The 144,179-nt window shown below is 41.1% G+C and overlaps 1 protein-coding gene across 2 annotated transcripts; it reads right to left on the minus strand.

The window, feature by feature from the left end:
• Positions 1–12,308: 12,308 nt before the first annotated feature.
• On the minus strand, positions 12,309–104,738 carry LOC118976670 (leucine-rich repeat transmembrane protein FLRT2). 2 transcript variants are annotated; one of them, XM_037031279.1, is made up of 2 exons: positions 104,293–104,738; positions 12,309–16,582 (listed from the first exon to the last, which is right to left on the minus strand). In XM_037031279.1, the coding sequence occupies exon 2, from the start codon at positions 16,200–16,202 to the stop codon at positions 14,220–14,222; it is 1,983 nt and encodes a 660-aa protein (XP_036887174.1). In that variant the 5' UTR covers positions 16,203–16,582; positions 104,293–104,738; the 3' UTR covers positions 12,309–14,219. The 2 variants fall into 2 exon arrangements, with proteins under 2 accessions (XP_036887174.1, XP_036887173.1); XM_037031278.1 differs by lacking the exon at positions 104,293–104,738 and adding an exon at positions 100,894–100,992.
• Between the last annotated feature and the right edge of the window lie 39,441 nt (positions 104,739–144,179).

Consider the following 144,179-nt stretch of genomic DNA (forward strand, 5'->3'; position numbering starts at 1 on the left):
CCAAGTCAGCACACACTCATGCAGGGCTCTGTACTAAGTGCCTTCAGGGAATTCATACTCTATCAGTTCAAGTTACTGAAGTTACTGCAAGTTACTGCAAGTTACTTAGGAGAGAAGAAGACGAAGAAGATGGATAGATGAATAACTGAAGGAGAAGGTTATACATTCAATAAGTAGAGGTTACACAAAATGATATCCAGGCAGGAAAGAGAAGGAATGTTTGATTGGGAATACCTGACAGACTGGAAATAAAAGGATGGTTTGAGTTGTGAAGAAAATCAAGACTTCCCCAAACCCCCAAAATAAACCTGATAGCAGAGATGATCATTGATCTGGGGTTATGGGAGATTTTCTCTGCAATATGTCTTCCAATTGTTTATTAGCTTTATTTTATACAAGAATGAAGGGTATCCACACAGAACTCACACACCTTAAAGGATACAGCATCCACTTACAACATTCTAGCAACTTGGTTCCTAATAAATAAATTTATTCAGCTACCAGGCAAAGTGGTCATTGATGTGAATGACTGGTTCCAAAGATAAAATTATGCCTAAGCTTCCTATGCCCATCTTCATCATAATTGAATGTTTTACCACATCATAGTTGTTTTTGTTTATACTTAATGTAGAGCCCCCTTAAGTTATTCTTGGTCTGGAAACTAATTTGGCTTGGACCAACCCTGACAAAGACAAGGAGAGCAGAGAATGTAATCAATCCTGATTTCTCCAATTTGTTACCTGAGCTTCAGGGTGTCTTCATGAAATTGGAAGTGCCACCTCACCTTCCAATGAAGAAGCTGAGTAAGGAAAGGAGCCAGGAGCACACCAGGAATGATTCTGCAATGGCAACTCCATCAGAGCTCAGAGATAGGTTGTTTTAGCAAGAGGTTTACATTAAGAAACCAGAATAAATGTATCATCATTGGAAAACATTTTTGTTAGGAGTGAGCAAAGAAAATAAGATAGTTATATGGATATTTTCATGTAACATACATATAAATTTTTATGCATTCATGTGAACATATTATATATGCAAATATATTTACACTCACAAAATACATTTTATTACATTTTGCTATAAATAAGAATTTAATGACAAATTGTAGATATGCTTAAAATATGTTTGTTGTATAAAGAACCTTTCCTTCATTCCAACCAGAAGTGCTGTCAATCACAGAAAAGGAGCTCTTAAACTTGACCTCAAGGATCAACTGCTTATAAAACCTGGTATTAAAAACATTCCATGGTAGACTCAGGGGTAAATCTCTTTCCTTAGAACTGTATGTCAGATACAGGGCTATCCTTTGCTAGTACTGTTCCTAATAGGTCCACACCTCTGTGGCTTTACCAATAATAATGGTAATCATTAAAAAGTCAGTATTGGCATAGAATTTATAATTGACAAAGTTCTAACCCATATATCTCTATAGGTAAAGTTTTGTCATCAGTCCCACTTTAAAAGTGACTACAAGCTGAGACTCAAGCAGTTCCACAGATTTGTTCAAGCTCACCTAGGTAGTGGGTAGCAGAGCTGGGATTTCTGGGATTTAAGCCATAGCTAGGACTGGGCTCTTTTCCATGCGTGAGGTCTTCAGAGTTTTTCTCCCCAGGCCATTAATTTACTGTGCTTGCCATTCACCAGCTCCTAGGGCAGCCTGCTGTCTTCTATTATCCAGAGGCCTACAGTCTCTCTGGGGAACTTGGGATGTTGGGCAGAATTTAAGTCCTGCTAGCCAGGCTGGGCTCCAAGACCTCTTTATTAGGAGCATGTTGCATCATTTGGCATTCAAAGGGGCTTGCAAGCAATGCTGACACAATGACTCAGCAATGGTCTAGGAGTCCATGGCCATTCAACCCAGCCCTGATGGGTTTGGACTGCCTCTATACTCCCTGTCTTGGACCCCATTCTATCAATTGGTCTCTTCCATGTTTTGCTTCCCTTCAATGTCACTCTACACTCCCTTCAGCACTTTAGACTCTATCTCTGCATCTTCACTGCCTTTCTAAACATTAGCCTCTGCCTGGTATCCACTGAACCTACTTCTTTGTGGAGTTGACCCTGTTCTTTATTCCCACCCTTCATATTCCTGTCTCTTATAGAATATGACTGTCATTTGTTTATTTGATTTCATTTTTAGTATTTAAATGAAGGTAATATCTATCTCTCTGAATTGATAAAGCACTAAATTAGTCGTTCATTGAACATCTACTAAGCCCCTGAAATGTGCATCCTGTGCATTAAACACTTGACCTCAAATTAGGTCTTCCTTCTTGCATTCCTGTAAATTATCTTTCTTTCTTATTATCTGGCTCCTTATAATCAGCCTTGCACACCCTGAAATTCTTTTATAATTCATCTCTAAAATGTCCACAGTATCATTTCAAAATCCAAAATCTAAAAGACTCTTTTGATCTTTTGTGTTGATTTCCCTGCTAGGACTGATATTCCACTTTTCCTTTCCCTGAACTCTCCCCTCTGTCAGGTTTTCTGATATCCTTTTACTTTTCTCACCACATCTGTTTCTTATCCAACCCCTCAATGAGGACAGTCCTCGTAGTTTTAGCCTTATCTACCTTCTTCTGGATGCATGATGAAATGCTAGTGCTTAACTCTTAAGAAAGCCAGATCCCAAATCTTCAACCAGTTCCAACATCTGATCTGAAATTCAGTCCTATGTTTCCATAACCATGGACATGAGCAGCTGTTCATCCATTTGGAACTTCAACCCAAATCTTTCAGGTCCTTCTTGTGACTTCTTCATTTTGACCAATGGCACTGACATCCTCTCTGTTACCCACAGTGAAGAGGTCACCACCCCTCCTATGTCCTCCTAACTTACCATCAAAATGAGTCACTAGTGACAACGATTCTTTCTTGACAACTCCCTCTTCGCATATATATTGATTCTGCCCTAAGTGAGCTGAACTTGCACTTGCCTTACACCTCGTCGTCTCCAGTATCACTTTCACATCTTGCAGTTAAAAATCCTGAAAGTATCATTGCATTGCCCTATTCAGAATAATGTCATTTCAACTCTTCTATTGCTAGATGGAGCCTATCTATTTATTGTGGTCTCAGATTTAAATCCCAGATTTACCACTTTCTAACTGTGTGACCTTGAGGGAGTTACTTAACCTTCCTGTGACTTGGATTCTTCATTTCTAAAATAGAGGTGCATTTGTTAACTCACTGAAGAAAGAAAGGTTTAATGAATGATTAAACTAAATATCTAAGGTGCAACTTAAAAAGAAGATAATTTTATTGTTCATAGCTCATTATACCTACTTGTTAATTCTTCAACTTTAATCAAGTCTTTAGCTTTAATTTTGTTAGTCCAATGTGGTACAGAGAAAAATATGTAAGCTTGAGAGTTAGAGAAACCAGTATTCATTCCTGAATATTCTAATGAGTACCTGTAAGCCATTGCAAAGTCATTTAATATCAGAGTTGAGGTTTTCTCCTGATGAGCAGGGATAAAAATACTTACCTTACAGGGTTACCTTAAACATTAGCAGTAGCAGTAGGTTGTGTCTGTGGTAGCCACCAACTTGATTTTAGTTAAAATTTTTCTTGAGAATGGTTTAGGGAAATAGCTACCATCTCTGACACTGGAAAATATTTTTAGCTCATTGGATCAAGAGTGTTTCATGGCTCCAAATGATTGCATTTGTCTGAATTTAAACCAAACCAAAGACTCATTTTTCTTATTTCATCTTAGTGCATGGCTACATAAAATACTTTGCATGTGATTACATCTATTGCTCAACACTACTTCTTAAAGATAAGCTCTGTGAGTGATGAAAAGAGGTAAAGTCACAGATTCCAGAGACCTGGGTCTTTGTCTGAGCTTCGTCACAAAATAGATGTGTGGCCTTGGGGAATGTCATTTCATTCCTCTGGACATGAACATTTTCATAATGCCTGTGGTTTCTTGCAGCTAAAAAATTACATGAGCTCCAGAAATGGACTGCCACCTACTGTGTCCAACTGAGAAATGTCTAAAATTTGAAGAATTCAGTGCATCTGAATGTCACCCTCAGGAGCTAAGCTCTATGACGAATGGAATGGACAGTGTTGATGAAGATGACAGAGGTGACTTGGCTTCCGGAAACTGCTTCCAGTGTCTAGTTTCTAGTAAGTATCACTTGTGCACTGCAACCCATAATCACATGAAAATCTAAGGAAGTTTAGAACTCCAGTAGAATGCTGTTCCTCAGCTAAGAAACCTGTTTAGTTCTAGGCTGAATAAATGCAGTCAGATGGACTTGTGTTTCTAAACATTTTCTTTGGTATAAATGCACTGTGGGCAAATATTAAGCAAGTCACATAATTTTTTCAATCCAAAAAGTCCTTACCCCATGGTTATAAAGTTTAAATGGGGACACTTAGGCAAAGCCTTTATGTAGTAAAAATGGTCCAAATGGAGTAAGTGCTCAGTAAATGGTAACTGTTATATTTATCATTAGAACAATCTCTTGTCTATATGAAGTAACCGGACTAACGATTTTGAGTGAAACAACTGACGTGAAATTGTGACGAGTGTAGACAAGCCATTAAAAGAGTCTAAAATGGAGGGAATCAAGAGTTTATTTCTCAACTTGGCCCTGGCTGGTGTAGCTCAGTGGATTGAGTGCGGGCCTGCGAACCACATGATCGCGGTTCGATTTCCAGTCAGGGCACATGCCTGGGTTGCAGGCCAGTTCCCAGCAGGGGACTCACGAGAGGCAACCATACATTTATATTTCTCTCCTTCTCTCCTTCCCTTCCCCTCTAAAGATAAATAAGTAAAAAAAAAAATAAAAAACAAAAAAGAATTTATTTCTCAACTGCAGACAAATATATTTATACTGTGAGTCAATATTGCTGGTATAAAAAATGCCAACAGAGAATGTCATCTCTGCAGACCCACTCAGCTTCAACATCCTGTCAGTAGGTGTAGAATTCTGAGCCATACATCTTGCAGTATAATTCGTTGATGCCTTTAGGTTTCTGCAGATGCAGAAATGACTGAACTGGAGACAACGCATGGTGTCTCTGTTAATAGACAAGGCTTCTCACAAGGTTTTTTATATCCTTTATGTATCTTAAAGTCAAATGCATTTTGCCATTTCGGGTATTCAGCTTTAAACCATGAAAATAGTGTGGTTTAAAAAAATAACCACGTAGACTTTTGTCCTTTAGCTGTGAATGAGAGCCAGAAAATCGAGTAGAAAATATTTTTAAAAAACCAATTTACAATGACATCTCCATGGTTAGGAATACTGTTTGCCTTTTAATGGGAATTCTTACATTTCGTTCTAATCTGTAGACTCAGGGAGTTTGGGTCATCATGCAAAGTTGACAGTGTCACCCTGTGCATGTGACTTGGGTTTGGATGAAAAAGAAATGGTGCTACATAGCATTTATTCAGAGCCAGCTACTGTACCAACTGTTCTATAAGCCTTCGATTCTGACAGCCACCATGTGCGTTAGACACAATTGTCTCCGTTTACAACAATAGAAACCAATGACCATGAAGGGTACGTTATTAACAAGGCCAATTGGCAGGTCAGTGGCTGAGGCACATTTCCAAAATAAGTCAGTCTGATTCAAGTCTGAATTCTTAATCACCACCACTGTCCAAAGCCTCCTTCTTTACGGGAATATCGTTTCTAGAAAAGAATTTTTCACTTTCATGTTGATAACCCAGATACTAAAAGGTGTGACTTTTAATAATATATGCTGTGCTTTAGGTGTGGGATACAGCACAGTGAATAATGACCGTCTTTTTTGGCATTGGTGATAGAAGCCAAAAAAGATCATCTATCTCTATTTTACATGTGGAAAGTTCGTTTGGACTAGCAAATAGTCAAAATGTTTGATTTTGACTTAGTGGCTACTATACTTTTCATGATGGTGACATTTTGTTAGAATTACTCTTTAAGATATTTCTTCATATGCTTTTTTTGGTAAGATGGCTCAGGTTTTGAGACGGTAAAATGTGAAAGGGATGTTCTTCAAATCATTTTAATAGTTCTCTCAGCCTTCATGGGAATAGACACGTAATGATTCTATGAGCTTTCAAGTCAGACTAATATGTGACCAGCAAATAATCCCCCCCACAAAATTTGTGTAAAAAAAAAGTAACGGGTAACTGAGAGACTTTTAAGAAAATCTATCTGTTCTGCTCCTTGTAAAATGCATATTGTGGTGCTTGAGCAAAGCTTCTTTCACATACTTCGGAATTCCACAGCTCTTTCTGAGGCGTATTGTTAAGTCATCCAAATGTAGAGATGGACAAATCAGCTGTTGCTTGAGCTGCTGCTGAGTGGAGCCCCTTATTCCTCAAGGAGCCTTCCAGGCCCCATGTGTTCCATTCACACATTCTCCAGGAACGTGTACTGGGCACCTGTCGGGTTAAACACCTTCCTCAGCACTGAATGAGATGCAATAAATAGAACAGGTGCTCTGTCTCCAGGGGCCTAGACAAAAGGCAGGCCCAGGAAAAATTAGAATACAAAGGTGCTATAAATAAAAATGCTTTGAAGTTCTATTAACTGCACCGGAGGGGTCACATGATTCACAGGTGTGATTCAAGAAACTTTGGGGGGAAGTACACTTGAATTATATCTTGAAAGCCAAATGTATCACCAGGCAAAGACAAAAGTAAATGTCACAGAATAAAAGACCTTGAGCAAAACTACCGCAGTATCAGGAGCTTGAGATCCCTGGGAGGTAGCCTGAACGCTAGTTTATTCATTTTAAATTTACGTATCTAAAATAAAACCCATGACTGAGGAAGAAATACTGGTAGGAATGTCTGGGAGAAATGTGTGCTGTGCCATACATGTTGCAAACAGAATCTGAACACTATATTGAAAATGATGGCAATGGGATAATTTTTGAAAATAAGACAGAGCCACAGACAGGCATTCTTTATTGAGCAGCCTTCCTCCTACAGTGCGTAGGGCAGGTTAAAGTGGTAGCAAACTGGAGGAAGGATCTAAGTCACGTAAGAACTAGGAAAAGAGAGAAGCAGACACCTATGAGAGAGCATGTCAGGCGGGGACTACCAAGGGTGGCTGATTAAACGTAGGAGGGAGAACACAAAGAAGGCAACATGGTGGCAACGGCCGAGGCCACGTGTTTGTGGAACACCAGCAGGTCCCCCAAAAGATTTTTGATGATAGAAAGTTAACTCTCCTGGAAAACAGGCTTATGCAGCAAATATTGGCCGAATGAACACAAAACGAGCAAAGGCCCATGCCACCCAAACCAGGGATTTTAGCAGACCAAGCTGGCATATTTTTACATTTGAGTAGGAAAACTACTCAGTACGGAGCTTTAGTATGTCATTGAAATAAGAACTCCTTTAAACATGTATCAAAAATTTTACCTAGTTAGACTTCTTATGAAGAAAATGGACAAATGGAAATATCAATTTGTGTGCGTGCTAAAAATGGCATCTGATTTGAAGCATAACATTAACAATGATTTATTCTTAACTTTGTATATAATAATGAATATAAAGCTTGTGTATTATGCCTTAATGCACCTATTCTCCATTTGTGCTACAAAAAATAATACAAATCCAGAACCTGGTTTGCTAATGCCCAGCTAGATTCTGACATGTGAGCATCTTCAGCAGCATCTACAAAGTACTGAGAGCAAAGTCTCAAGTATAAAACCAATTCATTCCTAAAAATAACCCGACTCAAGTCCTTTTAATAGTTTTCTCAGCCCACCCTGTGAGTGTAGACACCTCCGCATTCTATCTGAACCTTTCAATTCAGATAAATGTGTAGCCATCAAATAATCACAAAACAGAATTTCTGGCAAAATATGGGAATGGACAGCCAAGGGATTTCAAAGGCATAGATATTTTCAGGCTTATAAAGATACCCTTGATTTTCAGGAACAATAGTTAATANTACCAACCCAGGACCTGGTTTGCTAATGCCCAGCTAGATTCCGACATGTGAGCATCTTCAGCAGCATCTACAAAGTACTGAGAGCACAGTCTCAAGTATAAAACCAATTCATTCCTAAAAATAACCCGACTCAAGTCCTTTTAATAGTTTTCTCAGCCCACCCTGTGAGTGTAGACACCTCCACATTCTATCTGAACCTTTCAATTCAGATAAATGTGTAGCCATCAAATAATCACAAAACAGAATTTCTGGCAAAATATGGGAATGGACTACCAAGGGATTTCAAAGGCATAGATATTTTCAGGCTTATAAAGATACCCTTGATTTTCAGGAACAATAGTTAATATATGCACCCAGTCTGAAGTTATATCTCCATCATCAAAGATCCTAGACCTTGACTATGAATCTGTCCTAAAGGCCAGGCAGTCTTAAGGCTAGTTAACTTATTAAGAGGCAAGTAAACAGCTAAGTATCCATGGAGTCATGCTGTGGTGGAGTCCCGACTCCTCCACTCCCAGGAGGCTGAGTTGTAAAATTGAACGACTAGGAGAACACCCCTCACAGGGTTAAAGACCATATGCAGCCATGGACATCAAAGCAGTTGGGAAGCACATAGTAAATGTAGATGCTCGATAATCGTCAGGCGCCATTATTCTTCTTTTAGTTTGACTTCCATTCTGCACTCAGTAGAGATTTCAGAGGTTGCATGTGTAATTATGAAACACAATTCTTACATTTTAAATTGCTTGGTATAAATGTGAAAAATTAATTCCAATTGCGTTCTGATTTCATCAGTGCACTATCACTACGTTTCATCTTTTAAGCACCAAGACCATCTAATATATGACAGATGCATCATGAAGTTTACCAGTAGTATGTGTGTCTCTTTCGTCGCTTTAGGTGCTCTGTTGAGTGTGACGAGTGAATGTGGAATAATTGCATGGGCTCTGAGACACCACATGGTGTTAAGAACATGAGTGTGGAGTTGTAGTTTTGTCTGGTTCCCGGTAAAACCCCTAACAGTCGGTCCTCAGTAAAAGTGGGTGAGTTGTCAGCACACCAAATGAACATACGTGTTTCTCTAGGAACAGTGCAGAGTTGAAGGTCTGCTTGACCTGCCTAAGACAGTGTGTTACTTGTCTGTCCCAGCACCGTGCCTGGAGTGGAGCAGAAGTTCAATACCTTGTTCCAAAGAATTGCAGCCTCAACTAAGGGTTTGTCTACATAGAGTAAGGTGTGTATCTCTTCATAAAAGTAACCTAAGACACATATTATTTCACATACAATCCCAGTTGTTACCACTGTTTTTTCAGTTCATTTCCAAAACAGATTTACAAATAATGAATACTAGTTACCTGAAATATTATATTTTCTGATTTGGTCTCTGTCTAATGTATCATAACTGATAAGGCCAAGAGGGAATCACAAAACAGTGTTCTGGAAGATTTGAGATTAATCCAGACTCACACTTCAGCATCTGAATAGGTATGTTTTCTAAGTGCCCATTAGAAGTACAAGTGGATGACATGTAATATTTTGTGAAGTAAAGGAGGACCAGGATAATTCATAAGGAAACGGGGCACCTAAACCGATAGAGTGCAGAGAGAACCACTCTGATTAGGTAACCACCCTGGTGTTTACTAGAGACTAAACAACATGGATTTCACAAATGTAAAATAATATGCTCAAGTATGTGTATATATTTATAAGCTATTTGTGGGAACACACAACTTAGGAAATAGAAGAGAATATGCAGATTCCATGTAAATCTCTCACATGAAAAGACTCAAACCATCTCTCACCCTGTCTTCAGGTAGGAGAAAGCAAGAAATCCTATTGCCTCCTTCATTTCTGCCCACCTCCTGTATCATCCTGTACCATCCTTCATTTCTCCTTATCATTAAAAAGTATCAGCTTTCAACCAATAAACTTACTCAGATAAACACAATGTCATTTTCTTTTAAAATAAGCCTTTACTGAATACATCAACAAGGTACTGTAGAGTGTAGAGTGATTTTGCAGTTAACAAAGTGTGCGACATGACAGGTCTCGGAGGATGAGTGATGCAGAATCTTCCAGCCCCTCACAGTCCCGTCATCGAGAACACACTAAACACAAACCAGCAGCAAAACGTATGATTCGAACAAGAACGAATCGTCAGGATTAGCTTTCAGTGAAGATGTGCAGGTCCTCTGAGGGATGCACAGGAGAGGCACCTTCACCTTGACTCTTAAAGGTTATAATGACACCCCAGTGCATGTGTTTGCCGGTGTGCACCCATGTGTGTCACACACGTATAAAATGCCTGTTGCAATGACCTTTGTGCTCTTCTGGTGGGTGTGCTGCTAGAAACTGAGACAGTTGACAAAACAATCAGATCTGTGTGTTATACCGACTGCAGCATACATGTACAGACTTCCTCCCCACAATCAGCGACAGATATCCCCGAGCCAGTGTGGTCTTCCAACCTGCTAAAGAAGTTAGAAAAGGGATTAAATGACAGCTTTCTATGTTAGTATTTTGACTTAAAAGAGCATCCAGCAAGATTTGGCAAGACTAAGAACTAGGAAGGGTCTTTTGAGGGTTTGTGTGTGTATCTTTCCCCCAGTTGGGACTCTTTCCTGCTTTGCCCTCCCACACAGCAAGAAAGGGAAGTCATGAGCAAAACCCCTTTTCTCACCTTCAAAAGGGAAACTTAATGTCTCCTAATTATAGGCTGGAGAAAATGTTATGGAGAAAGAAGCCAGTGGAAATTAACCACTTCACTGTCAGAAGCTGCCAAGGGCTCTGAGCTGAGGTTGGCTGGTGCAGGCAGCGTCTGCACCTGGGCACGGCCACGACGGCGTCTGTGTTTGCAGTGGATGCTCTGCTCACACGACCAGGGCATTCTCCTCAGGGACAAAGGAAGTGCTGACTCCTGGGGAATGTCCACGACCATCGTGATCTGCGCCAGCAGGAAATGGAGCTGCCACATTTGATCCTTCAGTAACTTGCCAGACTGGGCACATGACACCGGTTTCTTAACCTCAGGAATATATGGCTAATATATTTTTTACCACCATACAAATAGTTAGAGATTGCAATATTTCTCATGGGGTTGAGTGTTTTCTGCTTGTTACACAAGAAAAATAGGCTGGGGAGCACAGTCCTGTCTCATGATTGTCCCATGTGAGGGACCATTCATGCATCTGACAGTTTCCAGGAAAGCCCAGGGCCTCTCCAATATCAAACACATATCCCTAAGCAAGCAGGGACTGAAGGCACCCCTGGGCATGAATAACGGGCAGCACTCTCTCTGTGATCGTGACTTTGTCTTTTTCTTTGGAATTTACCCGTGCGGTGGTGTAGGTTTTACTACCTGAAATCACCTCACTTGGACAGATGGCATCAAACTCTTCATAAGCCAGCGAGGATGGCTTTGTTCATCCTTATCACTCGACTGAACACCTCAAAATACATAACAATGTCCGCAAAAGCGGGCTAAATACAGGGCAGATGGATCAACAAATGATGTTCTCATAACTAAACATGTCAGCCCAAGCATAATCCACCACTGATGGTTGTTTAGCAGGTTTCCTAACACATGTAAATTTCATGATGTGCGTTGTGTCCTGGTGTAGGGGAGAGCCTCAGGGATGTCACTACAAACAGGGGCTGAATGTCATTTAGCTGCTTTGTCATCTTGGGCACAAGATGACAGTGAAGCCTGTCATCAGATTCTACCTCTTCAGGAACACCTTCTAGCAAAGGTTCCTTTTTAGATTGCCCCAACCAGTTCACGACACTAGATCCCCACTGTACCACTTAGGCCCCACATCATTCTGAGAGTCCCTTAAGACAGCAAAGACACCTCCAGCCTTGGTCTTCTTGGTCCAAAGCACATAATTTCAACAGCCAAATGTCCCACTGAGGGTTATACACACAACACCAGTAAATAAGAATGACTATTTTGTGGATAAAGGAAGTAAACCTCAAAGTAGCATCATTTTAACACATAATTTTTTTCTACACAGCCAAGTGGAAGTGGGGAGTGGAAGGGAATTACCGAGTTAAATACACAAGACCCCATGTTGGTGTCCTGACTTTAGATGGCTTACTGCTTCACTGGTCACCTGCACAGATTGTCTTTCCCTTCACTGTGTGGCCCCAGCTCTAGAAAAGCAACAGCCAGAACTCACTAGCTAATCGACTAAAACGGAGACCAAAAGCACTGTAGCATTTAGTCAAATTCATTCATAGTCAATTTCCGTGCAACCGATTGCAGAGTCTCAATGATTGTGTCTAGAACATTGTATCTTCAGTTATATTTTCGGCTTATTCTGAGTGATGAGAGAGAACAAAACATAAGTTGGGGCTCTATCGTTAAAGAAAATAAAGCTCTTACTACAAAGAAAAAACTTGCATAGCATTTTATACCTAAAATTTTACAAGTAAGACACATCACAGTTCTATATTTTTTAAATGTGTGTGTGTGTGTGAGAGAGAGAAAGAGAGAGAGAGCAAGTGCACAAAAAAACATGAACTTCTTGGGTCCCTAAAACAATGGCCAGTTGTAAAGGAAATACGCAACAAAGAGTGAAATGCCTAAATTTGATTTTGAAAAGAATTTTCCATGGGTGCGTTTTTTAGATAACATGTGTGATCTATAGCCCTTCTAAATCTAAGGGAAGGAAAGGAATGAATTATATATACCTTCTGGGGTGTGGCACGAACCTCCCCTCTCTTCTCTACACCCTCTACTCTGTGCCCAGCTCTGCCAAATTTAGAGGAACAAAGTCATCTGACTCGTTTGTTTTTCATCGGTTATCCTGTTAACAGAAGACTGATTACCCCTCCACAATTCCCACCCCCAAAAAAACATATCTAAAATTGAAAAGGAATAAATAAAATTTTGGGACAAGATCAATGTCCAAGGGACAAATGCAATAATGCTTTTAAAAACTACATTATTTTGGCCAGATTTAATGTGTCCTTACAGAATTTTAGCAGTTAAACTTAGTATCTGTTTTTAATTGTGTAAGCATATACGTATATTTTGTGCAACAAAGACTGGCATCTTAAAATTCTTTCAAATATTGAGCAAGGAGGGGGGGCGAAAAACGAACAGCATAAATAGCTAATTACGAAAATATATGTGAGGTGACTGGAAGACAAGAATTTGTGAGGGGGTCAAGGTATTAATTCAAACTATTTCAACATGATACTAACAAAGGCAATTGACACAGTATAGGAGAAATGCTGATCACTTGCGTTGTCTACATGGTAATCGATAATGAGTTGTTTTAGTATATTCAAACATCGATCCCTTGTTGGTATAAGTATCATGTTGACATAGCTGCAATGAATCTACCCAAACAAATAATTCTCATTATCAAAAATAATTCCATTCAATATAATCTTCCCATTATTTTTATTAGCATCTTCTAAAAAAGTATTCTAGAATATATCTATCTCTGTTGAATGCGATTCAACCTGACATAGAATTCTGAACAGTAACACTTTTAAAGGGAATTTTCTTGCTGGGACACTCCACCTGTCCCTGAAGATGACTAATGTCCGACTCTGGTCTCTAACTCTGTTATCACAAAGGGCCAGGGAAGCATGAGGAGTGATTTTTAAGTTCCTGGTAAGAATGCCAACACCCAGGTTTAAGGGTCTTTCCCAAATTCAGCTCATGTTTCTGACTCTGTCAGCCTTTCAACTTCTCTCACAGGAACTGACTTCCTCGTGATGCTTTCTCCATTTCCTGTTTTGGGTCAAATGAGGGTAACAACCTCCATACTTATATATATATATTTTTTTTCATTTTTTCCAGACCAGGAAGTATAGAAATAGCATGAAGATATCTGGGTCCTTCTTTATCTGGCCCTTTTCATTTAGCCTACCCCAGTGAATCCATTTTCCCCTGCCCTCTCATCTGACCCCCAGCTCTAGGAAAAGAATTCATTTTGACAGCTTCAACAGCAAAGTGGTTAATGTGCATCGTAAGGAAGAATCACTCGTTCTTTTGCCTTGGCGTTGGGTTCTCTTTGTACAACCCTGTACAGTACTTCAGCAACTATATATTTTTTTTAAGATTTAAAAAGCAAAGAGTTACAAAATTGTTTGTAATTAACTTGAAATAGAAAAGATAGCACTTTTTTTTAAATCCCATTATATAGTACACCATATAAATTACAGACTATTCAAATGCACAAATGCATCTGGGTAACATTTATCAAATGTAATTCGCGTGTCTTTCTGTGCACACACGTGTGTGTTCTCGGGAGTGTCGCTGTCGGCCTGGGCAACACGGGGCCTCGGCTGTCACGTGTGGCAGTGCTCCAGGTCTGGCACGCTGCTGTTGCAGTATCGCATGTTGTTGGGGATGTGGCAGTCTGTGTAATTAATGCCCCCATTTGGGGTGTAAATGGGCTGCAGTCTGAAATCTCCTTTAAGGAGCTGATCATTATTTAAGGAGACGATCTGAAAGCTGGTTTCCGTCATCTCCAGGATGGAGTTGTCCTTCTTGGTGCCCGCCTCGCAGTAGTCGTCTTTCCGCCGGCCGCGGTTGTATTTCCACTTCTGGGAGGTGTAGCGCCCCTTTTTGTGCATGTGCCAGCAAAAGACGCTGAGCAAGACCACAAGTACAAATATCACGGCGCCCCCGATCAGGCCCGCCAGCAGAAAGGGGGACCCCATGCTGTGGGAGGTCGTCTGCTCATGGCTGGAAGCGGTGTTGCTGCCATTGTTCAAATAGGAGGCGTGGGTGGTGGCCTCGGAACAAACGGTGTCTTCTACCGCGCGGTAGTTAAAAGCATCCAGTGGCACCAAACAAATCCGATAGGTGGATCTGGGCTCTAGATTTACCAGGCTCAAGTGCTGCTTTTCCCCGCTGACTATGCGTTCCTGAACAATGCCCCCAACTAAACTGTGGCCCATTTTCACCCAGGTGAGTTTGTAGGCCATCACAGTAAAGAGAGACAGCCAGCTGACTTGAATGGACGTATCATTCACAAAATGGACAGAGAGCTGGAGCCGTTCAGAAATGGGCGGGGTCACTCTTTCTCTGCCATCCCAGTCAGGAACAGTGGGAAGTTTGGAGGTGGTAGGACTCGGAGGCGTGTAGCTTTTGCTAGGAGTTAAGACAGAGAGTGTGGGCGGCTGAGTTGTTGGAGAAGCTGTACTTGGGGCTGAGGTGAAGACAGGCAGGCGGGGGGTCGTGGTGGGGCATGACAAAAGATTCATGTTCAACTCCCTGACAGCCATCCCTCGGACTTGCTCAGGGCCTTGGCACATGAAACCTCGGACATTGAGAGATGAAGGGATGTATTTGAGCCATTCTGTGACCCATTTAATACCGCAGTCACAAAACCAAGGGTTGTTCCGAGCAGTGAGCTGTTTCAGGTTAGAGAGATTGTCAAAGACCCCTTGAGTCAGCCCACGCAGCTGGTTGTTGGATATATCCAGCCGTTCCAGCTTCCGGAGATTGGAGAAGGCCGTCAGAGGAATGTGGTTTATCTGGTTGTCCTGCAGATACAGCCGGAGCAGATGCGTACCTGGGAGGTCAGGTGGGGGGTGGGAGAGCGAATTTCTTACGATTGAAAATTCCTTGAGCTTGGTGAGATGGCTGAAGGTGCCCTCGGCAATGCCTTTGTTGGTCAGGAGATTCCCGTCCACAATCAGACGCTCCAAGCTTGTGAGGTTCTGAAATGCCATGTCTGATATGACAGCGATTCGGTTTTCATCCACTCTCAGCTCTTGCAAGCCCACAGGAAGCCCAACAGGCACACTGCTCAGATGGTTCTTGGACAGAAACAACAACTTGAGGCTAATCGCCTCCCGGAAGGCCCCATCCTCCACCCCCACTGTGGATATAGAGTTGTCATCCAGGTGTAGCTCTTCGAGCTTCAAGAGCTGGGCAAGAGCTGCCCTTGAAATGGTCTGAATGTTGTTTTCCTGCAAATGGAGAACTCGAACATTCTTGGGGAGGTTCATGGGGAATTCATCCAGCTGGTTGCCGTAAAGGTAGACCGTGTGCACTGACTGCACGTTGTGCAGCTCCGCAGGAAATCCAGCATTATTAATTTGGTTGTTGTGGAGGTAGAGCACGGTTACGCCCTCCGGGATCCCAAGAGGCACTGAGGTCAAGCTTCGCTCGTTACAGTAGACAAAGTTCCTGTCGCAGCGGCAGACACTGGGGCACCCCAGGAGTTTGGACACTTGTGAGGAGAGCCCCAGAGAAATGAGAAGCCAAGATTTCAGGAAAAAAGCCCCATAGCTGGGCCACTGTGTGGTCTGTAGGCCCATTGCTAAAGTACAGAAATAAAATACAATGTGGGGGGGAAACGAAAAAGGAAAAAAAAAAAAGCAAAGCCAAAATGACTGGATGGAGTTCTATCAAAGTCCAGAAATCCAACGAGAGGAAAAGACCCAAAGGCCCACAGTAAAAGAATCTTCCTGCAGTCCCTGGTCGTATCAGCCTGTGTTGACCTCCCTGCTATTGTCCTCCGTGTGCAAAAAAGAAAAAGAAATTCAACAGAGAGACTTTTCTACACAAGCCAGCAATGAAGCCACGTTATCAGCGGTCCACAGGGGCCCTGTTGGGCAGGCAGAACGCCCGCCTTCCGTTGTACGTCGAAACAGCGTCGGTCAGTCTGTGAACTTCTTGGTTAGGCTCGATCTGCAACCTGTGTAGGAAAGCAGAGAGAAAAGAGTCAGTTGAGGGCAGTACTGGAAGAAAGTGTTGACCTGACTGTGCTCCTCCCAAGAGTGATGTGATTGGGACTAAATGACTAGAGGTAGGTGATTGGCATTAAGTGATATTTAAGTAACAATAATTTCATTGAAATGATAATCAAGAAATGAAATGATTCAATTATCTTCAAAACAAAACCATACTGTTACCTCTCATTGTCAATGATTACACTGTGAATTTTACAATCCCAATCAGTACCATCTCATAAGTATCAATATTTGCATATCCATAGGCACACTGATGAATCCTCTGATTCAAATAATGAGATTACCTAGAAATCCAACTGGTTGACATCCTGTTTCAAGATGAGACAAGTAAATGAGGAATTAATAGAGTTTCAGGGGAAAATGTGAAACCTTTTCAAGTTATAAACAAGCAAATGCAAAATGGTCACTGACATAGTCCTTTCAAAAAGATCCAGCCTTTGACCTGACACCCTGAGGAAACACTACAAACCTAAGGCACAGAAGTACATGTGAACGCAGAGAGAAGACTTTCCTTCCCCATTTTCGGCTTCTTCTCATCTTATTGTTCCTCTAAAACAGCTGACATCCTGGTGACCAAGGACAATGACCACAGTCCAGTCCAGGACTCACTTTCCCTCATCCCCTCCTTCGGGACCTCCAGATGTAGGTGAGACATGCACCTGTGAGCCCTCTGAGAGTCGCAAAACCCATGACTGGGAACACATTATTTTTCAACAACACGATCTTCTTCCCAGCTGTGAGTTTTTCCTGCTTTTAAAGTAGGACTTTCAGGAAACTTTGAAATGACCGAAGGCACAGTTACAGAAGTAAAGGCAGCCTACAGATCAGTGCTCCTGCCTTCACGCTCCAGAACTTGTCCCAACTGTTTTTAGACGAGAGAGGTAAAGAAGTTAATTGAAAGGTGCCAGATTTGATTTTCCTACAAAATAAACTAACATGACAGGACATGGAAAGCTGAGTCTCTCAATTTTCACCAACAACCAGAGATTGAAACCACTTACATCAAAAAGCACAGAAAACTATTTTAAAAAAACAACTATTGGCTCCATTAGCTTTCTTTAGAAACATAATTTAAAAAGAAAAAATGTAAGTACCATTTAAATGGCAAGGATATTGTTTATTTTTCTACAATGTAAAACTTTGTGAACCATATGAAAAAATGCCTTTGATGACCCGAAGTAGCAAAACTCACTATTTATTATTCAGAATTTTTTTTAAATTGGAGCATGGGCGGCAGTCTCTTTCCAGGAAAACAGATGTATATGATCCTTCGAAAAAAATCAAAAGTTACTTAATTTGTTAAACTTACAAATATCTGTTTTGCCTCATCATTAACCATTGCCTTCTAGCAAACCCCCTCTATGCTTAAACAATAGTGTACAGGACAGCTGTACACTTAAGGGAGTGCAGGGACAATGAGTCTGATGCATAAGCCTGCTGCCATTTTTAGCTCAGGTTTCAAATTTTCAAAGCATCTCAATGTTCCGCGATAGCTTGTTCCTCCAGTGTGATCCTTGGTCCAGAAGCGTGAGCTTGACCTCAGTTTTCAGTTGCTGAAAACCCAGTACCTACATGTTAGTGAGCGCCTGAGATGGGCACATTAAAATTTGACAAACACCACCCAAACAGTGCCATCTTATTTAGTCATTCAAATATTTGAAAGTATCCCATGTACAATAAACGTAAGAGCATGCCAAATGACTCTTTCGAGAAGAGCAAAGGCATAAGGCATACTCACCACTTCTGTCTCCAACCCATAGTCTCAAATTGCATCTTACATGCACATGACATTTTATAAGGGGAGCAGTGCAATGACTAGAAATGTCACCTCAGTGGACTCTTGAAAAGTGTCTATCTGAATGACAAGAACGAATGTCTGTAGGAGTCACGGGTAATCAGAGGAGTCCAATTTTGTAAAGCATGACTTATTTAAGAATATGAAACTGCTGCTATTAGTGTTTACTTTTCAAAAGGGGTAGGATATGGAGACAAAAAGAAAGTCTAGTGTATTTCCAAGTACCCCTCCAGAATCTTCAAAGTGTGATGTGAACACACAGTGCATAAACTGTCCCAAGGGTGAGAAAGAGCCGCACCAGGGTCTGTGAGTAAGTTCCTCTGTGCAAAGAACTGATGCTCAACTCTGTTTACATGCCTGAAAACAGTAAACCCATACTTGAAAATGACAGCATTTACTTGGAAAGCTCCTTGGCTAATAGACTCAAAGCAAAAATCACTGGGAGTTAAAGTGCTCAGGGCTGGACCTGGGGACTTTCACTATACACCCAAATTATAAATTTTCCACTTGCTGAGCTGTGTCCTCTGGAGAAAGAGGAGGAGTAAGTCCCTCTGCCCCAGACCTCATGCCCTTGCAGATGTCTTTTATTGTACGTGTTTCTTCTCTGATTACATAAGAAGAGGGAGCGGTCCTGAAGACGGCTCCTCATAGGATTACAAGGGGCAAACTGTTACTGTTTATCCACCTCCCTAGGAGAAAAGTTCCATCTAGATCACAAGGTCTTGATCAGTTATCACAACAGCTGGTTGGGGTGAAAACAAACTCTTTGGGTTTACTCTGAGCATCTTGGGAATCCTGCAGACTCTCAGTGCCCAGCACACTTGCTCTCTTCCTTGGATCCACAACAGCCTGCGTATCATGTCAGCCAATATATTGTATCTCTGTTCACAGGAGCACAAGTATAACATCACAAACATGCAGAAAAAGTAGTTTTGAATTTCAGTGGGCTAAAATTTCCTTGATATATTCAGCTCCAATTCCTACAGGATACCTAAGGCAGAAATAGCACTCAGTGATAGTCGAAAGGCTGGGCCCTAGGAGCCCATCCCACCTCTGAGCCTCAGTAGCTCTGGGACTTTGGATAAGCCAGCCTTAAGTCTCAGTCTCCTCCTATGAGAAACGAGGATAACATACTTCCGAAATCACAGAACTCTTGGGAGGATTAAATTGGATAATATGGTGAAAGGCTTATATGGTGCCTTACACGTGTCAAAAATACAGTATTATAAATGGTTATTCTCTGTGTACTTGTACTTTCCAAAGATATAAACTCCAACATGTAGAGGAAAATGAAATCACATTTGACCTGCTAACATCTGTGTGCCTTCCCTTACCCCAGGATTTCTCAGCTTCAGAACTATTGACATTTCGAGTCCAATAAGGCTTCTGTTGGGGGTTTGCCCTGAGCACCCAAACATGTCCCCAGGCAGTACCACATGCGTGTCTGCTAAGATAGCAAAACCTCCCCAAGGTGAGAACCATTTTTCTAAGTACCTGAGGAGGGTGACGTTTTACTCTGATGTTACAGAGAAATTCACGGTAAGTTTCTAATAAAGGCTAAACATGCTCCTTGCTTTGGACACTGAAAATGCAGTATGTTTTTCATTCATTTATCCAATCAATATGTATATGACACAGAATGAGGATACAGCCTTTTGCAGAGCTGATGTGGTTTTTGGCTTCCTGAGGCTTACCGTGTAGCAAGGGGAGAAAACAGAAGAACACAAGGAATACAGTGCTGTGTAGGCGGCACTAACTCTGGGGCCTCAGGGAATCACACACTGTGTATAAAGGTCTAACGCAGCCCATGGAGTATCGGAATAAAACACTGAAGGAGGACTGTCTAAGTGATGATCTGAAAGATAATTAGGGGCAAGCCAGGGAAGGTTCAAAGAGTTCTGTCTGTGGACCCAGCTGGTGATCGTGTGCATCAGGAGGCAAATACCAGACCAGCTGAGAAAAGGAGCAAAACTTTGACTTTCCCCGAACTTTGTCTGCTCCTCAGTGAGGAAGTCCTGTTTTCAGATGATCAGAAACAAGCTCGTGTTTCAAAATCATTTGCCATTTCATTTGTAAGTCACTCCTGTTAGAAATAAACAGGCTTAGCCATACAAGATAAATTTAAAATATGGAAGCAACGGTTGTGGCTTTTCTTTCCTATTTGTTTGCTGCATTAACTGCATCTCCCCTCCAGGAAAACAGGAGATGATGAAGAACAGCTTCATGGAAGGTGCTAGGTAAAGGCAGAAATGTTTATTGAAAAGCTGAAAACAGTTTCAAAAGCGTGGGTGTAAATCAACAGGCAACCAATGCACTTTGGAGACAGCAAGACCTGCCCCTGCAGGTCTGTGAACAATGACGCTAACAGCAGAAGTTGTTCCAGACGGCTCTTTAACTCTTTTCATCGGAACTGAAACTCAAAGTACACAAATCATAGAATACCTTGCTGCAAAGTGTTTCTTTCCTAGTGCTGCCTAAGAAGGTCTTTGGTTCTTTTAAATTAATTCCAGGATCCTCCCTTCCAGGAGCACTTAATAAACTCAGACTATAAAAAATCATAGTTCAGAAAATAGGAACTGTCAATAAGCATTGCCGATTGCACAATCTAATGATACTAGGACGAACCTAATAAAATCTTAATGGTTTCAGCATGGCTGGATTGGGACAAGATAGCACAGCGCAGGAAGCAATGCTGATACCAAGAGACGGCTGTAGACAGGTTGTCTGGATGCTGTGAATGGACTGAGGGCGTGGCACCCAGCCAGACAGTACTGTCCTGACCCACCTGGAGCCACTGTAAGGATACTGAGTTTTGTAACACTCCCATGGGCTAGCCGCTTTGCCCAGGTAACTGAGCTCCTGCCTTGCGAGGATGCACCCCTGATACCAAATGCTCTCCTCCTGACTGCTGACCCCCACCTCCATCCTTCAAGGTCTAGTCCTTGGCTCTGCCTGAGAGGTCAGGTGGGGTTCCCAAGGTCCCTTTACTCTGTAGGTGGGCCTCGAGTACGGGCAATCTGCCATATGTGGGAACTAGGGCACGGGGGCAGGCACAGAGAGACCGCCACCGGAATCTCCCACACTCCTGGGCAGGATGGGGACAGGAGCCAGGCTAGGATGATAACTGGATAGGAAGAAAAGCCCTCCTACACCCTTCCGATAACGAATTGGGGGTGGGACCAAGGGGAAGGCAGGCACATGCACACAGAGATCAGGATGGCCGCAGGAGCTAGTACTGGACCAAACAGACCTGTCAGTCTAGCCTGGGGAAAACAATGGATAGGCTGGGAGGTGAACCCACCCAAATAATGGGGACGTTTAGAAAGCTCATTAGTCATTCTGAGAAAGCATCTGGTCTGTTCCAAACCCAAAGCTAATATAAACAAAGAGGTCACACTAGTGCTAGGGGCTGCAGCTGAGGACCTGCACTTGGACGGTGTACGGGTCTGTCCTTTCTCGGGGCCCACGACTGTGGGAGGGAGTTGCTCTCTATCTTGCTGACATGGTAGAGCATTCACCAGTCTGGCCCATGAGACCTTGTGGCCCCAGAAACCACATGGCCAATGAGAGTGCTGGCTACATACTCCATCTCCAGGTGGGAACCTGAAACTTGACAGGAGCTGGGAATAAGCTAGGCTAACTCGATAAAAAGCTTACGCGCTGCTTGGGTTTCAAAGGACGGTACTTTAAAATGGAGCAGGAATTTTGGGCACCGCTTTTTATTTCGGTCTTACTGGGGATGGCTAGCTTTTGGCTGGGTTTCATGAAGAAGATGGGGAGAGAGTCCTCCTTGTCCCAGATCATTTTGCATTAGAATAAAAATTTCTCTCATATGTCCCTAACCTCTGACCCTAGAGTTTGCCTTCTGGTGGCAATGGACAGTAGAACCCCAATTTGGTTTGGTAACATTATGAATGTGAAAAATGCCGTGAAGAGGGATTCGCGAAGTAAAGATTCCTAAGTTACATCGGATTTAGAGCTTCAGGAGCTGGGCAATTTATGCTTAAAATGAGAAACACACAGGTACAGCATCTACAGGCCTCCCTACTCTGCAAATGTCTTAGTTACAATCTGGAAGCACTAAAGCAATTTTAGTTTTTGTGCACATTTCCACATTCCTGAAGATAGGTCATAAATACTGTGCACACGACAGTCAGGAGAGTTCAGTACTTAGTTGGTCAAGATGTGGGGATTAGCAGAGAGGAATTTCGTGGAAATATAACAATAGCCACCATGTAACTTGAAATTGTTTTTTCCATTTTATTCATTAAACCACAACCAACCCCTTCAAGTTTCTCGTTAGGCAAATACTTCTCTTCGCTGAGACAAAGAGAGAGAAAAGGGAAGAAAGAAGGAGGGAAAAGGGGAAGGAAAAAAAGGAAACACTTTATTTAAACAGTTGACAATTCTCTGGCTCTAATCCATCTGGAATTGAAAGCATTAAAATTGGAGGGGGAAAAAGCAATCTCTAGGCAAACATAAAACTTCCTAACACATTTGAAGAGTTGTTCTTCCAAGACTTCCAACACAGTTGGTTCAAATAACGGGGATAAGTGTAGAACAAGCAACCAATGTTAAAACTCAAATGCATAAACTTGAAAGACACATTAATTATTTCCACAAGCTGCTCGAAATCTCTCAATCCCCTAGGGAGCTCCCATTGACCATCCATTGGGTCCATTAAAATCTGCATAATCTAAACTACAGACAGAGCCTTCAGGGTGCTCAATAAACCCAGTGGTGAACAAACACTGATGGAGAAGAATCTGAGACAACACCAGTAGAAATAAAGGAAAGAAAAAAGTATATGATACACAAAGACTGGACCCCCTACAGCTCATATCTATATACTTTCAAACCATTTTAAAGGGTTCCTTAAAGTTCATTTGTTCATACATTCACATGTCTTTGCTGAAACAGATATGGAGAGACTAATGTTCCAGGCAATGAAAAGAACTAATTTCTTAGACTCTTATCTCTGGGAGAGATTTTTTCCCATATTTGATCCAGTGATTTCCCAACCCAGAGAGTCTGCCAAAACACTAGGGAAAATGATGAAAAATGATTTCTGGGTATGTCCATTTTGTCAAATGTCCCCAGGTGGGCATGATAATCAGCCACTGTAAGCTTCTATCACCCAGACACTCCCTGTCCGAATTGCTTTCAGGGCATCCAGACAACTGGTCCTTCTTTCTGCTGGTTCAAACCAACATGTGAGAGGTGAGTACAGAGCGAAGGTTTGGAATCAGAACTTAGCTTTGATCACAGCTCAGCCACTCACGAATAGCATGACAATAGGCTCATGACCGAACCTCTCTGAATCCCACTGTTTTCATCTCAAGAGAAGAAGTTGTGCCCTGGCTGGAGTAGCTCAGCGGATTGAGCGCGGGCCTGCGAACCAGAGGATCGAGGTTCGATTCCCAGTCAGGGCACATGCCTGGGTTGCAGGCCGGTTCCCTGCAGGCCAACTCCCAGCAGGGGACACACAAAAGGCAACCATACATTGATGTTTCTCTCCCTCTCTCCTTCCCCTCTAAAGATAAATAAATAAATAAAATCTTAAAAAAAAAGAGAGAAGAAATTGTGGGAAAACTAGATATAATGCATGTGAAGTAACAAAACTGCCAAGGAGTAGTTAAATAAACTCAATAAACTGTATTTTAAGAGAGGTAGAGATGGTATAATGAACAGAAACAGGCTCTGCAGACAGTTGACCTGAACAGCCTTTCCATTTATCAGCTATGCTCACCTGGGCACTTTGCTTCATTCAGCTTCCCATGCTCCACTGTACACTCACATGTAAAGTGGCGAAAAATGACGGTATTAATCTCTTGTGGTTGTTGTAGAGCTATAAATCATTTAGAATATTACCAACACATGGAAGACATAGCCTGGCTACTTGCTAGGCATTCCTGCTATTAGCTTAAAAACAATAACAACAATGGAATGCACTCAGCCAGCAAAAGCATGAAAGCTTGCCATTTTTGAAACATGGATGGATCTTGAGGGTATTACGCTATCTAAGTCAAGTCAAACAAAGGCAAATGCCACATGGTTCTACTCATACCCCCAAATCTAAAACAAAACAAAGACAAATTCATAGATACAGATAACTGATAGTTACTGGAAGGAAATACTATTGGTTTCGGGGAGGACAAATTGGGTGGATGGACTCAACGTTATGGTGAAAATGGTAAGTAGATTTGGTGGTGATCACTTTGTAGTGCATACAGATGTCAAATTACATGTGGGAATGCTGAAATTTATAAAATGTTATATGCCAATTTTACCTCAATAAAAAATACAAAGTAACTAAAGCCTCCTGCTCCGGGGAGCTTTTGTCTCTAATTTTAGAGCGCCAGTTTGTCTGAATCCCTCAAATTTTACTATCTTTCAATTTTCATTCACTACTGTGATCACAGTTCATTCCATGGAGATACACACATATACCTTCTCATCCACTAACCCTGTAAATAAGAGGAGATATTTATGGGTTTCTGAGATCTTCTCCATTCCTGTGTATTTGGGCCATTTCTACCATGTCCTCCAGACTCTTAGCAATATTAATGGCTTCCCTGGTAATACATTTCTTAGTGTGTATTACCAAGGATGGAAAACAAGACTCACACTGTTCCCTTACCAGCGCCAGCAAAGCCCCACAAATACTTGGGGAATGTTCACTTCCTGCCAGTCGCGGAAGGAAGCGCCTACTAGAAGGATGACTATCACACGGCCCTTGGTGTTACAAAGAGGTTCATGCCAGATCAAGTCATTTTCTGCATAAAGCTCTGTTTAATTCCCAAACCATTTTAATGTTTCTTCATTTAATCTCATAACCCACAAGAAATATGTATATCAACCTTGAATGAAGTCCACAGAACTAGAGTAATTTGCCTGAAGCTATATAGTTGGTTTGGGTAAAGGATGGTATTATAGATATACTGTTTGAAAATACTACCTCCAGGTGTGATGTTATGAACGGTGTTAATTATAATGATATAAAAACCAACACCTACTTCTCTGTCAAAATGAAAGCCCCTTCCCAGTGCTTAAATTGATAAAACCTACAATAGCACAGCACCAAACTGGGTAACATATCCAAGCTGGATCTACGTATAGATGAAGGGTAACTGGCCAGGGATCTCCCCACACCACTGCATGGCTCAGCTGCCCAGCTGATAAGCAGCTTCAAGGTATCAAAGATTAGGGGTGCCTAAGAGTCTTGATGGGCTGCCTATAAGATGGTAGCAAAACAGACAAACTCCCCTTGCCTATTTTGGTGTCAATGAGTCCCAAGTCTTCTGCCACCACTTTCTACAGCTTGAAAGGTCTCTCCGTGCGGCCACTGAGGGAAAAACTGTGGAAGGTGAAACCATGCACCAACTGCCCAACACACGGCCACCTTTCACTTACTCGCCTCCTTGGATGAAATGTCATAGGTATCCCGAGTTCTTAGGAAGTGGCAGTATTCTGCTAAACAATAAATTTAGGGGAAATCTTGCTAGATCTGCGTTTTCTCTCAAAAGATGGTGTCTAGCCATTCACAAAAGAGCAGTGAACTCCAGAAAGTCTGAAAGAGTTCTTCTCCCTTCTTCTACCCTAGAATTTAAACACGAGCAGTCATTCTGAATGTGAGTATCCCTTTTTTTTAAAGATTTTATTTATCTTTAGAGGGAAAGGGAAGGAGAGAAGGAGAGAAATATCAATGTACGGTGGCCTCCCGTGAGTCCCCTGCTGGGAACTGGCCTGCAACCCAGACATGTGCCCTGACTGGGAATCGAACCACGATCGTGTGGTTCGCAGGCCCGCGGTCAATCCACTGAGCTACACCAGCCAGGGCTGAGTATCCCTTTTTATGCTGACCCCAAGCTGTCATGCACCCAAGGGCAGTTGCCAGCATTTGCCTAGAGAGGGAAACTCCTTCAGAGGAAGTCACACTGCCTCTCCCTTTCTTTTTAGGAAGGCAAGCTAGGCTGATAGAGAACAAAGATTTGGACTTAATGCTTATACATTTTTGATAATTCAAAAAAGAAATAAGTAACTATATTCACATAATTCACCCCTAGGCTCCTGAAGGATTTCCAAATTGACTTCAGAGGCAGTAAAATATTAAAATATCTATTGAACATTAGCCATGGCTAATATTATGAAATACTCACAGAGCTATGAAAGATAAAACATTTTAATCCCTAATTTACAAATGAGAAAACAATCTGGGAGAAATCTGTGACTTAAATTCAAATAGTAGCAAATCCTAGAGGTATAATTCCAATTCAGTTTTCATGGTTGAAAAAAATCAGTGGTGTCTCTTCCTTTTAGTTTAGGGTTCACAATCTATCATTTCACAAATTCTGCCCATACCCAAGGTTCCCTGGCCTTTTCCACTCATCAAGCGAGCATCCCCCACCCAATCACAAGCCCCATCTCCCCTGCTTGCCTGAATTTGAAATTTACACCAGAGAAGGTCAACTAACAGCCCAGACTAGGTCTACCTGAAATAAGAAATCAACGGCCTAATGGGAGACCTCCCTATCTAGCAGGCCTATTATACTTCCCTGGAAAATACCTTCTTCCATGCTCCTCAAGATGGCACCAAGATTCACCCTTAGACCTTCAAACCTTCTCCCCTCACTCTCTGCAGACAGCCTAATTTTCATCTGGAAGGTCACTGGAAGACATCAGAAAGCATCTCCCATGTCTTTCTGTTGCCAAACATATGAGTCTACCTGCACCTGAACACACTTTCTTTTTTTAATGGTTGACAATGTCATTGCTTCCTTGGAGCCCATGCCCTACACGCCTCTCCAGAACATAATTCTCCATCACCTCCTTCTCTGTGTGTGAAAACTCTTGCTCTCAAACTGGATCCACTTTTTAAAATTCTCCAGTAGTTTCCACTTGTAAAACTTCAGTGACCCTGAATTCCTTCCTCCAGCTGTTGTCACATTTCTCTCCTTGCCTTTATCCAGATTCCTAATAGAAAATAGTCCGTCATCAATATCTCTGTCATCTCACATCCCACCATCTTTCATCATCACAGTCCACACTGGTACCTGCCCTACTTTCCCATAAGCAACCCTCACTGATGGTAATAGTCAGTCCCAGGTTGCTAAAGCCAAATGGCTTTGCCTGTCATCCTCCTGCTTGAGGTCACAGCAGCATTGAGACTTGTTGTGAATGCCTTTGTCAAAATATCACTATTCCTTGGTTGCTATGACATCAAAGGCTGCTGGCTTTCTTCCCATTCCTTCTGCTGTTTTCTACTCTATAGGCTTTCTCTCTTTAATTCTACATATTCAGTGTGAGTCCAGTAAACTTGGGTCACATACTGGTCTTATTTCCCCTCTTTAGAAAATGTTCTCCAAACCTTAAGCTTAAATTGTCATCTAATGCAAATGGAGCATACATTTAAATCTCCTTCTTGGACTGTCTTCTCGGCTCCTTACTTCTACACCCAACACCCACTTGATTTATTCACTATGGTGCTTCAAGATCACTTCCAATTTACCACTGATGGTTTGAGATACCTTTACACACATCGTCTCCTAGTAAAGCAATGCATTTTATATTGTTACTAACCCCAAAGAAGAGATGGGTGCTCCAAGTTAAGTAGCTACTCTAAGGCCAATTAGTGAATAAGTTACAGCTATGGGATTTGAAGTTGGGCATGAGCTGAACAGCCTTGTTCCTAACCCATGTCCTGGCCCCTATAATTTCCACACATCTGGAAATGGCTCTGCATTGGCTCACTATGTTTCTCCAGAGCCTAGGGCAGAATGTGGCAGGCAGTCAAGAAGTGTTTGTAGAATAAATGATCAAATATTTATTCTACAAATGATCTTCAGATGATTATTTTGTCTGAAGAGGCCATCTATAAAACTCTTTGACATCTTCAACTTGAGGTTCCCCTAAAGAATCATCAAGATATTATTTCAGAACAGACTTTAAGGGGTTTAAGCTACTCTAACCTATCCAGAGAGATTGAGGGATGAATGGAGAAATGCATGAATAGTCCCTGAACATGAAGCCCAATGACCTTAGAGAAAGGTGCAGAACATTCAACTGGAAAGTACTTGCAATTACGACAGCACTATTCTTGTTTTACAAAATCACATGAAATTCTGTGCCCTCACTGACTGATAGCACTGCTGAACTGTGGCAGTCAGACCCATTGTTGTAAAATGCTTTTGCTGTAAGGCATGTCTGATCCCACTAGATACCTAACACCACAGTGCTATGACAGTTATGACCGGAATGCAGGTAAGTCTTTATGATTTATCACAAAATATTTTTGCTCATATAACACCAATAATTGATATATTTGCAAAGATTCAGTGTGACAGTTGAACTGTGCTTTAATTCTGTACCACTTAACCACTGAAGAGAGTTAGAATCAATACAAAATAGTCCAGCATGTTTGAGAGCTTTAAAAATGCTTAGGCACTAATTTGAAAGAATATATACAACCCTATGTTCATTGCAGTGCTGTTTACCATAGCTAAGACCTGGAAGCAGCCTGGTGTCCAGCAATATATGAATAGATAAAAATGCTGTGGTAACTTTACACCATGGGATACTATTTGGCCATACAAGATAGAGGAGATCTTTCCCTTTGCAACTGCATGGATGGACCTGGAAAGCATTATGTATAGTGATAATAATCCAGTCAGAGAAAACAAGAACCATAGGATTACACTTACATGGGAAATGTAATAAACAAAATCAGCTAACAAACAAAATGGAAACAGACTCATAGACACAGAGAACCGAATGACAGCGATCAATGGAGAGGACTGCTGGATGTCTGGGTGGAAAATTGAAGGGATTAAGCAAAAAAGTGCTCACAGACACAGACGACAGTATAGTGATAACCAGAGGGAAAGGAGGGTAGTGGGAGGTAGAACGAGTATAAAACAGAGGTAAATGGTGAGGGGAGGAGACCTGACCTGGGATGGTGAGCACACAACACGGTATACTAGATGCATTATAAAATTGTACGTGTAAAATCGATATGATTTTATCAGCCAATGTCCCCCAATTATTCCAATAAAAGTAAAGATATTTGCAAGCAGAAGATGTTATGCAAAATAGAAGCTGTATCCCAAGATACAAACATGGCCAAGATTCCCACCAAAATATCGCACCATATATGTAATATGCATAATGAAACAGAAGGTTGGGTTTCTCCTTCAGAAAAATAATACAGATTTCAGTCTATGATATTGACGAGCACATGGAATAAAACTAGACTGTGTGTATTTCCTGGTGAGTTATCTAATTTTGAGTCTAAAATATGAGAAATTAATTGCTGTAGCCTATTTCAGTGTCACAGGAACAGTTCTGAACGTAATCGCCGTAAAGTTTCCTCACTAAGTAAATAGGTTTTATAGGCAGTTTCTTGTCTTCAGAACAGCTGTCTTGCTGAAGTGTCAGGCTACGTTCTGTGGACTATTCCTAAATTTAGGGTAGAAGAGGGGACAAAAGAAAAAAAACAGAATAAAAACGCTTGTTTCTTATCTTTGATCCTCTCCTCGTCTCAAGGACATTTCTCTCCAAAATATAATCACATGTAGGTTAACATAAAATCAAATGATTTCAAGTGATTTCAAAATACAAAATAAAACACCAGATGAGAAGCATCAGTATTATACCCAGTGTAGCTACACAGATTATATAAGAAATAATGAAAAGCAAAACAGTAAAAAGCAAAATAGATTTTAAAAGCTACCTTTAGAAATATTGTATTGGCAGCCTTTCTCATTTGAGTGAATTTTGAAATATGTCCCCCAAACAGAGAGGAATTTAAACATACCAGCAGGCTCTTTTAGAACTCTGTCCACGGTCAGAGCACTGCGTTCATTTATGGCACTGCACTTTCCAAACTTTACCTTCAAACATCTTCCAGCTGCAAGATTGTTTTATTTCCTTAAGACTATTCTGTGTCCAAAACAGACCGGCCTCCTACAAAAATGCACACACAAAATCCATAGAACTTCCTTTAGGAAAAAAAAAAAAAAAGGCAAGCCACAGGATGACTCAGTCCATGCCACCCAGGGCCCCATGCGCATAGCTGCCACCAGAGGGAGGCAATGCAGTTTAAGACGGTCCCTTCCCACACATCTGCACACACACTCGTATGCACACACTCACAAATGCTCACATACACACAGGAGTCACAGGAGAAGACAATTTTGATTGGTTTTTCACCTTTGTTCCAGTCACCTGATGGATGTCCAGAAAAGTTCTAATCTTCATTTTTTAAATAAAATAAAAAAACTAAACTACTAGAGACTAATAAAAATTTTGAGACTGAAAAGCAGAGCATCATATGAGATCAAACTGGACCACTTATTAGTTCCTTAGCTAAAATCATAATGAACTGACATTCAGCCCCCAGTCCTCAGGAGTAACACATTGGGTCTAACAAGATTCACCTCCGAAAATATTGTGTGGAAATGGCAGACCTGGGCAGACCTGGTCTTCAATCACTCAAGAAGGAGTTCAAGAAAAAAGACATGTGAGTGAGCAACGACTTAATGCAATGTCCTTTCCCAATGAGCCTCCTGCTACCAAAACCGTATCTCACCAGTTCCCTGGCACTTAAAATTTTATCATCATCATCCAATTCTTTTGGATTAGAATGCTGTGCTTTATAAACAGGAATATGTCCTGGCAGACATTCTAAGTCATGTGAACCATAGCAGACCACTTCCAAAAGCTGGAACTTCACACCCATTCACTCATCGGACAACTGTTGAATGGCCACTCTGTGCCTGATACAGCGCAGGGCCCTTGTGATACGAAGTGAACCACACAGATGAAGTCCCTATCATCAGGAAAGTGATGGTAAGAGAGCAAGACAGAGAAAAATATTAAATGAAAACCACATTTGTGAGATTAGAGATAATGCATTTGTGAACCATGTCAGGAAGGACACAATAAAGTACGATGAATAACACTGGGAGGCTATAGGTGGGGGTTTAGATGTGGTGGTTGGGGAAGGAATTCCCAGGGAATCAGGAATTGTTACTGGGGGATCCAGGACAAGGGGGTCAGCTCGGGGGAGGAGAAAGGCTAACCCAATTATGAAGCCCTGGTAAGAGCAGGGGCAGAGGTGTATAGGAAGAAAAGCCTGACCACTTCCAAGCAAGACCAACATGTCTGCGGACTCCTGTGAGACGTGGGGAGATGGCGGACCCAAGATTCCCATGGACCTGCTCAAGCAAAGACTTGTGGCTTTGACAAACCTCTTGGATGTCATTCTAAGGGCAATGAAAGCCTGCACTTAAATAGACTAGGGCAGGGAGGGTGTGTGAGAGAAGATAAAAATCAGAAGGAACCACCTTTATCTGTACAGCAACAGTTGAAAGAAACCAGGGCACAGGAAAGCAATGATGAACTCCAGCAGGTAATTTTATCAAAAGGGAGCTTCAGTTTTCCATCAGAATTTTTTTTCAAAAGTTCTGTTCTTGAGGTCCTCCCCAAAACAACCCCTTCCCATACACATGCATAGTTTTTCCAACTGTCACAATTCTCTTTGGAAATAAATGATGTCTGAATGATAAATAAATAAAAGAAATACAGCTTTGACTAAACAAGAACTCTGATGACAAAGGGAGACACCCCTGCTGGGTAAAGACAGCCATGTAATAAATTAGAGGGTCTCTCCCCTTCCACCTTGAGAACTGAAGCCTGCCACCCTGCTTAGCATCATGTCCCTTCCACTGGGAAAGGTGCAGACCGCACGCTGTTCTCTAACAAGGAAATTGGTCCTCACCTATAAATTATTCTATGTGGTGAACAAAAGCATCGGCTTTTTTGTCCCTGAAGCTATGAGCACAGAATGAGAAACAACGGTAGATAATTTGAAAAAGCAGCATTTAGTGACCCGAGTGACAAAAACTTTGCCAGAGAGGTCCAGGGTTTGACAGGGCTGCATCACTCACCAGCCTCTGTGCTGTCTCACGGGAGCACCAGAGGAGAGCTGCTGCCTAGGTTCGCTGCAGGGGAGGGTGGGCCCCACTCAAAGGGCTCAGGGGCCAGTGCATTATCTGCTTCTACTTGAACCCTGCTCACATGTTTCCAGACCCGAGTCTCCTCACAAGTGGTGACGTGGTCTGTTTGGAGACACATAGGAGCAGAGACCATGGGTATTTAGGGTCAGGATTAATGAAGTAAATTCTCCCTTAGCTTGCTCTGGATATGACAAAGCCCTAACCCAGGTATTTTCTCAGAATGTTCTGTCCCTCCTGAACATTCTTCAGGGAATTCAGAGCATGGGAATACTTTCAAAGCTGGTAGGAGTTCCGGAGGGATCTGCAACTGACCACAGGACCATCCACAGACCTGTGACCCACACACACCCTCCCATCAAAACAAGGGGTGTGCAGGGCAAAGCTGGCATAAATGTCTGAAGCCTGAAGAATCCCTCCCTCTAGGTTATGTTTTAAGTAGAAAAGTTCCAGAATTTCCTCTGCAAACCTTCTCCCAGGGCCTAGGTGTCTCCTCTACTCCTAGGTGGGCCTAGGTGTGCAGGGCATCTTCAGTGGGTCTCTCTTCCCAAGCTTATGACACCTTTAGGCCCATGTATCTCGGGGAAGGAGAGTACTTGACTGGTGTGTGTGTGCAAGGCCCCTTAGGATTCAGGATGGAACCCCCACTGTGGGCAAAGAGGCCAGGGACAGGTTCTCTCCGTGCTTTCACTTTCCATGCAGAGCTTGGTTGTCTGAGGATTATAAAATCAAAACTGCCTGGCCTTCCAGGTCACTCTGAAAGGCTGATCACTCACACAGGAGAACTGCACATGTTTAAAATAAGTTGTTGATAAGATTTACAACTTTTGAAAGATGAGAGCTATGGTGGCCCACTCTCTCACCCTTGCCCAAGGCCCTCCAAATGTCTGGGCAGGCTGCTCAAGGCCGTGGCTCTTCAGTGATGAGTTACTGAGTAAACAGAAACATCACCATGGTATTTTACCTCCTAAGCATGTCTTCAGACTGAAAGAAAAATGAACATTTTAAGAAAACTATCTATATTCTCAAATATCGGTAGAATTTCTAATTTAGCAGATTTAGCAAAATTTCATTCATTCCCTGTTGAATGCCCACTACATGACAGGTAGCAGAAATTGTGTCCCCCAAAGCTCATTTGTTGAAGTCCTGACCCTCTAGAACCTCAGGAAGTGCCCTTTGTGGTCAATAAGTAAACAATGGACTGTAATTGCATTTCACACCTAAAAATCATGGATGTGCCTCAATTCTTTATTGAGTCTTCTAACTCAATAATTCCCCCATCTAATTCCCCCCTCTGTCTCAGGAGGGCCACATTCATGGGAAAAAAACAGAAGGCTCCTAAGTCAAGGCTTGCTCAACCTTGTGTTATAGAGTCCACCCTAGTCTGACATAGTGCCCTGATGTCTTGGGTGGGGGAGCTATCATCTGAAATCCAATAGATGATGCATTATTTTTTTAAAGATTTTATTTATTTATCTTTAGAGGGGAAGGGAAGAAGAGAGGGAGAGAAACATCAATGTATGGTTGCCTCTGGTGTGTCCCCTGCTGGAAACCGGCCTGCAACCCAGGCATGTGCCCTGACTGGGAATAGAACCTTGATCGCGTGGTTCGCAGGCCGGTACTCAATCCACTGAGCTACACCAGCCAGAGCTGATCATGCATTCTTAAAGAGGGTTTTAAATTGGGACTTGGGGAATTGGTACTTGTGGAAAGAGAAAGAAAACCTTAGATATCATGAGGGCTTATGGCCCTCCAAGTTGTCACAGCACATAAACAGATACACAATCTATCTGCAGTATTAAAATATCATGAGCAAACAGGATATTTAGGAGAAAAGAAAATAAGCAGCCTCTTTATGGGAGCCAATAATGAAATAATGTTTTAGAGTCACTGTCACAGCCTACCAAGCATGGGAATAAGAATAATAATAACTATCCTGTGCTGAGTGCCATGTGAAACTATGAAACACAAAGCCACATACTTGAGATTTGCCGACTGATTTAATTCTCATGGCGACTGTATGCGATAGACAGTATTATCATCTTACCATTTCAGTGATACAGAAACTGAGGCATAAAGTGTTTAAGTGATTTGCCCCAAATTACACAACCCAGATATACAGTAGCTGGGACATGGGTAGCAGAAAGTTTCTTACCAGCATTTCACTCGATCAATATTTTGATTGGTGTACAGTAAAGTGCGGTGCTGTTACACTGTAATGAAATGCACTGACTGCGCCCACGACGTGCTGGTTGTTGCATCTGCCCAGTACTCTTCTGGCATTTTCACACATGCTCTTGACTGACAGCTCTATGTTTACCGAGAGCTCCAACCCATATTATGCAACTTGTACTTTTGTGTTGTACATATGTAAAAAGAGAGCGTATTTGGCAAAGCAATAAATAAGAATACAAAAAGGGAGTTACTTGTATGGAAACCTAGGTGAGGAGTTTAGGAAAACATTCATGGCAAACCAGTTGCTGGCACATTGTCGGGGGGTGCGGGGGGTGTTGAAAGAATAGAATCTTCAAAATCTGTTTAGATTCTATAATCAGACAACTTCAAGGGCTTAAATGTTTTCCTTCCAATATAACAATGCACACAGGAAATCAGAATCGATGCACTTGGTGGAGAAAACAATATTAATTCCACCGGTGGTTCCATAGGCAGACAAATACCTGGGCACTACACATCAAAAGCTTGGCAAACTCATGTCTATTTAAATGTTTGTGTGTGTATCTGCATAAGTTATTATTAATTATTTAATGAGCTGTTAATTAAACTAAAGTAATTTCCCAATTACTTAACTAAATAACTTCCCAATGGATATGAGACCAATCATATACTATATACATTCACAAATGTATAACATGGTTCTACCAGCCTTAAAACAAAAACCCTGCAGTTTCTTGGGGACAAAACTCAGCAAAAGTGATAAGCACGATCCAATTAAGAGAGCTACAATTACCGAAATAAATAATGCCCCTTATTCCCAACTAGATACCTAAGTTATTGGAGGCCAAATGTAGCTGACAGAAAACACTGGGCTCCCTAAGTTGTCTTTCTTGACAAAAGAGACAGAAACTGATAGAGATGATAGAAAGAGAGGAGGAGAGATATAGAGACACAGAGAGATGGAGAGAGGGGTGTAGGTATAAACACAACTAGATAGAAAGGCCTCGGTTGATATCAATGAGATGAACTAGCACAGCTGAAGTCTTCTAGACCCAGGCCCTTTGGACTGCCTGAATTTTGTACCAGCGGCACTGCAGTTAGGCCCCAAAGAGCTCTGGGTTCTAAGCAGTGTCTTCATTGTAACCTGTGATGACTCTGAACCCTTCCTCTCAAAGGGTCAAGTTTTTGCTAACCAGCACTGACAGTCAGACCAGGCTGGGAAGGCCAAGGCCAGGTCACCCCATGTCCCTGGCTAATCCCTGCATTCCACCACTCAGTGCACACACACAGCAGGAAAAACTAATTTCTTCCCGTTTTCTAAATGCGCTTTGAAGATATTTCTCAAGCACTGCTCTGAACTGCAGCTATTGAGAGCAATTTAGTTTATCTGCATCCTTTGTTTCCTCTACCATGAGTTCAGTTTCAAAAACAGTAAGAAAAAAATTCTCGGTTTTTAAAACAATCCTTTATTAATCTTGCTTCTACAGTGTTTTTTCCTCCTTTTCAGTGAAGTTTTCTCTCTCTCCATTCCTTCACCCACAGCAATTTCTGCAAACAAATGCTGCCCACAGCTATCATTAATCCTTAAAGTGTGACCCACTGTGAATAACAATGTTCAAAGACTTGAGCTTGTTTGTGAGAGATCAAAGAAGTTAAAGATATGGAGTCCTTGAAAATTTTACAATTTAGTTGGGTAAATAAAAATATGCACATTAGAGAAGATTACCAGGGAACAGATAAACATGTGGAAAATAAGTGAAATAAAGCATAACTAAAGGAGGACTGGAGAAGAGTGTAGAGACATTCTGCTCCTGAGCAGCCCACTAACAGGCATGCCACTGAACTTTCCTAGGCTTCATGCCTCGCATCTCTTTGAACAGGGATGGATTCAACTATGTATAAGCTCCTTTCAAATTTTAAAATAAGTGAAGTTTATAAGCCCCCTGCAGTCAACAACATAAGCCTTCACAAAACTGTTATTTTTAAATAATAAGGCAGGGCAAGATTAATTTAAAAAGGATAGCATCAGAAGTTCTTGCTTTCATAGAAGCATATTCAGAGAAACAATGCATGCTTTCAACAAAAGCAGCAAATTTTTAAAAGATCTTATTTACTTATTTTTAGAGAGAAGAGAAGAGAGAAAGAAAGAGAGTAGCAGCCCGGTTGCCTCTCCTATGCATCTTTTCTGGGGACTGAGCCCACAACCCAGGTGTGTGCCCTAACTGGGAACCACAATGGCAACCTACCGCTATGTGGGGTGACACCCAACCAACTGAGCAACACCAGTCAGGGAGAAGCTGCACATTTTACCGCATCAAAAACGGTTTCATCAAGATGCAATGAAAAGTCACTCTCTTGGTTACCCAGAAGTCTCTGTAACTCTAATCTCTAAACTTTTCTCTGTTCTTAACCCAGGTCAAAATTTCTTGCCAAGTTCTGAGAAAAACAACAACAAAAAAAAAGAAGAAGAAAAATTAAAGAAGGAACCCTTCATCTTCTATCAGAAGTTTCTTATCAGTCCTTTTCTTGTCCTGAGCAGAGGGCTTCACTCATCAGTGAACAATAAGACAGGTCATTCTTCATATGCTGGTTTTGAGCTTATCAGTTATTCAGTCAATGCCATTATTCTAGAAAGCCTTATTACACCAGTCCTTTTCTTTCCCTTTCAGTGGTCGATACCCACAACCTACACTTTTCTTTTCCATACAGACATGAGCAAAGGAGCCCTATCTTTTGTTTCCTGGAGTTTATGTCATTGAACAGCTACCTCAGTTACCAAGTCAGCACACACTCATGCAGGGCTCTGTACTAAGTGCCTTCAGGGAATTCATACTCTATCAGTTCAAGCCCTTGACTGCAAGTCACTTAGGAGAGAAGAAGACGAAGAAGATGGATAGATGAATAATTGAAGGAGAAGGTCATACATTCAATAAGTAGAGGTTACACAAAATGATATCCAGGCAGGAAAGAGAAGGAATGTTTGATTGGGAATACCTGACAGACTGGTAATAAAAGGATGGTTTGGGTTGTGAAGAAGAAAATCAAGTTAAGACTTCCCAAACCGGCAAAATAAACCTGATAGCAGAGATGATCATTGATCTGGGGTTATGGGAGATTTTCTCTGCAATATGTCTTCCAATGGTTTATTAGTTTTATTTTATACAAGAATGAAGAGTATCCACACAGAACTCACATACCTCAACGTATACAGCATCCACTTACAACATTCTAGCAACTTGGTTCCTAATAAATAAATCTATGCAGCTACCAGGCAAAGTGGTCATTGATGTGAATGACTGGTTCCAAAGACAAAATTATGCCTAAGTTTCCCATGCCCATCTTCATAATAATTGAATGCTTTACCACATCATAGTTGTTTTTGTTTATACTTAATGTAGAGCCCCCTTAAGCTACTCTGGCTCTGGAAACTCCAACTTGGCTTTGACCAACCCTGACAAAGACAAGGAGAGCAGAGAATGTAATCAATCCTGATTTCTCCAACTTGTTCCCCGAGCTTCAGGGTGTCTTCATGAAATTGGAAGCGCCACCTCACCTTCCAATGAAGAAGCTGAGTAAAGAAAGGAGCCAGGAGCACACCAGGAATGATTCTGCAATGGCAACTCCATCAGAGCTCAGAGATAGGTTGTTTTAGCAAGAGGTTTACATTAAGAAACCAGAATAAGTGTATCATCATTGGAAAACAGTTTTGTTAGGAGTGAGCAAAGAAAATAAGGTAGTTATATAGATATTTNGTCTTCATGAAATTGGAAGCGCCACCTGGCCTTCCAATGAAGAAGCTGAGTAAAGAAAGGAGCCAGGAGCACACCAGGAATGATTCTGCAATGGCAACTCCATCGGAGCACAGAGATGGGTTGTTTTAGCAAGAGGTTTACATTAAGAAACCAGAATAAGTGTAACATCATTGGAAAACAGTTTTGTTAGGAGTGAGCAAAGAAAATAAGGTAGTTATATAGATATTTTCATGTAACATGCATGTAAATTTTATGTTGTTGTATGAATACAGTAATATATCTGCAAATACATTTATATTCAAAAGATGCATTTTATTACCCCTTGCTATAATATTTAATGACAAACTTTATATATGCTTTAAAAAAGTGTCTATTGTGAAAAGAATCCTCTATACCAACCAAGAAGCGCTGTTTGTCATTGACAATGAACTCTTCTACCTGGCCACAAGGATTGGCCACTTATATAGGCTGGTATTCAAAATATTCCAAGGTGGATTCCGGGATAAATCTCCCATTTCTTAATATTGAATGTCATATACAGGCTATTTTTTTGCAAGTACTATTTTGGGGGAATAAAAAAATTTATTCCACACCTCTGTGGCTTTACTAATACTAATGATAATTATTAAAGAGTCAATACTAGCATAGAATTTACAATTTACAATACACTCACTTGTACATCACTCTAAGGCAAGTCTCGTCATTGATCCCATTTTAAAAGTGACAAACTGAGGTTCGGGCAGTTCCAAAGGTATGTTGAAGCTCACCTAAGTAGTGGGTAGCAGAACTGGGATTTAAGTTCAAGTGATTATAGGCTTGTGTTCCTTCCTTTGGGGTGAGATCTTTAGGGCATTTCTACCCAGGTTACTCACTCTCTGCAGCTCGTCATTTGCCAGCAGGTAGGGCACCCATCCTGCTGACCTCTGTTATCCTCTGTTACCTCTCCATTACAAGCATGCTGCATCATTTACAGTTCTAAGAGGCTTGTAAACAATGCTGTCATAATGGCTCGAAAATGGTCTAGGAGTCCATGGCGAGTTCAACCCGGCCCTCATGGGTTTGGACTGTCCCTATACTCCTTGTCTTGGGCCACGTTTTATCAGTCAGTCTCTTCCGAGTTTTGCTTCCCTTCAATATCTTCCTACACTCCCTTCAACATTTCGACTCTCTCTGCATCTTCACTGCCTTCCTGAGCATTAGTCAAACACTTGACTTCAAATTGGGTCTTCCTCCTTTCATTCATGTAAATCATCTCTATTTCTTATCCTCTGGCTCCTGATCATCAGTCTTATAATGATACTCTGAAATTCTTTTATAATTCCTCTCTAAAATGTCCACCATTTTGAAATGCAACTTCAAAATCCAAAATCTAAGACTCTTTCGATCTTTCGTGTTGACTTCCCTGCAAGAACTGAATTCCTGCCCACTTTTCCTTTCCCTGAACTCTCCTCTGTCAGTTTCTCTGATACCCTCTTACTTTTCTCACCACACCTGTTTCTTACCCAAACCCTCAATGAAAACACTACCCATCGTTTTAACCTTACCTACCTTCTCTTTGATACACGATGAAATGCTAGTGCTTAACTCTTAAGAAAGCCAGATCCCAAATCTTCAATCAGTTCCAACATCTGATCAGAAATTCAGTCCTATGTTTCCATAACCATGGACAGGAACAGCTGTTCATCCATTTGGAACTTCAAACCAAATCTTTCAGGTCCTTCTTGTGACTTCTCCATTTTCTCCAATGGCACTGACAATGGCTCTGTTACCCACAGCAAAAAGGTCACCACTCCTCCTACCTCCTCCTAATTTACCATCAAAATGAGTCACTAGTGACGATGATTCTTTCTTGACAACTCCCTCTTTATAAATTTACCACTTCCCCTATAAATGAGTTGAACTTGCACTTGCCTCATATCTCATTGTCTCCTGTCTCTCTCTTTTCTAGTTACCCCCAACCTCTTAAAGGTAAACATCCTGAAACTACCATTGTTTTGCCCAACTCAAAACTTTACTTTTCAACTTTTCTATTGCGGGATGCAGCCTGTATTTTTATTGGGGTCTCAGATTTAACTCCCAGATTTACCGTGTTCTGCTGTGTGACCTTGAGGAAGTTACTTATTCTTCCTGTGACCTAATTTCCTCATTTGTAAAACACACATGCATTTGGGAACTCACTGATGAATGGTGGGTTAAACTAAACATTTAAGGTGCAACATAAAAATGAAATAATTGTATTGTGCATTGTATTGTTAAACTTACTTGATAATTCTTTGACTTTAACTTTAGCTTTCATTTTGTCAGTTCAATGTGGTACAGAGGGAGATACATAAGCTTGAGAGTTAGAGAAACGAGTGTTCAGTTCCTGAATATTCTAATGAGTATCCGTATGCCATATTGAAGGCATTTAATACCATCACTAGGTCGAGGTTTTCTCCTGGTGAACAGGGATAACAATACTTACAGCGTTACTTTAAAAATTGGGAGTAGCAGCATGTCGTGTCTGTCGTAGCCACCAACTTGATTTTAGCTAAGATTATTTTTGAGAATAGTTTAAAGAAACAGCAACCATCTCTGAGACCGGAAAATGTTTTTAGCCCACTGGGCGAAGAGTGTTTCATGGGGCCCAAAGCTTTTTCTTTTGTAATCTGAATTTAAACAAACAAGCAAACAACTTTTTCACTTATTTCATCTTAGTGCATGGTTGCATAAAATGCCCTGCATATGATTAAATCAATCGCTCAACACTACTTTTTAAAGAGATGCTATCTGAGTAACAGAAAGTGGTGAAGTCACAGATTCCTGAGACCTGAGTCTTTGTCTGAGCTCTGTCACAAACTAGATGGGTAGCCTTGGGGCATGTCATTTCATTTCTCTGGACTTGAGCATTTTTATAAAAGCATATGTTTTCTTGCAACTGGAAAACCCCATGAGCTCCAGAAATGGACTGCCACTGACTGTGTCCAACTGAGAAGTGTCTTTAAAATTTGAAGAATTCAGTGCATCTGAATGCCACCAGCAAAGATGCTAAGCTCTACGATGATTAGAGCAGTTATCAAGTGATGATGATGACAGAGGTGACTTGGTTTCCTGAAACGGCTTCCAGTGTCTAGTTTCTAGTTAGTATCACTTGTGCACTGCAACCCATAATCACATGAAAATCTAAGGAAGTTTAGAACTGTTGGTGGGAATGCAGATGGGCGTAGCCACTGTGGAAAGCAGTATGGAGACCTCAAAATTAAAAATGGAAATGCCTTATGATCCAGCAATTCCACTTCTGGGAATCTATCCAAAGAAACACAGAACACTGGTTTTAAAAGAACATAAGCATCCCTATGTTTATTGCAGCATTATTTACAATCGCCAAGATATGGAAGCAGCCCAAGTGTCCATCATGGTGAGTGGATAAAACAACTATAGGACATTTATACAATGGAATGCTATTTGGCTGTAAAAAGGAAGACAAATTTACCCTTTGTGACAGCATGGATTGACCTGGAGAACGTTGTGCCAAGTGAAATATACCACTCAGAGAAAAATAAATACCTTATGAGTTCACGCATATGTGGAACCTAATGAACAAGCTCAAACAACACGGAAGATAGAGACAGACTCACAGAGAGCAGGCTGACATCTCTCGGGGGATTCAACAGGGGGTGGAAGAATTGAACAAAAAGGAAAAAAGACTCATGGACACGGACAACAATGTGGCGACTGAAGGCAGGCAGGCCTTACAAAGCGGATAAATGGTAATGAGAAAAATATTAAAAAAATAAAATAAATAAGAGTGCCTGAAACTGAAGGAGTCACGGGTTTATTTACCAACCACAGACAGTGATGTTTATGACTGTAAATAAGTCAATATTGCTGGTATAAAAAATGCCAACAGATGGTATCGTCTCTGCAGACCCACTCAGCTTTAACATCCGTCGGTCAGTGTATAATTCTGCGCCACACATCTTACCATGTAATTCGTTGATGCCATTAGATTTCAGCAGAAGCAGGAATGACTGAACCGGAGAGGAGCATGGTGCCTCTGTGAAATGATGAGACTTCTCACAAGTTCTTTATACCCTCTAAATGTCTTAAAGTCAAGTGCATTTTGTCATTTCTGGTATTCAGCTCGAAATTATGAAAATAGTGCAGTATAAGTAAAAATTACCTCATTGACTTTTGTCGTTTAGCTGGGAATGGCAGCCAGCAAAAGCAAGTAGAATAAATTAAAAATGAAACTTACAATGGCACCTCCATGGTGTCTTTCCTTGTAATGAAGTCAAGTACCTCTTAAAGGCTCACCTCATTTGCTCACATATTTCTCTCAGTTAATAAGATACTACATACTAAGTAATATATAGAAATGTAGTTCATGCCTAAATAGCTTATTTTTCTCTTCATCTTTCTTTCATGCTTCGACATATTTTCCTCTCATTTCCCAGCTCCTTGAACTACCTTTTCCCTTATATTTTAATTAACTTTTCATATTAAATATTGCTTGAAAAGATGCTTTGAGTTTAAGAGCATCAAAGTAGTCATACCTTTTGAGCAAAGCCTTATGTCATATTTAATATGATCCAGATTTCAGCAGCAAATTCTGATTTGCCTCTCCGTATTTTCATATCAGCACAATGAAATAAAGCTATAGCTAAAAATAATAGAAAAAAAGAACAGCTTTTTTAACCGTTTAAAGAGTTAAAATCAAACACTGATTTTTACCTTTACTTTCAGTATTATGAAACTCTAACATTTTCAAATGTTTGCTTGCTTTCTTAGAATCAAATTGTTAAAGCCATATGCCATCTCCAAGCGCTGCATTCTCGTTACCATTTAAACGGTGCTTCAAATCAATCGGAAGTCCGCACCTCACATAACAAGGCACAGTCAACGCTGATCTGTGCAACAGCATGGGTATGAAACACCCAAATTCTCCCTGGTACCATGGTGATGGGCGAGAAAAGTTTTTAACACTGGAAATGTTTTTAAAAAAGGAAAGAAAGAAAGGGAGAGAGAAAGAAAAGAATAAATTACTTCAATTTCATGATGGGGTCAGTTACTTTACAATGTCTAAATCTGAAATTCTTTTATCTTCTTACACATTGAACAAATCCAGAAAATAAACTCTCATACTGGAGTCCTTCTCTTACATTAAAAAAAAAAGGCAATTTTAAAAAATCTTTTTTTTTCTGTTGTGTCTAATCTCTCGTTTAGTCCACTGTTCTACAAGGCATAAGTGTCATCAATAGAAATAAGGGAGCTGGAGCATCTCAAAAAAAAAAAGAAGAAGAAAATTTCTACATTAAAAGCATGCGTTCAAGTGTTTTAACACTCACAGAAACCCATGATTCATTTTAAGTTTCTTGTGAAGATGAGGGCCAGTGGCTATGTAACTGACCCCACCTAAATCTGTGAGGACAGGTTCTATGTCACTCTCAGATGCGGACGAGGAGGTAACACGGAAAACAAACAACTGTGAAACTCAGAGGAGCCTGCTTCCTGGCCCCTGGGTGAGATGTGGCCTCCCTGCCCTATGCAGGGAAGGAGACTGTTTAGTTTTTGGACACCAGTATTTTTAAAAAGCTCTTCCTGAACAGGCCAAAAATGAACTGTAATTTCCTGAGAGATGCGGCCACAATCCCATCCGAAGATGAATGAAAAATAGCCTGATTTCAACTGCAGAAATCTCAGAGACCTCCAGGAGTTCCCCAGGGGACTTGTCGAAGTTGACTCTGAGTGACATACCAAGCCAGGGACATCCTCATCTCTTCAGTTAACTGAACTGTTCTGAAGCTTCTTCACGGCACCCAGAAAATATATATGTATAACAGGAAAGCACAGTGAACCAGAAATGGCCCAGTTTTCCCACTGGGTCTGCTATTTTATATTGAGAACATATCCCCTATAGGAATAGCTATGGGTTTTACTTTCAGGCTCATCTGTATTAGGACTTCAAAGAAAATTCTGGATATTAATCCTACTGATGCCCTTTGAACAGGGTAGACACTTATACACTGGATAAAAGCACGACGTTAATCCTAAATTCTTTCCATGCAGACTTCAAAAGGTTTCTCCTTATCTTGGAAAGGAATCGTAATTTTTCATAGCGACGTGCACATACATGGACATGATAAACATAAGTGTACATTCGAGATGCGGACCTAGCAAGGGCTGAGCACACTGTCAGTGCCAAGAGCCTTGCCAGGCCGTTATTTACCTCTTATCCTCACAAAGCATGGCAAAGTCGTTATTCATAACTCATTTTTCAGACCTCTTCTAAAAATCTAACTTTAAGAAAATGAAAACAATTTGCTCGAATTCACACAGATTATAAAGATCAGCTCTTGCATTTGGGATTATACAATTCCCATCACTGAGGGCAAACTTGGAATATAGACAAGACCTGAACAAGAAGACCCTTGCTTGCGCCCATCTCCAGTGACTCCATCGTGACCTGCATTTCCTGTCTGCTCTTGAGTGCCACTTCCTTTACGGACCGGCATCTTTCCTTAGGGCCACGCCCCTGTCTCGAGTGTCTGTGGCATTTCTTCTATTATCCCTTTGCTGTCTCCTCCTTCAATCAGATGGATGATTCCATCTGTTCACTTCTTTCCCCGGAATCCTTTCTTGGGCCTGTTCTTATTTCTAAGTCAGAAGTCAACGTCGTTCCATTTTCAAGGGCTCATTAGTATTAGGACACCCTCTCTAATCAAGATAAATTACTTTTAAATGTATTCTTATCTGCAGAAAAGCCCCGGGGATACAAAGGAAGGAAGCCATGCTGATAGGTAACAGACAGTGGTGCTGGCGTCTGAGGCACGGCATGCAGCCCATGTGTCTCCTCTCACTAACCCACACTTCATGCTCTCAACCACGGAAGGATGCTCCTCCAGGTCATGTCAAGGCAGAACCTAATCTATTTTTCACAAGCCTGCTGAATTACCTGCATCTGCCAACTGCAATTTGAACTTTTCTAGAGAAACTGGATTGGGGATGTTACAGTTAGAGTTGGTTCATTAAAATGTTCAGAAGACTACAATTTGAACAGACTCATTACGGTCGAACATATGTATTAAATTATTTTGGGTAAAAAAAATTGTGCTCATACTGTGTCCAAAGTTTCATTGTTTGCACATCGTTATTTAAATAAGAAGATACTTACTATTAAATAATATTATTGTTAGATACATTTGGAGACACATTAATAATAGATAGTTATGCCCTAAATATTTTATTGTAAATAAGCAGACAGCCCTGGCTGGTGTGGCTTGGTGGATTGGGCGTGGGCCTACGAACCACACGATCAGGGTTCAATTCCCAGTCAGGGCACATGCCTGGGTTGCAGGCCAGTTCCCAGCAGGGGACTCATGGGAGGTGCCATACATTGATGTTTCTCTCCTTCTCTCCTTTCCTTCCTCTCTGAAGATAAATATATAAAATCTTAAAAAAAATAAGCAGACAAATGATGGTATCCACAGAACATAAAGTAAATAAGGATTGTAAAAATGTTATTTTTAAAAATCAGACGCTGAGTACTTTTATAATGCTCAAAGCCCAGGTGTAAAATTATTTTAATTCAAGGAAAAAACTAGGAAACTAAGAACTATGTAAACAGTCCTATACAACCAAAAGAAATTGTTAGGGTTGGCAATGGTGTAAAGAGTTCAGGACCTATAAAGCGTTATTAATTGCTTCCCAGGCAGACTGTAAATACCCAGCAATATCCCTTGGTTTCAGTCCCCTAAAAATACATGACATATTCAAAATCCTATCAGCACTTACTGATTTTGTCTCAACACATTTTCAATCCTATCAGAGCAAAAGGGTTTCACTAGTACTTAAAAGGGAAATCATATGGCAGGCATGGCCAGCCTTCAGTTAACCTACTGTCTCCATAAGGAGCCCGGAGATGAAGTATGAAAACAGAGTTTGAATATCATGAGGAAGAGGCAGCCATTAACTTCAGGCAATTTCAAAAGCAACACTGAATGAAGCTGCAAAGATGTCACAGAAAAGATTGGAAATGTTAGGAAAAGTTTGAAAACATGTTAATAAACCTCTTGACAGCCACATTCAAGGACACAAAAAAGTTAGTCTATAGACACAGTATAAATATCTAGTAAATAACCTTGTTTTCCTTTTTTCTGAAATGAACTTACATGTGTTTTAGGGATCATAGTATAAATCAGTGGCAATTATGTAGCATAAGAGAAAAAGAAAATGTTATCCAGACGTGAATTGAGATTGAATGTGTATAGTGGAAGAAAGTGTATTTTTGTGTATTTCCCATCCACTGATTTTAAAGTAGTATGCCAACTATTTATGTGATTTGAACATGTGATGGGCTGATTACAAAGAAAGCTTTGGGCTCACGAAACTGCCAAGGCAGAATGTTTCCCATCCCTGATTTCCCCGCAACATTCTGTGTGGCATTCTGCATGAACAGGTACGGAACCAATGTGCTAGGGTTTTTTTTGTTTGGTTTTTTAAATGTGCTAATGTTTAAGCATTCAGAGCTATTATTTATTTATAAATAAAGATTTTATTTATTTATCTTTAGAGGGGAAAAGAAGGAGAGAAGGAGAGAAATATCAATGTATGGTTGCTTCTTTTGAGTCCCCTCCTGGGAACTGGCCTGCAACCCAGGCATGTGCCCTGACTGGAAATCGAACCACGATCATGTGGTTCGCAGGCCCACACTCAATCCACTGAGCTACACCAGCCAGAGTCCGATGTGCTACTTTTTGATTGGACAAGTAATGCCAATACGTCTTGGCACACACCAGACCCTCATTCTCAGAGTTGATACACTTTTGTCACCAAAGGGAAAAGGGAGCACCAGTTATCTTACCTGACAAAGACAGAAGGGGGAGGCCTCCATTTACTGTGAGCCCCCATTGCTACCAAATTCAGAGGGAAACCAGCAATGTGCCTATTTGAATGGAAAGAATGGAAAAAAGGAGTAGCTTCCTTCTCTAGGCATTTGCTTGCTTTTCTATTTCGTCTTCCATCATCACTGTGCATGTTGATTAACATAAAAGGCATCTTTACCCCGTAACTTGTTTTTCAAAAAAAAAAATCTCTAAAAAAATTTTTGTCGTCTTCTTGTCACATCTATTTTAATGACCCATCTCAGGAAGAGTGAAATCAATGTCTGTGTACAAAAAGATTAATTTGACATTTTAGAAATAAATTTGCAATTACTTTGTTATTTCTGTTTAGTGGAGTCATTCATCTTTTTACATTTACATGTTTATAAATGTAAAAGATAAATGCAAACAAAGAGATAAATGCAAATTAAAGTTATATAACATTCTATGTAAGCATAATGCCTCTTTATTCCCCACATCCATTAAGAGTCATGGCTTAGCTCACAAAATGTGTATTAAGCAATAAAAATGCTCTATATTCCGAGGACAAAACTCCAATTCACTTATAAATCAGGTAGCCATGTAACCCTGTCACTCAATAACAAAACAAAGCAATTCAGAAAAACCATTTTAGTTGCCGACTAAGATAGATGTATAAGGATTTGTTAATGCTCAGAGAACTCCTTTTTTGTACTAATTGACAAAAAAAATTAGATGAGTATTTTGCAGGCCTGAAGTGATGGGATTTCTTTTTTTTTTTTTAGATTTTATTTATTTATTTTTAGAGTGAGGGAAAGGGTGGGAGAAAAACATCAACGTCTGGTTGTCTCTCATGACACCTGCCCTGCAATCCAGGCAGGTGCCCTGACTGGGAATCTTTGTTTCACAGGCCAATACTCAGCCCACTGACCCACACCAGCCAGGGCTGATGGGATTTCTGATCACCTAAGTATTCGCGTATGTTTCACGTGTCGAATCAGAACCTGCACTATGACTACCTCAAGCAAGGGGCAGAGCTATGGTAAGGGGCTCTTCCTTCTGTCTGTGCATCTTGAGGTTGTCCAAGTCCAAGCTCTTTTCCATGCAGACTTTCTAACCTGGAGAATGGATCCCTGCTAGACAATGCACTGCAAACACACACATGCACGTCAACACACCACTGTGCTTTCATTCTGCTTTTCCAAAAAGGTTTTGTATTTCTCCAAATGCTCAGAGACCAGAGAGGCGAGAAACTACATACGGCTGCGTAAGCCAAAACCAATCTGAGATTGGCTTGGGAAAGACCACACACCCTCTTGACTTCCTTATTACAGCATTTTGCATTTTGATGGCTGACCCATGGAATACAGATATATTTCATCTTGAAACCTAATTCTAATAAACAATGCTTTCCCCCAAAAAATTATATTTAATTTTCAATAAATGGAATATCTGAGAATTCTTTTCCAAACGTTTTGCAGTCAATATTCCACCACTCTCCAAAGTCAAATTTTGCCAGGAAAAAAAAACACACAAAGAATTAACACAAATGATTCAGTGACTTGCTCAAGGTCATTCACAATTTTGAAGAAACAATGACAAAACATATGTCTCAGTGAACACATGACTATGTAACCCAAGCACACATTCATTCAACAAGGGGAGAGAGATGAGCAATTAAGAAAAAATGCTTACTGTCGGGTTCCTCGCCTATCCTGCTATGCCTACGTGTCGTCTTCACAATGCATAGATCTCTGTTATTTTCAACTGACTACGCCCACAAAGAGAACAGGAAGGTATTTATTAATGCACTTAGCTCATCTTCGAGATAACAAGATGACGCTGGTGATCGCTTACTAAGGTCTAAAGCTCTCTGTTCAGGAGAGAGAGAGAAAGGGAAGGGGAGACATAAGAAAAGGTGATAACTGTAGCTATGCACTGTATAAAGAGAGAGAGAATATCGCACAAGAGTTACGAAGAAGGGGATTCATCTAAAGCAAGCTCTGCCCCATACCTAAAGCAATAGCTCTGAATAGGAGACATCCTGCTTTCCTCCCTTGGAGGACATTTGGCAATACTGGAGAAACGTTTATCATAACTGGGGGAGGGGGAGCTAATACTGGCATTTATGGGTTAGAGACCGTGAGTGCTGCTCAGTCTCCGACAAGGCACCGCACAGCTCCCCATGGCTAAGACCCACTCATGCCAACACTGCTGCAGGCAGGGACCCCGAAGCAGCGCTATGACACTGAGCAAAATAGTGAATTTCTGGAAGCCCAAGACTCATTCTTCCTATAATACTAATAAATATAGCAGTACTTACCTTGAAGGGTGGGTCAGAGTACTGCAAGAGATCAAACAAGCAAAGCACTTTGTCCAGGTCCTGAAATGCTGATTCAACTGCAATTATTTTTATTATTTTTACTACTAAGAATGCCCATGCCTTTCACTGAGCAAATACATGAAGAGAGAAAAGAAAAATACAAAACACCCCAAGAAGAATCACTCATTTTATACTGGTGATAGTATTAAAGAATAAAGTTCAGCACTTGAATAGTCCCATTTGGTTCATTCTAGAATATTTAATCTAATCTCATCACCATCAGTTTTAAAAAAAAAAGCAATCTTCCAGAACATTCCCTCATCATTCACCATGGGAGAGCGCCAGAGATCTATCTCAGTAGGGTGGCAAAGCTAATGCAGCCTTGTGGTAGAGTTTAATCAGGAAAAATGTATGCTAAAAGGGGCTGTTAAATATTATTATCATTTTAATATCATCTTTGAAATATGAGCTCTCATTCCAAGGATGCGCTTTTATTTCAAGTCTTAAGGGCTTGGATTTCATTCTTTTGAACTGTCAACTGTGAAGACCACATCTAAAGAGACAGTTTGCATTTGTCCACTGAACGTGTGGTGGGGTTTGAGTAACAGCAGTGTTCACTTAAGGAAAAAAAAAAAAAAAAAAACCTCCACACTCAGGTCCTTTAATTTGTTGAAATAGTTAGAACTTGAAGAGCAAGTTCCAGTTCAAACGACCTAAGAATCAAATGTTTTTCTGCTTTAGGTGGTGAAGCGGGCCAGAAACCACAAGATTATACATCAAATGAGCAAACAACACAAATCGGGCAAAGCAAGACGAGCAGAAGTCGCTCTTCCACAGGAATTCCTGGGAACTGCAGGCCCACTGGTGTCCGCTGTCGGTGTCAATTAGTGTGACCAGGGTGAGCTCTGCTGTTTGCCCTTCCTTTTTAGCCAGCTAGGAAAATTGATGACAAAGCAGTTTCAAGGCTTAAATCTACTTCTGCCCATTTCCTGAAACGCTGAAAGAATGTAAACGTGGTCCGGCTTTGTTTTTTTAAAATATCCTTTTGAAAACAGAGTAAAACTGCCTTCCCCAATTTGACGACGAAATTGGAAGTTACGACACCAAAGCAAGATACTGGTTATATAAAATGGCACAGATTCCCCTACGGCCAAACCAGAGGATACGGATCTATAAAGGAAAGCCGACTCCAAAAATTAAAAGAAAAAAAACACTATCTACTATTTTTAATTTTCACACGCTACCTGGGAATTTCTTTTGAGTTACTTAAACTTCATGAGAACTAGCTTACCTGCCTGCATTGACCTTTCTCACACGTGAACTTCTTTCCTCTGACTTGGAGAAATATCACTGCCATACTGTACAATCCCGGCCATGAGAATTTATAGGCCCGACTGGGGTTCTACCTTCAACTGTTTTAAGTAATAGTAAACAAAGACTCCGTTTTACTTCAAGGCCTATATTTTCAATTCCTAAACTGTGAACGAATTGACACATAAATAGAGGTGAGTTTTCAGGATTATGAAACACCTATTTTGGGCATCATTTCTTTTCTTTCTTTCTTCTTTTTTTTTTTTAATTTAACCTTGCAAGGGGTAAGACTGCTTCACATATATTCTCTTAACACATTGTAAGCGCACAACACACTATTGCTGGCGCAGGAAGAATTCCGCACCGCAGATGCCTGGAGTCTACGCATCGTGCGTAACGGGGGCTTCCTGTCTGTTGACTGAGCTGCGGTGTTTCTCACCCCAGCGCTGCTAATGCAGCAAGAGGAGCAGAGGAAAGCACTCGCTCTTCAGTCCCCGGGGATGGAGGCCTGGCTTCAGTGACCACTGGCTGTCGGATTTGTGGGCAAGTTCTTGACCACTCCTCTATGAGAAGAATTAATCACATCTAGGCTATATATGTGTTTAGTACATATAACATATATGTGTGCATGTATTATAAATGCCTGTGTGTGTGGCACGTCAAACCAATGCCAAGGAGGTACATTATATAAAAACATTCACTATCACTACCATTGACAACCAGCTAACTTAACTAAGGAAGGACAATGCACAGGTATATACAATGACATTTGTAAATTATCCCTCCATAAAGTTGGGAGGATGGTAAAAGAAGAAGGTGCCGCTGGTTTGGGGGTTCCCAGCTCTTTGCCTAGACTCCTGGAAGGTTCCAGGATCAGATGGAATTATCAAATCTCTTGTGATGGAGATATATCTAAATATGAAGAAAATAAAACCCATCCAACCTCAACCTCAAAAAACTTTATTTTGTAGAATCCAGAACCCTAAAGACTATAGTAAGTAATGTCATACATGCCATATTACCCTCCTGCATATATAATGCAGTCACACATACATGTATCCAAGGACTCTTTCTGTGTGCTGAGATTATAATTATAATGGCTGGTTATTTTACTCTTTAAGTTTGGATTTTCCAAATGATCGACAGCAACCTTGCCTTACATTTGTGATCAGAAATAAATACTGCCCTGAGAAATGACAGTCTGGGATGAACCAAACGTGAAAAATATTAGTTAAGAGAAATAAACTATTTGAGCAAATGATCTCGCTTTTTCAACTAGAGGGCAGATTCTCGGTCCATTCAAACCTGAGGTGGCTTCAAAAGGCCTAGTGGCTGGAGACACTTATTAACTGTTGGTGACAGATGACTTGACAAGCATCATCTCCCTGCATCTCATCTCCACCTTGTAGGGAGCTCTTGGGACCCTCATTTTGCAAATAAGGAGACCAGGGTTTAAGGTCACACGGCGAGTCAGCAGCCATGGTAAAATGCCAGCTACATTTCCGGGCTCTAAGTTGAATATCCTTTTGCCGTGCCTTTCCTGAGCCTTTCCTATCTTTATTCATGGCCTCTACCATGCTTTCCCCTTCCAGCCCACCCCCCTTCCATGCTTTTTGGATGCTGCTCCATTTGCAATGAAAAGTAAGCAGGGTTACAAAAGCCTCCTATAGCTCCCACACAGAAGGCCTGACTAGGGTAGGGCCAGAGATGCCTGAACCCACCAGTATTCTTGCAAATGTGCAGCTGCAGACATGCACACTGACTCTGCAAGGCTCATAAAGCAGCTTTCAGCACCACTTAGAACCCTGTGTTAGCAGGCATCTGCAGAGGCGCCGGCTAACGCACAGTGAGTAATTCTCTGCTGGGCCCAGGCAGGGCTGCTGCGTGAGCAAAGGGGCAGGGGAGCCCCCAAAAGAATGGCTGCCCTCTGGGGCTCTGGAGGGCATATTGTTGTGTTCTGAAAGGCAGGAAGGGGAGAAAGAAGGACAGCAATCTCTAAGAACTCCGGAGTCTGAGTGTCTTCAGTCACGCAGCCTAGGCACTCCATGTCACAACTACAGAATTAAGCCATCATAGAAAGAAAACCTTTCATGGCTTTCACTGGCTCCCACATTTGTCTCATGTGTACTTTTCAGCAGATTTTTCTTCATGTAATTTCTTCTGCTAATTATTTAAACGAGGAACTAAATGCAACGTGCTGTGTCAATACTACGTGGCCTGGTATGTGAACATTTCATTCATAAGAGGAGTCTCCTAGTCCTGTGCAAACATCAATCAACCCTCACATTTTGTGGGGCACGTAGCTGAGGAGGACGTAGTCCACCTGGGCCTGAATCGAGACGTTAGGACAACAGAGCAATTTACTTGCGGAGTCTTCCGCAGATTGAAGGCTCCCAGGTGAGAGTCCATATTCCCTGAGGGGTATGTAAATAAATAAATCCCATTGCAGGGATAAACAGTCCTGCACCACAAGAACCAGTCACTAACAAAAATCTGATGCCAATCACCACCTATTCTTAAAGTATCCATACAATCATTGTCAGACCCTGATTACCTTGAAAAGGGGCCATTTTCGCTTCCTCGTCTCTGATTTTCAAGAGGTAGCTGTGCTATCAGAGCACCCCAATCAACACGCAGCGCTCCTGTCATAGAAAGTAAGTTCCACTTTCTTCCTTGCACATGCCTCTAAGAAATATTAAGCGGGCCAGGTGTCTGATCTTGACTTATGCTGACAAGGAAATGCTTGGAGCTTCTCCCCTTGGCATCTCCTGCCTGATTCTGGGTGTATCTGGAGCTTCAAGTAACCGTTGCCAAAATAGGAGTGTTCTGGTCCTAAAATTCACTGCTGCCACCCACATTTGAATTCTGTTCATGGGACAGAGTGTGCCCATCAGACGTTCAATGGATTAACTCCTCCATTGCAGCTACTGGGGAGTCTGCCCGCTTCAGCTTCCCAGCAGCAAGGATTCGGAATGGGTAAAAAGTGTCTTTTCAGTTTCTGCTTTCAGCAGCTAGTAGGCCTAAGAGCAGGACCCTTAAAGCCGGGGATACGAAGTAGTCGTTGTTATTATCTTCTGTTGTTAGAGGTATCATTCCCTATAAATACCCTCTCCATAAACTTCATGAGAGCATGCCAGAAAGAATTCTTCTGTACAATTTAGAAACACAAAATCCTAGATTCAGAAAAATGAGATCAGATAAATATTTACGATCCATTCTTCCTCCAAAGCCCGTGTTCTTTCCACTAACAGACCGAACCAATGCCGTTTCCCGTTTGCTACACCATCCACCAAGGAAAAACGAGGCAGTGCAAACTCTGCACTCCATGAAAAAAGAGCCCTACCACATAACGTTGTATCATGGCCCATAAAAGGAAACACGAAGCCAGGGCCACACTGCAGCCATCTTCGCCGCTGTAGCTGTTACCCACAGCCAAGACTTCATCCCTTCAAAGGCGACGGCCCAGGTTGAAATGGAAGGACAGAATCACATTCATCACACATTCCAACTGCATTACAGAATAACCCCAAATAGTAGACCTTTTTCATTCAAGTAAAATATCGAAAGGAACTCTTAGGCGCCATCCTTATAACTCTCCCAACTCCCATAAATAGACTTTTTTTTCTGGACCAAAAATTTAAAAACCACTTAAAGTCTGTTTCTATGAATTTTAAAATACTCCATGGTGTAAAACAACTATTATAAAATGTTTATGATGTTCCCATTGCATTGAGAAAATTCAACACTTTATCCCAGAAGAACCTGGGAGACTTGGTCTCGGGATCAATGTCCAATGCTAACATGATTGTATTTGTGACTACGGGTGCCACCGAAGTTTGGGGCATTGAACCTAAAAGAAGGGAACGATCGCCATTTTGTTGCAAGCAGAAACTTGGTAGAATTTTTCTAAACTGCTTGACCCAGGATTCAATGGTACTGTCAAACTATTGTTTTCCTTTCTCTGACCACTAAATACAGAGGCTGGTCTTTTCTGGGGATAAGTGGCACCTGTAACGAGCCATATGAAGCCACAGGCCTGTCATTCTGAGCAATGCCTGCTCTGTCCCAGAATCCTGGACTGGTAGACGACTCACTTGCTGCTGCCCCCAGGTCATCTCTACGCAAATGGGAAGCTGATTTGCATAAGCCACATTTTCATTTTATTCACCCGCTGCCCAAATCTAGATCAGGATGCTTAACATCCCACTGTGGGAGGCTGTGGCACTTTAAAGGGCATTTGTGGTCAACAATGAGAAGTCGTAGGTTCCAGAGTAGAGTTTCTTGAAGTTAAAAGCTGAAACAAGAGAAAGCCTGCTGCAAAATAGAAAGGAAGAAAAACAAAAGAGCAGCTAAAGAATAAACATGGAAGAAACCAGAACCGTCACTAGGGTCTTCAATCTCTACTAATGAGCTACGAAATCACTATTTAAAAAACACTATGATCTACAACAGATACTGTACTTGCCTGTCCACATTTAATCTTTTTTTACTCTCTGATACAGATTAAAGACCCAGAGGAAAAAGAGAGTCAAAAGGCAGGTGCTTTTCTCAATGTCAAACATCCCCTAAGCAAGAGAAGCCAGATTCAGGCAGTAGCCTATTCCCTTCACCCCACTCCAGGTGACCCCTTCTGCTGACCTGTCGTTTTCTGAAATTAGCCCTTCATGTAACAAAAATGTGCCCTAATAAGCGTAAACAAAAACTTCAGCGATTCACTAAGCATTTGAGTGGTTTCTTGCCCTTGAACATTAAACAGGCTGAGACAAACCGTTAAACTAAGCTCTATTCAGGTTTTCAAGCAAGACTTTCCAGTGTGTTTGAATATGATTTTTCAAGAAGAAAATGGCTCAGTAGCATACTAAATGCACACACACATGCGCACGCATGCATGTGCCTGTCTATGAACACTTATTTCTCCAGCAAACATGATCCCGTTAGGCAAAAACAAAATTACTTCTGAAAACACTACAAGAAACCTGCACCACTGACAGTGTCTTTGCTGGCTCATTAATTCTGGCCTAAATTTGCTACTGTCAGGCAAATCAGAAGCACTGGCCAGCAGACACCCACCTGCTATTAGGCTGAATGTGCCTGGCATCTTGACATTCTATTGATTCCAATCCAAAGGTTATGCAAAAAAGGCAGCTCGGAGTCCAAAAGGAACCGTAGCTACAAATACTTTGGGAGGAATCCAAACAACTGCAAACAGAAAGAAAGACAAGATGCAAATCTGAGTGACAAACCTGAAACAACTCCAAAGACACTGGGAAACGTTGAAGGACGAATCTACGCATGGCCCAGGCACCCGCTTTTGATTAACTACCTCTTTTAGGAAATACTAACAGCCTATGCACTGAATGACCACCCCTACCTATGAAGGGGAACCCCCCCAAATGGAATTATCTTCTGGAGGGTGGGCCCCTTGTAGGACAGGCTTCCCCTGTAAGGTGTTGTGTTCTAGGAGCCTATCTCTATCAGTGTACCAACTGGCATTGTTGTGAGAGGCTGCGTTCAGCTCCAGTGAATTTGTCTGAAGACTCGTACAATGCATTTGCCCATTTCATGATGGGTGATTCACAAGAGCACCTGCCCACACGGTACTGAGTGTTCATCAGCTTTCGACCCAAAACAGCATGAACCCCGTGCTCCACCCTCCCTATTCACCTGGTCTCACTCCAAGCAACTTTTTTGTTTGCCGAAGTGGAAGAGATAAAACAACAAATGGGAGAAGCACTAAAAGGTATCAAAACACATGTGTTCAAAAACTATTTTGAGCAGTGGATAAAATGTCTCGATAGGTGTATTGCATCAAATAGAGAATACTTTGAAGGTGACTGAAGTTTAAATGTGTAAGAATAAACAAACAATTTTTTATAAATAAATTCCATTTGGGGGCTCCCCCTCATAATCTGGACTACAGTATATATGTCACAAGAGTATTCATTATTATTCCAGGGGTGTTGCTCTTGAAGAGGACCCTGTCAGTTTTTCCCATATGCAGGAAAATTGCTGTACCATAAGTACAGTCCTCCAGATCACGACGAAGTATTCAAAATTTTCAACAGTTAAGATGAATGAGAACCTATGTAAAAGTGCTTCAGAAGGTTGCACACCTTAATCTTCAGAACAACCCTACCAGCTGAGAATTTTATTTTTGTTTTACAGGTAGGAAAATTGAGGTTCTGAGAGGTAAAGTAATTTTTCCCAGCTAGCTGGGGATGGCATACTAAGAAGGAGAGGAGCATCAGGAGTCATTTATACATTGTCTGACAGCTCCCAGCCCTCCTCCATCCCCTGAATCATCTAGGTCTAAATGAAACGGGTATATGTCCAATTTCCAAACCCTGGCACTCGTGGCTTTGGCGGTTACCTGTCACCATCAATTCTGTGCACACAGCCTGGCTCTGGAGGTATTCTTTAAAACCAGACCAATTCTCCCTGTTTTACTGTATCCAAGAGAAAGCACACATTTCAGAATAAAAGTGAATATACATTGTTTTTTTTCAGGAGGAGAAAGAGAAACATGCAATCCCATGGAGCAGTGTGAATTTCAGCCTCCCCCACCCCGCCCTCCTGCTCCCCACTCCCATCAGCCACTGCCACAGCCTTCCCTGACTTCAAAGACAGCCAAGGAGGGAGGGGCCTGAGCTCCCTCAGTGCCAGATGGAAGGACCACCTCGTGCCTGGGGGAGGGTGGAAAAGGGCTGAGGCTCACTGCAGATGCCAGTCATCTTGAAAAAAAAAATCTCAGTATTCTCCAAGAGCTGATTTCTATCAGGACAGCCAAGGAAGATCAGAAGGCGTGAAAATCCAACTGGGAGGGATGTGTTTCTGCTGCCCAGAAATGTCCCAGGCTTGCAAGTTAATTCCAGGTTTGTGAGTGCCAGGCTGTGCTTGAGGGGCAGAGACAGCCATCTAGAAGTCAATTAGACTCAATTTACCCCTTTTGCCACAACAAGACGGCGGGTGTCTCACCCTCCAAGAGAGCCGTCTGTGACTCTCTGCATTTCTATCATTTGAAGCAATACTCTTTATTATAAGTGAGCTCTCCTGAATGGAGCCACACAAAGCAAATACGCCAGATAATTGGAAAGTTCCTTAAAATAGTTTGTTACATCCCCAAACCCCACTTGCCACACGCTGCTGCCTTATCTATTTTCTTCGCCTGTGTCGGGGGTTTGGAGGCTCTGCCTGGAAATTGGGCCAAGGCATCCTTCCCTCTGTTCTGCCTGTGATGTACAAGGTGACTTCCTAGAGACAGACACTTCGCCACCCAGTCTTGGCTTATCATCCACTGGTTATCATTGTTACTGCTGCCATTATTATTCAAAAACGATTATAGACTAATAAAGATGTTCTCTTCTACACTGCCAAGTTGACACAGTGTGCCTGTGATTTGGGGGCTGGCAGAAGTCACAAAAGCTGATAGATACAGTGAAATGATTAGCAGTTTTCTGAATGGTTATACAAAGCACTGGGGGGGGAAAACAGGCCTCAATGTATTTTTTAATCCTCACTTAAGGATATATTTATTGATTTTTAGAGAAAAAGAAAATGGGTGGGGGGAGGGAGAAAGAGAGAGGACTCTCAATGAGAGAGAGAAGTTTTGATCAATCGATTTGCCTCCTGTTATGTGCCATGACCAAGGATCGAACCTGCAACCTAGGCATGTGCCCTGACCTTAAATCAAACCTGCAACCTTCTGGTGTACGGGATGATGCTCCAACCAACTGAGCCAACCTGGCCAGGGCACCGATGTATTTTTTTTTTTAACAAACTGGTTGTCCTTTGGAACACTGATGACAATAAAAAGGCAGCGCTGCATGAGCCATTTAAAATAGCTGGCCCTTTGCTCCTCAACTCGCAATATGACAAACTCTGGAAGGGTAGTGATTGCCATGTGCTGAATAAAGGCCAACATCTGTCCTTGACCTTCACACTGTCAAGCCCTATCGACAGTAGGGAAAGCAGAACCCATGTATCGAAATCAGGGCATGCATGGTCTTGGGAGACTGATAAACTGACCAAAAGAGAGTCCACGGCCCAGAAAGCAGAATAATCAAGTGGAGCGAGGCTGCAGGAAATTAATACAACCCCACACATCTCCTTCAAAAGTCAGTGGCAGTGGGCCTGTGACTAGAATTTTTCTCTTCATGCACTCACTCGACTCTCCTTAACATCGACAGCAGGCCTGTAAGAACGCTGCGGGAGAAAGCAGATGCGCACGTCACTTAAATGAATCATTTCACTTCCTCTCCTCCATTTTTACACATATTGACAAAATATAAAAATAGATTTTTAAGAAATCAATTGAGCTGTGTAGTTTTCTCCTCCAACAGCAAGAGCAGACATGAAAATTGTAAGATCCATAGCCTTGGCATAATTATGTAAATAAGGTCACCCACAAAGGAATTCCAGGGACCTCAGATTCGCCAAACCCAAGATGAAAAATGCAAACGGCAAAGTGTTACAAATCACTTGCTCCTTATTTATTTTGAGATTTGAATTTCCATTTTATTTTTAACAAGAGCTTCACAGTTCACTGACAAATGTCCTGAGCTATATATAGAGGAGTAGCAATATTTAAGATCAGGAGCACACAGGGCCAGAGCTGGGTTTTCACTCTTTCCTAACAGAAATATAATGCTTGTGCACACAGGGTAAATTTCACAGCCAGGGCTTGGGTATGCCATCAGAATTTCTGCTCCCCTCTGAGCTCGGGGTGTCCATGTTCTTGGGGACACATCTGGAACTCCTCTAAGGTAAGCCTGACACGCCGTTTCCCCAGTTCCAGAGACTATTTCCACCAGCAAGCAAGCAATTAGTTTTAATACGGAGAGCTGCAAATCCAAAATGAGTTTGAAAACAGAAGGACAAATGGCTTGTTAACCTGCCCACAAAAAGTACAACCAGTTTACAGTGCCACTGCTTTAGAAATTAGATTTTCTGAATTGGAAAACACAGTCTTTGGCTTTCCTTGAAAGAATGCCAGAGGCAAGGAATACAAGGAACACACTGATTATTTTTTCAAAGGAGGAAAAGAAGGTGCTGAAAGCTCTTAGTAACACATAAAGTTCCGAGTTTGCAAGCACCCAACACAGCAATGATAACAGTTCAGAACTTTATAAATGTTAGACACTCTGTCTGTTGTTCAGAGACAGAAAATATGTTTACACAAATTATAAATCCAAATCGAGGAAAACAGTCAAATACTGTGACGCATCAGAAGACGCCCATGGTGATAAAAAGACACAGTTCTAATCCTGAAAGTATCGTAAGACAACACTTGTAATTAAATAGCAACACATCTGAAAGAAATCTAAACAACTGGGGGTTTTGTAAGGAGTTTCTGAGGCTGCTGCCTCTGACAGCCAGAATTTCAGATACAGTATAGTCAACTGCCAGTTACAAAATAAGTAAGTCATGGGCACATCAAGTATAGCATGAAGAATATAGTCCATAACATTGAAACAACTTGGTGTGGGGACAGATGGCAACTAGACTTACAGTGGAGATCATTTCATAATGTTAGTAAATATCAAATTACTGTGATATATACACCTGGAACTCACAGGATATCATATACTAGTTATACTTCGACACCATTTGTAAAATAAATGTGTATTGTAAAAAACAAAGTTATTCTTTGTCTCTAGTAATGAAAAATGAAAAATAAATACATATAGCAGAGTTTTAGAGTAAAGGAAGATCATTTCATCTCGAGATCTGTGACTGGTGAACTCCATGGTAGATTACCAATCAGAGGAAACATAGAGGATAAATAAACAAGTCCATGAATAATCCCTTGCAGAGTTCATGCAATAACGTCCTTTCCAATTCTAGAGTGTGCCCTCACACATGGAATTTTACAGGCAAGAAGGAATTAAGGGTTACTGAATTCCTCAAGAGCTATGTCCCTCCCAGACATTGTGCTAATCGCTTAACACGTATTACTTGCTTTAATCTTCTGGAATAGTCCAGCCAAGTAGTCCGTATTATCATTCCTTTACAGAAGTAACCATTGGACTCTCAGAAGGCAGGCGCTTAGTAGCAGAACTATGGCTAGAAGGTAGCTGAGGGCAAACAAAGGCAGCTGGCGGCTCCTGTCTCCCCTCCCGCCCTCCGCACACTCTAACTTTCCACAGCTCTTAGGGGGAGGCTTGGCTTTGCAGCCGTAGGTTATTCATTCATTAGTCCGTCAGCCCCATGGGAAAGAAGTGCAGTCCGTGGCAGGGTTTCCAAGGCTTGTTGTTAATAATGCTGGTTTGGGGCCTCAGTGATCCAAACTGTTCATTTCTCATTATTCCACTGAGCTACCCTTGGCCTGAGATTGTTCTGGAGAAGCTGTTTCATCTCCCCAGTTCTAACTTACCATGTACATAAAGAAAAAAGGGGGGTCAATCGGGGGACACATTACTCCTTTCTGGACCTGCAAACCCCTTAATCCTTCCTAAAACAATATTTTAAGCACAAACAAAAGTATTGGTAGATAGTTTTTAATTTTGAAAAAATTTTTCGGTAAGAACAAATCAAACTGACATCAACCCCAGGAAGTGGGAAACAGGGCTCTAAGTCAAATTCGCTTATTCCATGGACCCGCACTCCATTCCCAGGTACTGAGATATTTATCCTACATGCATATTTAGTATTTACCTGCAATGTAATAATGCAGGGCGTTTTAGATGGAAGATGGAGGAGGATGATTCTAGTTGTGCTGAAAGATCTCAGTGAGAAGGCAGACGTGTGGGAGACAAAGGGTAGGACTAAAGAACCTACAGACAGATAATAAGGCTGGACCCAGTTAGGTCCACTTGGCAATCACTGCCACCCATGAGGGGCTTCCTGCTAGGACCTGCAATATTTACAAGACAAGTGTGCCCATTCAATGCACAGAAAATCCCAGCTATAACTTCTTAGTAAACGCCAAAGAAAGAAAGAACATCTGCTTACTAAAGGCCACAAGCTTTTTCTGCTAAGTCAGTGTATAATGAGCACAGGAGGGAGATGCCCAGAGATCAAGTTCAGTGGCAACAGATGTCAGTGTTGTTAGTGCTGACCTGGTCTGCTCTTCAACAAGAGCCAATACCTCTGTCTCTTACCTTACCTGGTACGTCCGGAGTGAATGTTTTCCAAAGGAGACCAAAGAGATGCAGTTCTCTGCCAGTGGAAAATATTCCACTTGGAAGGGTAACTATTTGGGAAGACAACAACTTGCTTAAGAGGGAGGTGTTAGATTCCTCACAAAATCTCACATCAAAATAGAGCGGTGCAGTCTAGGAGAAGGTGGTTATATCCACATGAGAAACACTGAAGAAAGCATTTCCACATGAAGTGATGGCTCAATAGGAGCCATGTGGCTAAATTCCTTTGCACGCTAAAAAAAGCCTCCAGTTAATTAAGAAATGAAAGTGGACGCAGCACTGACAACATGCAGCATCATAAGGGGAAGAAAACGAATGACAGATTTTAAAAAACCATCTTGAAATTTTTTTCTAATATTATAGCCCTCAAAAGGATCAAGATACAGTCACAGGGCAGGAGAAAGGCTTCCGCAAACATCTTTGGCTCAGGATTCTTTCCGACCCCTCGGTATTAACTCGGAAAGAACCAGAGACTGTCCTGGCAGGAAAGGTTGCCAGGTGAAAGAAAACAAGACACCATTCATGGGACAGGGGTCTGCAACGACACACTTATTGTTCGTCAGAATTGCAAACTTAACCGGGCATTCTACATTTTTATGTATTAAGTCTATTATCCCTATAATAGAACAATCAGGCAGTCATGAGCAAGTTTCGAATGAACTGTTTTTGACCTGGTTAATGGTGCAACCAAAGGACCTTAATCACAAGTGAACTTCATGGTTTCCTGGGAAGCTCTTTGAAAATGCAGACTCTTGGGACCTTTCCCTGGAGATTAGCTCTCCTCCGGGCCAAACACCAGCATGTTTACAAGCTCCCAGGTGAGGTTTAATGTACACACATTTGCAAATGACCATTTTAAACCAGGATAATCAAAGAAAATGAGGAAGACACAAGAAGCCCGATTTCTCTGATGGCTTCAGTTACTCCACTAGGCTTTTTAGAAGTGGCTCAGGTGCCTGAAATCTTAAGACAGTGCTAACTTGAGAATGTCAGGAAGATCTAATGGAATAAGCAAATGCTGGTTAAATAAGCACTGTCACGGGCCACTTCCATATTACCTAGATGAGGACTCCGGGGGAAGATCACTCACTCTAAATTAGCAATCCAGAAGCACAACCAAGAATAGAGACTCTGACACCTGATGCCAGAATCCAGCCCATGCTGTCATTTCTAAACAAGTCCTCCTCACATCCTGCTCCTTGAACAGCTGACAGAGTTGGCACACCCAACACAAGGAGCTGAGACATTCTTCTCCCCTTAGCTAATGTGTAAACTCCTTCACTACAAAGTTACTGTCCAATCAAAATACAACAGAAATCAATCCATATTTGAATGGAGAATTACCTCAGCAGACGTAAGCTGCTTCTTCTCTGTATCATCAGTAAATGATAATACTATATAGCATTAGGAGTAAAGAAAAATCTAATGGCACTTCACTGAAAATAAAACTCCATTACTCTTTGCTTCCAAGGATGTGTGCGTGGTGTGTGTGTGGTGTGTGTGTGTGTGTGTGTGCATGCTCTCCAGTAGGAGATGATGGAGAAGGAAGTGTTTTCTTCTCCAATCACCAGCAAAATCTCTTCACTGTGATATAGTGACCCATAAAAAGACTCCCCACCACCATTCCACTTACAATTGGTAAGAACTTTCTTCCCAAGCTTTGCTAACTCTGAGGTCCAAATGTCCAAAAGGATGCCTCAAGCAAGGAGAGATGTTAACACCAAAACTGTGGCTAATCAGTGATAAGTGAACAAGAACTGGAAAAATAAAACCGAGGCATGGGCCTGTATGCAATGGAATTCAGTACAGAGGGGGACTACTGTATGTGGGAAGTACCCCCCACAGGACATGGCACATGGCTTAGTACTAACTGGGAAGAATGAGAAGCAAGAGTGCATTTCCATGGACTCAGTAGATCAGCAAGCTATCTTGTATTTGCCAGTAACTTAGGTACAGACTTACTCTGTGTCTAGCTACATGCAGAACAAATGAGCTATAAAAGAATATCAAGACTTACCAACTACCTGAACATACTTGTCTTATAATCAATTATTCTTATAATCAATTATCCATTAAGCAATTAACCAATGCATGCTTAACAACAACCCCTGCCAGGGACACAAAACCTAGTTAATCGATGTAGACAATCCAAAAAGTTCTTAAACATGCTGTCCTGCTCCCCTTGTCTTGGTTGCTCAGATAACACATACCCGCTTCAGAAGCTAATGAAAAGGAGTTACATAACAACAAAAGGGCACATGAAAGTATAAGTGGCAGGTGATGAACAGCTATGAATAGTCAGAGAAGAGGTTGCCAATGAACTCAAAAGAAAAGGAACCACAATGAGTTAAAGCAGTCTGGGAATTCTTCATGGAAGAGAAACCACTGGAGGTTGGCCTTGGAAGAGGAGTAGAATTTAGTCAAGCTGAGAGGAGGAAATTCTAGGTTTATGATATGAGTAAAGCCACAGAAATGAGAAAACAGGGCTAAGTGATGACTCAGAAAAATCTGGTCCATCATCCACGTCCTTGTAGCACTGAGAGCCAGGCATAAAGTTTGCGCCATTGTTATTTAGGCCCACGGTTCTCGGCATTGCATTATTTGTCACACTGCCAGATAACAACAGCGATCACTGTCAAAACTCCACCCCAATATTTGGGGGGTTACATACGATTGGCTGTAGATGACATAAAATCCTAGTCAATGGCCATGAACATCCTCCTCCCCCAATACACACACACACACACACATTTCCATTTCACTGCCTGTATAACAACAACGGTGTCTCTCAGCTGCCTTGAGAAACAAGAGCCCAATCCAGAGACCCTTGATAAGGAAAGAAGATGCTAGCTGTGTTCTTCTGACACCAAATGTACCGTCCGAGGAGGACAGGGCCTCCTCTACGGCTCTGCCCTGGTGGATTCGGGCAACCCACCTTGTTAAGGCTCCTGCCACTGCACCATGGGAAGAGAGTCAAAGAAACATTTAGTGCTGGATGGATAATGATTATTTTTTTTATATTTTTCTGGAATCTTTGATCTAGCCTTTGGCTGTTTCAATAGAGAATAGAGGCCAGAGATTAGGTAACCCATTCCTCCTTTTTGATGCCCACATCAACAGCCCCATCCACTGGGTGATACTTTTTCAAAGTGCCACTTTGGAACGGTTATATAAAAATGCCATAACCTGCTCAACTGGGCCACCTCATAAATCTGTATCTTCCCTACTCCACAACTTTCTTCATGCTTTTAGTTTGTTAAAGTTTCTAAAATTAATATATTTGTGTGGTAATTTCCATTTTAAAAGAAATTCTAAAATTGAAAAAGTGTCCATCAGATCAAATTTTAAAACATTATAGCTGCCAATGTAAAAAAAAAACATCCAAACCTGTAAAGAACTTTTATCAGAGTTTATGTGAACCAAAGAGATAACACATACTGGGAAGTAAGTCCTCAGCTTCTCCAGAGAATAACAGCTTTATAGTTTCTCTTATGCATTTGAAATTAAGAGGTAATGTAAGCAAGGTTACATGAAGGTGGGGGGAGGCAAGGTGGGGGTTGAAACACAGGAGAGTTAATAAGCTTATGTACTTCTTAGAGCATGATCCGACTTTAAAAGGAAGGGTCTGAATGGGTGGTCAGGTATTAGAAGAAGTGGTCTGAAAACAGGCATCTCAAAGATGTGTTAACCTAGAAACACAGACCTACACACACACACACACACACACAAGAAAATGGAGAAGGTTTAAGACTAAGAAAAACCTGTAGCTAAAAAATTACAGGCCTGGAGCATGCCTCTCCACTATGACCTAGCCAGGTAGGCAGTTATGATTTCTTACAGCACCCTGTTTGCATCCACAGAGCTTACCCAAGGTAACACTACAGCGACTCTTAAAATGATGAGATCTTCCAGGGAAACACATTAGCAGACAGCATCTTGTGTTGAAGGAAAGCCCAGCCATTTGAAAGCAGTTGAGCCCTGAGGAAGACAGATGAAGAAACTGGGGTGTCAAATCCTTAAGATGTCATCAGGACCCAAGATACACTGGTCTCACCTTACAGCACAAACACAATAATACCACTGAGAACCGGAACAGACACGTTCTGAAGAGACGGGTCTTACAAACCCTGGAAGCGACAAACGCTTTGAAATCTAAACTCTTGACTCAACGTAGAGTGCAGTGACAAGAAAGAGGTAATGGAATACATTAAGTTACCAGAGATGTTCTTAAAGAAATAATGACAATTTAAGGGAAAACAAACAAGCCTTGAAACCGCACACTTCACCCTTTGCTTTTCCATTATGTGTAAGTACAGGAATTAAAGCACATCTATACAATGTTCTGAAAAAATAACTGGCCTCTAATGTGATTTCATTTAGCTGCTTTCAATACTGTGGTCAAGTTGAGATAAGAAGATAAAACTATGAAACCTAATGCTGAAAATGAAAAAGGAGCTGGATTAGTATGTTTAATTTTCATATATATCTATGAGTTATTTACAACATCCTCACATATATTCTCATCCAGAGTTGCAATTTGAAACCTAGGATAACCAAGGGGTTTCCCCTTTAATACGCAGTGCAAACGTGGGGAAAATGAATGAAAGGCCATCTCTGAAGGAGCCAAAGTATAATTTATGTGTCAAAATGACAGCGCTACCCTCTTGGATGACAGTTGTCGATACTAGAAACTAGAGACTGAGAATGCTGGAGATACACGATTTTATTTGGTGTGAAAGCGTGTCACTTTCTGTTCTTGATTTTTTCCTAAGGCCAAAAGATGACATGACTGTTTGGCGAAAACTTGCTTAAAAAATACTATGGCTAAAGAACTTATGACACATGGACATGAACTAAAGGTGGAGAATGTTAGGGGGAGAGGGTGTGCAGGGCGGAGGGGAATAAAGGGGGGGGGGATGGGACAACTGTAATGGCATAATCAATAAAATATATTTTTAAAAAAGAATACTATGGCGAGTGGAATGGACATACCAACATCTCACAAAGGCCACTAAGTCTCAATGTGCTACTTAAGTAACATGATCCCAGAACTGAAATAATCTTGGCGATGATAACATTAGTGATCATTTCTACAACTAATGTAAAACTGCTCCAAAGGCACAGGGAAAAAACATTTTAACAACATTCCAGGATTGGTATTTTGCCACTGTGCCACTGATTTTTAGCAAAATGAACATATTTGTTAATAGCTTTGATAAACAAACCATGGTAACCAAAGGGCTTGGAGACAGAATAAGCCTCATCTGAAATTATGAAAACACACTTCTCACTGTGACTGTCTGCAGACTCCTATTAGAACTCTACAGAGCTCTCAAGATGCCCTGATTCTAATGGTTCCTTGTCTGGAATGGTCAAGTTCGATGCATCCAATGTGGTGTTTGCTGCAGGAAACGATCTCTTGCATCTGCTGTCTTTGCCCTGCCCTGGGGGACTGCCCTGGGACCCACGGTCCGGGCCCAGAGGACTCCACACTGGTTTCCGTACTCCTTATTGTTCCTGGTGTCATTTCCTAGTCAGCCCAGGGAACCAGAGGGCTTCAGATTTCCCCTTTACTCCATCCAAGTCGAGAAAGAGGAATCCAGCCCTGACCCTTGAGGCTCAAAGGGTTGGGCGTCATCCTGCAAAGCAAAAGGTCACCGGTTCAATTCCCGGTCAGAGCACATTCCTGGATTGTGGGTTTGGTCCCTTCTCAGACAAGAGGCAACTGCTTGATGTTTCTCTTTTCACATATGTTTCTCAAGCTCTCTTTTTCCCCTCCCTTCCCCTCTCTCTAAAAAGAAAGAAAGAAAATAAAGAAAAAAAAAGAAAAAGAAAACCTGAGGGGATGACTGTGGCCTTAACAATATAGGTGGTCAGCAGCCAAGAATGTGCTATAATGACGAAGCTGCTTTGGGCAGACACGTTTCCTCTTTTTTTTTCCTAGGGGAACAGTGCCCAAAGGCAAAATGACAGTCATGGGTAATGGTGACAGTGCCCTCTGTCCTCCCCCAGAGCCCTTACTAGATTGCCACGTAGCCTAAAAAGTTTCACTGTGAATGTAGTCTTTCCTTTAAGCAAAGGCTGTAGCTGTAGCTAAGAAATTACTATTAAAATATTGTTCTTTATCATAAAAGAGTTGACTGACCCATTGGTATTGTAGTCGGATTTCTAAGATAAAAGATAAGCTGACCTGCAAATCCTTAGAATATGTCAGAGGAAAAAAAGAGATGGAATGAGTGGGAGGCAGGGATGGGGGCAGTTAAAATACCACGTCCATTAACCTCTGCAGTCGGTGATGGCTCACCACACTTACTGAGGTGTCCTGTTAATTGGGAGGGGACACTGTGTCCCTTAGGCAGTTTATGAAAACAGAGAAGAAAAGACAAAAGAAACTGCAGGTAAACAGGGTGTGAAGCTCAGTCCTAATCTCTGGGGCCATTCAGTCCACAACTGCTCAAGGCTTTCTGAACATGAGCCCACATTTGAGGAAAATCCTCATCTTCATTATATAACAGAAGTTAAAATTATACTCATTTGGAAATACGCCTAGCAATAACCATTGTCTTGGTACTAATGCTTCACACAGGGTTGTTCGGTTTCCCAACCATCTTTGAATTTTGGCAATCACTCTCTGCAGTAACCCTGTCCACTGACTGATCAGAGAGAGCGGAGACTCCTTCTATTCAGGAGGAAACTGAATGACTTACCCTGGGGCAGAACTAGAAAAACCCCATGCTCGGTCTCTAAGGCCCACGTTCTTCCCCCAGGACCCTCCTTCCCACAGGTCAGCAGGGTACTATGAACAAGAAGCAGTGCTGACTACCCTTTATTTATCCCCTTATGACAGGGAAGGGGTCAAACGTTCCCGGTGCCCACCACAAGGAGAACAGGACAGCTGATTTCTACATAAGCAGTGAGACTCCTCGCTAGTGGGTTCGGTGCAAGCCTTCTGTAAATCACCTGCTGAAACGAGAGTAAACGACTGTTTGTAGAAGTTGATCGGGCTAACCGATCTCCACTACAGGAAGACAATTTTCACCTACAATGTATTTTCTCTGTGCTGGGCCCCACCCTGAGCCCTTTACAGATGTTAACTCGCTTGGTCCCCACAATGACCCTGTTGTGAGGAGGTACTGTATCTGCATTGCACAGAGAAAGACACTGAGGCAGAGTGATAAAGGAGCTTACCCAAGCTTCTAAATAAGGGGCAGAGCTGAGGTCTGAGCCCAGGCAGTCTGGCTCTGGAACTCACGCTCTTAATAGAGCAAGCACATGGCATATGCAGGCAAACAGTGCATGTGTTCCTAGAAAGCTCCATTTTGGTCCAACGGAAAAGTGTGCAGAAGGCAGCTTAGAGGTTCCAAGTAACTTCAGAGCTTCTATTATGTGAAGACATCATGTCAGTGATGAGACTATCTTGGTGCTTAAGACACCACCCCCCAGGGCCCACAGGACTCCTGACAGGGCACGTCAAACTCAGCAGCTAAACTGGGGTGGCTCCCGCCATTTCTGTAAGGCTCAATCTACCACACTCTACCAATTTATGATGTGTCTGCACACACCTTCCCCGACCCCAGCTCCTTCAGGAAAAAATAATTGACCATGGAGCACAAGCATTATCACATTTTTCACTTGAATGGTTTCCAACAGCTGTGTCCTTCCTGCAACTTTCAACGACACAGGTTGAATCATGAGAACTTTTGTGTGAAGTTAGCAGCAGAAACCGTTTCCGTTGCTGTTTGGTCCCAACACAAATATCAATACTGTTTGAAAGTTCTACACTGCATTACCCTTCGTCTGGCAGAAATGGACTCGTGTCTTTTCATCATGAGTAATTCACAAACCATCAAACTGACAAATATTTATGCTTGCTTCATTCCTGGGAAGCTGATACATAGAAAGAATATGTTCCTCTTTATTCATGCCAAAGATTTGATAGTGCTCAATACACAGACTCTTTTTCAGCCACCAGATGACATTCTCTTTCCCTGCAACGAGGCCAGGAATATAAACCCAGTGATTTCTATCATACACATTTGGATCAACCACTGAACAATACCAAATACTGCATTTTCCAGCAGGCTTTCACCAAAACAGAAGCAGAAATTTCCATCTTTCTTTTAAACCCCCCCACACACCACACCTGAGCACAGCTCCCTCAGGAGTAGACATGAGAATTGATCAAGTGTGCTCTTTCAGGCTGACAAATCAGAATGAGCCTCTGGATGTCTTTAGGAAGTCATCTTATTCTTGGCGAACAGCTCCTGATTTCAGTCTTGAATGGAGTGATAATGTGTTACATTTCTTTTCTCCATGAAATTTTCCTTGCAAGTTTCTAGAGTCAGACTGAATAATCCCCCAGTACTATCGTACTCCCTGACCCATGCGTGCAAGGCTTGCCAGGTGCTTCTGGCCACGGCACTTCGGATATTTCTTCCCCTCTGGAACATCTAAAACTATAGTTTGGTGGCTCGTGGGCATTCTTGAAGGCTCCCAAAGAGGGTGAACTAGGCAAGTGTACATGGGGGTGGGTCTCAGAGGTATATCCTACTTTGTCCTCCACTCTACTGTGTGAGTCAATCATCAGGATGATTCGAAAGAAAACTACCGCTGACAGAGTAGCAGGTGCAGATCCCCCTGCATTTGCCGTCTTCCTGTTCCGGGGCATCAGCCAGCGTGGCCTAGATCTGCTGGGCGAGAACCCACCTTCCTAATTCTAATGCCGGGGTGTGGGGGAGAGTCTGACAAAAACTGGGACATCTTCTCACTCATCCTCTACCGAAAGGACTTCCCAAGCACTGAAGTTTCCCTCTGGAGGACGAACAAAGAAATTACTTTTTTTGCCTTAAGATATGGCCTGTTGATAGGCATTTTGTAATAAATTCCATTAGTGGTTCTAAACTGTCCCAAGGCCCCATGGATTCAATAGGTGGGAATGTATCAGTCACCTCAAATGTATTTTCCCTCCTAACTCTGAGCAGCTCTTTCGATTTCTTTATGCTATTTCCAAGTGTCTTTTGAGCATAAACTCAAAATAGCAACTCTGTTTTATGAGCTCACAACCTGTCTTTTCAAACCAATAATCTAAGCACCAGGCCTCTCAAGCATGTACATCTTAATACATCTCTATGTATTTGGTTCCTGAAATAATTTGAAAATCTTAAAAAAATAAATACATTTGGTCACCGGCCATGCATATAGTCAAGAGGTAGTAGTATTTCCACTAATAAAATAAAGAAACGACCCGAGTTCCAGATACCACATATTACTCTCAATAGTTTCATCAAGATTATTCTTTTCACAGCCAGCCCATTCAAACAACTGCAGAACCCACTTGTCTCATATCGACATTGCAACTTAAAATAAATGTGACAGGTATCATTTGAGAAAAGTAACAACACACAGAGATATTATGACAAAAGCTATTTTTATGACTCCATACATACTGAGGATATTAATATCACTCTACCTATGCAAAACACACATATTCTTTGTAAATATATAGGTACTCTATATACATATGATTATTTATATATATATAAGATGCCAGCCTGCATGCCATTTGGGCCAGAAAGACTGTCATTATTTCCATTCTGAAAACAAAAACTACAGTTTCTAAAGCAGGGAATTTCATTTATTTTTCTTAAAATCTCTGAAAAGAATAGAGATGAGTGAATTGGAAGTCTAGTTTAAAAAAACTTTAGGGTGTCTGTGACTTTGCACCTTGACCATTCTGTGTAATATTTCATAAATTCTGTTCCTAAAACTGATATTGTTCTCAACTCTACTACTCTTTTCTTGCTGTCCTAGAAATAGTAAGACAAGATATAATCATAAATACATATATATATATATATACATATATCTTCTTACTATAATATGACCAGTGTACATTCAACAGCTTTCCACTACTGAATATAAATTAGGTGGAACCCATCAATTCAGGAGCTTAAATTTTCTTTAATATTGAGACAGCAATATGTTAAAATCCTGAACAGTGGATTGAATCATAAAATTAATTTTTTAAAAAAAGTCCAGAATTGCACTCGGGGACTAATTCATGGCCATACAGGAAATATGAGAGAGTACTTTAGTGAGACAAAAGAAAATAAATTTTCACTGGGTGCTATTATATACACTACAGGTATGACAAGTCACATGAAATACGACAATGCACATGAACTGTCCCATAGAATCACAATACCAATCACCACGAGATATGCAGGAATGAACAGTAGTCTTCAGTTTACAAATTACTTTCAGTTATAGTCTCACATCAGATCACTACAAAAAAACCACTGGAGATTAGCACTATTACAATCCTCATTGTAGAGATGAAGAAGCTGTTTTGCAGAAAGAACATAGAATGGCACAATTTAAGAACTATTGCATCAATGACATGCCATTTGTTTGACTCATGACAGGCACAGTAGTAGTTTTCTGTAATAGTGTTGCCCGTGTCTACAAAAGAAAAAACGGTTTATACGACAGAATCTTACTTCCAAATACTTTCTCTGTTTTCTGAGTCCAACGATGCACTCAGAAAACCAGCCCTTTTTGCCAAAGCCTAAATGCGTTCACTTCTTTGATCCTCCATGAATACATTTGGAATGGTCTTGGTGGGCCCAACAGAGTTGGAATGATTTAGACTTTTAAGTACCTAAATATATTTTTCACTTGGGTTGTTAGTGATGGTTTTGTTCATTTAGGTTTTTATTATCCTCTCTTTTTCTAAGACAATTCATTTGTAAAATGAGGGAAACCAGTGTTTCTTTCAACACTCCCAAATCGCTACTCACCACAATGGTTTAAAAAAGTCACTAATGCCTGCAAACCTATCTACCCCATTCAAACAACATACAGTCATTGGTGTAATCAATTCATGGGACTTGAAATAAGGGTCAATTGCCTGTACTATTCTCCATATGTAGGCAGAGAAGTGCAGTTAGCGAAGTGTTAAATGCCACTTTGGTTTTCTGCCACGTAAACATTAAACACACAGCCACCCCTTGCCTCCCCTACACTCCCCTTGATAATATCACCTTACAAATCAATCAGAAGAAGGAGGCCAATGACCCAACTTCTGTCCGTCCATTCAAGTGTTATATGCAAGACTGCCTTTTTTTTAATGATTTGAGAAAGAGGAAGAGGGGGAGGGAAAGAAACAGACACCAACACATTGTTCTACTTTTGGATGCATTCACTACTTGATTCTTTTATGTGCCCTGACTGGGGACAGAACCTGGAACCTTGGTGTACGAGGACAATGCGCTAGCCAACTGAGCTACCCAGCCAGGGCCTGAAGGAGGCCCTTTTAAGGGCCTTTCCATGCTAGGGTTTTTATACATGTCAACATCATCTTTCTTTTCACTGTGCTATCTTCAAGGAGAATTAGAATCAACTACCATCTGTTAAGCTATATACAAATACCAAGTATATCCATACCCTTATCTCAGAGAAAATTGATATAACATTTCACATTTTTTTAGAGAGAAGTCCCTCTATCTGTGTTTGCTTTCACCCTCCAGATCACATAAAGTACTTGGGTTTGAAAATAACAGAACCATGTCACTCATAGAAGGCGCGGCATGTCTGGGGGACAGGCATTAAATGCATCCGGCATTTGATAAAAAGCATAAACTTTGGAATCAGATACAGCCAACTCTGGTCCAATCTCATCATCACTTCCTGGTTGTGTGGCCCTGATGAGAGGGATAACTGCTGTAATATTACTTGGGCATAACCATGATAATTTATACTTCATAAGGCTTCTGTAGAGATTAAATTGAGGCAACAGTGTTCAGAAGATCATAATCCCCCCAAATGACATGTTTCTTTTAAGGAGTGAATATCCTTTAGCTGCTTCTGGGCATCTAACATTACTTAAAAAAAAAAAAATTTAAAAATGCATTGACTGAGGATTTATTTCTGCATTTAACACTGTGGAAACAGTCTTGGCAAAGTAGAACGAGAAGCCCAAGTTCTAGGGCACGTAGCTTCTCAATCGCCTCTAGGTCTCAGGGACTCGAGAAGCTTGTCTCTTGCAGGGTCCTGTTACAATCTATTGATTTTTCCTCACGGTATAAAATTTCCTTAGCTTAATTTCATTGGGCTATTTCCCCTGGGTCATTCTGACCAATTATGTTCCTTGTTGTTTATATTGTTCAAACATCAACAGATTTTATTTTGAAGAACATGCTGCAATCATGGGATGGCATCCTTTCCTGTTATTGAACTGTTGTTTCCTGAAGAAAGACTTAAAGAACAAAAATAATTGATGCTCATAAACGTCATAACCTTTAATGCAATTAGGAAACAAATTAGGGTAGTTAGAAATTAACCTCAAGTAGCTGCTATTATATTGTATACCCATCTACTCCCCCTCACTCCAAATCCTGATATTGTCTCACTTGACCCTCTGGATGAGTCTGTAAGTTAGTATTATTAACTTCATTTTACAGAAACGGAGACTGGGTCTCCAAAAAGTCAAATAACCTGCATGTAGTTTTCATGGCCAAAAAATGAAAGTGATCGCGCCCAAGCTTGCTTTCCCTGGTACCGACTGCAGCTCATCTCCAGAAGAAAATCCAGAAATCAAATAGGAATTTAATTTTCTTGGTTTAAACGGAAGAAATATCCAAGTCTTGGTGACGCGGAATATCCTTTTGGAAACCTAAGTCAGAGGGAGGCAGCCAGATGCCCAAATGCATAGGAAACTTTCAGAAGAACACGCCTTTCCTGTCACTCTCCCCAGGTGTGCCTTAGCTATAGAACACTCCATTTCAGAAACTACCTGAGTTTACTCTAAGGCCTTACGCATGGTTTGAAGATGTAAACCCTCTCAGAAAACTAACATATAGCACCGGTGTCAGTCACGTTCACTCTAGTGAGAATCAGTTTCCAATGTATCTTGAGATCAGTTTTATTGGTTAGACAGCTTTGAAGACAGAAAAGAAATGTGGTGAGAGAAGTGTCCTGCAGAGGGGATGATGGGGAGGGCTCTGGCACACTAGGAACACTGACACCAAACAACAGCAACAAAGTACAAAAACAACAATGACAACAGAAACGATTTCAGAACTTTACCAAAACTGGGGGCTGTGTTAAGGACTCATGATTTTAAAGCTCACATTTTTAAAAGGTTTTTTTTTTATTGTTGTTCTAGTACAGTTGACCTAGTGTTCCCCCCTCTGCCCTTCTCCACCCAGCCCTTCCACTCCCAGTCAGTCCCCACACCTTCTCCTTGTCCATGCACCATTCATACATGCTCTTTACCTAGACCCTTCTCCTTCTTCCCACCTTTACACCCCTCCTCCCTCCCCTCTGGTCACTGTCAGTCTGTTCCTTGTTTCCATTTTTTAAAATAAGGAAATCTACCCTTCTATTTGAAAAGGCTTCTGCTTTTTTAAAATTGGTTTCAGAGAGAAGAAGGGGGTGTAGTAGGGGAGCAAGGAGACAGACAGAAAGAGAGAGACACCAGTTTGTTGGTCCACGTATTGAGGCATTCATTCGTTGCTTCTCGTATGTGCCCTGACTGGGGATCGAACCCCCAAACTTGGCGTATGTGGATGACGCTCTAACCAACTGAACCACCTGGCCAGGGCTATAAAGGCTTCTGTTTTGTCTCACTCCTACTTTATCATTGCACATACTAGGCAGCCATTCTGCCACTTCCTTGGTTGTCAACAATATCATCTGCTGTCTAATGGAGGGAGCATTTCCATGCAGGCGAGACCATGCATCAGGATGCCTTGCCGTCAACCTGCCAGGGTTTTGTGAGTGTTACAGTGCATTTCCAGCCCTTGTTCTGCACAATTCATAATCTAACAGATGGCACCATTAAGCAAGAGTCCGTGGTAGTCAGTCTTTTCGAAAATGAGGGCAAAGAAACGCAGAATAAAATGAAGTTGACTAGAATAATACACGGCCTCATTCCTTACAGTATGTTGACAATGGCTGACAAATTTCTGGCGGATATAATCTCGCAGAACATGCACAGTAACGTTTTACAACAACATAAACCGAGATTGTAAGATACCTTGATAAATAGCTACTTTCCCACCTCAGGCTGTACTGCACTTTCTCCGGATACGTGCACAGCTCCCATTACCATCAAACAGCCAGGAGAGAATTACACACTGCTCGGGAGATCGCATCTGAAACGGCGAGATGTTCAAAAGCTGCGTTCAAATCATGGGGTGGTGAGACACAAACACGCTGTAAAGAATGGAACGCCATTTTCGGGGGCAAAGAAATCAACAGTGTGCCGTCCAACAGAAAGGTAATGGGGGACATGAGTGTTCTCGGCACTGACAGTGAGCCGTTAACAAGGTGAAACTACCCAATATTGGTGCAATTTGGAGCTTGCATTTTGTGTTTGGGGATTATGATAATGTGACAAGGTTATTGTTATAATTAGAGGAGTAATTAAAGTAACAGAGTAATTGCTGTTCTGCCTTTTTCTTAGTCAAAAAGATCTAATTGTAGATAAAAAGAAAAGAATATTCTTCACTTAGTTTTTTTTTTTTTTAATTTCTCATAAGCATCATAGAACTCAGAAAAAGCCAGACTAGTCACGTTGGTAAATAGCGTCTTTCAATTTTCTTCTCATAATTTTTTTTTAGCTGTTACAAATTCCTGGTCATAGCATAGATTCTATGTGTGAAGACAGTCTACTAGGAGTCAGTCTTTTTTTTTTTAAATTAATGTGATTATTTTTAATTCCAATAGGTTAAAATGCTTTCCTCCTTTATGCTTCCTGATTCTGGACTTACTTTAAATTAATCATCTGCTCATACTGCCTCACTGGAAAAAAATGAGAAAAAAACAAAATGGTCACCTGGGCAGTTATAAATCCGCAAGTAGACAAGTATATTTTGTAATAAGTAAATCAACCTACTCATCCCCGAAGAGTCAAGCTGCGACAAAGTCTGTCTGCAGAAACATTTCAAAATACAGAAGTGAGGACCAAGCCTGGAAAGATCCGTCATTTAAATGCCTGCCTAGGCGAGGAGGGAGGAGGCCTGGCAGAGCTGAGACAAAGTCCACACTTCTGCTCAAATCCTATGGGCTTCCTGGGCTTCTGGTAGTAGATACAAAGTTTCTCCTGTTCGACAGGAAGTGAGAGTGACAGACTGGCCCAGGAGAGTCACTGACTAAATAAATACTGCTAATGGCCAGAAGGATCCTAAGGTCAGAGGCCTCACCTGTAACCTGTAACTGGCCCTCTAACCTCAGGGTGGCAAGGAGCATCACAAACTTGGGAAGAGAGAGGTGAATTCCAAAAACATCACTGAGGGGAACAGAGCCACGTGAACCTGCGCAGTTGATCACACATCTTTGCGCCTTCCTTTCCTGGAAAAGGGTCCTGTCCATCTAACTTGCTGGAGCTGCCACAAGATAATAGAAAAAAAAAGTGTAAAAGGGTTTTATAACCAACATATATGTTACGCGTACTTGTACGTACATGTATTGCACATCACATATAATCATTACCACAAGCAACTACGGTCTAGCTCCCTGGCTCCCTTTTCTCTGGGCAGTAAGAACAGCACATTCAAAGAACACCTGACCTATTCAGAAACAAAAGAACTCATATTCATTTTGGTATAAATTTAGCTCCAAAGTGATTATTTACTGCAACTGGATGACCTTTTTTTTGCTTATTTTTGGTCCTTCATCAGGGATGCGCTCAAAGTTTATCTCCCTATGGACCCCACCCACAGTTGCAGAGGGGGCGTGAGCCCCATTCCTACTCTGCTTCAGGCTGCTGTCCCCACACCCCCATCACTGCTTATCGCACTTGCTCCCTTGTCTGTCCATGGCCAGATGGCGAGCCAGGGCTGGGTCCTCTGCCCCTCTCTACCCCTGGGCTGAGCATGGGCTCAGAAAGGATGTGTGCACTGGGCTGAACGACCAATGAGTGTCTATGGCAGTCATATATGTGTATCTATAGGCACACACATATGCATGTGCTTACATGTTCACGTATCTGTCCATATATGTATATTTTAAGTACGGCTTACTTTGATTAGGACACTAAACTCCTTAAGAAGCCGCCAGCCACCCACGTCAGCTGCTCCAGAAGAGGCGGTGTGGACAACGGTTCCTTTCCTTCAGAATGCATTAGTTCCCCAAGCTCATCATCTGCCCTGGCAATGGCAGGTCCACAAAAATCACTCTAAAGAAGTGCTGTGCCCCAGACGCACGGTACAAAAGCACTGGCAAAACGAAATGGAAATCTAGAAGGGAGTCACGTAGCAGGACCTCGTGGTGAATAAACACCTTGAGGCCGCCGATGCCACAGCTGCCGTTCTCTGAGCCACGGCACCTTCCCCCCCCCCCCCGTGATGTGATTTTACACTGAAAGCATTAGGTAGCAAGGAGCACTGTAATTAAAGCTTCAAACAGAAAATGATTGAACACTGAAAGAAACTTCTCCTTTGAAAGTGCATTTCAATTCTCCCTGTGTCTCTAGAAGAAAAATGCGTCTGACAGTCTGTATTTTCCCCATTTCATTTAATAATGCATATCGACATTTACCCAGGAACATTGGCCGCTGCTCCACTTCTCCCTTTAAATCAGCTAAGCACCAGCCCAGCCCCATGACTTCACCCCGCTGCCCCGCACCTACTCAGTTTGTTTTCTCTGTTCTCTTTACCTATTTTTCCAATTAATTTTTGAAGCAAGGATAACTGTGGCAGGGTGAGAAGACAAATTGCCTGAAAACCTGAGCGCCCTTTGCCTCTTGTTCTGCTTACAAAATGACAATGTCATAACCTAACTGAAAACACAGACGCACATAGGACACAAATATTTCAAGGGCAAAGCAGAGGACACCAAGGTGTCCCTATTCTCACGCTCTGAGCTTAGAACATCATACAAGACACTTGCTGCAGAACTGCTACATGCTTTCCTGAAGAGGGCCCTAGTTCAACTGCTATTTCCACACTCCCGATATCCCCTCTGATATGAACTAGTGCTGCATACAAAATAGTTCTCAAAACTCTTTTACTTTGCCCTTATTTTTATACTATCTGAGTCTCTGTAGGAACAGCACCTAGTCTGTCTCCCTTCTGAAAATCGGGGTACCCTACTTACCCTACTCATAAAACCTAATACTCAGGATGTCAACTTAGGGAAGAAGTTCAAGCCGATTTATTTATCATTTCATTCAATACTCAGCAACTGTGGAGGTAGCGAAGAATGATGACTGTGATGTGAACCTTGTTCTCAAGGTATCTGCAAACTGGTAATGTAGCTACCTAGTAGAAAATGTTTTGAAAAGAACTTTGTGAGTTAATCATGGCTTTAAGCTTCCAATTGAGTAGGAAGGTCTGTGGTTTGGGGGTCCAGCATTTAGAAAACAGGAAGCATTCACCAAGTCATTTACTGGAACAAAGGGGACAGAAATTGTGCTAGTAAAGCCTTATTTATAACTAATGGCAATAGCCAATACTTAATAGTGCACATACTGCGTGCCAGGTTCTGTTCTGAACACACTGTATGTATGAACTTGTTCAATTCACTGAACAACTTCATAAGGTAGACTTTATCTCCATGCTCCAGATGAGAAAACCGAGGCACAGAGCAACAAATGACTTGTCTAAGGTAGCAGAGCGTGGGGAGAGATGCTATTTAAACCCCAAAGGAGTTTGGCTCCAGGATGAGCGTACCGATTTTCTACGACTGCCTCGTGGTGCGGGTGCACCCTGCAGGGGCAATATTCCTGGGGTGAAAATGGATTCTCCTCAAGGAACACCCATGCTCCCCAGACCAAGCTCAGGCTCTGAGTCAATTTTTAAAGCTAAAATATTTTTTTCTCAGTAGAACTTTATCAGTAACTTTTTGAAATGATAGAATGCCCCTTGTTGCTGAAATCCAGGGAAAGAAAGCGGAGTATTTGGGATGCAGAACAGAGCTTGTCAAAAGGTAAGTCAAAGTAATAACCATCCCGTTAGGCCATACTACCCTGACTGCACCCGATCTCAAAAAGGTGAGTATTGGTAAATATGTAAAAAATAAAGCTCTTACCAAAGAAACTACTGTGCCTGGCACATACCCCCTGCAAAACCCAGTGGGCACTGTCTCAGCAGGGCAGACATTGCAGATCAAATCTATAATTGTCTCTAAAATACCAAACTTTAAAAAAAAATTAGACATCTAGACAGCATTGCTTATTACTCTTGCTTGGATATAATTTTAAGGAAACCATCTGTATATTCCAGACGGTTTCCTGTGGGTACAAAATGTCTATATTCACACAACTGAATTTATCAACTTAATGGTAAATTTGTTAATCATATGCTTTCTCTCCATATTTTGTTAACATCTCATTGCTAGAAAATACCAACATGGACATCTTCCTCTAGATCGTTAAAAGATTGAACAGTTCTCTTTTTTCTGATTTTTAATAGTTGGCTTCCTTCCCATTTTCTTCTATTCCTACTCAATGCATTTTAAGATTTTAGAGGTGGAAGAAATAGTTATATCATTGCCCTGTAGCATTTTATAGAAATCTAGGCCTATTCTGACATACTGACGAGTCATTTCTGAAGGTATTAGGCAAGAATGTTAAGGCTGCTAACTTCCATGGTCCTCACATGAGGATGTCAATGTACTAGGAAATTTGATGGGAAAAGCCTGCACTATTTGCCACCTGTAGAATTTCTCACTCTCCTTTTCAATCAGTAAAGGTGGCTTTTACACAAAGAGTAAAATCAAATTTCTAACTTACATACCAAGTCTCTAAAGACCCAAATTACATTACCAGAATGATGCCTATCTCCATTAGACAGGTATGATTAGACGATGTTATAAGTCTTTAATCCTCATCAGGGCCTTCTGTGGGGTGTGATACACACCCAGGGGGTGAGTGGGTGTTGGAGCAGGCATGTGACAGAGCCACCACCTTGGACCCTGCACCTCGGGAGCAGCAGGACAGGAAACCACCTCAGGGAACAAGGGCCTCAGAATCAGACCTCAAAGGTCACCCTACCTTAAAGGTAGCGCCGCAAACAAACTGTTTAAAACCTATATAGCAGCAGCTTTCTCTTTTTTCATTCAGAGAGAAATGGCTAACACGTCATAAGCATTCCTTGAATTAAACACCACACCAATATACACAATGCTAAATGCCTTAGTCAGAGTCAGTAAGTTAAGCTTCACAAATAATGTTATCAATTAAGAAATGAGGTGGAAGATTTAAAACAGGTATTCAAACGGCACAGAAGTGGTCTGACAGGACCTAGGAGTTACCTGAACGCCACTGGCAAGCTTCAAAAAAGTGACCCAGTTGTGCATCCTGGACTGTATTTCTTAGGTGCACCAATATGTCAGGAAGTGAAGCACAAATACTTACACTCTGAAGGAAGGGCATTTGCAGTCTGTGTCCACTCAGACTGTCAACTGTTTATCTTCTAGGACGTCTTTTTGCAAGATGATACTTTATTAAATCCCTCAGGAAGGCCGCTAAACTAGCACCTAGAACTTTCTGGCATTTGAGTCTGTGCTAAATACTTATTGATTGCTGGCCCCATGATGAATCATTTTTACTTAAATATACAGGGTGTCCTGCAGAGCACAATGGAGCCCTTTAATCAGTTAAGTTCTTGGAAAGAATGAAAGAAAACATCTTCTCTTTCTCCTATATGAGAATAAAAAGAGAAGGGGTGCTTGGCTTTCTCTTGCTCATGAGATTTTCTTTCCAACTTAAAGCCTCAAAATTGCCTTTGAAGAGTGTCCACCCCACCTTATAAGCTAATGAATATAAAGCTGAATCTATTCTAGTTGTATAGCAATCTGGACAACTCCATCAAGCACATAGGCAGAGCTGAGTTTTATAACATACTGCAAACCTCATCTGTTATACTATTTCCTCAATTAGGGCAAAACAGCGCTGTCCTTCCTCAAAATTATAATGCAGAACCACCACCACGAACAGAACTACTTTCAACCACCTATGGGAGGTAACCAGACATCTTCCCTTTTTACTCCACCCTCAATCTTCCCTTCCCTCCTGCTCCCTCTCCTCACTAGTTCATTGCACAAATATCTGTTGAATGCCTACTGTATACCTGACCAGTAGGTATACAGTCTGAGGAATCTGAGGTTAAAGTCTGACTCAGATGGCTGTGTTCCCTAGGGGTTCAATGAGGAGAAATGACCTTTAGGGGATCTTAGTGGCACAGCCCCCTGGAGGGGTGGTAAAACAGAGGGAGAGAGAGAGAGAGAATGAGCATGTATTGTTGGGAGCAAGGCATTGACAAATTGGCCACTAATAAACATTCTGTTTGCATTCTAAGACTTTCCATCACATCTGTCCTAATTTCCTGTTTCTTGGCCACTAAACCTTTATCACTTCAGTGTCCATCACATCCTTTTGCTCTGCCTGATGGCTGCCAAGGAGCGTGGGCATGCATTTCGTAACTATGACTGATGCAGATACCTGTACAATCTTCACCCAGATCCAAAGAAAAGGGACAACAGGTAAAAGGTGGCTGCTCTCCAAGTATTCCCTGTCTTAGTCACTGTGTCTGCTGTGCCCACAAGTCTTGAATGTATAAAAGTCCCACAGTGAAAATTCAGTGTGTCTTATACTGAGCATTGCATCAAACAATGCCATTATACTCCCGCAGTTTTCTAAAACTAGATCCGGGAGGTTAGGCTGGCAAATACTTCAGACACTCAATGCAGTGGCAGGAGCATCAGATACAGGAGCAACAAGACTCGTTAGTTACAGCAGTGTACGCCTCCTGGAAAGATTTCTGGAATAGCTTCGTCATAGCAAGGGTTTCACAATCAGCCTTTCAAATCTGGCCATAAACCAAAAGGTCTCCTTATCTTACCTGTCTGCACCAGGGGACTCCACGCCATCTATAACAGAATCATTAATATTATCATCATCCCACATTTGCGGAGCTCGCAGAGAGACTCAGAGGGACCATCTCTCTCTTTAAAGAGGCCTGTGAGATTTTCCTCTGTGGTCATCTGCCCTTGGTAGCTTTGCAGGGCAGGACTGAGGCTGTTGGGTCAGTAATGTACGGACACATTAATGTCTATTACTCTCTGACAACGTCATTGATATTTACCTTACCTACTTCTGCAGAAGCCATGTTGGAAGAGTTGCTAATATTCATTGAGCATTTAATTGCACCAGGTATATGCCAAATACCCCGCACATATTACCTCACTTAAGCCTCATGGCAGCTCATTAAGGAGGTTTTGATTTTGCTACCCCAACTGCACAGATGAGAAAAGTGAGGCTTATATGGATCAAGGACCTTGTCATAATGAATTGTGACGCCATGAAGGCAGCTCAGTGAAGCCCACGCAGACGAAACCCAGAGCCAGGCACCGCACCACTGACGCCGGCTCCCCAGATTCCCATCACTGGAGACTGTCTGGCAATGCTCAGTCTTCACCTGCCAAAGCAACCGAAGGCTCAACCGAGTTGAGTAATTTGGCAGAAATCAAAGGTATGTTTCAAGACAACACAAAAACTAGAACTCAGGCCTACTACATAGCACCCTACTGACCTTTGGAGTATGCCACACCGTTCGTCCAGCTCAATTCCTGGCATCAGTCACTGACATGATGATTTGGTACATAGCTCCACAAAGCAGCAAGGGACTGGCCTCCAGCCATTTGCTTTCCTGTCTGGGAATCTATGGATTAAAATAATTACGCATGCCCTAACCACTACGAGAGATAGGAAAGCAAAATGATATACTCCAAACACAAAATAATAGAAGTAGGAGTTACAAAAATGGAAAGAATTTTGAAAATGGGGCCATCTTCAAGTTTCTCACTTCATATAGTATTTTATCCCTGAATCCTCATTCATTCCATTAGGGTTTACTGTAATCTTAAACAAAATGAATCTTTTAGGTATTTTAGGGCAGAATACACATACATATTTTTCTATTTCATGCATTTATCCATTTATTCATGCATGCATGCATGCACCCACCTATTTATTAAAGAATTTAGAATTCTTGTGGTATTTAGCCAAACGCACATACAACCAACAACGATGTGATGAAGATCATGCTATGTATGATACCTTCCACAATATGTCGCACTTAATGTTTATAACCTTTGGAAGAGATTAAGGTCTTCATTTTACAGAAGAGACTGATAAAATGTACATGTGGCCCAGAGTTTCACACGCAGATAATAGCAGAGCTCAAATTCAAACTCAGTTCACCTAATGCCAACACAGACCCACCATGCAGTATATGCAATCCCATCCACTTAGAATGCTGTGGGGTGTGCCCATCACCACAGGGCACTGACACTCCCCTCCCTTTCTGTGAAAGGGAACAATTGGAGGTGACATTGGGACCACTATTGCTATCACTTGGGCTTTAGAGTTAAATCACGGAGTGACGTGAGAAAAGAAAACTTTGCCCTTTTTTAATGACTCTCCCATAAATATCCTTTGGAGAAGGTAAGCGCTAATATATGCAGAAAAGGAGATTCCGGGTCATTCCTAAAGTGGCATGCCTGTGCCTTTCTTAAGCGTTTCCCCCACTGCCATTTCCTAACTTTCCCAACAGTCCCATCACTAATATCGTTTCAGTTACAACCTGTCACCTTTCACAGACACCCGGTGCCGCTCCTCCACCAGCGACGTGCTGTAAATTTTGAAGACAAAAAGAAATGGAATTTGAAGTTTAAATCCCTTCATCTTACTTGTTAAGCATTCAGTCAAAAGGTGGAGTCAGAATCAAGTCCAACTACCAGTTAAATTAAATAAGGGATATCTCTCAGGAGTTCATTATTTACAAGTCTCTCCGTTCCTTAAGGACCAAGAATTATCTGAATATGAATTCTTTCCAGGAATCTGTTTGCTATCTACTTTCATAGAAATTAGATTAATTACTTAGTAATACAGACACACAGAACAAGTAAGCGTAATGAGAAACCAGCTTGTCTGCTTGCCTGTCATAAAGAACAAATTTAAGGCAAGTCATCAAGATAATTATTTTTGCTCTTATAAAATTTGCTAATGACACCCATGATACAATTTTCCCATAAAACCCTTCCTAGAATCTATACAAGGTCATTATTTCCACACACTGAAAAATATAATCAAGGGAAAACTCTAATATCTATTTGTTAAAAGGGAAAAAATCATGTTCTACACATCTTCTTTATCTATAACATTTTGTTTCCTGACTGTGGATAAGCCTTTAAACTGAAATCTAGATAAAAGCTAAAACATCGACTTCACCAGAAAAAAAGCCCATAAATACAACTGTACACGACTGTGAAGTTTTGATATGCAAAACACCTTCGTCACTTTAGATGACAGTAATATTATGCAGAAAAAGAAAAAAATATTCATTAGCCAATTATAATAACATTGGTTATCCATGTTAAATGAAACGTGTCTCACATCACTTCATATTTTTTTTTCCCACAGTGTGGTCTGCAAAGGAATTATTTACTTGATTTGCCTGTTTTGCTTTCCTCTTTTTACAATGGCTTTTGCTTGTTGTTCACCTGTTTCCAAACAGACACTCCCCAGGGTCCTCTCGGAGTAAATATTCATCCTCAGAAGCTCTTGCTTGAGAATCTCACCTCATGGAAACACTCACAACACTGTCCCCGCAGAACATGTTACGAGCAATGCAATTTTCATGTTTCTAAGTGACAACCTGAAATTTAGTAGGAAAAAATTCCTTTGTGCCTGTTGATAAGTCAGACTCTTTTTTTCTGCGAGCAGTTGTTTTTAAGAGCACTTTATTTGGGTAATTCTTCTCTAATAATTCATGATACCCACTGTTTTTGAGGGGATGAGACGTCTGGTAGGATTTCTTTTTTTCCCAGAAGGAAAAGTGATTTTAAGAGTTGTTCAGCAGCGAGTGTCCACATTGAGACAGAAAGATGACTATGTCTAGGCCAGCCTATCCTTCTGGACCCCAGAAATCGTGCTGTTATGGAGAAATTAGGCAAGAAGCACCATGGCCCCAGAGAGGGTTCATTTGGGGAAACAGTGATGCTGTATTACAGAACTGGCTTCTCCATGTAAGGGGGGCGGGGGGCATGTGTAAGGCATCTATACTATCTGAAGTTGAAGGGCAAAGGGGAAGGGATCCAATACTTACTAGTACTTGATGGATGGTAGGCATCACCTAATCTATTTGTCACAATGATCCCATGAGATGTGTATTATTTTTGCTCTATTTAAAATTGAGAAAATATGGCCCTGGCTGGCGTAGCTCAGTGGATTGAGCACAGGCCTGCGAACCAGAGGATCGCGGTTCAATTCCCAGTCAGGGCACATGCCTGGGTTGCAGGCCAGTTCCCTGCAGGCCAACTCCCAGCAGGGGATGCACAAAAGGCAACCATACATTGATGTTTCTCTCCCTTTCTCCTTCTCCTCTAAAGATAAATAAATAAATAAAATCTTTAAAAAATATATTAAAAAAAATAAAAATAAAATTGAGAAAATAGGAAAAAAGATGAAGGAACATGCTTGAGTTACCCTAACTTGCTGAGACAGAAAAAAAACGGTCTGTGGGAATACAAACTCCACGGACTCCCCAGTCCCCTCACCCTGTGCCTTTTGGCAGCTCCTTTTCAAAAAGAATAACATTAAAGAGATCTTAAAAAACAAGTGATTGTTGTATTTTTCAAAACATCCAGATGTCCTCAACGTTTCCAGCAAGCCCGAGTCCATGGTGCCTCAGTTTTAAGAACCCCATTCAACATAATCAAGTCCTAATGACTGTGATTATTAGAATTTGCTCTTGCCTAAAGACCTGGAAAGACTACAGGTTTTCCGAATGTAAACAGAGGGCTCATGATACTGTTGGAATTCTCCAACTTCCTGTTTTCAGAGCAAGGGGGCAATGCTTTGACAAAGGATTCCACAGAAAGAACAAAGGAAGCTTCTTCCAGTAGATAACTTTAAAATTCAAATACAGGAGTTATCTGTGCAAATGTTGTTGATGCTCATTTGTTCACTCTTTAAAATCTGATGGGAAATAGGATGCAGAGAGGACACACAGACCTGAGTGCACGTACGTTTCACAGAAGTTGGGTGGGGTCAGGTTCAGTTTAGCTCCTCAGACACTTAGGAGGCACAGCCTTTGCCCTAAATGAGCTCACAGATGGTGAAGACAAAGCACTTGGTAAAATTTTACATCACAAGGGGACCGCTATAAAGATAAAGTCAGGACACGCCCTAAATTTAGTTACTAAAAGAAGATTAATTCATGGGGGGCAGATTAGGAAAAGCTACTGAAGGAACCGGCCTGGAGTGTCAAGCTAAGAAGTTGAGACTTGATCCTGTAATCAATGGAGCGTAATCTCATCAGTGCAGGATGAGGAAGAATAATGAACTATATGGGGTGAAGGTCAAGGGCAGAGAAATACAAAAAGAGATTGCCGGTTAACTACCACTGACACAACAGAACCAAAATAGAAGGGCAAGAACGGAATTTTTTAGTGATGCGTAAAACTAGGAATAGGACAGCTGAAAATGAATAAAAGTGAGTAATTAAGATGACTCAAAATAGTGCTCCTAGACAGCATATTTATTTACCAGAGAAATAGTAAGTAGAATGGGACACTGGTGGGGGTGATTACCTCATTCTAAATAAAACACACTAACACTGAAGTCCAGCAGAAAATCCCAGCAAGGTCAGCACTCAGAGTGAAGAGAGAAGAGTAATACTGGGTAACAGGCTGATTCTTCACAGATGCCTGTGGTCCAGACAAAGTAGGCAGCTACTTTCAGTTAAAAGCGACACTGGAATGTTTAGGTTTCTCTCACATGGCCTGATCACGTCTCAGTAGCGCATTGCAGAGAGCAAATGTTTTGGTTCCACCCAATTCAGTTAGACTCCCACCGCCACAGACAGAAACACCACGGAATTCACCCAGGGGCCCAACAGACTGGTGTTTTCATGTGGTCGTGGAGCTGGCTGTCTATAGGGCCATTCACCAAACTGCTGCTACACCTAGGCAGAGCCTGCTTTCCTAAGCAACTGCCTCAATCAACCACCTAGACTGACCTAACTCAGCAGTGACCGCATGCCACCCAATCCACAGTTGCCTCATGACAACGGACATAAGGTGACAAAAGGAAATAGAAATAAGAGCAGCCATGGTCTGCTGCCTCAGGAAAAATGAAGGAACTGAGAAATGGATCACTTAATTTAGATAGTATCGATAATATTTACACGAAACGCGGGGGACAAATAATTGAAGGGCTTCCATTATAATCTCTGAATTCATAAAACTCAACCTTGACACATATAGAGATGAATGCCTCAATGGAAAGTGGGAACAGGGAGTGATGGTCAAAAACTAAATTCAACAAGGTGAAGACCTACAAGCCCATACTATGCTTCTTTTCAAATTTTCAGTGCGGAACAACCTTTTTCCAGCCCATCTCTGCGTCATTTTTCCGCCCAATAAAGTCCACTGCCTGAGCAATTACACAGATGCAGAAAAGAAGAGAATCTGACCTATTTTCAACACAGTCAGTTCTCCACAATTTGCCAGGCTCTCTCAGAGGCTACTCACTTATGTTATCATCTGACCTCTGGTCATTTCATTGTCCATTATCACCTCTGCAGGGAAAAACAGGTGCATCTCAAATCCATCCATTTAACTATTTATTAGTAGTTCTGGTAAAGGGTAAAGGTAAAACAATGGCACATGTTCTCTATAATCAATGCACTCTGTGATCATTAGGCATTTATTCATAAACTTTCACTAGTACTGAGAACATGCGAACAGGTTTTCCCACTTCAGAATTATGATTCTTTCCCGTTCCTATTTTACAGATACACACTGAAAAAAAAAAGAATCTTTTTGACTCAAAAATGGCAAAGAATAAATAATAGCTTTTTAGATTATTATCTATTAAAAAGGCAAATATAAAGAGCTGGACCACAGGTTACCCACTGAACAGTGAGCAACTGCTCTAGGATTTTTAGGGCACAGAAAAATAAATTTAGAGTTGATTTTGGAAATTATGCAGTCCTCACCTATCTTATAAAGATAATTAATAACAGCTACAAAATAAGTAGGCAACCTCAGGCGATTCTCTCTCCTTTAGTTTCCCTATGGAACATGAGGTTAATAGTAATATTACTAAACAGAAGCTACTCTACAGGGTTTTTATTAAGAAATATTTAAATGTGCTGATATACATGAACTGCATAAACAGCTCTCTAAATCAACCTTACCTATGATCTATACAATATTGTTCATTATCATTATATTATTCCTACTACCTCTGGATGAGAATGTGGCCTCACTGACATTCGATGTCATTCAAGAAACAGGAGAAATACTGTTTGTAAGCAGTGCTAAAAATTATGTTGTAAGACCTTCTGTGGTGGTATCGTAAGCCCCCAGTGTTAAAGAACAGTCACTTGTCAAGACACTCATGTCACATGCTATTCCATGTGCTTCTTCTGTTGGCATAAAAAATGTTGCCAACATATAGACAGTCCAGAGGGCAGCAACAGGTAAGGTAGGGGCAGATCAAAATATGTTCCACCACCTTCTACTCTCTGTAGTCACTGGAAAAGGGGAAGAAGGCCATATATGTACATGGCCATATACACCCCCCACATGCATGTACATCTCCTCTGTCCATTATCAACAATCCACCATGAAAGAAGCAAGATGTTGTTGGAATGTTCTTTCGCGGAAAAAGAAGGATTTAAAGTCCAACTCTGTCACCATCACGATCACATTAAACCCTGTAAGTTTCGAATGTATTGCAACCTTTGTGTGCTCTTTGCTGTACTCAATGTCAAGTCAGGAAGACTAAGGAGGGTCCTGCTTTGTGGAGACAGACTGATTAAGGAGTTATCATTTCTAGCCTTCTTTTCTCTCTGGCGGGTCCTGGCTCCTCAGAGATCTCCGTCAGGAAATAATGTGCCTAGGATAAAATAATCCAAATAAAACACAGAACAAAAATACACATAAAAAAAAGAGCAACTGCATGATTTTTTCACAAGTTCCTGGTTCTCTTTAATTATGCCAAGATACACAAAGTTAATTTGATGAGCTAAATGTTTTATTCTATGGAAACCACATCTGCATGAACATCTACGGAACTGATCATTTTACTTGATGCCAAGAAAGATACATCGTCGAGCAAACGCATTTCTTCTTTACACAGATCTGACAGTGCGGCATCTGAATTGCCTCATGGGTGGTTTGGAAAGCTGGATGCTGATCTGGGGTGGCTTCACCAACAGTCATTTGCCTGACAAACCTGCTTAGAGCAAGGTAGGGAAGTCGTAGTTGTATTTTTTCCCCACATGAAAAGGAAAAAGCACTTCTGAGGATACATTCCCTATGACTGGACTGTGAATCTTCTCTTCCAGGATTGGCCAGCACAATTGTGCCTTTATCCAATCAGTTACACCCGTGCAGAACGTGCTGCAATGGGCACCATTGTTTGCACCAGGGTGACAGGATGAATAAGCCAAGGTTCTTGGAGAACAACAGGAGAGACACACACCTGAACAGGCACATTACAATACCACACAAAGAAGGAACTAATAAAGGTACAAACCTAATGCTGGAGAAACCCAGAGAAAGGAATGATCCATTTGGACCAGTAGGGAAGGTAACATTCATGTGGGTCTTTAAGGAATAGTCCGCTAAACTGAGAGTAAGCAAATAATACCCTACACAAAGGATTAGCAGCGTGGGGAATGCTAAGTATGAGGAGGAACATGCTTTACCATCTTTGGAACATGGCTACACAGGATGGGTGCTTGAGTATGAGGCCTGAAGGAAAGTCTGAGACCCAGATGGTTATAAATCTCAAAAGTCATCATAACATTTGGATGGACTTTATCCAGATGGACAGAGAATAAGGTAATATGATATGATTTGTCTTTTTTTGGAAATTAACTCTGGGACACCAAGAACAACCCAGTATAATGGTTTGGGGGACACTGATGGATGATGGAGGGACCACACAACAGGCTGTGCCTACTGCAGATGAAGCCAGCTCTGACATTTGACCTTTCTGAAGGTGCTTTCCTAGAAAAGGTGCTTTCCTTCCGTTGGTTTAAATCTAGCTATATTTCCTACATGGCAAAATACACAGGAAAAAATACTCTCAGAGATTCACAAGTGACAGTAAACCAGATGATTATCATGGAGCCTCTGCACCAGAAAGAAAAAAATTCTAAAAATGAAGAACTCTAAAGAATCCTTAGAATTCTAAAAGTCTAAGTCAGTGATCTCCAATGCTGGGAGCTCTTGAGCATTCAATCAGTCAGATTTAATTTCCAGCCTAGGGCCCAGGAACCTGTAGTTTAACCACTCCCTTCAGGTAATTAAATGAATGAGTTAGGTTTCAAGAGGATGACTGTGGGCCAACCCATCAAATTTCTCATCAGAAATGAGTCCTTCTTTGAAAGAATATCCCAAGTGTCCAACAGGAAACGCAGTAGGGCACCTGGCACATAGTAAAAGACCAAGCTTTGTCAAATCCCCAGTTACAAACTCATGACTTAACGGATGTAGGCCTCACATTCCTTCGGGACTCAGGGATTATTAGAACTGAGTTTAAAATTCCACTGCTGTCAGCACTATTGGACTTGTGCCTTACCTATTTGGGTAAAAAAACAAAGAATTTTAAACCATTTTCCAAAGAATTTTAATCTCTCTTATGTGTTCAAAAGAAACAAAACAAGGTCTTATTGTTTTATGTTGGGTAAAATGCTGGTTCAGAAGTTACTTACTAAGATATTAACAATTTACAAAATACAGTCGAGTGACTGCTTCTCTCTGCTCCATTTGGAATATATATATATATATATACACACACACACACACATGTAACATTACATTACAAATTAACATGAAAAACTGTGCTTATGAACTTTGAGGTCTAATAATAGTCATTACCTATTATCCTGTTAAATATAAGTTTTTACATCAATAAACTCACAGATTCATAGTGTCAAAGAAGCAAATTTCAATGAGTAGAATGAGAAAATTATACTACATATACATGCAATTATAATGCTAAGAACTACCCCAGCAGTATGAGCCCTGCCCAGTGCTCCTGAGCACCGCCTCTGTTCGTTCAGAAGCATCTGCTGTAGAAGCGGCAAGCAGCTCCTTTACTTACATTAATTGGAAATTACTTTCTGAAAGCAATATTTTTCACACTGAACCAATAACCCAACAGCACCATTCTCATTCTATCATCTTTCACCAAACAAGCAAGGTATCATCATTCTCTGAGAACAAAATAAGAAATTATATAAATATGGTGAAAATGTACATGTTCATCTTTTACAATAAAATATGTTCATGACTCTGCCAAAAGTCATGTGTGCGATGATTTGTGTGAAGAAAGTGCTTAACATTCGTTCTGACAAAAAATCTCTGAACAGTGGCAGAGACATAACAACCAAAGCTCACTGTACCTAGTGTCACAGTCTAGACCAGAACTTGTTGCAAGTTGCGTGTATTGGTTCCATGGAAGGGTGCATGGAGCTGAGTGGGGGTGCATGGAGAAGCACCCCTTAACTGCCGAAAGCTATGCTTTCAATGGTCAAAAAAATTACAATTTATCAGGACCCAACTGACACCACTTCCTGATGCCCCAAACAAGTGCTCCTCTCTGTCCTCCACCCCCCACCCTGTCCCCAGTCCCAGCACCAGCATATACTATGCACCACCAGCTATGAGTTCATTCTTCCACTGCGTGGAGTTTTTGTCTCCTTTGCTGCCCTTTCATGCTTCTTTACATGCATAAAAAAAAAACATATATTATTTTGCAGAAGAGGTTTGCAAAATAATAATGGTATTCTATCAGTGGACAAGTTGAGGGAGTCAAAAGCTTTCTTTGGGATTCCAGAGGAATGGCAGCAATACTTGGAGAGGGAGAGAGCAACATAATGGAATCGTTATCATTTCCGAGACAGAATGATCTGCAGTCAGCATTTATTAAGCTTCTACTGGGTGCCAAACAATTAGACACTTTACATAATTACCTCAATCCTCAGAAGAATAAGCACTGTGAGGAGAAACTACTTCCTCCTATTTTATACTTGAGGAGACAAAGTCTAAAAGACATGTAAAAGTTTACCCGAGTTTTCGAAGTTAACCACAGCCAACAGGAGAACTCAGGACTACCCCTTTCCAAACATAAAGCTCTTTTCATTAGTGCCAGGTGATCCTGGCACACTTATTGGGATTGGCTGTGCTGTTTTCAATCATGTATAAAACTGTGATGAAATTAGGTTTTGTGTTTCCCTTAGACCTCATCAGCCTAGGTAGCCTCCACCATATTCCCTGTTTATCTTTCCAGTCTGACTTTATGCCCGATACATAGTAAGTGCTAAAAATGATCTTCTGCATGAATGAAAAAGCGTTCTTCATCATCTGCTGTATACCTTCTGCATTTACAAAAATACCGTCTTATTCGTGAGTGCCAAGACACTCACACAAAAATGTATTTCCTCTTAATTTGTAGTTTCCCTAGGACCTACTTGAAAAAGAACACCTTTACTTAAAAACAATTGGGGTTATCTCATTATTATATTATTATATTAAAGACACATGGGCTCATTTAGCACCCCTAGCTGAGAGGTATACCAGTACTTCCTCCCTAACGCTCAGAAGGGCTTGTGCATTTTAAAGATGTGGGTGTGGCCCTGGCTGGCACAGCTCAGTGGATTGAGCGCAGGCCTGCGAACCAGACGATCGGGGTTCGATTCCCAGTCAGGGCACATGCCTGGGTTGCAGGCCGGTTCCTTACAGGCTAACTACCAGCAGGGGACGCACAAAAGGCAACCATACATTGATGTTTCTCTCCCTCTCTCCTTCCCCTCTAAAAATAAATAAATAAAATCTTTTAAAAAGGAATAAAATAAAATAAATAAAAATGTGGGTGTGCACAAACTCACTGCCTGCACATGTACCTACAAGAGTCATCTCATTTTATTAGCATAACTCTTCAGAGTAGTAGTAAACATTTTTCTTCTTCAAATATTATATCATTCAGCACTGCCAGAACAAAAGGCATTCAGACTCTATGAGGGTTATTTGTCATGTTAAAACATAGTGCTATGACCAGATAGTTTGCAATGCACTGCTGAAATACTAATCAACTGAAGAAAAAAAAAAGAGCATCAGACCTCTGGCAAATACAAATTAGAAAATGAAAAGAACATTGTCAAACACATACTATCATCCATTCAAATCAGATTGAAATTTTCCTTCTGACCAAGAATTGTGACCTAACCACAGATTTTATAAATACACACTTCACTTGAGAGCATTTTCTGCAGGCTTCAATTAAGCAACCTTAAATCTTCTATCAAAATGTAACCTTTACAAAAGCGTACATGTACACAAATTAGAAAACTAAAATCAACACGTTCACTCGGGTCTGACAATTACAAAAACAACTGAACAAAATACGAAGAAGTGAACTGTAAAGAATGTCTCACAAGAGTTTTGCGACACTACGTCAAAGTAAAGTAAGGCCAAGCTCTGGAGATTATGTGGGTGTCAGAAAGAAACCAGGTCTTTCCACTTACTGGTAATGGGCTCAGGAGGTTTGCCAAACTACTGAAGAGCCAGTCTTTTGCACTGGCCTGGTCTTAATTTACAAAACAAAAGTCATTAAAGTTATCATATATTTTATTAATGACTATGTTTTTGCAAAAGGCAACCTGAACGGGGCCAAAGTACAAACCCAGCCAAAAGGGGAAATGACTTGACTTCAGTGAACGTGGATGGCTCCTTTCCAAAAGATCCTCGGTGGAATCTATCTGTGATCAATTCAGTTTCCAAGCTGTCCGGGAAGGGAAGTTTGGCCCTGGCACCCAACTCACCCCATTTACTCTTGATCCTTGGAAAAAAACAGTTGTATCAAAATAGAGCAAACTCACAAAAGAGAGACAACGCACCATCGAATGAGTGAAATGAGTGATGAAGAGAGCCACCAGACACTTTCCTGGTTGGGAAATGTCCCATAGCACCCCCCAAAAGCTCCAGGAGAGCAAGCTCTCTCTTGTCACCCTTTTATTTATCTGAAACCCGGAACTACCCTAGCACATGACAGTCACAAAGTGATAAATGGTATCAATCTGAATAATGCCTCTTTATGGGAATATAAAACTGTGCTGTTATCAAGGTATTTTCACACACATTAATCTTATCTGACCCTGGAACAACCCTGTTGAACTCCGAAGAGAGGAAATTAAGTCTCCAAGAGATTGAGTAATTTGTCCAAGGTCATAAATGCAGAAAGGAGTGTGCTGACACGAGAATGCAGGGGCTTTTTATTTTTAGAAGTGCATCCTTGCTTCCCCCCAAACAACTTCCCCATTGCTCATTCCGCACAAGAAAGATCCCAAATCACAATGCCTATATCATAAACTTATCCTTACCCAGAATAGGCAAACTTGATCTTATATAATGTTGGAGAGAGAGTGGAATTCTATTTTTTAAATCTAAATATTTATATGGTTGTCATATTTTTTTACTCTTTTAATAAAAAAATACAACTCTGACCATTTGGGGTGGCTTTAAAAGGACTTCTAAGTTGTACCTGGAGAATTCATATCTATGCAATAAAGTGTACGGTCCATCATTTTGTATAACGTCAAATGGTTTCAAGGAGAACTGTGTGTAGCCTTAGGTGGGCTTCAACCTCCTTCTGGCTCCAGGTACCCAGTGACAGTCTAGGCGAGCAGGGCTTTCTCATACCAATTCACAGAGGCAGTTGAGATGAATAAATGAAATCCGGGTTGTGAGAACTGGAAAATGCAAGTGAGGCGCTAAGTAAATACCAGGCATGAATGTGTTTTAAAATCAATTTTATTCCTCAGGGCCTAGACAAAATGCCCTGGAACCTCTATGATAAAGAAAGGCTTACCCAATCCACTCCCCTAACATTTGCCTTCTCTTTATCTAGTATCTATGAAGAATACTATTATTTCCTGCATTAGTTCCTTCTTCAGAATAATGCCCCAAGTCTGGAGTAGAGGGGGACAGGAGACCAGCAGAGGCTATTTTGACACTGGATTTCACAGAAGTGATGCCCACGGGCAGCTGGGGCTAAGAGTGACACCAACACGTGGATCTATTTTGGGACTGATATGAGTCTAATGCTTTCCATTCAGCCATATGACCTCTGTTGACCTCCACGGACAATAAATTTGTGAACCAATTTTAAGAGCCACTGCTGAAACAGGTTTCAGTGTTCTGAGACCTAGTAGCATCTATGAACTCTGGTACCTGATGTTTTTCAGTGAGTTTAAATCCAAAAGCCCTAAGGTTCTTAAAAGGTTCACATAGAAGATTCTTTTATCTGTATCTCAAAAGCTGTCATAAAAACAACTGAAATATAACACATGATCTGTGACCTGAGGGGAAAGGGGACCTTTTGCCAAGTTTCTTGCATATTCCCTTAAAAGCAACCAGGGAAGAAGGCGAGAGGAACAGCTAAGTTCTAATGAACACCTAATGGGTAAGAACACCAGGTATTTATTTTGTGAGTACGTCAAAAAAATGGCTCAGATCTTTAACTACTAAACTGCCAGAAAAAAATGTGTGCGCCCTTATTATCAGAAGAATAACTGGCCAGTGTTTGAGAATCACGAATGTGGCCTTTTGACTTCCCAAACTATGCAAGGGTATTTTCTTTGACCTTCCCTTATTCCAGATCCATAAAAGCGACACTGCTTTGTTTGGGCGACTCAGGACACAGGGTACTGCATGCTTCTGCAGAAATACATCCCACATTAAATTAAGTTAGAGGTGGTATTTGAAAAATAAATAAATAACAGAGTTCCAATTCGCTGCAAATGGCACAGGAGGCCAGTAAGTGGGAAGCCTGCAAGAGAAGGACTTCTTTTAGAAAGATGTTTTACAGGACTTTTTCTGCATCATTAACTCTTCTGGAATCCTGAACATAACATGATGAATTTCCCTAAAGAAGTAGCTACTGTTTAATTTTGAATCACTTCAAAGAGCCACAGTCGAAGAAATCAAAGAAAACCAGAAAGACCAGTGGATGCGAAATTCGCCAAGGGAAAAAAAAAAAAACCATGAAGGTTCTAACAGATTTTGACCATGTACTGAAAATACTACTGATTATTTTGCTAATACAGTGTTTTACTGTTCCATGCGACGGACTGAAATAAGTCTCTGTATTCATTGAAACACAGGATATTTTTATTACAATATTTGTGTCATAGTTCTTTAAAAGGAACATATTTTAAAACCTTGAAAAGAATCTCTGTCTTAAAATGGCTCTTGATGTATATGTGTGTGAGTGTGTGTTATACTATAAACAGATACTTAACTGGAGGTCACATTGCTGAAAATACTAAAAACAAAAAATACTGATAATCTTACTCCAATCCCCAACATGTGGTTTTTAGAAGAGAAACATCATTTTTAAAAAAGCAAAGTGATTTGGAGGGTGGAGAAAAATAAGAAAGTTGGCTGGGGCATTATAATAGTTGTTTAATAATAATAATAATCGGGCTTTAGAAATGTCTTCTGCACAAAATCTTTCCAAGGGTAAAGAAAGAAAACCTGCTAAAAATCCCATATCCCCAAATATCACTACATCAAAAACCATCTGGAAAATGTCTGATAATGGCATCCGCCCACCTAAGAAATTCGACAAACTTGGTGTTCAATTACCATTTAGAATAATCGACTGAAATTGAAATTCTGATTTGAAAACCCTGAAAAGACAAAGCTGGATTAAGAGTCAGATTTTAAAAATCTCCTTAAAAGACCATCAGTTTCTAGACAGCCTTCTCCCTCTCTACCTCTCACCCTTGCTCTGGACCATAAGTTCACAGCTGAATTGAAAAGCACACACACGCTGCTCCTATGAAGTCTAGTTACCACAGACTCGTACACGTTCTGGGCTTGAATCAAGTTTCCCTTGTTATGTAAGCGCTTAGGGGCAATAAAATTTCACTGACATCTAGCAGCTTTGTGAGTCTCAAAACATTAGTCTACCTGACTGTACACCCCTTTTATTGACAGCGGAGAGCACTGGTGTTTTATTTATGCTGACCCTGTGGGCGATGCTGTATGCAGGAACCCCTTACAAGCCTGTTAGCCTGTATGTAAGATTTTTATTACTGTCGTTAAGTATCAGCACCCACACTAAATTCTGTATTAGGAAAATCAAGTTTGAAAATCTAACTATCCAGAAAGAACTACAGAGCTGTTTCTTTTCCTCCCCTCACGTAATCTGTAGACTCTGATGAGAAGAGAAACAATGAGTATTCATTTCTCGCAGACAGAGGTCACTAATGGACTGAAGTTGAATCACTGTGGCAGCAACCACAAAGTTATTGAAGTAATCTAGTGAAAAATGAACTTGAATTGAAATGAGAGAAAAGACACCAAAAGATGATTATCCAGGAAGGTCTGACCTGCATAGAAATAAAATGGCATCACCTTGACCTTTTTGGAATCTGCTACCCAGAAAACAGAACCTTTGCTGTTCTTTAACTTCAGACCCTGCTGATCTTAGAAGCAGAAATTCTTCCTTGTAGAATACAAAGCTGAAGACTCAAACTAGACCACACGTTCATGCTGAGTCTCTACAGTTTAAGGCTTCTGGACTTGCAGGTACTTGAGCCTTTGTTGAAACCACAGCTTCAAACTGGGAAGATACAGGGTAGCCTTGGGGAGATATGCCTAAACCCTAGATCAAACTCTCTGGCAGGCCGGAATATGAGTGTAAGAGGCACCAGAGGAGCTTCAAATTAGATCCAGCAGGTCAAAGTCAAACTCAGATAAGATCACAGCATCTGAAACACAGCACACAGGAAAAACCAGGCCCGTCTTAAAGGTGCCCAGAATGGTGTCATTTGGGAATCTATTTTCTTCTGTCAAAAGCAGCCCCTGGAATTTCTAAAACTGCTGTGAAAGTACTGAAATGTTAAGAGGTGTATTAAAAAAAGAAAAAAAGAAAAAGAAACAGCATTCTTTCCATGCAAGGTTTGTTATAGGTTCGGCTCCAGTACAGTTAGCCCAATTCTTTTTACAACGTCTTATACCCACCGGCAGAGACGTGGAATCGTGTTAGAAATTTCATCTCCAACCTTCTCCAGTCACAGTTATTTGCAGCTCAACATGACAGGATGGTGTTGCCCTGTCCACCTTGAGTATTAGAAATCCTCAGATGGTTTAACCCTATCCTGTTTGGGGCTTTTGAGGAAATGAAGGAAAAAAAGGTATTCTGGGGAGCAGTAAGATTGTGGGGAAATAAACAACTTTTCACGGTGTGTGTATTACCCAAGGACTTATTCGCTTCTAATATGGTGGCCTGTCAATCTTAGGGATCTGACGCACGTTGCTTAGTGATTAAAAAAAAAAAAAAAGTCCCGTCCCAACACTTCCAATACGGACTTAATTTTTTACATTTATACTGCAACCACCAAATACATCCCTGGACAGATGCCAAGCTGCATTTTATTTTCCTCCAAACGTTTGGGAGATCCTTAGACTGGAGCTTTGATAAGGTCATTCTGTGTAAGTCCACAGACAATATCTTCCCGATGTGGAAGCTAGTTTTCATATTAGCTTTGGGCTGGGAGAAGTTAGACATAATAAATTCAGCAATAATCCCCAGGGAGAGTGGGCATGCCCCAAAGCTCCCTAAAGCCCTGTGTGATGAAAGAACCTCCAGGCTGGGGGGGGGGGGGGGGCAATAGATCCCATTCAGAAGAGGCTTTGCATAGCAAATACAGCATGTAAAGAAATCTAATCAGCCCCTTGCACTCCTGGGCGAGCATTTACACGGATTTGTGCCTTGCACTTGATTAGCTTACTGTAAGCGTTACAAGAGTCCCTCCACTAAAATTAATCAAAAGCTCTTAGAGACTGATTTCCACTTACAAGAGAAGGCACGATGAGTTTCCAGGAGAATCAATAATGATCCTAACAAAAATGATAGCAGCAGCAAAGGTCGAGCCCCTCGGAAACTCAAAACTCGACTGCGGGAGCGGGGACATTGGGGTAACTGGGGCTGGAATCTTGTCGGCCTCTGAGTGAAAGGCGGAAGCTGTTTTCTCAGCCCAGGTAAGGCTGCTGTTCTGGAAACATTGAGTGTTTTCCCTCCACTGTCCCCTCCTCCGTACACAAACTGGACCACTCACCGCCCCCACCCCGTACTACTGTGCATCAGGCCGCCTAGCAAAAACCAACCCCTCCGCCCCTCGGTTAACAACCCCCCCAACACACATACGCACTGCAAATTCACGTCACCAGTGGTTAGTGTGTTTCATCCCACCCTTCAATCAAAATGTGACTTCTAAAGTTCCTATTTTATGACGCCAGACGGTGAATGGAAGGAGGTAGGACCCCGGGGATATCAGAAAGGGAAAGGAAAATTTTTCTCCTTTCCTTGAAATTCTCACATACACCTCCCCGCCCCCGCCCCCATTTGCTTTCCTGCACCAGCTAAATTCGGTGGGTAACTGGGAATGGGTTCACCTCGTTCTTTAAATATGCTAAATAAGAGGGGATCAGGGTGGAAGTCAGTGAAATTCACCCATCATTTCTCTGCATTTAGGAATACTAAAAGCCCCTCAACCCACATTCTAAATTCCCCGAGAGCTACAAGATCAAACACCAGCTGGGGCCGAGGGTTCTCATCCATTCCCAGGAGAGATTCGCCTCGCTGCACAGCTGCCCACCGGGTGCCGAGATGCACCGAGATGCACCACCGGCCCCTCTAACGTTACTGTAGACCTCCCGGCGCTAGGTGCCCATCCCCGAGAACTTCGCCTCCCTCTTACTTTCAGCCAGATCTGGGGCGGGGGCGGGGGGGGGGGCGGTCAGAAAGGCGCTGGGAAGATGCAGGAGCCCAGCAGAGAGGCATGGAGAGAGAGGGTTGAAGGTGCCCGTTACCTGCAAAGGTTCTCGAGGTTCTTCTGGCCCTGGTGTTAATCCCGCTCAGCGCTGCGTCCTCCCTCAGCTCCAAACTTTTGTTCGGTCCTCCCGGTGGCGGCAGCGGCGACGGTGGCGGCTGCCGGAGCCCAGCCCTGTCGCCTGCAGTGTCGGGGCTCGGGGACGCGGAGGCTGGAGCCTCAGAGCGGCGCGAGCCTGCCCGCAGCCAGCTGGTGCCCGGGCGCCCGACTCGCCTCGCTCGCTCTTGCCTTTCTCCCTTACGGAGCCGCGGCATCGTCTTCCCCAGTCCTCCGCCACCTCCGCCTCCAGGGCTGGGGCATGCCACTTTCTCCTGGCTCCGGCCGCCGCGGCCCCCACCCCTTCTGCTCCTCTTCCTCCCCCTCTCCGCCTCGGCGGAGCCACACAGTCCCAACAGAAAGAAGAGGAGCGTGGAAGGCGATGGAAAGTGACCCCAATGCCGGGGCTCCTCGGAGACGGAGGACCCCGAGAGAGGTGTGGAGAACCGGGCGAGTGCGCCTCCGATGCCCCGGTGCCGACCGCGCGGAGCCCGGCGTGGGGCGCTGCGCGGGGCTCTCTCTCTGTGCTGCGTCGGTCCCGCGTGGGTCCGGAGGCTGCTCCGACCTCACTGCTGCCTGGATCCGACGCGGCGGGGCTTTGTAGGCGCCGCGGCCCCCACCCCCACCCCCACCCCTCCCGACGCCCCCGGGAGATGTTTACAGTAATGAATTCGCGGGATCGCCTGCGCCGCTCCTGCGCTCCTCCTCTCTCTCGTCCCTCTCGCTCTGGCGCGCTCCCCAACTCGAGCCCTCTTTCTCTCCCTCCCTCTTTCACTCCCGCCCTCTTCCAGTCCCTCCCACATTTCTGGTTTAAAGAATGCTTGGGAGGCGCGGCTGCAACCAAAAGCTTTCCAAGAGGCAAAGTCTCTTAACCCTGTCCTCCCTGAAGTGAGTTGCAGAACACAGGGCTAACGCCGGGTGTGCCGCTGCCCCTGCACGCCGCCTCCTCTCCCTACCCGGCACCACCCCACCTGTCTCCCCAACTCCTGGGATAATGCCACCACCCGAAAGTTGAAAGCCAATTTCCTCTCTGACCACTTGATGTTGTACTTCCAAGCCAGAGGAATCTATTACTTAGACATTGAGAAATGATGGAAACATGAGATTAGAGGGTAAAAATATTACAAGTCTCTCAACCAAGATGGCGTTATGTCAAATGCAGTCAGTCTTGGTGATCGGCCCCCCACCCCATCCCTAGTTCCCTGACCCCAGACCTTCTTCAACAGTTTTAATTGGTAATATAACAAAACATTCGATATGGTTATCTTAAACGCCCCATTTTATCCTTTCACCATGGCCGCTGGAAAGACCGTTGTTCACTTTCCCCATAGATTCAACTTCAAAGATTTAGAAAACAGGCTTGACAGCTACAGAAACCTGATTTGTAAACAGGCAGTGTTTCATCGCCATCTCTTTGTAAAGGTGAAAGAGTAACGTAAAGCAACCAGGTGCACGTCTCATTCTCGGGGGGTGGGGGGTGGGGATAGGGAGTTCTGGTTTTCCCCTCACATTTCATTGCCGCTGCTCCTACCTCCAGTAAGTTACTGTCGTGTTGTAACAAGTCTGTAGAGGGGCCGAATCTGAACAGACGAGGGAGAGGGAGAACGAGCCCGAGCCCGCGCCAATCGCTGAGCTGCGCTCAGATGCGCCGTCGGGGGTGCCTGGCCAAAAGCACACCCGGGAACTTGAAACTGGCCCAGGACCAACTCTCCAGGGGGCGGATCGCTTAGCGCGACAGAAGACTTAGGCAGGGGCAGTGGCCAAGACCGCTCAGGACGGTTTCCCCGTCCTCAGTTCACAGCCCGAGTCACTTGGCATCGCTTTCCCAATTGTTTTTATTTTCTTCGCATTCCTGTAGGGTCTACCGCCTTCACGTATTTGAGCGCCTAAATTGTGTTAAGATGGCTTGGAAAAAGGCCCGATTTGCCTCCTAAACACAAACCACATATGGATCCACCCAGACGCACGCCAGAGACGCGAGCCGGCACAAATGCACACAAGACCGGGGTACGTGCGGGGGAGTTGCTGTTCCTATTACATTATGCAAAAGGTGGCTAGAAAAAATGCTTTGACTGTCTTATACGTATTCGCTCTCCTGCCCAAACTCAAGGTCTGACTAATGCCCCGAGGACAAGGGGGGATGGCTGGGGGAGTTAATTGGACTAGAGGAAACAGTGAGCGCCATCCTGCTAGGGGGTAACAAGCGAAGCGCCAGCTACCACACCAGCAGTGGCCTCCGCCTCCAACCGCATCTGCTGCGGGCCAGAACCCCACACGCTTCAGAAGTTTCCCGGCATCAAGTGTGGATCCAGCCTGCCCCAGTCACTCTCTTCCCGGACACTTCCTCTCCCTGGTTAGTGCCCTGACTTCAACTGGCAGCCTTGATCTCGCGCCGGATTACAAAAGAAAAGTGACTGGCCCAGTGGGTGGGGGGCACCAGCGCGATCTGATTAGCACAGCGGAGGGATGATCAGTCCAGCGGACTGCGAGCTTTCGAGGGGACTCGATACCAGCTGGCACCGCTCTGCTCCCACCCCCATCAGCCTCATCTCGCCCCTGCACTGAGCGTCTGGACGTGTTACCGTTCGCTCCCCGCATCCCACACGCGCGCGGCGGGGAGAAAGCAATTAGGTTCAGGCCGGTATGCCCCCAGCGCCATCATAGAACCGGTTTATGCGCGGTAAGGTTGCGCTGGTTCTAGCTTAGTGCGCAGCCCCTGAAAACCAGCAGAGCTGTAGAAAGACTTGGTTTTGGGGAAAGGAACCCCCTCCCCAACTCGAAGGAAATGGAACTAGCATTCTCCCACCTCCATCCCCACCCTGCATCTCTTAGCCAACTAACAGATCCAGGATTTCGGGCAGGGGGCGTGCTGGTGGCTTTAGACGCCAGCTCTGAATAATAACGCTGGTGACATTAACAGCAGATGGAGTGAGCGCGAGGGTTGGGTAGTAGGGGAAATGTTACTCCTAGAAGTTAACAGAGTCATTCTGGGTAAGGGAGAGGCTGATTTCTGGCAACTTTGGTGGCTTTAGGAACCCCAGTTTAGTACGATACTCCAGCCGGCTAAAAAATGTTGCGTTTTGACTCAGCGTAGTTAACATAACTCCTTGCAAGAGATGGATTCGACCTGAAAATAGACCTCCCTCCATTCAGGGATGAATTAAGCAACCTGTTTTCTATCTGGATGAAAAACAAAGACTGAAACATCCTACCCACTCTCCCGATGACCAGTCCCCGCTGGTTAAAAAAAAAAAAAAAGCTTCCCCTGTCCCCCAGAGACCGCGTGGTGCCCGCGTAATGGCAGCTCTGGCGGCTACTGGAAACTCCACCTCAGCCCCTTTACCTGGCGTCCGCGTCTCTCTGCTGTGGGCTCATCCGAATCCGACAGGGTCGGGGAGGTGGAAAGGGAAGAAGCTGGCGCGGCAGTAGCGGGGCTCCCGGGGCATGGTATTGTTTTAGGGGTCGCCGCCAAGGTCCCTCCTGCCCATCGTTGAGAACTGCCAACCTGGTCCCGGGCTGGGTGGACACGGGGGCGGGAGCAGAGCTGCTGCCTGGCCGCTGCTTGACGCGCGGGACCAAGGGCCAGAGACGCACCCGCGCGGTAGCAGCTGAACGTCTTGGCGTGGAGATTTCCGCCACGGCTGGTCTGGTATCTCGGAGGGATCGTTCCTCTGTGGTGGCAATGGAAGAAGCCGAACTTGAAAGTGAGGGCGACAGGTTTCGAACGTACTACTAACTACGAGGTACCCAGCCTGAGACACTGGGCTGCTTTCCCCCTCCCCTTCCCCTCCCTCCTACGGGGCGGGAGAACTAATTTAACTCTCTGTGCGCCCTACACTCCCCGGAGAAGCTGGAATGGACTGGAAAACCGCAGGCGGCGGTTCCCGGGGCCAGAGCTTTGTTCACGTGCGTTTCCAGTGGGTGTGTTGCCGTCTGGGGCCACTTGAATGGCAAGACGCCAGTGGCAGTCTTCCAGCACCAGACTCTGGCATTGGAAAGAGCCCTAGCGTTTCATCCGGACCAGACTCAGCCCTCGGAATCTCTCTCTCTCTCTCTCTTTTTTTTTTTGCCTCCAGTTACCAGATTTATCGAAGTTGCCAGGGAAGTTGCCAACCCCCTACCCACCCACGCCGTCCCCGTCCCCGTCCCCGTATTATTTCCTTTCCTAGCGGCGCTTTGAAGATGTGGAACTCTCCGATCTCTCTAATTCTAGCTTTTAACTGTTTTGCGTGTGCTACAGAATTGTGTAAGGAACCCACCCACCCACGCCAAATTTAAACGAAACAGCAAAGACAGCTGCCTCCTACCCAGTGCCCGCCTAAGCTAAACGACCACAGGTTCAAATAAGACTTAGACACCGGAAAGTGGGGGAGGAGTCGGACTTGAGGGGGTTTGAGCTTCGACTGGGAAGCTGGAAAGGTTGGAGGGGCCAGAGAAAGCGGCACCGCACCACAGAACGGCAAAATGTGGGGGGCGCAACAGAAATGACGGTTCAGAAAATTGATCTCATCCCCAACATTGAAAGCAGCGGGTCCGCTTTAAGACTTTAGGTTTTCATCGCCTTTATTCCCTTAGCTCCTTTGGAAGTGATTTGAGAGAAAAAGGGGAAAAGAGACTACAGGAGCCTCTGCCTTCGACACCTAGATGCTTTGCATTTTGTGAACAGCTTCAACTAAGTGGTCTGGACTCCCAACCAGTTAACCAGACTTGGAGACCAGGCATCTCCCCGGCGCGGAATGGAAGCTTAGACCGCAGAAAACGGATGGCCCAGCGCCTCTGCAGTCAGCGTCGCACCCAAATGAGCCAGAACGCCGCCCAGAGCGCAAACGCAGACGTCTTCGACCGCTTCCTTTTTTTCTCCATCTGCACTCCCGACTAAAGAAAGAAGGAAAGAAATACCGAGCCCTTAAAAATAACTCAGAGTCTAACACGCGGCTCTTGCGGAAAACGAATTATTTTAAAAAGAGAAAAATCTGTTTCTCCACGGGAAGATGCTTTAATTTCTCTGCAACATACCTTAGCCAGTGGCAGTCTGTAATAGCCATTTCAAAGGCCTCCGAGCCAGGCCAGCCCACAGAGGCAGTGAGAAGGAGCGCTGTTTCCAGCCGTCCCGGGTGCAGAATTCCGTTGTAAATCCTTCTAGTTTGCCAAGGGGGCAGCAAAGCATAGGGATAGCTCCTCGGGCTGCAGAATCAACACGGAAGACCACATTTTAGGATCAACGCTCATATCCTTCTGTTTTTAAACATCCATCTTTGTGTGTGTGTGTGTGTGTAAGTTACATAAGTATCCACACGAGGCTCTTTCTTTGATACCTTGATCTGAGATAAGAGTATAATTATTTCATCCTTAAGAATGCGTTTTTGTTTAAAGGCAAAACAGAACTCGTACGGGTTTAACTTTCTGGTTTATGCTCCTGGAAAATGAGTAAGACTGGAAAGAGGAGAGAGAGAGGATGATTGCAAATGGACAAAATTTGCCTTTTATTATCGCTGCTTCTCAATTGTAAGGAAACAATGTCATGCACATACGGTTCCTGTTCAAAATTATTGTTGCCATTGTTGCAATCAGGACAAGGAAAATTGAGTATGGAAAATACTACACCCAATTTATGAACAGAATTGAAGTAACAAATTTCTCATGCACATAGTCTGTGAGTCCACTTTAGAAATGGGTGATCGTGGGGCAGGAAGAGGCAAATAGTTAACATGCTTGGGGGGTGGGGGGGGGCTCCAGAGCACAATGACTTTGCAGACACACAAAACTGTGACAGCTAGTTTACCTTATTTTTATTAAGGAAACTATCACTTCTACACAAAGGTAGGGAAGTAAAGGGAAAAAAGCTAAATCTGTGAGCTTGAAAAACCAGAAAGTCAACTCATTAATTATTCTTTGGTCTTTAAGGCTCAACAGACGTTTCAGGTCAGTTGAAATTCAACTGCCATCTCAAATCTTCTCATGCCCCTCTCTGTGTTTCCTGTCCCTTTCCCATCTATGCGTGCACATTGGCATGTCTCTCTAATATTTAGTGAAAGTAAAAATAACACAAGTTTCCTTGATTCACAAAATTGTTGTTTAAGCCCAAGGCACTGAAAATTCGATTTGAAAATCTTGGATATGTTTTGTTTTGAGTCACTGTTTACTCATTTGTATAATGGACATAAAAATACCTGTTCTACCAGCTTCATAATATTGTCACATTATGAGTTAGTGTATGTAAAATTGCTTCAGAAATTTGAGTTGTTATTGCTCATCATTGCATCACAATGATAACAAGGCTTTCCCAGCCTTCAAAACAGAGGGAAATTATGACATTGACTTAAACATGCTCAGTTTCCCCTAACATTATTGTCTTACATTACCTTGGAACACTTATCAAAAAGAAGAAATCAACACCGCCACACTGCTATTAACTAAACTCCACAGTTTATTCCCATTTCATCAATTTTTTTTTTTTTTACTAATGTCTTTTTCCTGTTCGGGATCCCATCTAGAATACCACATTGTTTTTAGTTACTGTATCACCTGTGCTCCGTGACAGTTCCTCAGTCTTGCATTCTGTGACTCGAAAGTTTGGAAGGGTATTTTTTCTCTGAGATTGGGTTTGGCTGATGTTTTCTCACGATTAAACTCTAGTCGTGGGCTTTGGGTAAAGAATACCAAGGAGGCGTAACAGTGGAAAATTGTAACGGTGAGAAACTATAACCCACCCCACCATTCTTTTGCCTTGTTTCCGTAGGTGCTGACTCTAATATGTAGTTTATAGATGAACAGCATGTTTGCACAACAATCCCAGGGATTAACTTCAAAAGATAGACTCCAACCTTCAGGCGTCCAAGCTCCAGGAGATTTGCTGATCTTTGGCCAAGGAGCCAGGATGATGTGACTCCAGGGTGACTAAACCAGGATGATACACACCGGCTCATCACTTGCCTTCCCAGAATGGTCCTTGCTAGTCAGCACTTAGAGAACCTTTCAACCTCTTCCCTGGATCTCTTTGCTCGGTTCTCCTCTCCCTCTTTGTAAAAACCTTTGCCTCCACTGAGTTGAGGTGGTGGGCTTCGAGACATGAGTCCCCCACCCTCCAGATGTCCAGCAACTGAAAATAAATTACTTTCCTTTACATCAGCACCTGCCTTTGGAGTATTGGCATTCTTAGCGGAAGGCAGCTGGACCTGCATTTGGTTACAGAGGTGAACTGTGTTCTTATCACACTGTATCAGGTGGTACGTGGTATCAGCATGACATCACTGATGATAACATTATCACTCTCCAGGGGTGTCCAACCTTTTGGCTTCTCTGAGCCACAATGGAAGAAAAAGGGTTGTGTGGGCCCACACATTAAATACACAAACGCTAATGAAAACTGATGAGCACAGAAAAAGATTTGAAGTAAATTTACGATTTTGTGTTGGGCCGCATGCAGCCCACAGGCCACTGATTAAAGACCTGTGCAAGGTATTGTGTGCAAGCCTTCTCCACTGAAAAGATAAGCGTCCTTTTTCAAACTTTTTTTTTTTTTGGAGATAAATCACTAAGTCCTGCTTGAATTGAGAATTTTAAAATGAGCCAAATGTTCATCTAGTAAAATTTGCAAACCCTCTTCACTCCCATCCTTCCACCCCAGATATTAAATTCACCCAGGAATAATTTCCTGGGAAATTCCTCCTGTACTCTGTATCTTCAGGATAGTGTTCAGAAGTTCCCTCTTGGCTATATACAGGATGCAACGCAAATAAAGCCTCTTTTTTATTACAAAATAACAAGCATGTAATTTGGTAATATAACAGTATCAAACTCAAGCACACCACAACACATTTTAGGTGAAATATTCAAATTAAAACTATAAATTATTACACCCATATTATTACCCTGTTAACCACACTCCAGCAGGCATTATTTCTATCAAACCGTGTATTTTGAACCCATCTTTGGAATTCCCCAAGCTAGTCATTCTCCAAATCCTATTGACTCTTTTCTGAAATGCCCCATTCCTGTCCAATCCTCATTGCTATATCCGATTGGTCATAATGCCAACTTCCCTGTAAAAAGATGGCATCCGTGACCTCTTAAACTTTTGTTTCCATTCATGGTTTTCTGACAGTATAGTATTCATATTATTCTCTTTTAAAGTGGCAATACCTATGTACATGTTTTTCTCTGGTCTAGATCCAAGTATCTCAAATAACTGAGTTGGTCTTTAGTTTACTGTAAATGCTCAAAACATGCTTGTTGATTTCATAAATAAGTGCCTCCTTCCTTCTAAGACGAGGAACTTTGTAAAGAAATTCATGGTCAACACTCTGTAGAGAGGTAGCTTTTCATTTTTCTCATGAGTCTAAAATATTCCTAGTATATGATACCTTTTTTGTGAGTATGGCTTGCTTCATGTGAATCCATGACATTATTTCAATACCCTTTGGATTTTGAAATACCACACTAGAACATATAATTCATCCATTCATCTAATAGTCACTTGTAGAAAGCACAAAACTCTATTCATCGAAGCACATACTTCGATGAATAGACTCAGTCCCTATTCTGTCAAAGCTCTCAATCTAGTGGAGTCACGTAGACAAGTAGTAATACACTCATTAGGTAAATATAATAATTTAGAAACATGCAAATCACTTTAATGTCCTGAAATAGTTTCTCTCTGGTGGGAAGACATCACTGAAGTGATGATAGGTTCTTTTGACAATGTACTGATTTTACAAGGGACTTCCCGACGTCCTTTTTATATCCAGCCTCCTGCATACAGCTGCCTAAGCTACCAACTAGAGTCCCCTGTCTCGTGGAAAGGTCTTTGGGCCCGCACCTGGAAAATCAGTGAGGAAATAATTGCTGGCATATCTGTTTCCCCAAGGTTTGGTTTCTTTGCTTTTCCATGCAGGTTACAAGATGGTTATGAGGGAACGAAGACAGGAGGTGCATGATGACAGGAACACTCACGTATTGAACCACAGAGATTTTCTCTTGCAGAAACCTGCCATTTGTTAAGCAACTGCTGTGCTTTAAGGGGGAGCTGGCAAAGACTCGAAGCCAATGTTCTCCAACTGCACTGAAGAAGAAGAGGCAGAGCAGGAAATGCCTTTCTCAAAGGGTACAGGGTGCTCTACAGACATAAAGTGTTTTAAGAAGAGACGAATGATCTAACCAAGGACTTCTTCAAACCTGGAAATGACCATGGTGGAAAATGTTACTGAACCTTCCAGTGCTCACTATAGGTCTGATGAAGAGGGAGGCGCTGTTTTAATCTGAGAAAACACATTTAAATTACTGAGCATATAAGATTCTGAATTAGAATATATGTACTTAGATTTACGCATGTAGATCTATACATATTTGTATTTGAAACTTCCAATTACACTATATACATATTTATATATACACTGGCCACTATTTATCAATATATTAGACAAACACAGCTGCATTCTTTAGAAGGCCAGATAGGCCATTCAAGACTAACTCATTATGGGCACAAATATTGTATCCATTAAACTGTGCATTTGTAAGAGCCCTGAACTTGGGCTTGGAAGATGGCACATCACACACTGCTACTACTTTATCAGGGAAAACACTGAGTTGAACGAAGCCTCGGTTTTTCTTCTATAAGTAAAACAAAAACAATCTTCCAAGGTTGATGTATAAAAAATAAGTGAGGTGAGTGGTTTCTAAGTTCAAAATAAAAAGTCATCATTTATTTAATTGTGTTTTACATCATTTAATGGGACAAGTATTCTACTCAGTATAACCTTAAACTGTGGGTTTTGTTTGTGTTGCTATTTTTGTGCTTTTCTGGTACACCTTGTTTTAAATGATGCCTCAGAGATTCAATCATACAAAGCTGCTTAACTTCTGCGAAGCCATTCTGAACAATGCTTTAGGTGCCACTCTTCACTACCACATTTTGAACTACCAAAAATATAAACTTCCTCAGCACAGAGAATTCTTAGTTTATCTTCACACCATATCATTTCAAAATTCATACAAATTGCAGTTGGCCGACTTTCTTCCACAGTTTCTCCACGTCGCTAATAGAAGTAACTGAAGTTTGCAAGGGGTGTTTTTCTTTTTAAAAATCTAATTGTTGGATTACTTTTGCACCTGAGTTTTCTGGATTTAGTCATCTCATTTGCTTACTCAGTTGGAACAACTTGGCATTTAGGTTTTCCACTTTCTCCACTTGAAATGTTTTTGAAAAATACAATTAACACTAAAATTTGATTTAAAAAATTTAAAGAGATAGTTCCTCACACATAGTGTCTCTGTCTCACCTTTTCAAGTTTCTATTGGTAGAATATTTTGTAAACAGGCAAGAAATTCATATACTATAAATGTAAGTGAGCCTATTATCATTTGGTTTTTATTCTTTGTCATAATTAAGGAGCAGGAGTTACATTCTCCTTCTTAAAAATGGAATAGTCATTGTGGCTCACCAGTCTGATGAAAATTGACAAAGTCCACAGAATTCTCTTCTTTGAAGAAGTCATTAAGAACTTCATTTTAAGAGGCATTCCCATTTTTCATGGTGTTTTGAAGAGGCATCTAGTGAATCCCAAATACAATATCAAATCACAGGAAGGTCTGAATTGTTCTGTTCTTGCATTGTGTATTTACTTTTATTTATAGGGATTCTGTATTTTCATGTTTATCTAGTAGGGTTTCCTCTTCTTCTTACTTTAGTGCTTTATAAAAAGCATATAGTGTTAGATTATTAAGTGAAGTAGGTATACAAATATGGATTTTAAATTAGAGTTGTTAGAAAGTTAAGCAGTTAGCATTAAAAGTACCTCTATCTTAATTTGCATCTCTCTGATGGCTAGTGATGCTGAGCATCCTTTCAAATGTCTCTGAGCCTTCTGTATGTCTTCCTCAGAGAAGTGTCTGTTCATGTCTTCACACCGGTCACAATGGCCATTATAAACAAATCAACAAACACCAAGTGCTGGTAAGGTTGTACAGAAAAAAGAACCCTAGTGCACTGATAGTGGGAATGCAGACTGGTGGAGCTACCATGGAAAACATTAAGGAGTTTCCTCAAAGAAGTAAGATGGATCTGCTTTTGACCCAGCAATTCCACTGATGGGATTATACCCTAAGAATCCTGAAACACCAATCCAAAAAACCCTATGTACCCCAATGTTCATAGGAACACAATTTTCCATAGCCAAGTGCTGGAAACAGTCCAAGTGTCCATCAGTAAATGAATGGATCAAAAAAAAAAAAAAGAACAAAACGGTGGTACATTTACACAATGAAATACTATGCATCAGGAAGAAAGAAGGAACTCCTACCTTTCACGACAACATGGATGGAACTAGAGAGCATTATGCTAACTGAAATAAGCAATGCAGTGAACAGCATATACCAAATGAGCTCACCTATAAGTGGAACTTAATCAACAAAACAAACAAGTAAGCAAAAGAGAATCAGACATGGAAATAAAGAACAAACTGACACAGGGGAGGAGAGATGAGAATATGGAGGGAAAGAAGAGAAAGGTCAAGTGAAGGAACATGTATAAAGGACCCATGGACAAAGGCAGCAGGGGTGGGGGAAGTTTGAAAGTGGAAAGTGGAGAATCAGAGGGCATGGAGAGTAATGGGGAGGAAACTGGGACAATTGTCTCACAGCAAGATCAAGACCATGTTAACTGTGTTTTTTTATTAGGAAGGTGTTGTCCATCATGAGTACGTCTCTGCAGGCCAAACAACTACTACCTCAATGTTCTTTCTTCATTGGTTGAGATATTGCAATGCAACAAAAATGGCAACTGTTATGGGCAACTGGTGATTGGCAGCTTCATCATGACAATGCCCCACTCATGAATCACGTCTCATGCAAATTTTTTTTGCAAAACATCAAACCACCTAGGTGGGTTAGCCCAGATTTGATGCCTTGTAATCTCTGGCTTTTCCCAAAACTAAAATCACCTCTGAAAGGGAAGAGATTCAGATCATTGATGAGATTCAGGAAAATACGACAGGGCAACTAATGGCAATTCCAGCAAAGGATTTTGCAGAGTGTTTTGAACAGTGGACGAGATGCTGGGAGAACCGTGTGAGGTCCCAGGATGCCTACTTTGAAGGAGACGGAATCATCACTGCCTTATGTACAATGTTTCTTGCACCTCATATCTTCTTCAATAAATGTCTCTATTTTTCATAGTATCTGGCTGGATATTTCCTGGACAGACCTCTGTATGTCTAAATATATGTTTTAGTTTTATTTTATTTTGCGTTGATCTTTATTGTGTTTTTTTCCCATTACCATTTAGTCCGCTCATATGCCCCTCCCCCCAGCCATCACCATACTCTTGTCCATATCCATGAGTCCTTTTCCCTTTTTACTCAATCCCTCTAACCTCTAACCCTCATCACCAGCTGTCATCTGCTCTCCATCTATGAATCTGTCCTTGTTGGTTCAGTTTATTCATTAGATTCCACATAAGGGTGAAGTCATACAATATTTGTCTTTCTGTGACTGGCTTATTTCACTTAGGTTTTAAATATTGAGAAGGTTGGTGTCAGTATCTATGAAATTTAACTTGGTTAATATTTCTATTAGATCCTCCACATCATCAACAAATAGGACTTGAGCTATCTTACGGGTGATAAAGGTATGGAGAGTATTAGAAATAGTAAACTAATGTGCAAGTCTAAACAATTCCTCCTATATCCTACTTCTTCAAAACAGCAGGTCCTTTTGCAACCTAATTAAATCTACCCACATGATCCATAAAATCCAGAAGTAAAATAAACAAAGTGAAGAGTGATATGTTCTTTAAGCTTCATTCTCTGAAAAAATAAAAAACATTTTTAAAATGTCTCTGAATCAAAAAGGAAAACAAATGCTCTGCTTTTGTATGAAGTTCTCTGCTCATCAGGCTCCTCTGCCCAAAGATTCTTTTATTTTTACAGCCCACTGTATATTTGTTTACTATGGATCAAGAAAACATGATGTTTTATTAGTAAAAATATACCTTTGATATTAGCATTATCAATTATTTTAGCATATCCTTTGAACAGTTTAATTCCTTCCAATATTCATCAATCAGGAATCCTTTCTATCCACTTAGAGCAATATAAATATCATTTTGTAAGGATGTGGAATTTTTATTTTTTCTGGCAAAACAAGAAAGCTCAAGACAGATGGGTTAAGAAGAAAGTCAGACACACTATCAGTTGCCAAAAGAGAAAAAAAAAATAAAAACAACATCTTGTCCATCAAGGAGCTAAGATCAAGAGTCTTTCTTTTCTCCAATGATGAAAGTTCCAGAGCTGTGAGCAACCAGAAAATAAATAAAGAAACCACCAAAGGTGTTTCTCCCTGGTTTCCACCACAATGTCTGGAATAAACATGTCATTTCACTGGAAGGATTATCTTTAAAAGCAAAACTCACCACAGCCAACCAAGACAAAAGAAGAAAATTCACGGAGGGCATGCCGTGTTTATCACTCTGAGATGAACTGTCATTGTGTTTTTGCGGGTGTTGCTGAGGCAAATGTCCAGGAAGAATAATCTACATCTACCTTCAACAACGCAAAAGAATCCCAACTACAGGTTTATAATCCTCACCCACAGAGCTTCAGAACCACTGACATCATTCTGCCAGTTAAAAATGGGTCCTGATTGGTATTCTGCATTCATTTTTCTCAAACAGGCGTTTGCCCACTAGGTGTGGTGAAATCGAGTTTGTGTGCTCTTTAATGGCCTGTTTATGCCAGGGAGATCTTGTTTTTCAAGCCTCAGGAAACTGTTGATAGAATGAAAGAGGTTAGAACTGCGAATGGATCTACTGGACCTGTGAGTCATCCATCACCCCTTCACAACGGTATCCCAGATGGGAGAGAGATGAGAGGAGGCACATTTAATGAGGTGTGAGAGCTTTGAATGGACAGAAAAACAAAATTCTGAAGGTTTGGAGAGCAACGTCTTAAACCAACTCAACGAAAAAATATTTTATCATAGATATAAATCACATTTTTTCCTGTTTCGCATTACTCTCAGGTGTTAGGATAAGAGGACAGACTAGACTTGAACAGATAGAGGAGATTTGTTAATTGGCCAAGATTCTTGTCAATGCCTTTTAAGATGTGTTTATGTCTAAGAACATATTGCAGTTTATTTGGAATAGAATCAGGCTGAGCTCTGGTATTAAATACATTCCCAACTAACTGAGTCCTTAGGAAAGCCACTCAATTTTCTTAGGTCCCAGATGTCTCATCTCATAGGTGATAATAATTTCTGGCAAACTTGCTCTCCATCGTTTTGTAAGCCTAGAATAATGATGAATGTAAAACAAAGGGAAAAACATTTTTTCTAAGCAAAGGTGTCATTTCATTAAAAAATGAGAATGTCTCCTCTTTAACCCCTTAGTTGGCTTCAGGATAAAAGCCAGTGTAACTCCTCTAGGAAAAGATCAGGTTTTGGTTTACATTTCACATGTTATGAAGGCGATAAAGGGCTGATCTTCAGATGTGACAAGTACAAAGTCTTGTGCTTGGGCTAGGGCTTGGAGAGCCTCATTAATCATGCTCCATTGTGTTATAGGTTCTGTAAACATTGCAAAAGCATAAAGTACAGACCTTCTATTAGTGACATCTTTCCACCCTAACTCCAGGAAGCCTTTGAGATTTCCTTAAATGACTGGATTTCATTTCAGTCATTAGTTAACCCTGCGTAGTAGGTGACTCCAAATCCCACCAGGCAGGAGTAAGGGGATATGTATTCAAACAGTACAAACATAGCCTGTCCCAGCCACAGAACCATTAGGAACAGTAGGGGGGGTTTCCTTTCTCAGGATAAATCAAATCATTTATGTGAGTCCCATAATATTCTACTCTTATTTTCTCTGCCTTTGGAAACTAATATTATAAAGTTATAGTTGGAAAAAACTGCTGGCAGTCCTTATGGATAGTTTAGATGAAATTAAAAGGCATATATATTTCTTAGAGATTTATACATTCTACTGGCAAAGTGTTTTTAAGTATAAATGGGCTACTCTAGACAGTGAAGACACCAGGCCACCTTTGGGACTATGAATCAGAGCAGAGTTAGAATCCACTAGGACACATCTGCTTAAGGTTCCTCCTTGTATTTTTGTTACACTTAGTTTTCAAAGTCTCCCAACTCCTTCCATTTGCAACTATTTATTATTTTTATATTTTATTAATATTGTCCTTTTTATTAAATGTTTTAAAGCATATCTGTGGGTTGGAATGTAGTGGTTTTTTGAAATTAAAATAACAAAGATCCTAACAGAATTACTGTTTATTACTGACTCCATTTAAACATTGTGTGAGTGAAATTTGTACAGAATCATATCAGTGTGTGTTTTGATATTATTAATTGTACATTTAAAGCAGAGTGCATTAAATCCCAGCTTCCAAGTTGTTTTGGGGAGTCTAAATATGGTAAATGGAAGAAAATCATTCATTTCTTGTTTGCTTTTCTTGCTTTTGATCCCCTTTATTTACGCCCCAGGAAAAGCAGTGGGTATGGTGGCTAGACATTGGACTTCTAAGGCAAATGTTAGCATTTATATAATAAGAAAGCTATCTTCCTTCCATATAGATAACAAGGAAAACACCATGCATCTTACAGTGGAATAACATTTATATACAGGGAAAGAGCATGCGACTGAATCAGAGACTGTCCATAGTGACCTGTGCATGAACGAATTAAGACATGCTGACAAGGAGTCACAACTAATAAAATGTTTGTGAAGCATAAAGTATGTGCTTTCTCTACAGATTCATTGGTGACTGTGATGTCTCTCTCTCCTCTAAGTTTGCCTCTTTCATACTAACGAATATTTTTCATGTATTTCAAAATAATAAAATTTAAACTAAGCAGTTACTGAGAATAATAATAATTAATCACAATGCATATCTAAATAATCGAAGTGGGTTGGTTAGAATCATTAATAGCAAGATAATATGGATGTGGTTATGTCAACATGCTTATAATAATGGACTGAGCAGCGTGAAACACAGCTATGGCATTGTCTCCTGATCCTTGCACGTCATAATCCAGTAAAAATGTATAGCTATTGCATTATCTTTCTCATAGCCGTAGTATAGTACCTCCCAAAGTTAGCTGGTTTTCCATTTTCTTTCTATCACTCTTAAGCCTTGTTTACCTCTCTTTACATTTGATTGTTCTCCTTCTACTATTATAAACTACATATGATAGGTTTTTTAGTATATTTATGGTATTTGTGTTTCACTGCTTACGTAACGATATTTCTGAAACTCTATTATGTACTGAGCACTGTATTTAATGCTGATAAAGTAGCCACAAGAAGTAGATTACTGCAGAGGAGTAGATAGGTTTGTGGAATTACAATGCAACTGTAGTTAAATACTAAATTGGGGGAAACACGGTTCTAAGGAATAACAAAGAAGAATCATTTGGAGTGAAGAGTCCTTTCGTGCAGTAATGAGGCTTGAAAGTTGTGTTTAAGAAGTTGAGCTTTATAAAGGGAAACTGGGGTCCATTGGAGGTTTTTAAATAAGGTGTTAAGATCCAGTTCGTGCTTTTGCTACTCAACCCTGCCATGAAAAATATGCAAACACAAGAGTTGATGTATTCCAATGAAACTAGAAAACAAGGCAGCTGGCAGGAATTAACCCACTGGCCACAGTCTGCAAAACTAGAGAACTACTACTGTGGTTGGGTGGCTCATTTGGTTGGAGCATTGTCCTGCGCACCAAAAGGAGGTTGCAGGCTTGATCCCCAGTCTGGGGGCATACAGGAGGCAACTGGTAGATGCTTCTCTTTCACATCAATGTCTCTCTCTCTTTCTCCCTCTATTCCTCTCCCTCCTTCCCTCTCATCAATAAACATATCTTTGGGTGAGCATTAAAAAAAAAAAACAAATACACAAAACTAAGGAGCTGCCAATGAGGTAAAATGGCAAGGTTTTGGCCACTGGCTAGAATTAAGGGAGATGCCAAGTTTCTGGTTGAATTAATGTGTGAGGGATAACTTCCAATGGATGACCCTAAGTCTGATTATAGGTATGTGAGTTTATATATCATATAAAATTTTGTAGAAGGCAATGACACCATAAGAGAGTCGATTGTAACTTGGAAGATATTTTTAAATGGTTGTGCAAATGAATTAGATTAAGTATTATAGAATCAAAGTGTAAACTATGTATTGTGTCTTTTTAAGAAATTATGATACCACTTTATACCTGTAAAGTGAATAATCATTTTTTAAAACCATAGTAGTTAGGAAGACAGTGTTTGTTAGAATATCACTAAGTTCTAAGAATTAAAGGATGCTAGACACAGGCAAAGCATTGTAACACAGTAACATGTAGTATTTTGAAATGCTTAACAAAGAGTCGCACATAATCTGCAGAAAGAGGAAGTAAATATGGAATCGGTTAAAGAAAGGAAGTGACTCACAGGAAGAGAGCCAATCTGAAAATTCAGAGAAGTATAGGGAGGAGACCAAGGAAAAAATCCAGAGTGAAATAACTGTTTGGGGAGCAGATGGTGCAATGTCTCATTCTTAAGAGATAAGATGAATTTAAATCTGCCCTTTCTCCTCAAAAAGTTACATTACTTATATTTTTTATTTCATTTCTTTCTTGTTGGGAGTATTTCATCAGTAATTTATCTTTACTCGAGTTTGGAATTTTACCAGTGTCCCATACAAGGTCATAGCTTTCACCTTAAAGACCTGGGATGCTCATGCCATTTCTTTCTTACCCACGCCATCTCCATTTTTGCTCCTATCTTTCATATTCTGCAGATGAACATGAAACCAGTGAGGATGCCCCCTAGTGTGGTACAGCTCCTCTTACTGGTTTCTACAAGATAGTTGAGAGGTATTAGGTATGATGAGTAAAGGAAATCCCTTCACCCTCTCTTTTGCATGCTCCTCTTTAGCGATCACAGTCAGATCATCAATGGGAGAAGACGTAGCTTTCAAATTCTTGGCAAATATAACTTGGAACTTCCAACTTTATTGCTTTTAGCATCCACAACCCAGATATCCTGCCCATACCCCTCCCTCCTTGCCTCTTCACCCACCCCCTACTCTCTGAAAACTTGGTGTCAGTACGCCCAGCGTCTGGAAACTTTTGGCATGGAAACCACCACCAGGCAATGAAACATTTCCTTTTCATGTACATTGAGTCACGTCAATGTGCTTTAGATCCTGAGAACCCCTCCCAGAACTGTCTAAATGCCTCTATGTTAAAGGAGGACATTGATACAAATGTCAAAAAACAGTGACAGCAAGTTTGATGCCATCCAAGGGCTTAGTTCCAACATGACAACCCCTGAGTACCTCCAGATGTGTGTGGTAAGGTTTCGTTTAACTTGCCCAGAAAAAGAACTCAGAGGAATACAATTGAAGGCTGTTTATTTAGAGCCCATGTGTATATATAGGGTATATATAGTCATTTACATCTCCAGAGGGGGAAAATATCCATGGTCCAGAAAGTCAAGTAAAATTAATGGATTCTCAATGTCCCAAAAGCAGATCCTAAAGCTTATGATTTTTTTTAACAAATATGTTCATCAGCTTCAAATAATCCTCCTGGTTATACTGCCTGTTGTGTGGGAACAAGGACACAGGTCTAACAGCATCCTGAAACTTTTTTTTAATGACATGATTCATGTTAATTAAACAACGCACAGGTTTTTTAAAGGGGGGCGGGAATGCTAACTTTCTAAGCTAGGATATTGTTAGAATGTGGCTGGGTCTATCCAGGTTTAATTTCAAGTTCCCCTTAAGGTGGTTCACTGTATACAAAGTGTAAGGAATATTTCCATTCTATCACATCTAAAATATAGCTATAAAGATATTACATATGTTTACTTGGAAAGGTCTGAAGATTCATATTTGACATTGTTTTATTTGTTTTAAATTATATTAATATATCCATTATTCTGACTACGTAATGAGGATCAACATGGCTTAACCCTAATTTAATTTTCTCACAACTAAGAGAGCAAGCAAATTACCATATATCTCTGTTAGGTTCATTAAAACCACTGAAAGGTGATATTTACAATTAGTTGTAAAAACTTATATCTTTGTATGAAACAAATCCAGTAGGTGATCAAGATTGTAATTCTTCAAAATGTCATAGCCACAGTGCATGAAATATATTTTAGATAATTGAAAACATGAACTTAATACTTTAAAAACACCATTTTAAAAAGTTGTTTCAAGAAGTAACTACCTAATTCACCACTTAGAATATGCTTATTAATTATGAGAGGTTGGAATTTTTAATGTAGCAAAAATTACCCCATCTATGTCAACTTTGCTAATTAAACCAGTCTCTGGATGGAATTGCATTCCCAGCATCCTCTAGTTTCTTTATTCAAAAACATCACAAAGCATTGTCAACATGTGTCCCAGACTTTGCATCTACATGAACTTAAATTTTTTGCCCTCAGAGATATCTACAGGTCTCCAAAAAGAAGACAGGGGTTAAAATATGTTATTCTTGCACTTTACACCTCCTTGTGAGCTTACAGAACAAACCATGAAGTTAACTGAAGCTAAAAGAAAGTATCTCCCAGTAATTAAACAAATTTAAAAATCTCTAGGGTTCAGCAAGGGTAAAACCAGAGAGAGAGGAGATGGTCCACTCTGCCTGCCACTGAAAGTCTTAGCAGATCTCTCTCTTAAGGTTTTCCCACTTTTAATACTCCTGTCAATTTACTCTCTATACCCATTGGATCCCTCAGCTATAAACTTGAACCTTTTACTTTCATGCCCACATTGGGGTAAAATGATCCAAATCCTTCCTTTTGACTGTTGATCAATCTTACTCTGGAAGGTCTCAAATCTTTACTGAATGTTAATAGAGGACAAATAGGAACTGAATCTAGAAAATTAAAAAAAGGAAAAATATTTCCCCTGACAGGGTAGAAGTGTGTGCTATGCGATATCTAGCTTCCCGTAGCACTTGTTAACCTTATTTTTTTAAACTACTTAAATGGCTCCAGAAGATATTATGGGCACTGATGTCAATGGGGAGGAAGGTCTAGAGGGGAAATAGAGTAGGTGAAGTTTCTAGGCATCATTTAGCTTTGCCTTTACTTATTCTATCTGTTTAGTTTTCTAGGTGAGATTTCCTTTGAAGAAAAATTTAATAAGCGAAGCGTTTTTAAAACCATTACACAAATTATGTTGAGCTGGCTACTTTCTGGTCTACGTGCAACAAACCTATGACATGAGTACTACTTGTTAGGTTCCTTGTTTTCATGCGAGGTATTGTTACATTCATGTGATCCTCACTGATTTCTGATAGAGCCTCAGGATCCGACTCAGCCCAGTATTTCAGACGCGGCTACAATACTGGGCAGTATTGGCACATTATTTTAAACCAATACACCATCATCCCTGTTCTAGCCCTTTCTCAGATTTCCTTGTTTCTATCTGATAGCAAAGTCTTGATTCTCTACTTTCCTTGGGTTATCATTCTGCACTCAGTGTCAACAGCTGGAAGCCAACATGTTAATTCCTCATCACACTAGCTCTTAGAGTAATCCGCTGTTACCAATGTTTTCCTTCATGTTACTTTACATTTTTATGAAACATCCTTTGGGAGATGATTCTTGTGGTGTATGCTGTGAAAAACATTTCTTCGGCAAATGCACTTGGAAAATGGCACCTACTCCAGTCAGTCCCACAGGAAGAGTAACCACATGTGATGACCGAGGGAAGCATTTAAGAAATGCTGAGTTAGGGGCCCTGGCTGGTGTAGCTCAGTGGATTGAGCGCGGGCCTGCGAACCACAAGAAATGCTGAGTTAGAAAACCCGGGGTGATCTAGTTTTTTGGTTTTTTTTTAAAGATTTTATTTATTTATTTACCTTTAGAGGGGAAGGAGAGAGGGATAGAAACATCAATGTATGGTTGCCTTTTGTGCGTCCCCTGCTGGGAGTTGGCCTGCAGGGAACTGGCCTGCAACCCAGGCATGTGCCCTGACTGGGAATTGAACCGCGATCCTCTGGTTCGCAGGCCTGTGTTCAATCCACTGAGCTATGCCAGCCTGTGTGATCTAGTTTAACCAAACATTTCCTAAACTTATCCCACCGCAGGAAACTCTTAACCAATGACACTTTTTGACCAGTCTGGGAACGCATTTCAGGAGATGCTCCAGTAACCTGGTCACTTTCTAATACTCAAGCTTCTTCTCCCTGCAACCCATCTTGTTCTCTGCCACCAGAATCATCCTTCTAAAATTGCCCACAGGCATGGACAACAGTGTGGACATTGACTGCAGGAGTGGGGGTAGGGTGGGAGGAGGGGGTCAAAAGGGGAAAATTGGGACAACTAGCACAGAATAGCAACAAAAATGATTTAATTAAAAAACCGGGCTAATTCTGCTGAGTTTATAGGGAGGGCCAGAGCAACCACTCGGTAAACATAGTAAAATAAATAAATAAATATTACATGGTTAATCATATCACCCCTAAGTTCAAAAACCTTAAATGGTTAGTTGTAGAGAAAATCCAAGTTGTTGACTACTGTGTTCACACTTGAAGTTCCCTCTGCCATTCATCTTTATCAGTTGTACTGACAAGGCAGAGAGTATTTCTTTTTTTTTTAATTTTTATTTATTTTTAGAGAGGGGAAGGGAGGGAGAAAGAGAGGGAAACATCAGTGGTGGTTGCCTCTCACACGGCCCCCACTGGGGACCTGGCCTGCAACCCAGGCATGTGCCCTGACTGGGAATCAAACCTGCAACCCTTTGGTTCACAGGCCTGCACTCAATCCACTGAGCTATACCAGCCAGGTGCAGAGAGTATTTCTTTGCACATAGTAGGCACTTCATCAGTGAATCTGCCTCTGCTCTGTTCCAGGTCTTTCTGATTTTCATTGAGCAGACACTGATGTTCTCATTCAATTTTATGCCTTTCTGCTTTTGGTCACTTCATTTCCTCAGCCTGAAATTACCTACTTCTTTACCTTTGTCCATGAAAATTTTCACTTAAAGGGCAACTCAAAGATAACTGTAGGTGTGAAGTATTTCCTCTTACATTCTCCACATCCCTAAAGAAACGGCACTCCCTCAGACACTAGACATATTCCCTTTATACTTTGAATACTCTTTTCCACATGTTTAATTCATGCACAAAGATGGAAACCTCTTAAAGACCTAGTCCAGAGTTTCTCAGCCTGGAACTATTGACATTTTGAACTGGATAACTCTTTGTTATATAGAACTGGTCTGTGCACTGAAGGATGTTTACCACCACTCCTAGCCTCTACCCACAGATGCTGAGACCTCCCAATACCTTCTTCCAATACCTTCTCCCAGTCATGACAATCAAAAATGCCTCCAGATATTGTCAAATGTCTCCTGGCTGCCAAAATTGCCTATGGTCAAGAACCACTTTTCTGGATTAAAACTTTCATCTCCCTGGCCTTTATCCCATACCCACCAAATAGCCTGTTTGTGGAAACACATTCTTAGCAACCACTAGCTCCACTGCCAGAACTGATGCATTCACTGAACTCAAGAAATTGAATTATTCTTATTTGTCCCTTGAAGGTTTGGCTGTAGTCAATAAGGGGGAAAAGAGAAATTTTTTTAAAAATGAAATATGATATTAAAACAATACTGTCATTTGGTAAATCTTGTGAGCATCATTATTTTCTAATTTTAGATTCGTCTAAGTCAAACCTGAGGGGATCCAGGATGGGTCCTCCCCATTCAAAGATTACCCAGACTTCTGATGTCTATTTTTCATTTCTCGGATTTTGTTATTCAAAGATCTGCTTTTGTTTTCTGTTCTCTCAAGTGTTCAGATTGGGTGCAGTGAATACACGACGGAGGCATTAATACCCCTTAACTTCATCGATTTGTCTTTTTGTGTGTGTCTCTCTTTCATTAATGATACATAGTGATTTGTCTCCAGAGATTTTTTTATCCTTTACAAAAAAAATATCATAGTTTCCTTCTTACAGAGAGTTGTCTTGTGGCATAAAGACTCATCAAAGTCAAAATTACGTTTGATTTGTCTGCATTGAACTGTCTGTCATCTGTAAGCTTTTGAGCCTGGCATCACTCTTCCTGCCTTTGAACTACATTTTCCTGGGTTACTTACCAAGCTGAGATGGTTTGTCAGTGGGTGTATGCTTGTTTTGGGCTCTTTCTGCCTTTAATTTTCCTGGCTCCATAATAAGGTTATTTATAATCTTCTAAGTGTCCTCAAGCCAAAATAATGATACTGCTATTTATTTTTATTTATAAAAATTGCTAAAGGATACTTTTTTTGTCATTAACCTGGATGTTTGTGGGCATACTCCGTCTGTACTGGCAATTTCTATGCTTTATTCACAAAGGCCCCACTCCCACCTTAGATAGAGGGGATGAATTTAAAAGGTTCCAAATGCATTAAAATGTTAAGATCTTCACTTAAACCTTTTCTGAATGAACTGGGGTTCCTGGATCTCAAGTCTCATACACTGAGCTGGAAATAGGAAAGCAACCTCTGTCACGAGGCTTCCTGCTCTTCAGAAAACTAGCTAATTTGGGGAAATTGCTACATGCAGAGAACATTTCTTCCTGAGACTCTGGTATTTAATTAAAAATTACAACGGACAGCTTGTCACTTGGCTTTGTTTAGTAAGACATATTATTGTGGACACAGAAGAATCTTAATTTAGGAGCCACATGACAATCTTCAGTCTACAAATGGGAAAACCCTGGTGGAGAGCATTGACTACTTTGCACTTTTAAAAGAAAGATAAAAATAAAGGTAAGAAGAGAGACGTTTAAAAATATCTTTTTACTCCTCTAGCAAGACTCTCCAAGGTCAGATTGAGATTTGACAGACACTTTTCATCTGATTTTTCCCTGGGAGATGCACAGATACAATTTTAAGCTAAACACAAAATAATGTCAAAGGGATGGGCATAGAGGCAGTCTTTCCCTTCTCTTGTTTCTGTTTTTACTGTATTTTTATATTGTCCATTAATTCCATTTATAAAGACAATGAACTATATCTTCACAGGCACCCACAGTCCTGTGGGTTCTTACACTCACTGGAAGAGAACAGCATTAGTTGGAGCCATTACCACGTAACTCCACAGTCTCACACTTAATACTAAAGACTACTTACTGCATGTTGCTACTATTGTAGAATCAAAATGCCTCAGGATTTTCATTGACATCTTCTAGTTTAATTGCATTTCTTCCAAGAATGCTAACATTTTGGAAAATATCAACCCTTCTAGATCAATGTTTCTTCGGGGGTGTTCTGCCAGCCTCATCCAGAATCCGTGCCCGAAATGCAGATTTCTGAGGGGGAAACACAGTTTGCCACCCAAAAATGCCTTTAGAGAGATATTGATTATTTTAAGTTCTTTGTTGTTAGAAACAAGAATCTCATCACAGGTAATATAGTTTAATATGAACTAGTGAGCTAGCCAGAAAGGAACCTAGCAAGGCCCCTTTGATCGAAGTTCTCCCTGTGTCATTGGTAAAGGTTTCTCAGCAAAAATTTATTTGCCAAACTTTGTTTTTCAGTCTCCATTCTACTCGCCTTCCTGCCCTTTGAAGTCCCCAAACATAATCATCCCCTCCCCTTAGCTCCAGAGGGAATAGGAGCCTCAACTGCCCAGTGTGTCACTGGGCTCCATATTCTGTGGCACCCCGTGTGTAATATGTAATACATTTGGTCATCTTCTCCTGCTAATCTGCATCATGCTAATTTGATGAAGAAAAACTTAAGATGTGGAAGAAAAAATATATGTATTTTTTGCTTCTACACCTGAGAGGGCTCACCCTGGATATTCTGAATGAACATTTTCTGAACATGGGTCTCAGGTTTCTGCATTTTAATAGAGTCCCTCCATGGCGTTCTGGTACACACTAATGTTTAAGGTGACTGGTTAAGAAGTGATTTTTAGATTCCAAGCGTTGTGCTAACTGGTTTACGCACACTCTTCTGGATACCTCTCTTTTTTCCCCTCTCCACGTCCAAATTGGTCAGCATCTGACTCACTATCTTCACTCTACAAGAAGGGCCAAGGCACCAACTCGTCCTGCTTAGGTCATGACAAAGCCTGCTAACTGGTCTCCTGCTTCCGTCCTAGCTCTGCTGCAGTCTGTCTCAAGGCAGCAGTTAGAGTGCTGTGTTTGTTTTTTGTGTTTTTGTTGTAAGTCAGATTATATCCCTCCTACATTCAGATCCTCCAGGGACTTTCTGTCTCCCTCAGAGTAGAAGTCAAAGTCATTGCATTGTAATCTAGATGCTCTCAACTCCAGCCTCTCATTCACTACTGCTTTCTCCTTGCTCACGGCTCTCCAATCACACTGATTCTTTGTTCTTCCTGTTCAGTCGGGCCAGCTCCCATCTCATGCTCATCCACCCACACTGAATGCGCTTCTCATAGCCATCTGCTGGTCCTTTCCTTGGCTTTCCCTAGATCTTTGTTTAAAACTCTCCACGGGGCTATTCCCAACAATTCCATTAAAAATAAAATTGATCTACTTCTGGACACCTTCTATTCACCTTCTCTGTTTTTTTGTTTCACGCAAATTTATTACCATCTATTGTTTTGGACATGTTACCTGTTTTGTTTACTATTGCTGTCCAGCCCCCACAAGAGTGCACCATGACAGAGACCCAATAAATATTTATTGAATGAGATGAAGAAATTATCTCATCTTAACAATTCTGTATTGCAAGTGTTATTATCTCTATTGACATAGGAAAACAAAAGCTTATAAAGCAGAAATAAATGACTCACTCAAAGTCATGTGGCTTGTGTATAGCTGACTGTGATGCCAAAGCCTCCACTCTTCCCAGGCCTCCATGGTGGCTCTTAAGAACACATTCAGATCAATTTCTTCATTCTCCAAATAAAAAAAAGTGTGGCAAAATCACTGCATTATCAGAACTAAAGAGAGGACCTGGGAAAGCTCATGATGCTGGTAGGTAGGCAGGCAAATAAATCTCTTCCCTATTTCCTGTCCCCTTTATAGACACTTTGGTACCCACCACCTCTCACAGGAAATTCTTATTAGATGGGCTCAGGTTGATCTGTATGAATATAAAACAAACTTTTAGTTTACTTTACTTATTTAAGTTTGCCTCTTGTTCTTCAGGTGCAGAGATTTGAGTTAATCCTACTTTTCCACCAGAGCCAAATCATCATTGCGAATTCAAACAAAGTATCTGTCTCACGTGACTTATCTTTATTTTCTCCCTTTTATGGCTGGTCTTTGCTTCTATGTTTTTCATCCCATAGATATTTATTATAATGTGTTTGATATATGTACTTAAATATGTATGTATCCTTGTAAAAAATGGAGTGCTTTTGTTGTCATGTGTGTGTGTTAAATTTTCACAAATGGTATTGTACTGAAAATACTGGTTCTCTCTTTATTGCTGAGCAGTCTTTTCTTGAGATACGTTTGTTTGTTGCTTCCAGTGTGTAGTATCACACAGCACACACCCTTGGCATTTGGTCACCCATCTCCTAGTTGTGTCTTCTAACTCATGACCTCACACGATGCCTTGACAAACATCTGTATACCTGGACTTTTACAGACCTCTAGGAACAGGATGCTGTAGGTCACAGGGTACGTTCTCAGCTTATCTCACAAAATATTAAAAGACTGTTTTCCAAACCTGGTTTGTGTACTCACTGGAGTGCATGGGCAAGATTATCTCTATACATCCTCACGGATACTTACAAATTATTGTGATTTGAATGAGTATAAATAAAGTAGTGCCTTTGTAACATGAACTCATCTGTTTGGACTCACTCCAAAACACTTAAAATTGAACTTTCTTTTTTGTGAATTGCCTGTTTTAATACTTTTGACCTTTTAATAATTAAGATTTGTCTTTTTTGCCTTTAAATTGAAGTTCTTTGTGTATTAAAGATAGTAAGAGTGAGTTTGGCATGGATATTTTAAATACTTTTTTAGTCTTATGTGTCTGTTAACTTTGTTTATATTGTTGGTTTTGGATAAAAATTCTTATTTAAGACATTTCCTCATCTTTTCTGTGTCAAGAAATATTTTCAAAGATACTCATTTTTGAAGGTAAAGCATTTTCTTCTGTCAGCTTGACGGTACTGCCATTCCACTGTTCTTGCAGTCTGTGGGAAGTATGCTTTCGCTTTTGTGTAAGGGAGAAAACCAGTCTCAGGTTTTCAGCGGACGGAGTCTGCTTTCCCTATGCCGTATGTTGAACACTCCGTCCTCTCCTCTGGCGAAGCCCCATGTTTGCCATGCATTTGTGTGGGTACGTAACATGAGTTTCTCTGTATGGATAGGTCTGGTTAGCAGCTATGGATTCCGTTCCATTGACATTTTCCCCACTTTTATACTATTTTGTTTGTCTTACTATCCTCATGTAATGTATCTTAATATGTGCTAAAGGAATTTAACCTACACCAAATGTAGTTCTACTTTACAAAACTGATATAATTGCTTGTAAGCTATTACTATTTTATATTAATTAGAGAAAGTTGTATCAGTTTTTTAAAACATCAGTTGACATTTTTATTATGATTGATTTGTATGTGTGGAATAATTTGGAAAGGATTGATATCATTATCATGATATACTACCTCATCTATGTAAATGGTTAATCATTCTCCCATGATTTTGTGAATGTCTTCTTTGCTTACTTTGTAGCTAAAGGTTTTGGTGTTATTTGAAGAGTATTTATCTTCTAGTTGGTTATTACTGGCAATGACTCGCTGTAGGGTAGAAGGTCTTGGAGTGGCAGAGATGACAAAGAGAATCCTAGGGAGAAGGACAAGCCTTAGTGAAAATCCACAACCTGCAAATATTACAGACTCATTGAAAATGGAAAGGGCTTCATTTGTCTGGAGATTAGCTGTCTGGAAAGAGCATTTTGGGCATTTTGTGGAAACAGATGCATGTGTTTTAAAAATCTTTGAAATAATGGGCATTTAGGAAAATATTTTAAAGGACCCACTAATATCAAAAGTATGAATGCTCCAATGTTGTTTTTTGGTGTTGATTTTAGAGAGTGGGGAAAGGAGAGAGAGAAAAACATCAGTTTTTTGTCCCATTTATTTATGCATCCATTGGTTGTTTCTTATACATGCCCTGACCAGGGATCAAACCCATAACCTTGGTGTATTGGGATAATGCTCTAACTAACTGAGAACTACCTGGCCAGGGTGAATGCTATAGTGCTCTTAGTGAATGAACTAGAATGATAAACCGAAATTCTGTCTCTGTACACATTAAAACACAAGTCATGCATATGTACCCAAGCACTGAATTTACATGAAACACCATGAAAATTATTTAATACTTTCTGTGCTGACAAGTAAAAATGATTCAGGTATAATTTTTTTAAAAAATGTGTTCAAATATGCCATGTGTACTACACTATGAATAAAAATAAATTTTTAATCAAGTATTTACTTTAAAGCATAGAAAAGGTTTCAATGACACCTTTAGCAGTTGATGGCTTCTTGGAAAACAAAATTATAAAGAAGGACTTAAAGTGAGATTTATTCACCCTCAACATGCCCATGTCATTAAAATTAAACAAGTGATGCAGACCTTTATAGAAGGGGGCACATGAAAAAAGCTGGCTAGCAATGACTAGCTATGAAATGGATTTTTGTTTCTCATCTAAATTTAAAATAGATATCTATTTCTAGCTTTTTTAATAAGTATGTAAACATGGATGAGATTAGCTTATATTTTACTGTCATACTACTTTTTATTCATTATATATAATTGACTTTAGAATTGAGGGATCAATAATTAGAGAATTTCTTTTGCTTCTTAAGTCAGTATCACAGCTTGTCTCATTCTACTCTCTCCCTCCCCCCCCCCCCACTTATTTTGTTATTTCTTGTGCGCAGGTCTACCACTGTTAAAGGTCTGCAGAGTACAGAGCTCTCTGAGGACAGGAAATACGCCCTCCAAATGCTGGCTCCTCCAGAAGGTGCTGTACAGGGTGTGGTAAATCCTCGATAAAAAAAAGTGGCTAATGCCAGAGAGAGCTGAAATGATTGGCGTTCAGTGAGAAATGACTACTGTTTTTGACTGAAGAAGCTCCAATTTAATTAAGATTTAAGGAGCACGGGAACCAGAGGGGTTTTCTTTCCAACTGGATGTCACAGAAAACTTGTAGGTTAGTGTGGTGAGTAGTTTGTGTTATATGACTTGCAGATCTCCCAGATGAGCTGCATAAAGTGGGTAATCCAACATCTCCTGAGGTCTTGTATTTCCGAAGAAACCACGGAATATAAATTCCACCAATGCCTCTTTCTGTTTTGCCTTCAGACCCACCTACCCTATCCCCACCCTCTTTCATGCACACGCAATGTTAAACCTTTTGAAGGGCAAGGTTGTTCTCCCCAAAACATTGATAGAATAAAGAATGTGGTGAAAGCCTGAATGGATCGCTTTGAGGAGAACAGCACAAGTGCATACACAAAAGCTGCTACCCCTGGCCCCTAGGACATCTATTCCTTTTCATAATAGCTCTGATTTAGTTAATAACCAGGATAGTAACACCAAAAAATCAGACAAAACAACCACCTCTCCTAAAACCTTTTAACAGATTTGAGAGCTGAAGTCCAAAGATAACTTTTTACTCCATTCTTGTTCATATCCTGCTTCTACTTCTTTGCTATTCTCAACAGGCAGTGTAAGCCATGTGTACACAAAGATATTAATTGTGTATTAATAACACACAAATCTATTAATCTGGCCTTTGCATAAAACTCACTTCCCTGGTATGATATTTATTTATATTTTATCTCAAGGTGACAACACATATTTGGAATTTTTCAAGCATTGTGCCACATTGTTTCAAAGATGTACAAAATAAATACTTCCGATCACATTTTCAAAATTTTCTGCTAGAAAATTTATACACACAGCTTTATAAATTTGAATTGCCAGAGTTTTTAAAAATGATCCATTTCAAAAGTCAAACTGGCCAAAAAATCTTAAGAAATAAATATAGTCCATTAATCAAAGTCTGTTGCAAATGGAGAAAATAAACTCTTAGCCTTCTCTCTGGTATTTAGCAGTTGGTATCCAATTAATTAGTTATGAGGGGTGTAATCACACAGTGAAGTAATTGCCCATCTCCTGATTATGGATTACATTTTGATGGTAAAATTGTTGGTTGTGTCCTTCCTTAGTGACAGATTTTGCGTGATCAATGTCTCTAGCATCTATTTTTCTTTGTCCCTTTAACAGAAAATATGCCACAAAATCAGTGTCACCAATCAAAATATAGTTTCTATCCCCTTAAAAAAATGATCCTTCATCTTCTCTTGTTATGGTTAATCTTTAGCTTAGTGTACATATTTGACAATTAAGAACAAAATGAAAGACCACAAAGTTGCTATACCCATTACTGCAAATTCAATTTAAATTATGGCTCTCTAAGATTCTAAGCTTCACTAGGTTTCTACACAGACATGATCATTTGCAAGGGGTGGTTCATTAAATGTACTTGTTTTAACAAAATGCCTTTCAACAAAATACTGTTACTGCTCTTGACCTAAACATTTAGTCATTTAACTGTGGTTCTGTACATTGTTGTTTGTTAACGCCCACAGGCGAATACACCTGATTTAACACACATTTGTTCAAACGCATTAGTAAGATACATTTTTATGTAGTTAGTATAAATATAACCTCATGGTGCACCTAGCTGATGAATTTGTTAGACTAGCTTGTTTGCAAAGAAAAGAGATCTATACAAATTACCTTAAAAACAGTGATGTAGAGAGAGATTGGTATGTTTTTACAAAGCCCATCATTTTTTTTTTACCATAGCTTCTGTGCTTTTCTCTTGAGCCAGTTAAATTTCCTTGTAAACTAACTTCCTCTACATTTGCACATTGTTCTATGCTCCTTCCTACCTCTGCTGCCCACATGGACTTTCGTTGTCATCTCCGGGCAACCCTCTGCATTAACTCTATCAATCAGCTCAATCTCTCAGGTTTCCAAAACCAAATCCTGATAAGGAGCTCTTACCAGCTCATCCCACTTTCTCATATAGGGCTGCAGTGATAAAAGGTTGGTTAATAATGCTGTGGATTTCACTACCCTTTGAGCTGTGGCTCATTCCTGGTCTAATTAGTTCAGTCCAGGAGAATTATCATGTGGAATAAAATATGGCTTCCTTAACCACCTTTTTAGAGTTGTGAGGATGAGATGTCCCCTTAGGAGAAGGTCTTATAAGGATAATACTATCTCTTAACTGTTTATGTCCCCCCAAAAAATATTCATATGTTGAGGCCAAATTCCCAATCACATTTGGAGGTGGAGTCTGGTGGTATTTGGAGGTGGAGTCTGAGGGAGGTCATTAGGTCATAAGGATAGAACCTCATGAATAGAATTAGTGCCCTTATAAGAAGAGATACAAAAGAACTTTCCTCCCCTTCCTTCCTCCCTTCCTCCCTTCCTTCCTTCCTTCTCTCATTCACTCTCCATCTTTCTCTCTCCCTCCGTGTTGGTATACAATGAGAGGATGGCCATCTGCAAATCGGGAAGTGGGCCCTCACCAGACACTAGATCTAGCTACCTGATCTTAGACTTCCCAGCCTTCATACTGTGGGAAAGGTTTGCTGTTTAAGCCACCCAGTCTGCAGTATATTCGTCATAGCAGGCCAAAACTAAGATACATGGCACCCTAAACTGTATATGGTATAACTGATTACTTGTTCGGTCTGCCCCAACTGTTTTTTTGTAAGCAATTTCAATGGTATATTTTAAAGGTAATATACCATTAATTAAAAGTAATTAAATAAATAAAGTATTTAAAAAAGATATTATAGTAGGCAATTATGTTAACTGAGTTATATAAATATAACATCACATTTATTAATATTAACATGTTCTTTTTTATTATTGGGATCCTAAAAGATGACTATTTAAAATATATATGTATATAATCTTTATTATACTTTACGCTAGCATTTAGTACCTTTATACTCCCCTCCCCACAGTGATCACCACCCTGTTGTCCATGAGTCATTTTTCTTTTTGGCTCAATCCTTCCAACCCCTAACCTCCCCCACCCCACTAACTGTCAACTGCTTTCCATCTATCAGTCTGTCTCTGTTTTGCTTATTAGTTCAGTTTGAAGATGAATATTTTTTAAATGTTTGTACATGTCCTTCCCTATGGCTACCTTAACTCAAACGTATGTAATTAATATATGTTTAGGTGATTAATCGTGAATGCATCAATACTTGATTAACTATATATCCTTGGAGAATTTCAAATGATTTCAAACTGTGTGCTGCTCTTTGTACTCAGAAGAGAAGCAAAGTGTCTGCTTACCTGGTGTGTCAGGTACTGACTATTTTCACTGAGTGTTTATTTCTAGAGGTAAAGCTATTTCATAGTATGGTGTATTAAGAAAGCCATTGAATTTGAAGTCAGCAAACCCAGATCTTTGTTTTACTATCCTTATAAGCTCAGCTATCTTACTTAACTCAGGTTTCATCTGTATACAATGGAAATTATATACACATTATAATAAATGTTATTTGAAATTATCTCGTCTGACCTACACTTACGTCAACTTTTCCCTGAAATGAAACCAAGCCTTTACATACATGTGCCTTAGTTTCCTAGATCCGTTTGTAAGTAATATGGTCTGTGATATCTTGTGAATTGCTATTCGCTTCAAGAATGTAAACCAGGGTTCTCAGGGCAAAAGTTGCCATTGGAAAGAAAAAGGAAAATAATTTTAAAAAAAACAACTCAGTGCGTATTTTAGGAACAAGGATCTAATCGGAATCAGAGACTGACCCAGGGAGTGCCAGGAAGAAAGTACAGATACAGAAGCTTCAGTCCCGAAATGCATGATGGCCCTACAAAGGTAAAGCACACCAGAGACCTCAGGCAACTCTTACATCGCAGTGAAGTGAATCTCTTGGTTGTTGCCCTTGGTTTTTGCCATGTTGTGAAACTACAGTAGCAGATTCAGAAGACATTGAATGAAATTGATTTTTCTTTTTGCTTTTGTATACAAAGAAGGGTTTGGCTGGAGAAAAACTAGGGGAAATGTTCTGGTAACAGTAACAACCCCTGTATTGTGATTTATCCCTTCCTTTATTTAGGGGGTACAGAAAAGGGGAACTATAGAGAAAAAACAGAGCACAACTAAAAGTTCTTTTAGAGAATAAAATTATTCAAGTTTTTTTCTATTATCCCATCATATTTTCGTCTAATTGCAATGTATCAAGGTTCTTATTTGGGCATCTCAACTACATGCTTTCTGCTCATTTACAGAATAAACTTCTCCCTATAAATAATAGGAAAAGCTAATTAGCAAATTATCACTTTTATGTAGTCCAGAAGCCAGCTCTATTGAGGTCTCTACCTTGTACATATAACCTAGCTCTAAGAGTGTTAATTAATCAGTTCTTTAATAGTGACACATTTTTAAAAGGTAAGGTTAATGTATTGTCACAGAGCTCAGAGCTTCTTGTCACCCTTTCTCAGGACTGGAGGCATTCATTGTATTGCGTTTCTTTACAAGTAAGTTTTTGTTAAGAACAACTGCATGGCTGAAAGCTGAGAAATTTGGTATCTTTTAGAAAACCAAAATCTAGGGGTTTCTGACTTATATGTGAAGGGCAAGGAAGGAAAATGCCATTTGTTGATGAAAGTTAGAATTTTATGATACAATGAGATAAATAATTCATCGAAGTTCTCTTTATGGAACACAACTGGTGGTCTTTCATCCAGGCTCCATGCTCTGTGCAGACCTGTCAGCTTTCAGGGGAGATAAGAGAGACTGGAGAGTGCTACAGACATCAGTGTCTGCACACTCTGCTTTATCCACACCATTTCCTAAGATGAATCTGCCTGAGATGGAACTGTGAAACCTCCTCTGTCACAACAGCCCATCCTCCGCCTTACAAAATAAAAGTCTCCAGGGTTCTGCCTGGAGGTGTAAGATCTTTCTGGCACCAAACAGTGATAAGAAAATGAATAGCTAAAGACTATGTAACAAATTCCTTTGCAAGTCTGGTGGTTTTCAATTATTTGCTCAAAAAATGAACGGGCATTTGATTGAATTGAAGAATGATAGATTATAAAAATATTTTTAGATAGTAGGTCACTATGTAATTTTTGTCATAAAACTAAAAAAAACACGAGTCTATTAGTTGAGATTCCCAAATCTTTTTCATTCCCAACTACTTAGTTATGGTAACAAGTTTTCTCAGTACTACACTGAAAATCAATAATAAAAAATCAGGGGAAAACCTTGATGCTGAACCCTGTCTCATTCTATCAGCAATTACCATTTATCTGTGACAGAAGCACCTAGGGAAATAATAGATTATAACATCTCAATCTAACTTGTTTTGGATCTTTTACAATAAAATTCCTAGTTTTATTTTATTTTATTTTTTGAATATTACTATGTATTATACTCTTTGCTAATAGGACTGACAGTGGGAGGTAGGGGTAAGTAGGGTGAGGGAGAGTGATGGAGGAGGAAATGGAGACAACTGTACTTGAACCACAATAAAAAGAACAATGTGAAGGGAGATACAAAAAATAAAGCTATATGAGGTAGCTAAGAAGTAAAATGCCCAAGCAAGTTTCTTTGTAGTGTATTAAGTTCTCTTTTTACTGAATGAGCTCAATTTTAATCTTTCCTTTCCATGTACACAGGAAACAAAGAAATAAGAAAAGACTATGTAGAGCTTGGTCTTTCATTTCTTCTTTCATTTCCTATTCTTCATTGTGTGCCAGAGAGAAGACAGAAATGGACAGATGAAATAGAGAAAATTCTATAGTTTTATATTGTAATAAATTTAATAAAAAATCTTTAAGTAATCATTGTTCGGTCATTAATTATTATTTTAATTCATTATTTTATTGTTGTTCAATGACAGTTGTCTTCATTTTCCCCCCACCATTGCCCCCCACCCCAGCCAAACCCACCTTCCTCCCTTGCTTCCATCCACCCTTTGGTTTTGTCCATATGTCCTTTATAGTTGTTCCTGCAAATCTTTCCCTTCATTATCCCCTCCCATCTCCCCTCCAACAGATTGTTACTGTTAGATTGTTCTTAACTTCAATGTCTCTGGCTATATTTTGCTTGCTTTTTTCATTTGTTGATTAGGTTCCAGTTAAAGGTGAGATTATATGGTATTTGTCCCTCACTACCTGGCTTATTTCACTTAGCATAATGTTCGCCAGTTCCATCCATGCTGTTGCAAAGGGTAGGAGCTCCTTCTTTCTTTCTGATGTGTAGTATTCCATTGTGTAAATGTACCACTGTTTTTTTGATCCACTTATTTATTGATGGGCACTTAGGTTGCTTCCAGTACTTGGCTATCAAAGATTATGCTGCTATGAACATTGGGGTACATAGGTTCTTTTGGACTGGTGTATCAGGGTTCTTAGGATATAATCCTAGCAGTGGAATTGCTGGGTCAAAGAGAAGTTCCATTTTAATTTTCTGAGGAAATTTCATACTGTTTTCCCCAGTGGCTGCACCAGTCTGTATTCCCACCAACAGTGCACTAGGGTTCCCTTTTCTTTACGTCCTCTCCAACTCTTGTTTGTTGATTTGTTTGTGATAGCCATTCTGATTGGTGTGAAGTGGTATCTCATTGTGGTTTTAATTGCATCTGGTCATTAATTATTAATCATGGTAATGATACCTCAATCCAGAAGAAAAAAGAATGTAATCGAGTATTCAAAGTATTTCAAAATTTTAAAAGCCACTTTAATTTATCTATATAGTTTTGTGGATGGCTCATATTATTGCACAGTGAATAAAATACTTTAATTCATAAATCATGTTACATTAAAATCCCATTCAGTAAGGGAAGAGAAACAGAACTTTGAATTTAAGGATAAATGATGGAATGATTTAAAAGAATGATGGAGGTTGTCAAATTGCCATTATTTAAGTTCTACAAGACACATTTAAAAGATACACTGTAATACACACAATCTGCACACTTAGCAACTATGTAAATCATGATAAAATATTTTAGATTCCATCTTAAATTGTGTGAGGTTTACATGGCTTTTTATATTACTTAATGGGGTTCAAGAGCAAAAGATTAGAGGACTACTGCAGTACAGAGCGCACAGACCAGTGGGCAATACGTTTCTGTACATGCTTATTGGAGCTTCTGTACTCCTTACTCATCCTTGGAGTAAGGAGTTTGGCCCAACACCTATGAAAGTGCATTGGTACAGCCCAAAGGCCAGTTTGTAGGCTGAGAGTCAGACTCCTAAGAGAAGTGGCTTTCGAGCACAATTCAGTTAGTAATAAGTGTAATGCTTCAGGCAGATAGGAGCATGACTGAGTATAACCAGGACTGAGAATGTGAGCTGCTAAAGGAGAAACATGGACATAGCTGTGAGAGGAGCAAGACTTCCTCCATCAGTCCCAAAGCTGAAGTGTTTTCATTTGCTACCAGGGACTACCTTTTAAGGAATCTTTTCCAATTGACTTAAACTATGAATTGTACTTTTCATTTACAGAGAGGTCATAAACATTTCTTGTAAACCACGGGATAACGAATATTTTAGACATCAAGGTCTCTGTCACAACCACTCAGCTTTGCTGTGGTGCTGTGAAATCAGCCTTAGGTAATACATAAGGAAATGAACAGTGCATGGTTCCAGTAAAACTTTATTTAAAGACACTGAATTTTGAATTTCATATAATTTTCACTTTCATAAAATACTGTTTTATGTATTTGTTTTTTATTGCAAATATATAAAAATTTTAAAATCATCCTTAGTTCACAGACTGTTCAAAACTAGGTAGTAGACAAGATTTCTCCCACAGATTTAGTTTTCCCACCCTATTTAGATCACATCAAGGATTTTGTCATCTATTCTAACTCACATTTTGACCTCAGACGACGATGAAGTCTCATGAATCTTTTGTCTTCTCTTTAACATCAGAATAATAGGAAAACCTGGCCAATGTTTTGCAATTTATGAGTTGCATTTTACTTCTCTACTGGTGCTTCTGCATATAAAAGCCTCAATGATACTGACATCCTTATTTATTGTAGTAAAAATCTGCCCAGAGAACATACGCTCCTGTACTACTTGCATTTGAATTGAGTGCAGCTTTTAATCCTATGTAGTCAGCATCTAAACTTCTGTGAGGGGGGTGGGAATTAAAAATGCATTTGAACAGTGTAATATAGTGGAAAGAGCAGGGCTTCAAAGCTGATGACTCGAATTTTATTCTTGTCTATATTCCCTAGTTCTTGAGCAAATTATATTACATTACTGGGCTTCAGTTTCCTGGTGTGTAATAATAAGATGATAATAATAGGCTTTCTACAACTAAGTGACAAAGAGATAGCCAACCGATCAGATTCATAGTTCAAAACACTGGTGATCAGGATGCTCACAGAATTGGTTGTATTTGGTTGCAAATTAGATGAACAAATGAAGACTACACTAAGTGAAATGAAGCAAAATGCATAGAAAACCAATAGTGATGAAAAGGAAACTGGGACTCAAATCAGTGGAGTGGACCAGAGGAAGAAAGAAACAACCAAACAAAAAAGAAGGAAGAAACAAGAATTCAAAAAAATGAGGAGAGGCTTAGGAACCTCCAGGGTATCTTGAAACATCCCAACATCCAAATTACAGGGGTACCAGAAGGAGAAGAGGAAGAGCAACAAGTGGAAAAGTTATTTGAACAAATAATAAAGGAGAACTTCCCCAATCTGGCAAAGGAAATACACTTTCAGGAAGTCCAGGAAGCTCAGAAAGTCCCAAAGAAGTTGGACCCAAGGAGGAACACACCAAGCCACATCATAATTACATTACCCAAAATTCAAATGGAGAGAATCCTAGAATCAGCAAGAGATAAGGAGACAGTCACCTACAAAGGAGTGCCCATCAGATTTCCAGCTGACTTCTCAAAAGAGACCTTACAGGCAAGAAGGTGCTGGAAAGAAATATTCCAAGTCATGAAATCCAAAAACCTATGTCCAAGATTGCTCTATCCAGCAAAGCTTTCATTTAGAATGGAAGGGGCAGATAAAGTATTTCTCAGTAATGTCAAGTTAAAGGAGTTCATCATCACCAAGATCTTATTCTATGAAATGTTAAAGGGACTTATCTAAGAAAAAGAAGATAAAAAACATGTACAGAAAAATGACAGCAAACTCACAATTATTAACAACCACACCTAAAACAGAAACAACTAAGCAAACAACTAGAACAGGAACAGAACCACAGAAATGGAGATCACATGGAGGGTTAGCAAAAGGGGAGTGGGAGGAGGAGAGGGGGGAAAAGTACAGAGAACAAGTAGCACAGATGGTAGGTAGAAAATAGACAGGGGGAGAGTAAGAATAGTATGGGAAATGTAGAAGCTAAAAAACATGTAAGTATGACACATGGACATGAACTAGAGGGGGAGAATATGGGTGGGAAAGGGTATGCAAGGTGGAGGGGAGTGAAGAGGGGAAAATGGGACAACTGTAATAGTATAATCAATAAACTATATAAATAAAAAAGAAAAAAGCAATAGGCTTTCTTTGTTGGGTTGTTGTGAGAATTGAGATAATGGATGTGAAAAGAGCAGCGTATGCCACGTGGTAAGTACATTATATTTAATTATTAATGACAACCATATTTGTATGAATATTTTTGCCTTTTTCCTATGGCCCATAGAGAAATCTGGCTATATAATAACAAATTAAAAATTCTTCATGGTTTATTATTTTTGACCCAATACCTGGAAGGCCAAATAATCCAGCTATTTGAAATGTACTGGTGATCTGTATTTTCATCACTATTGTAGAGAAAGAGGAAACTTGTTCTCCTAGGTAATAAGTCTTTCCCAGTATTTGACTAAAATAAATAGCCAAGGAATTCTTGAATACGTTCTAGATGATGTTAGTCCTGTCCAATCCTCTAGTCTCTGCAGCTTCTCATTTCTTACAATTGTGCCTTTTCATCTGCTCTTACACGATAGTCCTTTTTTTCAGTTCTAGGATCAATTTGATCCTGAAGTTGACTAGCTTTCAAGGAGTTCCAAGCCACTTCCTAATTCTTGGCGTAGAGTATTCTAAACAATTACTCTTTCATTATTGTCAAAGCCTTGCCCCAGTGGACCCTATTCACTATACATCTGGATGACCACTTTCTTATTTTTTATTCTAGGAACTTCTCGAAGTGCAACATTTCTTGGGACAGAGGCCATAATTCTTAAAAGTTTTCTTTCCAGAATATGTGTGTCTTGCGCATGAAGTACAGCCCTGTGGCTAGAACCCTGCCATTTGCTAGCAGAATTCCTATTGCTCCTACAGGTTATCAATCCTCCACTTGTGGGTATTGACTCCCAGATTTCTTCGTGGCCGTGCTTCCATTGTGATCTGTCACATCAATATGGATTCCTGTTGCAGGCTTCTCTGCCAGGACTGCAACTTGAGGTGACATCATAGTGCCAAAGTTTTCTCCTCTGTAAATGAGGCCAATAATAGTGTATATCTCGTGGAATCAAAGGGAGAGTGAATGAATTAATAAACGTAAATACTTAGTGAAACACCTGCACTAGAGCAGGCACGATCTCTGATTGATAGTGCTTAATAAATAATAGCTATTCTTTTTGTTGCTGCTGTTAAAACTTTTGGAGAAGTTTTCCACACTTGTCACTTGAGTCATGTGATTATTTTGTCCCCCTGGTATACTTCCTGTATGACTATTCTTCAAAATATGTTTTTATAGACTTTTAAAAATTAAATAAATGTAGCCTTCTCCTAAACAATGATTAGATCCAGGTTGCTTTGAGGTGCCATCTTATTTCATTAAGGTCTCATTGATTATAAGACAGCGTTACTTTTTGTAACTAAGAAAAGCCTGGTCAATTAAACTATAATCTTTCATCAATATGAAGAGGCATTCTGATACCAGAAATACTAAACTGTCAATAGATATCTTTGGAATCACTGGATTATCAGATTTTCCTAACAGTCACCCCTTAACAAATTTTGAGCACTATACACACTGTCTCTAGGAGTTCCTCATGATTCCTGCAATTTAGCAGCCACTGCATTGTGATGACTCCTAGCTCTTTATGTCTGGGACACCTTCTGCCTTGAACTTCAGAAGAGTTCTGTTTATCAACCCGATTGACATCTCCACAGAGATACCACAACGACACAGTAGACTCACCATGTTCAAAATTAATTTCTTCCATTTTCTCTCATTTCTGCCTCCTCAGGCTCTGCTGCTTGTCTTGGTGAATGGCAGTGCCAGCCAATTGTTGCCCAAACCTGGAAAGTAGGTTGCATCTACGACTCTGTCACTCACTCATTTCTCCATGTCATCAGTCTCCAGGTAGTGTGGAGTCTCTCTCTCCTCAATTTGTCTCTCAACCACCCTCTCTACAGCCACACAACCACACCTTCAGTTTCACTCATCCTCTGTCCTTTTGGTCTTTCTCGTCTACCTCCTGAAAGAATGCCTTTCCTTCAGTGTAGCTATGTTTTCCTGTTACCCATTGCACACTGCTGCCTACAAGACTTACCTTCCCATTGCAAATGTGCTCAGTTAGCTCTCCTTCTAATAGAGAATCAGTGGTTCCCCATTACTTTCAGCATAAAGTCTAAAACCCTCAACATGCCATCCACAGCCCCAGCATCCTCTCACTCACTAACCCCCCAACCCTCCACAAACTCACAAATACCACACTCTTTTCTTCAACCAAGCCAACCTCCTTACCTGTCCCAGAGTGAGCTGTTTTCTCTTTCACACTCCTTCACAGTAACTTCTTCTTTCTTCTTTCCCACTCTTTTTCTGCTCTATCCCTCTCCCTACAGCCATTGCCACCCCTTTTTCCTGACTTCTCCTTCCTTTTTTCTCATTATTTTTCTCAGCTGTTTTCACTTCTACAGAATCCTTCCCACCCTCAAGTCTGAGATAGGCATAGCTGCTTTGTGCTTTCAGAGTCTTTTATAACTTATACTGTATTTCTAAGTTTGACTTAATTACCACTTAATGTCTCCCAATACATCTTCTTGCAGGGGGATGTTTCAGTCTCATACAGCTATAAATCACTCTAACTTTACTGCTTTAAAACAACCAGGCATTTATTACTATCTCTCATGGTTCTGTGGGTTGATTGAGCTCAGCCTGGGGTCTTTCTCAGTGTGTCATTTGGATGTAGTCAGATGAGAGTTGGGGCCAGAGTCCAGAGGCTCTCCTGGACCCAATGTACAGGATACTTATTCCTGTCTCTGTTGCCTGCTGGCTGTGAGCTCAACTGGGTCTGCCTGCTGGAGCACTGATGTACATCCTGTCTGTGTGTCTTGCACATCTCTCAGCATGGCAGCAAGTAATAGAGAAAGCCCCACGAGTGAGCATCCTAGGAGGCAAAGGTGAGAGATACTGGTCCTCTCAGGATCTGGACTCAGCAGTTCCAGGACTTTTTTCTTCTTCTTTCAGTCAAAGCAGTCACAGAGTTCAGCCACATTTCAGGGGGAAAGGTTAGACCCCAATCATTGATGGAGTGTGGCAAAATCACACGTCCCTAGAGCATGCTGGAAGGAGACGTTGCTGTGACAACACTTGGAAACACCCCCTCCCACAGTGGGACATCAACTTTGAGCTCTCTTCCCAGAGTCAAGCACTGCGTCTGGGTCAAAGTGTGCGCCAACCCACCCCTAAGCAAAATAACACAGCCGTAAAGGTAGAGCCTCTGGAGCCCGGTCTGCCTGGGTGGTGTCCTGTGTGTTCCACATTCCTGGCCCTGGAATCTGGAATGAAATGTGCCTCAATGTTCATACTAGTAAAATGCAGGTAGACTTTCCCCCATAGTGTGTTTGTAAGGGACACCCAGGGTAACATAGGTAAAGGCCTTAGGACAGGGCCTCCCACGTACACTTCAGAGGTGGCTACTATAACAAGGAAGAGGGAGAGCAGAAGAAGGCCGTGCCCCTGCAGCGGTTTCCCCTCCAGCCCTTGTTCCAGACCTTCCCAATCTGTTCTTTCCTGTTGCAAACCAGTGGGCACCACTCGGCTGAACCCCTAGCTCCCTTGGTAATTAAGTCCCTGGGAATGACGCCCCACCGAGCAATCGAAAATATAATGAATATTCCTGTAGTGACATATATAATAATGCCAAGTGTCTCAAGATTTGTTTGGTGCATGCTATATTCTTATAAGTTATGTCCCTGTTTCAAAGTTTATTTAGTACTCTTAAACAACTTTGAATTTCTTCAAGAATTAAATTCCTGTTTCTATGCTGCCGTGTGTGACTGCCATAGCAGCTAGTACAGTGCCAGAGCTGCCCCAGGCGTGGGGTAGATGCTTGTCATGAATATATTGCATTATTGACAGGCCGATAAGGGGCATTTTGAAAGAAAATTCTACTTATCACAATATAATAAAGAGAGAGTTCTTGGGATTTTCAAGGATACAAAGAGGTCATGGGACATTAGCGGTAAGAAAAGGCCAGAGTCATCTATTTAGCTCTCTCTGTATGGTTTCGAAGAGAATAGTGTCCCATTACTGGGATACTTGCTCCTGTCTGGGCTCCAATGCTGGCCTTTTCCAAGAAAGTCACTGCATGGAAACGTGCAGCCTTTGCCAAGGATAGGTTGACTCCTGAAATGGCACTCCACCTTGACGGGAAAATCTAAATAATTAGTGTGTAAGCCTTTCCTCTAACTCAGTTTCTCCAGGAGTTGTGAACACCGTGAAGTTGTATGCCAGCTTTTATGTGCATGTGTGAAAACACATTTTCTTCAGAGAAAAACCCACGCTTTTCATGAGGTTCTCTGAGCACTCCCTAAGGGAAAACAAAGTTAATAACCATCAGTTACAAAAACTTGGGCAGAGTCCATTGATTCTTGACATATCCTGGAAGTTGTTTTCCTCTGACCAAAAGTTTAATGTTGTACCTACTTACTACTTCCCGCACTTTTAACATGAAGCGGGAGGGCAGCATTTACAAAAATCCCATAAAGTCCATAGTGGCACTTTTCTACCCCAGTGGTCGGGATTGCGGTAAACAGGAATTTACTGCAGTGAAATATTGGTCTAAAATTTGGAGCACTGAATTTATGGGCAGGGTGTATGTCTCCAACTATACACTTCACTTTAAAAAAATGTGGGGACATGAAAAAGACTGAGAGAGACCACTCTTGGTCATATCAATTAAAAAATTCCTTTTGCCAATAGAAACACGATATACATACATATGAATGTGTGTGTGTATGTGTGTATATATATATATAT

Source organism: Sturnira hondurensis, unplaced genomic scaffold (genome assembly GCF_014824575.4).
Source record: "Sturnira hondurensis isolate 20B ecotype Veracruz unplaced genomic scaffold, ASM1482457v3 Scaffold0021143, whole genome shotgun sequence".
Taxonomy (NCBI): Eukaryota; Metazoa; Chordata; class Mammalia; order Chiroptera; family Phyllostomidae; genus Sturnira; species Sturnira hondurensis.

Bases quoted from the DNA above. Each gene is read 5' to 3' on its own strand.
- LOC118976670 (XM_037031279.1), bottom strand. From the start codon at position 16,202: ATGGGCCTACAGACCACACAGTGGCCCAGCTATGGGGCTTTTTTCCTG.